The sequence below is a fragment of the Neovison vison genome, chromosome 1, assembly GCF_020171115.1.
Source record: "Neovison vison isolate M4711 chromosome 1, ASM_NN_V1, whole genome shotgun sequence".
NCBI classification, from domain to species: domain Eukaryota; kingdom Metazoa; phylum Chordata; class Mammalia; order Carnivora; family Mustelidae; genus Neogale; species Neogale vison.
This window is the reverse complement of record NC_058091.1, coordinates 234,683,209-234,827,387: the sequence shown is the minus strand read 5'-3', so window position 1 is coordinate 234,827,387 and position 144,179 is coordinate 234,683,209. Positions and strand designations below refer to the sequence as shown.

The 144,179-nt window shown below is 39.6% G+C and overlaps 1 pseudogene; it reads right to left on the bottom strand.

Moving 5' to 3' along the window:
* Positions 1–27,008: 27,008 nt before the first annotated feature.
* Positions 27,009–120,755, bottom strand: LOC122890301 (annotated as a pseudogene).
* Positions 120,756–144,179: the final 23,424 nt, after the last annotated feature.

Sequence of the window (144,179 nt, the reverse complement as noted above, 5' to 3'; positions counted from 1 at the left end):
AGTTCACTTGTTCAAGATCACAGAGCTGGTATGGCAATTAAGTCAAAATAGAATTGAAATTCACAAGTATTTAGTGGGTGCCTTTTAAGAACTACCCCTGATAAATTCATGATTTCTGAGTCATTTATGGGTGTTACAATTTTATTGTGTGAAAGGACCAACCAATAGAGTACTGTAGTTGGAATGTAGACCATAAGTCTTTATTACATCTGAGCATATAATACTACTACTATTACTTTCCATTGTCCATCCTACCAGACTAAGAAAACAATACTGAAACTTCTGATACATAATCTTGACAGGGTATCCATGAGAATTACTTTCTTGAAGACTTAGCTCTCTGAGTTAGGGAGTGAAAGTTACCTAAATTACTCCTAAAGACTCATTTACACAACAGGAAAATTAAGCGCAATATGTTGTTTATTTTTTGCAGGGGAGTTTGTTTATTCTCAGTTGTGTTTTTTGTCAAGATTTATTTGTAGACTGTTTCCATTTTTTATCTAACCAAAATTACTGGCCCAGCTATATTTAAAATATAAGAAATGTGAGCACTTGATAAGCCTGAGATAGCATCTACTCTAGAGTAGGGGTTTTTTTTGTGTTTGCCTGCTCCCCATCTTGACCCTGTGTGCGCAGATAATCACGGATTCCATCTCACCATAACGTGTCATCTTTATCCATGCCGGTCTCCTCTCAGTCTTCCACACAAGTTCACTTTACGCGTAAACTTGCCCAGGCTGCTCCCCCTCCTGGAACACTGGTCGGTCCTCCTCTGCTGCCTGCAGCTCAGCCCCTCCCTCCTGGCTCTGCTCAGGTCTGACCTTCTGTAGGAAGCTTATCTTGACGGCTCCACCCTAAAGTGATCATTCTTCTTTCTCTTACCTTTACTTTCACTTTTTCATAACTTGTGGTTCTCCTGAGAAATTGCTTGGAATTGAGCTGGAAGACACTGTACATTGGGTGAATAAACGGGTTGTTTGCTTTGAATTGCCTGCTAGGAAGCTTAGAACAACTCTCAGGGCTGCCCAGAGCAAGGGAAAAGCCTTCAGAGTAAGCATTCTTACCTGAGCTTGGTTTCTGGCTCTGTTTCACATCCACGTGTTTTCCCTTCACACACACACACACACACACACACACACACACCCTGACCCTTTCTTAATCATATTGGCCTAATCTCTGTTTCATTTTTGTATCCTATGTAATTTACTAAGCTCCTTATGTAATTGTTCCAGGGTGAGTGCAAATTGAAATATAAATGGACAGCTACAAGAGAGATGTCAGAAGTGTTTGTGTTGCAAGTGACAAAACATTACCCATCTTAAACTGTCTCAGCTGATAAAGAAAATTTGTTGGTTCATCTAGAAAAAAAAAATCTAGATGCTTTAGCTGAAACTTGATCTAGAAGTTCAAATTTTGTTACCCAGTGCCTGGCCACCTGGTGAGATATTGAACTCTGCTTCCCGCAGCATGGGCTTTCTTTTCAGACCTCACCATCATGGCGCTGGGAGGTTCCAACCTCTCTCTCCCCTCTCTTGCTCCCCTGGGGAGCAAAATGAAACTAAGCATCCCAAACATCCAAACCTCTAAATTCATAGGAGGAAGGAAGGTTTCTTAGGATTATTTCTATAGGATAGATAAGATGATTTTCTCTTAAAAAATGAAGGTGTCTTATCTCCTCATTTCAGATTGGGACATTTATCTTTTCTTGAGCAAATCATTTACCTCCAAGAGTATATAGGCAGTGTTACAATCGCTGATTGAAAGAAATCTTGTTTAAAGTGGGGGAAGGGTTACTTTAAAAAGGAATCTTGGGGGGTGCCTAGGTGGCTCAGTGGGTTAAAGCCTCTGCCTTTGACTCAGGTCATGATCCCAGGGTCCTGGCATCAAACCCCTTATCAGGCTCTCTGCTCGGCGAGCCTGCTTCCTCCTCTCTTTCTGCCTACCTCTCTGCCTACTTGTGATCTCTGTCTGTCAAATAAATAAATAAAATCTTTTAAAAAAATAAAATAAAAAGGAATTTTGGGGTACTGTCAGGAAGTTGGAGTTAGAAGCCTGGGGGCCAAAAACTTGACAAATACTCTCTACATAAAAAGTTTTGGAGTTTTCCCCATAATTGTTTTAATGATGTCTAGGTGCTAGCATGTCTTCTGCAAGGTGATGGCAGGATCCTTAAGTGTGGGGACGGTCTTGGGCTTTTCTCATAGTTTTCATAGTAGCCAGAGTAAAATCAAGCTTCCAGCTGGTACCCAGCCCACCTGCCTGTGGCCTTAGGTGTAATTTATATTGTAGTTCACTTGTACAGCTGGGCTCTACACTGTATCTCATCACCATGAAAAGAGAGCTAGAGGAATTATCCTTTGGGTTGAATCTATGCGGTGAGGGAACAGGCACAATACAATGGTGACTGTCCCAGGGACCTTTCGGCAGTTCTGGGCTGAGATATAATTCATTAGAGCTTGGATGGAAGATAAACAGTGTTCTCCTTGTACTTTGTCATAATTTCACTAGACATATTTTCTCTTTTCTCTCTCTCTATATCCAGAACCGTGAACTCGGGGATAGGGGATCCAGCGACTGAGACGAGAACTGAATTAAGGCCTCTTCCTGCTTTCCCCGTGCGGATATCCTGCGCAGCATCAGAAACAGGTCATGTTGCCAGATTTAGCACGCCCCGTTGCACTTGAATTTTGGATAAACCACAAATTAATGTTTTTAATACAAGTGTGGCCCTTGCCATAGTTATAGCAGCGATACTCGTAGTGCTAAATCAGGCCATTTAGTCAAGCCTGCCGCTGAGTTTTGCTGCATCTGACTCGCACGATGGCTAGCAGCTTTCGTGGCACGTCAGTGTTTGCGCGAATCGGGTGTGGGGTGGAGTTCTGTTTCCATTGCTTACAGACTACGTTACCTTATGTAAATTTCCCAAGTTCTTTGCACTACAGCTTTATTATCCCCCAAATAGAGAAAATAATTGCCCCTACCTCACAGTGTGGTTGTGAGGATTACGTACCTTGGAATATGTAAAAGTTCAGTTTAGGGTCTGGCATACAGTCCGTCAGCCCTCCGTAAGTAATAGGCAGCCCGTGTGAAGGGGTGTGTTTGCAGTCGCTCCTACAAACCTTTTAAACTCGGTGTAGTAATTCATTTCCCTGCCGGTGCAACTTGGAACAAAAGGATATTGATGCTTAATGAGAAAACGTTTACCTCGTGCTGGGTTACTCACTCCACGAGTATTCACTTAGGGCTCGCCTAGAACACAGGGAGCATGACGGCATGCTGGTAATGGGGGTAAAGTGTGCACCCGGCCGCTGTTCTCATGCAGCTGGTTTCATGGGGAGGGAATACGCAGAAAGACAGGCTGTGCCTGTGGGATTTAAAGATTTCAGACGGAGAGTGAGTTCACATCCACTTTCACAGATGATCTGTCTCCAAATAAACTGGTATCTTCTGAGAAAGCATTTTCTCTTCAGTGGCTTTCACTACACATGGCATATAGAGGGATTCAATAAATATTTGCTAAAACAGAAGTAGTATTAAATGAGAATGGTTTTCCATCCCTTGGTAGGCAGGGGAAAGATTGTGCAGCTTCCAAAGCAAGTAGAAATCCAGAGAATTGGCGTCTGTCTCCTATTAAAAGGTGGCCCACATAATTTTTCATCCAAATGGAGACCCTTCTAGAAAAGTGAAATAGGATGTTGGTAACAACTGGACAGAAACAACCAGCATAATAGTGGGGCTTTCAAGGCAAGGAAGGATATATGTTCACCCTACTACAAACATCACCTAGCAGCCAGTGGCTGAAAAATGTGAAGGGTTTCAGGTAAAAAATATGTGTTCTCCCTTTGAACAAACACATAATTCTGATATGAACAGAGAATGTGGTTTCCCAGGTATATTTTTTTGCCATGGTCTAAGCCATGCCTAGAATTGATATTTAATTGCTTAATTTTTTTCTGGTTGAGAATCACTAAATCATCTTCAGATAATGTACTGGGACTGCAACATAAAATCTTCAACCATCATTTCTGGAAAGAGCCTAGAGGTCACATGATCTCATGGTTCCCAAGGATATAGTAGCAAGGGTGAAGCAGCTGGGATAGAGTGCAAAGAATACTGGACTTTATCAAAAAACTGTTTTCAGTTTGTCAATTACACCTTTAAAAAGCTGAAGGGAAAAAAAAAAGCGTATAAATCTGTCTGCATATAAATTTATAAATCATATAAAGTCTCTGATCCAAGTGCCAAACTCTGGCCCAAGAGACAAATGCTGCCCAGTACTTGTAACTAGAATCTAATCGGAATGCACCCATTCATCTTTGTATTATAGGTGACTACTTGATTAGACAACAATGGCGGAATTGAGTATTTGAGAGAGAACCAAAAAACCTACAATATTTACATTTACTATCCGACCTTTTACATTAAACGTGTGTAACTCCCTGCCCTCATCCGATGATAGTGGTCTGTTTCTTCTACCTCATTGTCTTCTGATTCCTCCTCTTCCTTTTAGCCGCTAGTCATTGAATGCTGCACACATTTAGCAGACTAAATGCCCCACATATGCATGGGTTCGCTAAATTGCTCCAGACTCCTGAAAGGGTAGAGCTATGCCTAGTAGTCGTTAGCACAGACTCTTGAAGCTGACTGTGTGCTTTGCATCCCAGTTCCATCACCAGCCAGCTGCAAGAACTTTATCTGGTTATCTAATCGGCCCGCATCCTCATTGATTTTCATCTTAAACATCTAAAAAGTATGTTCCCTAATTAGCCCATATTTCACAGCTGAGAACATTGAGCTCCCTGAGGTTAAGTTTCAGAGCCCACACTGAACCTCCAAGCAGTCTGGCTTCAGAGCACAAGCTTTTAAACCATGTTATACTGTCAATGTAAAGCTAAAAGAATACACCAGACATTAAACACCATTTCAAAACACAACAAACAGTGCCAACATGAGAATCACACTGTGGTTACTCCTTCATAATTATTATTGTTCTACACTCTACATTTAGGGAAGTCCCACATCTTGGGATTGATTCCCAGCCAAATTAACTCATGATCTTGGGTCATTGTTCATTGTTGCTCAATATGAAGTATTGATGACAATAATGGTAATTAGCGTGACTTGCATCTAGCTCATACTCTTCTTCCTGTCGACCTAATTTTGTTATGAACTTTTCAAGTTGGTTTTCCATCTGCATCTCTTTGCTCTGCCATGAGCCCCTTCCTTGCCTGACTCGGATTTATTTCACCAAGTGGAAAAAATAATCTTACTTGCATTGCTTCAAATTAGCTTCGCACAGCGTTTGGATAACACTAATTGGTACAATTATTTATAATAAGAGTGGATGTGGAGAAGCCACTGAATTTGTTTACCTGTTGGAGAATAATTATGTCATTTACCTTCCCTTAGACCACACTTTCTGAATAATAGGTATCTTGGTTTTAATGATACCCTCTTTTTACTAAATAGATCTTGGTATTTGGGGCAGGGAATTGTAGTTTACGCTGGAAGTAAATCACTAGACACTTTGATCAATCACTTTCCTCCTGGGTGCATAAGAGTAGCTTTCCTTAATTGCAATATGCTTGCACACCTGAGGTGGAGGCTGCATATTGCTTGCCTTCTGCCAGCAATCATCACCGAAATTAAAAATGGAAAAGAACCATGCCATGCCTAATCATTTCATCTCTCCTCTTGTTGAAACAGTGTGTTTCTGGAGGCCAGTCTTCTGTTTTTTTCTCGAATAAAGGAAACTACCAATTCAGTGGGAAAATAAAATTGTTGAGCTTATGAAAACATTGAGCAATTGAGTAAATTTTATAGTTTTCAACTCATCATTTTGGGTCAAGTACCTACAACCCAAGGTTGAATCATCATTATGACAAATAAATTGTAAATAGAGAAGCAAGTAGAGTGTTACTAAAAACCAGTTTTTCAGCTGAACTTTAAACTTGCATGCCTTATACTTAGTAAAAGATACAAGAGTATGCAGATATATGCCACTTTGTTCTTATCCACCCATCTCTCCCTTGAAGCCTCAGCCTCTTTGAAAGTTTACTTCTTCGTCCTTAATTTAGCAATGCATCTTTGCTCTGTTTAGAATACCTCTCCCTACACAAGGGTCAGGAAAAATGTTTCTCAGAAGTTATCTGGGGTCATCAAAGGGCTCATTTTTGTATTGACCTTATTTTAAGGAATTCCTAATGGCTAATATTTTAGAACAATTACTTCATGTATATTGTCCACTTTTTAAACTCTTTATGGTAGAAAGATTAAAAAAACACCCCAAAGTTCAGTATTCCTCATAAGTATAGATCCAGAGACAGGTAACAAAACATTAACAAATTAAGGTTACTAATATGTACAAAAAATATTACATCATAGCCAAAAAAATTATCCCTAGAATACATGGTTGGTTTAACACACAAAAGTCCCTCAGTGTAGCTGACCATATTAAGGGGATAACAGAGAAAAATATACGATAACATTTAATATCGTTTTATTATGAAAAAATTCTCAGCTAATTAGGAACTGAAAGAACTTCCTCAGTCTGATAAAGGACAACTCAAAAAATCTAATACTATACTTTATGGTTAAAACAGGGAAGGTTGCCAGTACTCCTTACTTCTATCGAAATGTTATTGGATGCCCCAGACAAAACAGTAAGACAAGGGGAAAATTATGTAGGGGTGTGTGTGTGTGTGTGTGTGTGTGTGTGTGTATATATATATATATATATATGATAGATATATAATAGGTATTTAAACATTAGCATACATTAAACTGTATATAATTAAGATATATCTTAGATAGACAGACAGACAGACATAGAGCTTGTGACCACAGCTGAGTGTATACTTAATGATACATGATTATTTCACTTAGAGGCAATAAAGTACAAGAGAAAAATGCAGAGAGACAAAATGAGAGAGGATTTTGAAGAATTCCCATAGTTTGCGGGATATGCCCACTCTAGAAAACTGGAAGTAATCATTGCCTCTTCCTCTTGTTTTAGGCATATAACTAATTACAGTAGCAGGGTCCTGGCAATACAATTTTTCCCCCTGGCAATACCATTTTAAAATTGTCCTAATTTGTTAACTTTTCTCCATCACCACTGCAGTCTCCCCATTTGGAATTTCCATCTTCTTTTGCCTTGAGAATTGGAACAGTAGTCTTCAGTATGATGCCATTCCCACATTCACATTATCTGTTACGTATAATTCAGCCTAATCACTCTTTCTAAAAGAAAATATGATCCTATTAATTCATTTTAAGCTCTTGAATAGTTCTCACTTCCCTTTAAGTAGCACCAAACACCTCTGTAACTTTTAGAGCTCTTCAGAACTTGGTCTTATTCTTAAGCTCATCCCATATCTCTTGCCCCTTTCCTGCTAGCACATTACTCCCCACTCACTCTTAGCTCTTTCAGTTCCTTCATAATGCCCTGCACGCCAAAGAGCACTCTCCCTCAAATCCTGTCATCCATCCAGTTTATTTTCCAAATTTATCCTAACCATTGCAATATCAGCTTAGTATGACTTCCTCTGAGACACCGTCCCTGATCACTGAAGTATGGGGCAGGTTTCCTATCCTGTGTTCTTCTAACATTCTGTCGACTTCCCTCCTCTTCAAAGGTACTTTTCGCACCATGACTGATTGTTTCATTGATACTTTCTGCACTGCCACTGAAAACAGGCATTGTCTTTTTTGTTCAGCACAGTGCTTGGACAGAGAATATACTAGTTAAGTAAACGTTAACAGTTGAGAGAATAAACAGGAAGAGAAGTTAGTGAAGGAGTGTTTGGAAAACGAGAACTTAAATCGGTAAGGTAAAAGAAGTGGCCCTTTATAACATTCGTATTTGTGAAATTCTTTAAAATATATATATAAATTGCTTTTCCATGCTTCTTTTTTGCTTTGCAGAACATTTTCATGCTATGAAGTGTCTAGTGTTTACTGTCTCCAGTATACAAATGTTGGAAATAGTGTCTTATCATAACCTATGCCCAGATGTGGTATACCTCAGATTAGAAACACATTTTGATTCTAAATTGATGTATTCTAGGGAGGGTAAGAAACGCTAGCTGCTGTAACAAACAACTCAGAAGTATAGTGCTTTATACAATAAAGGTTTCTTTCTTTTAATGTTAAAGAATCAAGTGTAGGTGGAGGTAAAGGAGGGCTCGGTGACATACATGCTTCAGGGACCTAGACTTTCCATGCTGTGCTTCTTCCATTTCAGGAAATGACTTCAGTAATTTGATGATATATAGGCGTTACCCATTTGGCAGGGTTAAGGGAAAGGTAAGAGACAAGAACAAAGGATAGGTAAAGTGATCATAGCTACTTAAACCATACTGTAAAGCAGCTTTTCCATTTATATGCCATTGATGAGAACTAGTCATATGAACCCCTAAAAGCCAGCTCTGTTGTGAAGTAAAGAGTATATACTTGGAAAGAGAAGATGGGTTTTAGGAGTATCTAGTAAAAAAAAAAAAAAAAGGATTATCTAGTCAGTTGCAGCCAAAATGTATACATAAGATAATCAGTTCATTTATTTTTTCACACACATATATATTTTTATCATTAAAATATGGAATCGTTTCAAAATATGGAGAAACGTTGGTGAAGAAAACATAATCTCAAACCTCTTGAAGCTTGTATCCTAATGAAGATATACGGACTTTAAAAAAAAAAAGGAAAAAATATTTTCTTTAGAGAAAAGCAGTATACAAGGAGGGAGGTATTATTTATACAGAATAGCCACACACAGTATCTCTTAGTAGCTGGTATTTGCAGGCGAAGCTGAAGGAAATAAAGGAACAGGGAAGGTGGTTATAGGAAGATAAGCATCTTGGCAGAGAACAGGAATTGCAAAGGCCCCTTGGTGCTGGGTATGTTCAAAGATCAGTAAGGTGGCTTCTCTGGCTAGAGGCATGAAAGAAGGAGAGGGTTGTAGGTAGAGGATGAGGTCAGCAAAGCACTGGTTTTGCAGTTCAGGTACGTTCTATAGACCTGAGCTGGGAGGACATTGGAGGAATAAAATGATAGGACACATTTTCATAGTGTCACTTAGAGGAAAATAATTAGGCAGCTGGAGAACAGCCTAATAGTTCTTTGAACTATAGTGGCTTCTAATCGCTCACCTTTTTTACTTAAAAAAAAAAAAAGATGTATAATGTACATAGAGGAATAGTCATTGTTTTTGGAGTAGAGTTCTGTGAATTTGGACCAGCACACCTAGTCATGTAACCACCACTACAATCATTACCCACCCACCCCACCCACCAATTCCCTTATAGAAAACTCCTCCTCCATCCCCATGGCCTAGCAATCATGGATTTGTTTTGTGTCCCTGTGGTGTCGTCTTTTCCAGAAGATCCTCTCAGTGGGATCAAGTGTGCAATTTTTTGAGCCTGACTTCTTTATTTAGCGTTATGTGTTTAAGATTCATCTCTGCTATTGTGTGTTTCAATATTTTGTTCCTTTCCATTGCTCTGTAGCATGCTACTAAATGGAGGTACCACAGTTTGTTTTCCCACTCACCAGAATTTTTGTTTCAGTGTTGGGCAGTTATAAGTAAATCCTCTAAAAACATTAATTTTTTGTGTGTTAATGTAAGTTTTCATTTGCCTTGGGTAAACATCAAAGTTAGGGTAATTTACTTTTAAAGATACAGTATAACTAAGCATTAAACTACACAATAAAGTCATTCATTAGTTAACTGAATGCATATGACGTTCCTGCACAAGTATGAAAACTACCACAGTGATGATGCCAGGCAAAGTCCCCTTCTCTGCATAATATGGAGACACAGATATTACTCCTACAATATATCAGGCAATGTTCTAGGCACTAGAAACACAACAAAGGACAAAACTGAATTACCTTTTTCTGTTATATCAGCAAACTAATAATCAAGAGAAGAACAAGCTGTGATAGGTACCAAAAACTCAAATTTAATTTAAATTGGTAGTGGGGAAGAGGGTACCTTTATCAGAGGAGATGTCTCTGAGAAAGGCACCTGTAGATGGATGCTGGAAAGATAAGGAAGAGCCATCAGTCCTAAGATCCAGAACAAGAGTATTTAGGGCAGTGGAACAGTTAGGACAGAGACCTTAGTGTGGGAACAGACAATGGATATTTAAGAATTGGAGTAATTGACAGGTATTAAGCAACTGGATGTCAGTCAAAATGCTAAGTTATTAACTTGAGTTCCAAGTTTTAGCGTAGGCTTCATTTGAATAGAAAACCTGAATTGCTGGTAAAAATGTTAACCTGTAAAATACAGAGTAATAATTAAACCTTATAAAGAAGAACGTCCAGGTATCCACGTATCAAATCTCTCCTAGCATGGGGATCACCACTGCTCTTCTATGCTAGAAACAAAGCTGAATGAAGTAGTAGGAGGAAGCCCACTACATAGCTGTCTGCACATACAGTGGGTATAATTTAACAGTGGTGCCGCGGTGCCTTTCACAATGGCATCTCACTTACTCAAAAAAAAAAAAAAAAAAGGAAAGAAAAGAAAATGGAATAGATAGCAAGTCAGAGGTCTCAAGCAGTATGTCAAGATACTTTATAGAGCCAAAGAAAAGCTGTAAAACAAAGCAAACCAACAACCAAAAATTCACTGACAGCTCAAAGAAATAGGCTGCTTCAAGCAGCATTTTCTCTGGTTCTGTGATTCAATGTCCTTCCTTCCCCAATGTACATTTTGTTTTCTGAGATATTAAAGCCTCATGGAGAAGATGCATGGCATTTTCATTTCGGCACAACTTTGTACCAGACTTCATGATATATCATTATGTCTATTTGTTGTTAGTTTATATAGATGTGGCAATTGTGGGTATAACTTTATAATAGTAGGTTAGAAAAGTCCATCCAGAATGAGAACTTACTTTGGATCAGTCCCATTATCTAAGCGCTCAGAGACATAAGTGACCACAACTCAAAACACTTGTCAAAATATTGCCACCTATCTTCTGCCATTTAACTACATGAAGATCAGAATGAAAATTCTATCTTATACATAGTGATACTTCAGAGTTGCAATCAACCTGAGAACAGAGTAATCAAATACAGGGTTAGGACTTAGGCCAGGAGTATCTTTAAGTTTATGGATGTTGGTGGGTTTAGAGGTTGGTGTATATATGTCTATATGATGCGAATGGGGAGATATATTGAAATTTGGACATGGGGCTTTAGACTGCTAACAGGGATTTATAATCGCTTGTTTAATCTTCTCAGCTACTGAACATGTGAACGGATGATGTAGAATTGGATTAAAGGAGCTCTGGTCAAGTGAGGCAGATTGAATCTACATGTATGTTTATGCTCGTTACCTCTCAAAACACCAGAGGAAAAAAAAAAAGTAGAAGTTAAAAGACAAATAAAGATAAAAGTCTACAAAGACAAACTGAGAGTGACAGAGAAGAGCCTGGATGAAAGAAAATTGGCCACAATTCAGTGTTAGCCCCAGAACCTCAGAATCGTTCCAGATTTGGAGCTGTGGTATAATTCTCCAGGGAGGGGAGAGGCAGGAGGCTGAATTGCAAGGACAGAGAAAGGATGTGAGACCGAGTTACCTCCCTGTTCTGCCCCCGCCCCATAGGCTCCTCCCTCTATCCTCACACACAGGCCGCCACTCTTGGCTCACCCTCCGAGGAGAAGGTTTCATTTGCTGAGTAAGTTGAACCAGATACCTTTGGATTGGCACCAGACCACATGACTACAACTTTCTGTCACATTTATTTGTGTATATTTGTTTGTTTTCATGGCTGCTGATTATAATGCTACACAGATGAGCCATATTTATCTTTTTGTTCCAGTATTATGAAGATAGTTACCTTAAGGTTTGAAATATTTGTTTATAATTGAGAACTAAGGGCAAACTTTCTTTGAGTAATTATTAGAGTTTCTCTCCCATTTTGCAGCTCTTCTCAACATAAGCACTTACTCTTGGGGTTGTCATGAGTGTTAAATGAGAAAATGTGAACAGTGTACGTAAAGTCACCCCAAATGCTACGTAACTACTTGTGTCTATTGTTTCTTTTAAATTTTCTTCCTTCTCCCTTATAATGGGCATCTTATTTTATGCTCACAGGATCTAGTCCCCCATTTTTATGGTAAAAATACCCATAATTTTCTTTCTTTTTTTTTAAAGATTTTATTTATTTATTTGACAGACAGAGATCACAAGTGGGCAGAGAGGCAGGAGAGAGAGAGGAGGAAGCAGGCTCCCCATGGAGCAGAGAGCCCGATGTGCAGCTTGATCCCAGGACCCTGGGATCATGACCTGAGCCGAAAGCAGAGGCTTTAACCCACTGAGCCACTCAGGCGCCCCTACCCATAATTTTCTTACGGATATCTCTGTACTTAATTGGTAATACCTGTGGTTTGAAAAGCGCAGACTTCATGCAGCCACCAAGAGCAAGAGCTAAGACCTAAATCTAGCTATTCTACCCCCACAGTAAATGGTTACTGAGCTATACACAGCACAAGTCAAGCTGATCAGAGCCAATACATAGGGTTTACAAGAACTATTGAGGAAGAGCAGTCCCTTCCACAAGCATTGCTAGACCATGAGAGGCAAGCCTAGAGTCACTGTGACCATCATGACTGGGGAGCTTGACTGAAATTGAAGCCAACAAGGAGACTGCAGAACTGGGAGTTAGAGCTTAACTGAAACCAAATGGTGGCATAAATCACCCTGATGGAGCTATGCCTGAACTTTGCGGTTAGGTTAGCTAAGAAATCTCCCCCACTTCTTTGCTAATTCAGGTTGAATTGAATGTATGGCACTTCAGATGGAAGCGTGGGACGCAATTGCATTCTCACATCCACTCTGTCCTTTTAAGATACACTTGTCAATTAAATCTCTCTCCTTGCCCTTGGTACATTTTTCACTGCCCTCCTGCTTTTTTACTGAATTGTATATTTTATTCAGTTATTATTTGCCATATTTAAAGTTTTCCATTTCTCTAGACCTATACACTGTTAAATACAGCTGGTAAGGGTAAGGAAATGACTAGTTCTGTGACAAAGCTTAGTTGTATGATTTGGGGGAAATTCTTAATCATTCATAAATCCACTCTAATTAGAATTTTCTTATTATCATTACAGTGAAAGTTCTCTTGTCATGGTCGCCGATGCCATCCACATTGTTACAGTCAATGCTCAATTCCCAGGTTTGACAAATCTCATCACTTCCTCCTCACTGAAAGTGTTTCTTTCACCTGGCATCCAAAAATCCATAATTCCTGGTTTTCCTTCTGTGTCTCTGGCTGCTCCATGCCAGTCTCCTTTGTTGGTGACTCATCTTCTGATTGTAAATGTTGGAGGGCTTAGTTCTTGTACCACTTCCCCATTTTCATTTACTCCCTTGGTGCTCTTTGCCTGTCTAATGGCTGTTAGTGCATCCAGCCTTGCACATTCATTGCCTTCTCTAAACCCAGACTTGGGGGACACCTGGGTGGCTCAGTCGGTTAAGCATCTGCCTTTGGCTCAGGTCTTGATCCCAGGATCCTGGAATTGACTCCTGCATCAGGCTCCTGGCTCACCAGGGAGCTTGCTTCTCCCTCTGCCTACTGCTCTCTCTCAAATTCTGACAAATAAACTCTTAAAAATAAAAATAAAACAATAATAAATAAACCAAAAAAATGAACCCAGACTTGGGGCACCTGGGTGGCTCATCGGTTAAGTGTCTGACTTTAGCTCGGGTCATGATCCCAGGGTCTTGGGATTGAGCCCAGTGTTGGACTCCCTGCTAAGCAGGGAGTATGCTTCTCCCTCTGTCCCTCCCTCTGCTCATGCTCTCTCTCTCAAATAAATAAATAAAATCTTTAAAAAAAACCAACTTTATCTAAACCCAGACTTAGCGATCTAACTGGCTACTTAGTATCACCTCTGAACATCTAATAAATGTCTTAAACTTGCCCTGTTTGAAAGTGAATTCCTGACTGTCCCATCAAATGGATATAACCTACATCTTTCCCATTTCAGATTATAGAAACTCTTTCAGTTACTAAGCAAAATTAAAGTTATCCCATACTCCTTTCTCACTCACATAAGCACTCTCTCACCTCAAGGTCTTTGTACTTGCTCTTCCCTCTACTGGAAATGTCATTTTCACAGACACCTGCATGTCTCACTTTTTTGCATTGTTGAAGTCTCTGTGCACAGGTCAACTATGCAAGATAGTCTTTCCTGACCATGATACTGACAGTATCCCAGTACCCCAAATGCTACGTAACTACTTGTGTAGTAGTCTCCGGAGAGTCTCTCTGGAGACTACTACACACAGTCTCTGGAGCCACACAGCCCAGATTTGGATGGCGGCTCTGCCAATTTCTTCACAGACGATGAAACCACCACACTCAGGGGCTCTGCCCATAGGTACATTTCTGATCAATGGAGAGTGCCTGTTCTTTCCTTCCAATTCAGCAATTGAGGAATTACTCCGATAGGAAAAAGATAAAATCAGAATGCTCTTATGATATGCAGCACAGGTGACAACAGTTTCATTTTCATCTTCTAGAAATAGCTGCTGTAATTAAGGAAAGCTCTGCCATGAAAGTGAGCTACCCAAGATGCACACATTATTTATTTAAGGTATAATTTTCTGTCTCTTTCACAAGGAAACATACCATGCTGCTTGTTAGTGACATAGGAGCCATGTCTTTAAAACTCCAAAGTAATTACTGACAAAAGAACACCAGTGGATTTTATCTCACAACCAAACAAACAGTGGCTTAGGCAATTTCTATTCACAAAGTTGATTAAATAAATTTGGCTCTATTCTCTTTTATTTTCCTATTTGGCATTGTAGAACTAAAAGAGGGGAAGGAAAGGGCAAACTTCCAAATAACCCTTAATTTCTGTTTTCTTTATTTTTAAAAATAATTTTAACACACACAGACATGCATTTAGAAAACTGTACAGAAAGTTCATCATGAAAACATAATCTTGAAAGCTGAGTTGTTTTTATTATTTATTAACTATGTAATAGGGGTTAGGGACAATTTTGATGAAAAATGGATATCAAACCAGAGCAGAAGCCAATTTTGTGATTTTAATGTTGAACACAACGGGAGGATGGAGCCATGTGGAAAGATGAGGGAACAGCTCCAACTGCAAATTTGCATCATTTATAATGTCCATCTATTTGACACAGTTGCATTTATTTTGTTTAGTGTGTGCGTGGTGTCCTGCTGCAGAGAAATTAGTGGTTTTTCTAGCTCCTTTCTAAGCCAGGCAGGCCATATCCTGCTCTAAATGCGTTATTTACCCAGGAACTACCCCCACCTACAGATTCCAAAACCACTGACCTCCTTAGACCTGTCAGAGAGTAATCTCCTTTGCTGAGCAGTGCCATTTTGTAAAAAATAGAAACAATCATTTATTTAATGGCTTTCATTTATTATTTAAAACATAGATGAAAAGTTTCCTAAATAAGAAAATAGCCCTTTCTATAGAATGTTTCATTTTAACCTTCTTTGTCTCTTGGCATTTATTTCAGTTCTTTAAAATTGTAAATATTACTTTTCCATCTAGAGGTGAAGAAACTTAGACACAAGTAATTCAATAGTGACTAATTATTTTTTTAATAGAGAAAGAGGGCAGGGGTGAGGGTGGGCCAAAGGGAGAGGGAGAGAGAGAGAATCTCAAGTAGGCTCCATGCTCAATGCAGAGCCCCACGTGGGAATCAGTCTCGTGACCCTGATATCATGACCTGAGCCAAAATCAAGAGTCAGACTCAACTAAGTCATGCAGGTGCCCCAATAGTGATGAATTCTTAAAGCCAAACTCTGAGGCATCTGCTGTTGTATCTCAATATTTGTCCTTAGAAAAAAGTTTTAATTTAAAAATCCTGTCTTAGAGGGTTTGAACCTGCTTTATGTAGTTTCCATTGAAGTTCACCCCTATATCTGGCCTTCTTGTTGATTTTGCTTGTAGTGCGTTTCGATACTGACTTTTAATTTATTCTGTTATATAACAGATGCTTTGAACATCAACTTTGCTTCCACAGAAGTTTGAACATCAACTTTGCAAAAGACACTGTACTCAACATCGAGAGGGCTTTTTATAAAGCAGTAAAACATGGGCCCTTGTTAGCTGTTTCCCTTCTGGTGGTTTTATACTATGTATGTGTTCAAATAGGGAGACTCTGTTTGATCTAGGTTCTGTTTAAACCCCTTAGAATAATAAGCTGGGATCGTGGGTTGTACAGACCGAGAAGGCAGGCTACATACCTTGTATCCGTTCATTTAATACATAGTTCAGAGTACCTTCTATGTGCCGTACAGTGTCCTAGACACTGCGAATGCATGGATAAAGGCCTGAAATGCCTTGCAGAATTCACATCACAGTTCATATTAGCATCTGCTCCAAACGGACCTGACGGGTGGGTTCTGACCTGCAGTCCACACAGATGCTGTAGATAAACGTTCTCAAACTAGGAGGCTGATAAAGCTCAGCTCCTTTCACTCCAGTTTATGAACTCAAATGTACTTAAAGAGCAGAGTCTGCAGTTAGAAAGCTTAATAGCTTCCAAAGTAATGGTAAAAAAATAATCAAGATCTCAACTAGAATTTAACTAATCAGTTATGCCCAAGTATTGACTTTTAAAACATTTTCTCTTCTGTCTTAAACATCAGGTAGTATGATATTCTATGGGATCTATTTTTACTACACAATTTTTTGTCTTTACTCCAGAACGTCTCAAATATTTAGTAAAGGTGATAGCAGTGGAATTCACGCATGTTAATGTTTTTATTTCATTAGTAGCATGGTAATTATGTTTACTCAAGTCACAAACTGGGCTTTGTTGAAGCAGTGAACTGTGGAAGACCTTACCAACAGGTGTTGAAACTCTGCCATATGTGCAGAAGGAGACTTGGTAATGTTTCAACATGATACCATTACATCACCAGAATAAATGATGTTTGGTCGGGTTGCCTGGGTGGCTCAGTCGGTTAAGCATCTGCCTTTGGCTCAGGTCATGATCCCAGGGTCCTGGGATTGAGCCCTGCATTGGGCTCTCTGTTCAGTGGGGAGTCTGCTTCGCCCTTTCCCTGTATTCTTCCTCTTCCCTTGTGTGCTTTCTCTCCTCTCTCTCTTTCAAATACATAAAATCTTAAAAGAGAATGATGTTAGGTGGATTCTATTTTTAAATTCTATTTTATAGGGGCATCTGAGTGGTACAGTCTGTTTAGGGTCCAACTCTTGGCTTCAGCTCAGGCTGTGATCTCAGGGTCGTGGGATCAAGCCACGTGTCAGGCTCCACTCACAGTGGGGAATCCGCTTGGGTTTCTCTCTCCCTTTCCCCTACCCTCTTCCACTCTCACACATGCTTGTATGCTCTCAGTCTCTCAAATAAACAGATCTTAAAAAGTTCTATTTATAAATAAAAAAGATTGGTTAGGTAACATTATCAAAGTCCTATATGCTCAAAATGGAAAGGCCAGGTCCAGTCCTGCACCTTTCTAAAATTAACCATGATAAGCATTTCCTGAGCACTTATTATATGCTTAGCACAGGGATGAGATGCTTTTCACTAATGAACTTCATTATCCCTATAATAGTTTAGGAAAATTAACATACCTCTCCCAGTTTTATATTCTTAGAATCTGAAACTCAAAGATATTAACTAATTTTCATAATCTTACAGATCTGATGAAAAGTAGGGGGAATTTAAACTCAGGGAGTCTGACGCAGAAGTCCTTGCTTTCAAACATTATGATATATTGATCCTGATAACCACTGAGAAATATATCTGGGTCCAGTACTTAATAGCCTGCGGTCCCAGACAGGTATAAATAGTGGTACTACAAGTTGAGAGTGGGTTTTGTTTTTATTTACTACAGAGCAGTGCTCATGAGAAAGCAAAGGAAGAGAACCAGTTTGAGGGGGAAGGAGATTATGTACTAATTCTGAGATGTGATGAATGAGAAGTAGCTGTGACACTTAGGAAAAATGTTGGATAGGAAGCTGGACAGATGGAATGCAACCCAGAGGAGGGGAGAAATGTGAGAAATGTACTTAGAAGTGAAGCCAAGGTCATAAGTGGTACCATGTAAGAAAAGAATAGAGAGTAAGAGAAGAAGAGTCAGGACCAAACCTTAAAGAGTCCACCTTTAAAGTCCTCGGAGAGGAAGCTGAACCAGCAGTGCCTCTGGGTACTGTTATGGATATTGGTTCCCGTTTAAATAAAACGGAAGGGAGGTTTGGCTAACCATGCAAGTATTATTTTAAGATAAGACAGTGGAGGCTCTGAGAGTTGAAGTTATTTTCCTGAAGGAAGAACTAATAACTGGTACAGATATATTTGTGATCCAGCCCATTTATGTCTAAAGCATATACTATTCCTAATAAATCATGCAGAAAGAGCTGATATTTGTAAAAGTGCTTTGTAAGCTGTCAAAAGCTACACAAATACAGATCGCGGTTACAGTAAATTAGTTATTTTAACCATAGCCTATAAAGTTGATGTTATCTTTACTTCCTGACTATAATGTTAAAATGGAAGTCTGATGTAACAGTGAAGCAAAATTAACTGCACACACTAGCTTAGCAAATAGATCTTGTTTGCTAAATCCTGGGTACATCTTTTACCATAACCCACTGAGAATCTTCCCTTCTTGCCAATTAATAGGCTTTTGATGAGACCATTTTAGATACATCCAGAGACGTATTATAAATTTTAATTTGTTCTATTTATTTAATGAAAGTTACTGAGACTAATTCTCATTTTCTCGCAAGTGAAAACAAAAAAAGATTTCTGTTTAATTAAAATTAATGACCTTACATTAACAAAGATTCTTGAGTTCAGAGATGAGATTTAAGATTTAGTGTAAAAGGGTTTCCCAGCACAAGTGTAATAAATTTGAAGCCCATTTTGGCAGTATGATGATAATTTTCTTGGCAAATTTCAGTTCTTTTATCCCTAGAAGCAGTGAGGAGAGACTGCAGTATGCTAGCACAGAATATGGGACTCTTTGTAGCCAGTGACACTGCTTTGGTTTTGGTCTCCTGCCTCATTTATGCCTAACCATAATATATTACTTATTTTGAAATCTTCGCCTTAATGTGAATGGGTAAAAAAGGAGGGGAATATGGAATTTAAATACCATAAAATCCACCCTTAATATTGTGTCATTTTGCGCACAGTCAAGCTTTGGATATTAATGGGAAAATTAAATTAAAGGTTTTAACATAAAACCAGAAGATTAAGCAAACAGCAAAATATATTTTCCTGTGCATGCCTATTGAGTATACCCCTCATGTAAAGCCTCCCTGGCATCCTTAAAGCTCTATGTATAATTTATTAGAAAAGCAAAAGTAAAATCTCCTTGGTGCTAAATTGCAGAAATTACTTTTTCTTAAAGTCAATGGACACAGTAAGATTTTTTTTTTTTTTTTAAGATAGCTGAGATTCTAGGACAAATCCTCTTTCTTAAGCCTCTCTTCTAATCTAAGGTCAAATTTCACTTCACAGATACCATAAAAATTAAAAGGCAAACAAGTGAGAGCAGGCCCTGTTTTTTTGTTTTTGTTTTTGTTTTTTCCCTAAAATAAGAGGTCACCTGGTTTGGCAGGCTGCAAGGCAGGCCTCAGTCTATGTTCCAGTCCAATACAGCAATTTTGTTTGTAAAGAAATATTCTGCCTAGAAGTGGCATATGAAGGAAAATACCCACAAAGTGAAGTCAGAGACCATATTCCCAAGAACTTCATGCACTTGGCTCTTAGGTGACTTGAAAATAAGAATTAAAAAAAAAAAAAAAAAAAAAAGTTACTGCAATGCAGGAAGAAGAATGGGTTGAGATGGTCTGTTGAAGAACTATAATACCCGTTCAGTCAGGAAATACTGCTTTAAGGGGACTCTCTGGGGAAGTCCTCTGGGAGGAGTGGGTGATTTCTTGCTCCAGAGCACAGAAAGAGGGAAAGGGGCAGTGTTCTGTTCTCACTTGTCCGTTGGGCACGGTATTTGAGCCTCATTGTCATAGTGGTGGTGTTGGACCAGGACACAGAAAGGTGGGTTGGCCCAAGGCTGACTGGTTTTATTCACAAGCAGCAAGTTTTATTTAAAAGAATTTTTTTTTTAAAGAATGTCTGAGATAATGCCTCTGGTGTTGGGAGGAGAGACGGGGGAGGGCTGTGCTAAGAGTAATCACGCACCAAAGCTTGCCAAAGCTGCCAACATTTAGGGAGCTCTGTGACAGGGATGACCGCGGACAACAGTATCCAGGCTTGTTTTGATCTTCCAGGACTCATCAGGCTTCACAGCTGTGCTTTCTCAGAAGCCCTCGGACAGGAAGAGAATAGTTAATTTACCCTGAGCACACAAGTCAGGTTCAGAAAGCAACAGTGGAAAGGCTAAGGGCAGGGCTTCTAGGTTGCTGGTTCCTCCCATGCTGCCCCAGGAGCCCTTTCAAAATCAGGAAAACCGCGCGTGGTGTTGCCGTGTGTGCTCAGAGTGACTGTGGAAAGAAAAAGCTCACTTGCTATGAAAGCTCTAGTTTGTATTCACGTAGTTCTTAATCCAGCCTTTTCCTAGAGGACGGAATGAGGAGTGTGTAATTATTTCTTTGGAAAAAAGAAACCATTTACTTCACATCTGCTCGGCACCAGGCACTGTGCTAGACTTGTGAGAAATAGCAAAAAAAACAAATGCGTAGAGTCCTTGCCCTTGATAAGATTAATTTATGGTATTCTGCAAGGCATCAGACAATGACATGCCTGTCCGTGTCAGTAAACACAAAATATGATAGGGCCTCTGAACAAAAAGTACGAGTGCAGTGACTGATGATAGCAAGGACACTTGATTTAGCTGAGGAAGGGTCCTTTCAGCAGAGACAGAAACATAAGGAAGCATCAACAAGGCCCAGGCTATACGGAGAAGCCCAGGTAATATGAGGAGCCTAAGAAGAGGGGAGACCTCTAGAACCAAGAGGAAACAGAAACGATGAAAGAGCAAGAAGTTGAAAGGAAAGGTGATAGGTGTTAGCGTGGCTTATGGGAACTAATAAGCAGAGGATGGAAGGGAGTTGCCTTGTGAGGAATTAATAAGAAAATCTTCTCATATCGCCCTTTCCTGTGACATGGGAACAGAGGAAGCAGGCCAGGGAAGATGTAGACTTCATCACTCTGATGCCAAAGGAGCTCAAACTCTAAAATAATGGTTAAAGCGATTGTCCCTGTGGACTTACTCATGTAGCGATTCCATTTCTCTGTGCCCTGATTGACCTTAAGGCATCACAGTTAATCAGTAGTCATATTTCTAATACATGTGTCTTCATCTTGCACCTATCTATCCTGAATCACCTGGACCCATCTCACAGTTGACTGGTTGAGAGACTTGGCACAAATGACCCTTTTGAGACACAAATCAAATAGAACTTATCTGTTATTGTGATTACTTAATTGATGCATTCTCTCTAGAGCATAGTATAAAATGTTAGAACAAGCAATACGCAAGGTATCTGGAGTTTCCCAGCTCTTCACAGGAGGTGCTTTTGATAATCTGTCTGTCTAGACTGAAGTCCTGCCAGGAAGCTCTAAGACTTACCAAGCCTCTACTACCATCTGGCAATGGTTATTCAAAACTCACCTTTCACATGGTGTTAAGTAGATCTCATACTTGGGGTCTTGGTAAAGTTCCTTAGGAGCACAAATGCATTTTTGACATGTTTTTGAGCATTACACAAGTCCAGTTTCATAGCAATATACTGCAGACTGGTGTAGTCAGCTCTCCATAAGACCTGAGAAGGGCTGAATACGGTAGACCAGGATGGGGCTTGCCATAGTCACTTCTTATGGCAACAGACAGAAAAATGTACTCAGTCAGCTTTTCAAAAGTCTTTGTCGGCTCTCCTAGTTGAAAAACGTGGAAACTGGTATAGGTATTGCTTGATTCTGAACTCAAACTTGACCGCATATCTCAATTAATGTTTCCTCTAATCTCCTTGCCGTCTGGTAGGAAAAGGACTGTAGCAGTTTCAAACCTCCTGTCATCCATCTACAAAGCCCTGAAGAAAATATGGAAGGTTTCTTTTTAACCCCTACATTATGGTAAAGAAGAATTTTTCTTTCTCAGGATTTTTAGTGTTTCTTTTAACATTTTTAGGGGTGCTTGGGTGGCTCAGTCAGTTAAGCATCTGTCTTTGGCTCAGGTCCTGATCCCAGGGTCATGGGATTGAGCCCTGCAATGGGCTCCCTGCTCAGCTGGGAATCTGCTTCTCCTTCTCCCTCTGCCTCCCCCATTCATGCTCTGTCTCTGTCTCTCTCAAATAAATAAACAAAATATCAAAGAAAAGGGAAAGAAAACAAGTATTTTTATAAATGGGGAAAAAATAAGAAGAAATGAAAGAAAGAAATTCAGGAGAAGCAACCAAAAAATGTCTGCTTCACTCCCATTTTAACTCTGTCAAAGAAGGAGGTTGATTTCTTGTTTGTTATTTCTGAGGGGATGAAGTGTAGCAGAGATGCTAAATGGAATAAAAGTCATTCTGTTGCTTCCTAGTTTGGAATTTGGGCTACCTTATTTGTTACCTCTTCTCTCTCTCTGCCCCCATGGTCTTCTCCGTCTTGGATATGTGGCCTCCAGAATTCAGCCAAAAAAGGAAATCGGAAGTTAGGGTCCCCATTAGCAGGAAGACATGTGAATCTACTTCCTGATCCTGGTCAGAATTCCATAAGTCCACTTGTATGACACAGGCTAGCTAGAGATACCCATTCAATATGGCTGCCAGTCTTTTTATCCATTGGATGGTCTGGGTAGGAAATTAAGTAATAGATTGGCAGGACTGTGAGGTATAGGGGCTTTCTGGCCATAGCGATTGCCCTGGCAGACCTGAGAGTACACAGGGAGATTCAGAAGGAGAGAGATGACACTAAGAATCAGTACTTTCTAAGGCAGTAACTTCCTTCTTATCTCCTATAATGCATGTCTTCTATTAGGGACAATCTTAAGGACTGTGGACCAAGACTTTTCTCTGGTTATAAAATCCAGTAATTAAACCAAGGGATGGATAAATATCTAAAGCTTCTATAATTTGTCCCAAGGTTATCTTCTGGTGATTGCTGATACAATACCAACTTGTCTCCTCAAAATATGTCCTACAATATTGTAAAATCTCTGCATGAACATTTCCCTCCTCCATAACTACCATCTTTACCTATTTTCAACTAGTTTTTCAAGAGTAAAATCATTTTCTCCTTCCTTCTAGAATCCTGTTGATAATATTGAATCTCTTCTTATGGAAAGAGATTGGGGGCGCCTTGGTGGCTCAGTCAATTAAATGTCTGACCATGGATTTCAGCTTAGGTCATGATCTCAGGGTCATGGAATCGAACCCCTTGTCAGGCTCTATGCTCAGCAGGGAGTCTGCCTGAGATTCTCTCTCCCTAACCCTCTGCCCCTTTCACTGATCTGGTGCACGTGCTGTCACTCTCAAATAAATAAATCAGTCTATAAAAAAAGAAAGAGAAAAGAAACTAGAGTAGACAGTGTATAGCAGAATAGTTTAAATTTCAAATTCTGCTATCAGACCATAGTTCTGGTCTCTCTTAGCAACTTGCAAGCTCATATCCTTAAGCAAGTTACTTAATGTTCCTGAGTGTTAGCTTTTTTTTTTTCTTTTTTGGGAATGTTAGTTTTTTTATCCATAAATAAAAATAATTATAAGCTCATTACCAAAGGACTATTGTGAGAGTTTAAAAAGATTTGTGGAACCTCTAGTCTGTGATATATGTTCAAAATATGTTAGCTGTTATTAACTTTGTGTCTTCAGTGGCAGCAAGCAAAGGACCAGAAAAATAAATACGTATTTGATTGTATAGAACCAAGTAAGAGATCTGCAGCTGTCTAGGTATTTAGAACATAATGCAAGGAAAGCATCAAGAAACAAGTAAACCACTGCATTCAGATAACATGTTTTTAAAAAGGTGTGTCTCTAGAGAAACTTTCACATCTTCAACTAGTCGTGAAGAAGTGTGGTCTTTCCTTCGACCATTCCCTTGACTAGCTCCTTTTCCTTATCTGCACTGGTTTCTGTGAATGCTTAGGAAATCTCTAGACATTTTCTTTTCCTGTATAAATGTGCTAAATTTCTTTGAATAAAATCCATTCTCTTTCGTCTGTTTCCTTTATATTTTACAGAAAAACCTATAGGAATTTTTGGCTCAACCATGGTATCTGTTTGATTTGGGAGGGGAGGGATGTATTTTATTTCTGTCATGGCTTATTAGAATGATGAAAGAGTGCTAAGTGTGGTTTGCACATCCTTTATTCCCTAATTGCTAGAGAGAAAACAGTTAAGGACAAGCAGAAAATCCCCTTAGACTCACCCTGCTGCTGCTCAGAATCCACACGGGTTTCATGCCCTTGTGCTCACTGTTGTGGGGATGAAGAGTGTCATCAGCCTTTGACCATGGTCCTAGCCTGTTCAGTCAGTCACCAACTTTACAAAATGATAGGAAACGATAAAATCAAATTAGAGGAGAGGAAGAGAGAGAACAGGAGAGAGACAGAAACAGAGACAGGGGTGGGGGGGAGACAGGCAGGGAGGGAGGGGGAGAGAGAGAGGGAGACACACATATCCAGAAAACTTTTATTCCCACATTTTTTTTACTCTTGAAGCTTATTTTATTTGGACTTCAGTTGCATCAATCTTCATTTTTAATTACTTTGTAGAAGATAGTCAATTTTTTTTTTCATGGTCCAGGTGTTAAATCTTCACAGTCTGTTGGGTTTTGCAAAGTTGTAAATGGCTAATTTATTTTACATTTATTTTTCTGCCAGGGTTGAAGGGCCATATCTGACTTTGCATTTGGCACGAACTTTTAGCGCCTTTTCTGCGACAGCATTTATTCTCTTCACTGACGTTGACTCCCTCAGAAAGCTCATGAATATTAAAAGCTAGCATCTGGTAGTTGACTTTATCTTCTTGTTGTGTCCTATGTGCAGAGGTACCCCTCCCCAGCCCTCTGTGAGAACTGAGGAGCTTCCCCCAGATCCTGAGGATATTGGGGGCTCACGGCACTTAGCAGAATCCCTCTGTGAGTGATGTTAGCAGCCGGAGTTTCTTCCAAGGGGAGGTCAAGCCCTGTCTTCCATCTGGACACACCCTACCCTGATCAGCACAGGCTTGTGAAAGTCAGGCCCTTTGCCTCAAAGGGAATGCTTTAGAAGAACATCCCATTTCTGTGGGGTTGACTGAGGCCTTTCTTGGGACTAACTATTTCTATATCTTTTTCAAATGTGTTGATCTTGAGAGCATTCTTCAAGGAACTACTGTCTTTATAGGTTTTGTTATTATTTAGGTGTGAAGGAGATGATTGCCACTGAGAAGATAGTTACTCAGTTCTCAAGAAGTGGGGTCCCACTACACAATGGTGGGCAGCCCAGGGAGGCACTGGGGTCAGTGAGGAGGCAGTGGGAGAGGGAGGTCCCATGAGCAAGAAGGGTTAATGGGATTTTCAAGCAAAGGGACAAATGAGGCAAGTTTTGTAAAAAAAAAAAAAAAATGTCTGCCCTTACTTGCCTGTTACCTGGACCTAGGGTAGTGAGGACAGGTGATTTGGGGTGTGGACTCTGGATTGTTAGGTTTGTCTTTAAAAAGCACACTTGTGGGGACACCTGGGTGGTTCAGTGGGTTGAGCCTCTGTCTTCAGCTCAGGGCATGATCTCAGGGTCCTGGGATCGAGCCCTGCATCTGGCTCTCTGCTCAGCAAGGCGCCTGCTCCCCCCTCTCTCTATCTGCCTACCTCTCTGTCAAGTAAAATTTTTAAAAAATCTTTAAAAAGAACACTTGTAGTCAGAGTAGTAACTATCTCTAGAAATTGGGCAGCCCCCCTAGTGTTGGCCAGGCCCCAAATGGCAAAGCATCAGAATACAGAAAATGAAAGTCAGGTCTGAGACAACTTCCTATGCATATATCTTCATCTCAGATTCTGTCTCCCCGGGAACCATATCTACGGTGTCTTTCATCTTGATACCCACAATGCACGATGTATAGGCTCATAGTCCTCCGAATGTTGTAAGGGCAAATGCTTAATAACTGAGTTTTCAAAAGGAAAAAAAATAAAAGCCTTAATCAGTGGCAGTTGCCAGTTTGCATGGTGTAATGCTTCTGTCATGGGTGGTTTCAAGCCATTATTGATGTCACTGCAAGTGGAGCTGGGAAGAGACGCATTCAGTCGGTCCTGAGGAGCCCATGGGAGCTGGCTTCAGCATCTCACTGGCACATCCTCAGAGAGAAGCAAGACGTTTTTATGAAGCATTTTCACCAGCTAGGTGATAGCAAAACACTACATCACTAGGACTTCATGAGTTTTCCTGCTAATTCCTTGCATACTGTTTCCCACATGTTGTAGGTTTATAACCCAGTTTTCTCCAGGGTTTGTTCTAACATAATTTGGAAACTGTTTTTGGGAAGGCCATACTTTATTTCATGATTAATGAGAAAAAGACAATGTAATTTGTTTTCACGTATTTCTTTAGAAGTCTGCACTCAAAAATCATGAAGGGTAAGGAAGACTCTTAAATCACTAAAGCTTTAAATATACCTTACCCAATCTTGTTTGTACAAAAATACAAGTTAAATATAAACATAAAGCAATCATGGTAATTTTATTCAAATCTGTTTCATGTGATCTCCAGTTCTATATAAAAGTTTCTCAGTTCTGTTATTTGTGAGGAGATCAGTACCAGATTGAATTACTATCTCTTGGCATTAGGCCCTTAAAAGCTTAGTTCAACATTAATCTTTCACACGACTAAATGCATTTCCTAATTAGAGGTTACCTAAATGTTGGAGAAAACAAATGAGAAGGGCAGAATGTTCATAAACCAACAAATAGCATGGCTATAACGTATCATAGAATATGAATACATCTTGTATTGCATACACACATGGATGCCTGCTTACACGTGAGCCCAAACACCCACGAGTGCTCACATACCTAGTCATAAAGCAAGGCCTAATGGGATGCAGTTTCTGGATCATTCTTTTAGTTGTGCATTTTTTTCCTCCCTTGCCATCCTACCCCTCTTGAAGACAGTATGGAGAAGACGATGACCAAAATCTTCAAGGTAGTAAATTTCTCTGCCATGTCCTATGTCAAGATAATCAGCCTTTTCTGCGCCTATGTTGTAATCAGAACTTGAATCCTTGAAGACATTAATCCCAAGGCTATTCAGTACCTGAAGGGAAAATTCAAGAGATGCCTTATTAATTTCTGAAACAGGGCTCCACCAGCACCGAAGGAAATACTTTAATACACCATGTTTTTGTTTTTGTTTTGGCTTTGGTTTATACCCTGTGCAATCTTACATGAGGTCTATCTGTACCATCCCCTTGACTAACTCTAAGATAACATGGCAGCAGCTTGTTGCCCTTTGAATTCTCAGTAACCAGGAATTTCTTACCTAAAATATCTAAACTCCTTAATATAGTGTTAAGAGGATTTCCAGAATCAGGTCTCATTAGTGGTGCCTCTGTACAGTTTGATACCATTAAATGTCTTAGATCTTCATCCCCTATTGTCTCACACATATATTATAAATGGTACAGCTATCCTTGACTACAAATACAGGCACCAATGAAAGCTATGTTACTCTGTGCAAAAACATCTTTGTCATGGTCTTTCCCTCAAGCTGCTGTGATACTCTTCTCTGCCAATGGAACAGAATAGCCTGGAACAGGATCTTTTGTTCCCTATTTTTAATTAGAGCAGTCCCTGCTACTGTATGTGTTCTTGTGAAGTTAACCAAGTGAGCAGGTGCTCCAAGCTGGTGGTGTCTTAGGAGGGGACTCCTCTGTAGCCAAAACCCTGTAACTTGTATACCATCTAGGTGATCATAATTTTCTAAGAAATACTTTACCAATATTGTCTTTTGCTTTCTAGAATTTGTAGCCACTGTGATTGGATACCAGGACTGAACAAGAATAGTCTCAATCCACCTTGTAAGCCAGTAACACTCTGATTCTGTGTTTTCTACTATAAAGAGACTATTTCCTCTGGCAGTGGCAGAACCCTCAGGAACAACTTTTATTTCTCTTGGAAGATGTCTGTCATGTTTCTTAAGAATGTAGTTCCATCCCTTTTCATTAAAGACACCATCTTGGGGCACCTGGGTGGCTCAGTAGGTTAAGCCTCTGCCTTTGGCTTAGGTCATGATCTCAGGGTCCTGGGATCAAGTCCCGTATCGGGCTCTCTGCTCAGCAGGGAGCCTGCTTCCTCCTCTCTCTCTCTGCCTGCCTCTTTGCCTACTTGTGATCTCTCTCTGTCAAATAAGTAAATCAAATATTTTTAAAAATAAAAATTAAAAAAAAAAACCACCATCTTGGAAAGTTCACTAATCTTTTATTTTGCAGTGTCTCTTCTGCTGTGCATCCTACCTAGTGAAATTTTTATTTCAGACTCCGTCCTTTTCACTTCTGTAAGTATGATTGGGTCTCTTTCAGATCTCATGAGCTTGTACTTAACTCAGTCTTTCTTCCAGCTTATTGAGTGGATCAGCTGGAGCGCTGTCCATGTTTTATTTCTTACTCTGGATGGTGGATACATGGTGTCTTCTTTATATTACATATATTATATGACATTGGTAAATTTTACATTTCTATTTGATGCACTTTTCTATGTGTGTATTGTATTTCAAAATGAAATGTTAGATGGTTCAAGAAATCATACGAGCTCCACATTTGAAACATCCCCAATTCAGATATTTCTCATCATTTCCACCATTTCTATCCCCATCCAACCCTTCATCGTTCCTTAACCTGACAGTAGTCAGCACCATCCCACTGGACTTGCTTCTTCTGTCCTTGTCCCTCCAGTCCACTTTGAGCTCATAGGCTAATGACCTTGTTTTCAAATCCAAGTTGGATCATGTCATTCCTCTGCTCAAACCCCGATGGCCTCCCATCTAATTGGAGTCAAAGTCAAAGACTTTTTGTATCTTCTATAGCATTAAAAGTGATAATTTCTATAGCAAAAAAAATGATCCAACATCCTCTTATCTCGAACTTTTTTCTTCCAACTTGTTCCCTCTACATTAGCTACACTAGCCTCCCTTGTGTACTCCTAAATTCCTGCTTGCTCACCTTCCTCAGAGGCTTTGCACCCCAAATAGCCTATGTCCCAAATACTCTTCCCATGTGGCTCCCTTCCATATCCCCATCAATTCTATATTCACATTTTATCTTCTTTGTCAGACGATCCTCATTTCCTGGGTTAAATTAGTGCCCTCTCATAGGCAGCCATATTTGCTTTTTTATTTTTTTTCTGTTTTTTAATTTTTTTGCGTAGTACTTGCCACCATCAGTCATACTGTGTATTTTATACTCATTTGTTCTTTGTCTTCCTCAACCTGAACATAAACTTTGTAAGGGAAATGATTTTGATCACTTTTAAAAAATTAATAGCTTGATGCTTTAGTGTCTAAATCATGGTCTCATGTGAAGTATGTACTCAGTAAATATTTGTTGAATGAATACACTTAAATCATTATTCTCTACTTTCAGGTAATTTGTCTTCTTTGAAATTAAAAAAAAAAAGCCTCTATTGTTTATTTCAGTGGCTTGTACATAATGTGCAATTAATAGCTGTTTGTTGAATGAATGACTCCTTGCCTAGCTAGTGGCAATGTAGTCCTGTTTTCCTAATGGTTACAGATGGGGAGTAGGAGTATGCACTCTGATGTTCTATTCTTGGCTTTTTCTCTGACTGCATTCAATATGCATGAATATTCATTAGCTGTTTATTTTGGGACTGAAAGATCAAACACTCATTTAGTAAACATGTTGGTATGGAAAACACTGGACAAGCCACTGCCGATTAAAACAAAGACCACATATTCTTGCAGGCTCCCAAAATATGCCTATAAAATGAAATGTGTCCCTGCATTCTAGGGCATGCTGCTAAATGTGCATTTGCATATGCAGATACCGGATTCTGCCCACAGATCAGTTAATTGCCAATACAAAGCAGCCGCTGAGGACATATTTGCTTCTCTTGTAAAGGCCAATACAGTTGTGTGGGCCACAAATGAAATGCATGCTGTTGGATCTGCAGGAATAGTTTCAGAGACTGGACACAATTACCTCTTTGTCAAAATAAATTAGGGAGCTCTTGGTGTCAGTTCTAAAATCCCCCTGACTTCTCAAACAGGAAACACTGCTTGTTTTCTATGAAAATATCCTGCTGGCCAGAGAAAAACCAAAAAACTACCTTTCTACCTCAACCCTGGCACATTTGGAATGACAGCCATCATTCACCTATCTTCATTTGTGCCTGCAAGAGCCACAGAGTCCTCAGAAGAAGTCATGTGATCTTGCTGCCGGGTTGCAGTGTTCTGTGGCAATGGCAAAATCTGCCACTGGGAAAAATCTCTCTGAAATGCAATGGTTGGCCCTACAAAGAGGACTTAGAAGCCAACTGATCAGTACAGACAGTCATAGAACTCTTTCCTATTTTGTGAGGATCTACTTTAAATATTTAAGAAATGTTAGAGTAGGTGTCTGATCTACCACCATCAGCAGGCCCAGAAAAGTGAAGGAAGGGACTTGTCCAAAGCCACAGAACTAGTTACTCAAAGGGTGGGATTATAACCCAGGTCATCTGACTTCTCTTACCATGGTCTTTCCACTGTGTTACTGTCACAGTCAGGGGCCTGCCTGTTAACCACCCTGGCTCTCTGATGTTCACATTTTTAAGAAGTCACCCAAGAAGCAAATTAAAAATGTAGATCTTTGGAACTTGCTTTTCAGGAACTCTAATTTGGAAAGTCAGAGGTAGAGCCTAGGAATTGTGCTTACACATGTACCTTGGGTGAATTTAGTGTAGGTAATATCAGGCCATAACTTGAGAAATTCTGGTACCTGGCAGAATACCATCAGGGAAGATAGATGGTGCATAGATTAGACCTGTGCTTACCATCTTGGCCTTGCCACTTCCTGACCAGGTGTATTTGGATGGTTTTATTTCACAGCTTCTCTGAATCTCAGTTACCTGACCTGTAAAATGAGAACTCACTAGGCTCTTGGGAGAATTGTATACATATAAGTATGTGTGTGTATGTGTAAAACACAGTGTGCCTTGTGCACAGTACATGCTTAATAGATGCTAGTTACTGTTGTTATTGATTTTCTATCATGCAGTTTTTTCTTTAAGTAGCAAGTGTTATTATTGGTATTTTGGGAGAGCAACTAAATCATGTAACAATTTCATTTACACATGTAAGTAATATAGTGTATGTAAAAATATAATATAAATATATTTCCCTTTGGCTCTACCCTAGTCTCTATTGTTTTTCCCGCAGCCCCACCAAATCTATAACAGAAAATACCTGTGTGGGAGAGCAGCTATGATATCAATGAGATTGTTCATCTGTTCTTAAAAATGTTATGTTCTCTTTCCTTCCAGTGGGGCCCTAACTAGAATGGCCAATGGCATTCAGCAGGCCTGGTGAGAACTCTCATTTCTGATGGAGAGGAGATATGTTTAAGTAATTTAGACATTTCAGCATGTTTATTCTCACCTACACTGGAGGTCTTTCGGTCCAGCGAGCTTGTCAAGTGCAGTGAAAATAGACTCAACCTAGGTTTTCATTTCTATGTATAAGGCTACAGGATCCCGAAAAAGTTGACCGAGAGAGAAAGTAAATAAGGGTCTCAGATCATCCAAAATGGTGACTTGAGTGCTACTTTATCATTGGTTGTCTAAAATAACTTGATTGCAAAGAGTCTGAGGCTAGACGGTAGAAATAAACTCAAGTGGGACATGACATGTATGCCAGGGGAAGTGGAGATGGATGTCTGAGAATTTTGAGCAACGTTGGGGCTCTCTGAGTGCTTTGATAGCACACATCATCTGGGCATCAGACACTCTGTGATTGACCTTCCAATACCCAACTTTTGTAGCAACATGGACGGGACTGGAAGAGATTATGCTGAGTGAAATAAGTCAAGCAGAGAGAGTCAATTATCATATGGTTTCACTTATTTGTGGAGCATAACAAATAGCATGGAGGACAAGGGGTGTTAAAGAGGAGAAGGGAGTTGGGGTAAATTGGAAGGGGAGGTGAATCATGAGATACTATGGACTCTGAAAAACAATCTAAGGGGTTTGAAGTGGCGGCGGGCGGGGGGAGGTTGGGGTACCAGGTGGTGGGTATTATAGAGGGCACGGATTGCATGGAGCACTGGGTGTGGTGAAAAAATAATGAATACTGTTTTTCTGAGAATAAATAAATTGGAAAAAAAAAGTCTGGAGGGAAGCTTGGCTAGAGGGATGCATTTTATTACTGAAAATGCGCCCTAAAGATCCTGTTCTGGCTGATGCTAACAGTAGTGGTGATTTCAGCGTTTGCAGAGCAGGAAAGGGTCTCTCTTTTTCTTCTTCTAAAAATCCAGGTAGGGAGCATAGCAGGGGAATGCAGGACCATGGAGTTGAAGAAGGCCGGAATTTCAATACAGTTCCGTACTTTCCCCATGTGTGAAGTTGGGCAGGTTTCTTGTGATTTTGAAGGTTCATTTCCTCATCTGTAAAACAAAAGCCGGTCACTGTCTTTAAAGGGTGGTTTAGAATAATGTATGAAATACATTATTATGTATGAAATACATACATATAAATATATGTCTATATGTATATACATATATTACATATACATATATGTAAACTATTTAATGTGTAATTTAATTATGTAAAGCACCTGAATCATAGGAGATGATCATCAGTAAATGCTTTCTGCTTCACAGCAGGATCACTGGTAATAAAAGTATCAGAAGAAGCAGGGCACTTTTCATAACGATGTGGCCTAATTCTACTTTAATCTTCTGTCTAAACTTTATATGTAGGTTGTTTGAATGGTAGCCTACTCAAAAATGCATTTTCCCAACAGAAATAAATAAATGATGAAAATGTCAAAGAGAAGGAAGAGATTCAAAATAGTCTAGGATATTTTAAACACATGAAGACCAACAGAACTACCAGGCCAGAATATATGCTGTCTATGCAGGTGCCTCAGACCTGTAGTTATTACTACACTTTTCGGTCAGTAGGTAGGGTCTCCATCTGAATCTGCTTTAAAAACAGATAATAAACCCCAAATGCTTTTATCCATTGCTAGAAGTGTCGGATGCCAAGGCCCTGAGCAAAGTGCTTAGATGACTAGATTGCTATCGCTCCCTCCCCAGATGGGGGTAGGATAGAAATGAGTTCCAGGTTTCCACGGGCCAGCTGAGCCTTTCTGAGTGCACCTCACCTTCCTCTCCGGGGCCCAGTTGTCCTATTGTTCATCCTCCTTTGGAACCATCAAACGTTGCTCGCTGGAAGGACGTAAAAAGTTTAGGGTCTAAGTGTTTGATGCAATCTTGTACATCTTCTCAAGTCAGTATTTTTGCGGGATTGAAGAAGAGTAAATCTCTGTATATTTAACACTCAGGCTTAAGTAATGAAGAATTTAATGCATACAGTTGCAAATTTCTTTAAATAAATAGCCATTTTCACACACACACCCAAAACTGCTACACTGTATACTTATTTGTAAACTGCTTTTACATACTGATCAATTCATTTCATTATATTTTTACATCATAATTTTAATAGCTATAAGTTATTATATCATGTTACCCTTCTGAACTTGGGTCTCCTATTTGGAAGGCAATTGTTCCTAAGACTTGGCTTCTGAACGCTAAATAGAGATTAATATTTTCATAGAGTAATACTTTGAGAATTTCATGACAAATTTCTTAATGTTATAGAAGTAAAATTGCCAGGTCATACGGTATGCAAATTTTTGAGAAATGGTGACATATTATCAAAGTGAAGGTTCCCATCCAAGTTAAAGAGAATGAACACATTCCCCCTGTTCCTGTCACGGGGTATCATTATTAGAAGCAATCTAGAGGCCATGTGGACTCACAGCACGTTTTTTTACCCGATTATGCGGCCAATCCGTTGTAATGATGGAATATCATTGCCTACTCTGTTGAAAGGCTATTTTGTCCTTTGTTTTGTTGCCAGTGCTGTCCCCTCTCACAGCTAGAGAGGGCAGCTGTGGATATCTGCAAGCTTGGTAAGAGTGCCGTGAGCGTATGGTGAAGGAGCAGGTTTCTCTTTCCCTCTGTACTAACGAAGACATAATTTAACAGTTTCTGAGGGCCAACGCAGTGACGCAACCCCAGTGGGTTTCCTTTAAGAAGGAAACTGCATGTGTTCACGTCTTTCTATTTTAGCAGTGCAATAAACACTTACAAATAATGTTGCGATGCTGCTAGAAATAGAAGGATTCAAAGATAGGGCCTGTACCAAATGTCAGTGTGTACAAAAAATCCAATCACCATTATGATCAGATAAGGCCTCTTTCTCCCTGTGGGCAATAGGTTGTTTTTCAAAATACCTTTTTTTTTTTTTTTAAAGCTATGAAAAGCAAAATCAATTCTTGCTTTATTTTTATCTGAAATACTTACAACATTTTTTTTCCCTTCTGTAATCTGAAGTGGGAAAACCAAACTGAAATTGCCTTTTTTTTTTTTTTTAATGGAAGTGCATATAATTAACAGTTGCCCCAGGTGGTCCTGTAACTTGGAGATACACGGTTTGCTTCGGAGGCCTCCGTTTTTACAGAAATGATCTGACAGGGGTAATTAGATACAAACTCTAACATCATTTCCTCATGAAGTAATAGGAAAATAAGACAAAAATCATCTAAGTATTGAAGGCGTTCGGTCTCCATTCTAGGCTCTTGTCTCTTCATATGCAGAACCCTCTTCCTTAACCATCTCCGTCCCACACACTGCTTCAGTCACCATGGATTTGACAATGACTGCAAATGTGTATCTCTCAAGCAGAAATTCTCTTTTTAGCTCCCCATAAATCTTAACGTCTCATCTGGTAGTTCCCTAGTGCCCATAGAACACAACAAGTCTGAAATCCATAAGCTTCTCCCTTAAAATGGGTCTTCTCCTACCCTGCCTGAGTGTAGCAAAGAGCAGTAGCCACCCCATCAGGAAATCTCATCCTTTTCTCTGTCTACATCTCTTAAATGCATCCATTTCTTCACTGCTGGCCCTTGTCTGGATTCAGCTGCTTCTTCTGGTACCTGCATGGGCCTCCTCCCTACAAGTCACAAGCCATCATAGTTAGTACCCTTAACTCCCAGTCTCCCTCCCCTGCCCCTTTCCTGCCCTTTCCAGGGTCTTCTCCTAAGAACAGTGGGAGTAGTCTTCTTAGACCTCAAACATGATCACGTCACTTCCTACTTAAAGTGTTCTAAGGAATACTCATTCATTGGTGTTATTGAAAAATGTCTTGACAAGACCTGCTCAGGCATGGGCTTTTCTGCCTATTTTACCATTCTTATTTTTCACTATTCTCTGTTCATTTCTTGTGCTAAAGCCACACTCTTCCTTCTTTTGGTTTCTTGATCGCATCATGCTATCACCTGATAGAGGCCTTTGCACACCTGCCACCCAACTCCCCCCCTCCACACACACACCCCTCTCCCGCTAACCAGTACATGCTTGTCTTACTTTCTCTTCGGTTTATCTCTTACCACTTTTCATCTCTCACCTCCAGCATCACTTCCTTGGGAAAACTTCGACCAATCATTCTAGGAAAGATTTCTCTAGTCTCTGTTTTCACAGAATTGCATTTCCTTCCCTCATATTACTTAGGCCAATTTTATAATTACACACGTGTTATTTGGAATTATTTGATTAATGTCTGCCTGTGAGGCAGAAGCTCTGTGAGAAGGTGGCCTGTATTAGTTTACTAGGGCCCCTGTAACAATTTAACACCACATGAGTGGCTTAAACAACAGATGCTCATTGTCTTACTGTTCCAGAGGCTAGAAGTCTGAAATCAAGGCGTTGCTAAGGCTGGTTCTTTCTGAACTCTGTGACGACAGGACCTCTTCCTGGCCTCTGTCCTTGGCTTAGAGTTGGTCACCTTCTCCTTGCATCTTCACGTCGTCTTCCCTCTGTGTATATCTGCCCAATGTCCAAATTTCTCCTTTCTGTGAGGATACCGGTTATATATGATTAAGACTTACCCTAATGACCTCATCTTAACTAATTACACATGCAGTGGCCCTATTTCTAAATAAGGTCACACTCTGATGTACTGGGGATTAGGACTTCAGTACCTAAATTTGGGGAGATAGAACTCAACCAGCAGCAGGGGCCACGTCTGTCTTGTCCAGCTGCATGTCCCTAGTGCTCAGCGGTCTCTGAATCATAAGTGAACAGACAAAGGGTATTTCTTAGCATTCATGCAGTGACAATTATCAGAAGCAGGGATTAGATCCCTAACATGGCAGGATAATTTCTGTATTATTTCTCCTCTTCCATCTTTACCATGAATTTTTCTTTAAAAAATTCAAAGGGATACATTCAAAGACAGTTTTTTAGTACAACATCATGTAGCTAAGATGGTTATCTGAACTCAGTGATGTGACTGTACCAGAGAGACTGGCCCTTTTGTAGGAACTCAGTACATTTTTATGTAAGAGAAATGGGTGGATGGAGACAATGGCAGAGATGGGGAGGAGACACTATTCCCAACGGCTTTATGGACTTGAAAACACAGCCTGGCGAATGACCAGAGATGCCTGCTGTTCTTCATGCCTGAGACACCAAATGTGACATCGCATTTTCCAAAGAGAGCTGCTGCAAATCTCCCTCCCTGCGCTCTTCAGCACTGTGGTTTTGTCATTCCCACACTGTCTGTCACTCCATACCATAGAAACTGGGCAGGCCTGTGATACCTTGAACACAATGTCGCCAAACGGACACTGTGCCAGTTTGTGCCTTCACCTGGCCCAGCAGTTTTCATTATTTTCTCTTGAAAGTCAAGCACATGTAAGAAGTGTGACTCTCCTAAGATCACCTGTTGTCAGAAGACCAAGCCTCATGGAAGAGGCCAGACTATGTGGAGAGAGGAGGAGGACAGGAACGGTGGGAGGGCCAGATCTGAGTAATGAGGCCATTGGGGATTCCAGCCTCACTGGGCCTGCCCCATGACTCCATCCCCAGCTGCTGTCTGACTGAAACCTCACCAGAAACTGTGGGGGCAAAGAGCCCTGCTGACCTGAGTCTACCCTCAGGGCTGGGGCACAGAATAATACATTGTTGTTTTAGGAGAGTCAGTTTGGTGGGGGGTGTTTGTTATGCAGCTGTAAGTAAGCAAAAGTGTCCAGTAAATATAAAAGCCTTGCATATAGCAGGTCCTAAATGCCTTCTTTTTGGTGAATGTGTGCATTTGTCTCCAGGGTCCAAAAAGAATGGAAGGAAAGAAAACAAAGAAAGGGATCTTTTGTGCAAGATGTGAAAAACCTCCTAGTGCAAGTTTCCTGTCAGAATGTTTTTCTTTGAAAAGCCTCCTCTACTGGAAAGCTTTCAAGACTCTAAGAGAGCTGACCTTAAATGTTTCTTTCCACTGTCAGGTCAGGCAACCAGCTCAGACCCCGGGGACTGCCGAGTCTTTATGAGGGAGTTCTGGGTAGTGAGAACGAGACGTGTGAGATAATTTCTTGGTTGGCAGCTGGAAACTGAGAATTTTATTCCTAGAAAGTGTTAAGATTTGAAGAGAAGGCATTTAGGCACTTGAATTCAGTGTCTCATTAAAGTGGTACCCTCTTCATTGCCCCACCCCTACCCGAAACCAAACCTCCCTCTGGATCATTTCGCTAAGTGCAATGTTTTTATATAACTAATCCGAGTGATGAACAATCTGTAGTTGGAGACTGACCACAGGCAAATGAGTCAGCATCGAGTTGCCTTAATTTTCACTTGCCGAAAAGGCCGGGATGATAAAGAGAGGTAGTCATTCCTTTATCGATCAGTTTTACATAGGATTAAGAGAGTTTTATGCATCAAAGCAGACCCTTGCTTGTAGAAATAAGCAAATCTCAGATTTTAAAATTAAACAACAACAAAAAAAACCAAAACACCTACTTTGACACCAAAATGCATAATTGTCCAGGTATGGGAAAAATCGTTAGGTTAGAGCTCTCGAAATATAATGCTCCATACTTATGTGTAGGGACACACCACCACACTTCATTGTACATCCATACCCTTACTCATACCCTGTGCACACACACATACACATCCACACACAAGTGCACACATACACACATCTTTTCAGAGGTTAGACCTCAACTTTTCTAACCCTCACATAATCCACTTCCAATCTCTTTTTTGTATTTTAAAAATTAGACCAGGAGGCGCTTGGGTGGCTCAGTGGGTTGAAGCCTCTGCCTTCCGCCTGGGTCATCATCCCAGGGTCAAGCCCCACATCTGGCTCTCTGCTCACTGGGAAGCCTGCTTCCCCTCTCCCCCCGCCCTCTCTGTCTGCCTCTCTGCCTACTGGTGATCTCTGTCTGTCAAATAAATAAATAAAATCTTTTAAAAATAAATAAATAAATAAAATAAAAATTAGACCAGTGCACCTGTTGGTAGTCAAGAGCCATGTAATTTACATTATTTACATCCAGACTGGATAGTGTTCAAAGGCTATACCACATGTAAACATTTACAGCATTATGTCTGGAGAAGTGTAGAAGAGCTCATAATTTCACACACACACATTTTACTTTTGAAAACCTGGTAGACTAAGCATAAACTGATCAACTATAGTCCTTTATCATCTAAGCCTCGTCGTCAACCAGACCATTTTATTACTGTTGTTTGTATCTCAGAAATCACCAACATGCAGGGGCGCCTGGGTGGCTCAGTGGGTTGGGCCGCTGCCTTCGGCTCAGGTCATGATCTCAGGGTCCTGGGATCGAGTCCCGCGTCGGGCTCTCTGCTCAGCGGGGAGCCTGCCTCCCTCTCTCTCTCTAGGCCTGCCTCTCCGTCTACTTGTGCTATCTCTCTGTCAAATTAAAAAAAAAAAAAAAAAACTTAAAAAAAAAAAAGAAATCACCAACATGCAAATGTCTACCCTAGGAAAATACTTAGAATTGTCTGATATTTCTTCACTATAAATGTGTAATCCTTTAAATGTTTTGGACTAGTGGAACACCAAGGCCCAATGGGAGTTTTGTCATACCACATGTGAGTGATAAAGAAAATGAGCTTATTTAAAAGAAATAAGGGTTATGAGTGGACAAATCAGTGGCGGTTTCATAGGCAGGTATTCTGCAAACTTTCTGCCTGCATCTTTCTATGGCTGAATATGTATTCTCTTTACACTAAGCAGTACATCAGCAAAATGTACATGCATACCTATGTGTGTACACATATACATATTACTATCTGTATTACTAATATTATTATATTACCACATATATTACTATATAAGTAATATATAGTATATATGCTATATACTATATATAGTATATATAATCTATATAACAGATTACTGTAGTAATCTATTACCATACATATACATATATATGTATACCTTTGCAACACATTCTTGGTCATTTTCTGGTACTCTGTGTCTCTCGTTGCCAAGCTTTAGAAGTACTTTTTCTTTGTGCTTTAGACATTAGGTGATTCTGGACTCTAAGGGGTGTGAGGGGTCCTGAGAAGACCTTCTATAGAACTATTAGACATTATCACCCACCTGTCTGGGAAAGTTTTGTTCTAAGATTGTCCCATGTTCCTCGTCTGCATTTCTTGCATTCTAGTGCTATGTAAACTAACCTGGGCTGCACCATGCATTCTGAGGGACCTGGTGCCTGGGCAGTTTCTTCTTACACTTAGCTGCGTAAATAATCCATCTCAGACATGACGGTCAAGGAGAAGACTCATGACCAAACCACTGAAAATCAGACCTCTTCGTCAGAGGCTCCCAGGCAGTTAAAGAAGATGGAGCAGTCTCTAAGAGGTCTTTCTGTTGTTGTCTTTCAAAGAGAATGGGAGACAGGGTGGTCTAGCCCAAGAGTGTAACTGTGGTATCCAGCATAGCCTGTAGGAGGGTGGGAGGCCTTGGGTAGATAGATACGGTGCTCTGCACCTTATCATTTTCATCAAGGAAACAGATCTCAGTGCTGCAGACCTGAACAAACAGGAACTCTCATCCTATATCGGTCAAGCCCTCTTCTCCTTCTGACCATTTGTTGGTCCTAGTAAATGTATCCAAAAGAAGTAGCAGAAGTTTATGGACTTAAAAAACTAGAAAGTTGTTCTTGGTTTTACATTTCTTAACTTCGCTGTGCACATCACCTTAATGAGATAGTAGAGAGGAAGCCGTGAGTTTTGACATCAAAGAGAGTAAGATTTGAATCTCAACTGTGTCCTACTTGCAAAATATGGATAATAATGTTTTCCCTAAAGTAATGTGCTTTTTGTACTGAATGTGATGATACCCAGAGGGCTCAGCACATATTATAGTTTAATGAATTACTGGAATTGTTGATTTTCACTGGTCTTACTATCGTAGGGCTTATAATGTTCTCGTAACAGAAAAAAATATTTCTATGGTATCAACAACACCAAATTACCTGTAAAAACATAAAAATTTCAGTAGTAAGAGATACTACTTTTAAAAAAAGAAGTAAAACTACAGTTTTCCCAAATATAAAAGTCTGTATTGTTTTCTAATTATAAAGCTAACATATGCTCATCATAAAATTTAAAATGGTAAATAGTTAATATGGTAGAAAGTAAACATCTCTTAATTTTATACCTTCAAGACTTGGGTTTAATCTTTCAGATTTATATAAATGTACATTCACACATACATGCAGGTATGTGAACTGAGATTTTTTACTCTTCTTTGGCTGATCAGGTTTGGCTCTACAGTATGACCTAGAGATTTTTATATGTCATCACACAGAGCTCATTATTCTTAAATCTTGCATAGTCTCCCAGTACTTTGATAAACTATAATTTCATATATTATAATGCTGGACATGAAGATTATTTCAAATTTGTAGCAATCAGAAATTATGATAAAATGAAAGGTACATGCTAAAGAATGGCTACCCGTTTTTCTAATCTTTTAACAGAATTAATAAAGTAGTTTCAGCTGGATTGATATTAAAATTCTTTTTATATTAATAATGAACAAGATAACATTTTAAACATTTAAAGCCACTTAAATGCTAACACATATTTTAAAGGCCAGAGTGTTCTTTGCCCACATCACAGCAAAAGTTTAAGCACATATTTGCAGGATATATCTTGAAAGAGAGAAATGTGTCAAAATGAGATAAATGAAGATATTTCAATGACATTTACCATCAGATGAAGTAGACATTACCATGATGTGGGGAAAATGGAGGCACTCGAGGCATATATTTTGGGGATTTGAGGAGAAAAAGTGACTCTAGCCAGTTTTAATGATAATCAAAAGAAGAATGTGGTATGAGAAGTAAAAAAGAGTTGCATTGTGAGAAATGGTTTTGTTTGCTTTTAATTCTCACAAATAGTGAAATACATCAGAATGCATGACAAATCTTACAAAAAAGGCAAGGTATCAGAAACTAACTATAGATAAATATTGTGCCAGTTTTCATTTTAAAAAATAATCACTTTAAAACTATAAATTAGGGGCGCCTGGGTGGCTCAGTGGGTTAGGCCTCTGCCTTCAGCTCAGGTCATGATCTCAGGTCCTGGGATTGAGCCCCGCATCGGGCTGTCTGCTCAGCAGGGAGCCTGCTTCCCCCTCTCTCTTTGCCTGCCTCTCTGCCTCCTTGTGATCTTTCTCTCTGTCAAATAAATAAAACCTTTAAAAAAAAATAAAAATAGGGAGGAGTCAAGATGGCGGAGAAGTAGCAGGCTGAGACTACTTCAGCTAGCAGGAGATCAGCTAGATATCTTATCTGAATATTGCAAACACCTGCAAATCCATCGGCAGATCAAAGAGAAGAAGAACAGCAATTCTAGAAACAGAAAAACAACCACTTTCTGAAAGGTAGGACTGGCGGAGAAGTGAATCCAAAGCGACGGGAAGATAGACCCCGGGGGGAGGGTCCGGCTCCCGGCAAGCGGCGGAGCAACGGAGCACAAAATGAGGACTTTTAAAAGTCTGTTCCGCTGAGGGACATCACTCCAGAGGCTAAACCAGGGCGAAGCCCATGCGGAGTCAGCGTGGCCTCAGGTCCTGCAGGGTCACAGAAGGATCGGGGGTGTCTGAGTGTCGCAGAGCTTGCAGGTACTGGAACAGGAATGCCGGCTACAGAGATAGAGCCGACAGTAAGCTCACAGCTCAGGGTTACCTTGAACTGGTCGCAGGCTCGGTGAGCTCGGAGCATGGCCAGAGGTCAGGCAGATGGGAGTTACTGGGCGCTGTTCTCTGAGGGCGCACTGAGGAGCGGGGCCCTGGGCTCTCGGCTCCTCCAGGCCGGAGAACAGGAGGCCGCCATTTGTATTCCCGTCCTCCGGAACTCTAGGGAAAGCGCTCAGGGAACAAAAGCTCCTGAAAGCAAAGCCGAGTGGATCACTCAGCCTGGCCCCTGGTAAGGGCGGTGCAATTCTGCCTGGAGCAAAGACACTTGAGAATCACTACACCAGGCCCCTCCCCCAGAAGATCAACAAGAAATCCAGGCAAGACCAAGTTCACCTACCAAGGAGTGCAGTTTCAATACCGAGGAGAGCATCAGAATTCCAGAGGAGGAGAAAGCAAAGCACGGAACTCATGGTGTTCTCCCTGTGATTTTTTTAGTCTTGCAGTTAACTTAATTTTTTTCTTTTTCATTTTTTTTCTTCTTCTTCTGCTAAAACTTTTTTCAAATTTTACCCTTTTCTTTTTAAACGTTTTTTTAAATAGTTTACCTAATATATATATTTTTGCTTTTTTATACTTTTCTTTATTCGTTTTCTTTTTTAAATGCTTTCTTTCTTTTTTTTTCTTTCTTTTTCTTCCTTTCTTTTTGAACCTCTTTTTATCCCCTTTTTTCCCCTCACGATTTGGGATCTCTTCTGATTTGGTTAAAGCATATTTTCCTGGGGTTGTTGCCACCCTTTTAGTATTTTACTTGCTCCTTCATATACTCTTAGCTGGACAAAATGACAAGGCGGAAACATTCACCACAAAAAAAGAACAAGAGGCAGTACCAAAGGCTAGGGACCCAATCAATACAGACTTTGGTAATATGTCAGATCTAGAGTTCAGAATGACAATTCTCAAGGTTCTAGCTGGGATCGAAAAAGGCATGGGAGATATTAGAGAAACCATCTCGAAAGATATAAAACGCCTTTCTGGAGAAATAAAAGAACTAAAATCTAACCAAGTTGAAATCAAAATAGCTATTAATGAGGTGCAATCAAAAATGGAGGCTCTCACTGCTAGGATAAATGAGGCGGAAGAAAGAATTAGCGATATAGAAGACCAAATGACAGAGAATAAAGAAGCTGAGCAAAAGAGGGACAAACAGCTACTGGACCACAAGGGGAGAATTCGAGAGATAAGTGACACCATAAGACGAAACAACATTAGAATAATTGGGATTCCAGAAGAAGAAGAAAGAGAGAGGGGAGCAGAAGGTATATGGAGAGAATTATTGGGGAGAACTTTCCCAATATGGCAAAGGGAATGAGCATCAAAATTCAGGAGGTTCAGAGAACGCCCCTCAAAATCAATAAGAATAGGCCCACACCCTGTCACCTAATAGTAAAATTTACAAGTCTTAGTGACAAAGAGAAAATCCTGAAAGCAGCCTGGGAAAAGAAGTCTGTAACATACAATGGTAAAAATATTAGATTGGCAGCAGACTTATTCACAGAGACCTGGCAGGCCAGAAAGAGCTGGCATGATATATTCAGAGCACTAAACGAGAAAAACATGCAGCCAAGAATACTATATCCAGCTAGGTTATCATTGAAAATAGAAGGAGAGATTAAAAGCTTCCAGGACAAACAAAAACTGAAAGAATTTGCAAACATCAAACCAGCTCTACAGGAAATATTGAAAGGGGTCCTCTAAGCAAAGAGAGAGCCTACAAGTGGTAGATCAGAAAGGAACAGAGACAATATACAGTAACAGGAACCTTACAGGCAACACAATGGCACTAAATTCATATCTCTCAAGAGTTACCCTGAATGTTAATGGGCTAAATGCCCCAATCAAAAGACACAGGATATCAGAATGGATAAAAAAACAAAACCCATCTATATGTTGCCTCCACGAAACTCATTTTAAGCTCGAAGACACCTCCAGATTGAAAGTCAGGGTGTGGAAAAGAATTTTCCATGCTAATGGACATCAGAAGAAAGCACCGGTGGCAATCCTTATATCAGATCAATTAGATATTAAGCCAAAGACTATAATAAGAGATGAGGAAGAACACTATATCATACTCAAAGGGTCTGTCCAACAAGATGATCTAACAATTTTAAATATCTATGCCCCCAACGTGGGAGCAGCCAACTATATAAACCAATTAATAACAAAATCAAAGAAACACATCAACAATAATACAATAATAGTAGGGGACTTTAACACTCCCCTCACTGAAATGGACAGATCATCCAAGTAAAAGATCAACAAGGAAATCAAGGCCTTAAACAACACACTGGACCAGATGGACATCACAGATATATTCAGAACATTTCATCCCAAAGCAACAGAATACACATTCTTCTCTAGTGCACATGGAACATTCTCCAGAATAGATCACATCCTTGGTCCTAAATCAGGACTCAACCAGTATCAAAAGATTGGGATCATTTCCTGCATATTTTCAGACCACAATGCTCTGAAGCTAGAACTCAACCACAAGAGGAAGTTTGGAAAGAACACAAATACATGGAGACTAAACAGCATCCTTCTAAAGAATGAATGGGTCAACCGGGAAATTAAAGAAGAATTGAAAAAAATCATGGAAACAAATGATAATGAAAATACAACGGTTCAAAATCTGTGGGACACAATAAAGGCAGTCCTGAGAGGAAAATATATAGCGGTACAAGCCTTTCTCAAGAAACAAGAAAGGTCTCAGGTACACAACCTAACCCTACATGTAAAGGAGCTGGAGAAAGAACAAGAAAGAAACCCTAAACCCAGCAGGAGAAGAGAAATCATAAAGATCAGAGCAGAAATCAATGAAATAGAAACCAAAAAAACAATAGAGCAAATCAATGAAACTAGGAGCTGGTTCTTTGAAAGAATTAATAAAATTGATAAACCCCTGGCCAGACTTATCAAAAAGAAAAGAGAGAGGACCCAAATAAATAAAATCATGAATGAAAGAGGAGAGATCACAACTAACACCAAAGAAATAAAAACCATTATAAGAACATACTATGAGCAACTCTACGCTAACAAATCTGACAATCTGGAAGAAATGGATGCATTCCTAGAAACATATAAACTACCACAACTGAACCAGGAAGAAATAGAAAGCCTGAACAGACCCATAACCAGTAAGGAGATTGAAACAGTCATTAAAAATCTCCAAACAAACAAAAGCCCAGGGCCACACGGCTTCCCGGGGGAATTCTACCAAACATTTAAAGAAGAACTAATTCTTATTCTCCTGAAACTGTTCCAAAAAATAGAAATGGAAGGAAAACTTCCAGACTCATTTTATGAGGCCAGCATCACCTTGATCCCAAAACCAGACAAGGATCCCATCAAAAAAGAGAGCTATAGACCAATATCCTTGATGAACACAGATGCGAAAATTCTCACCAAAATACTAGCCAATAGGATTCAACAGTACATTAAAAGGATTATTCACCAACCAAGTGGGATTTATTCCAGGGCTGCAAGGTTGGTTCAACATCCGCAAATCAGTCAATGTGATACAACACATCAATAAAAGAAAGAACAAGAACCATATGATACTCTCAATAGATGCTGAAAAAGCATTTGACAAAGTACAGCATCCCTTCCTGATCAAAACTCTTCAAAGTGTAGGGATAGAGGGCACATAACTCAATATCATCAAAGCCATCTATGAAAAACCCACCGCAAACATCATTCTCAATGGAGAAAAACTGAAAGCTTTTCCATTAAGGTCAGGAACACGGCAGGGATGTCCATGATCACCACTGCTATTCAACATAGTACTAGAAGTCCTAGCCTCAGCAATCAGACAACAAAAGGAAATTAAAGGCATCCAAATCAGCAAAGAAGAAGTCAAACTATCACTCTTCACAGATGACATGATACTATATGTGGAAAACCCAAAGGACTCCACTCCAAAACTGCTAGAACTTGTACGGGAATTCAGTAAAGTGTCGGGATATAAAATCAATGCACAGAAATCAGTTGCATTTCTCTACACCAACAACAAGACAGAAGAAAGAGAAATTAAGGAGTCCATCCCATTTACAATTGCACCCCAAACCATAAGATACCTAGGAATAAACCTAAAGAAAGAGGCAAAGAATCTATACTCAGAAAACTATAAAGTACTCATGAAAGAAACTGAGGAAGACACAAAGAAATGGAAAAATGTTCCATGCTCCTGGATTAGAAGAATAAATATTGTGAAAATGTCTATGCCACCTAAAGCAATCTACACATTTAATGCAATTCCTATCAAAGTACCATCCATCTTTTTCAAAGAAATGAAACAAATAATTCTAAAATTTATATGGAACCAGAAAAGACCTCGAATAGCCAAAGGGATATTGAAAAAGAAAGCCAAAGTTGGTGGCATCACAATTCCGGACTTAAGCTCTATTACAAAGCTGTCATCATCAAGACAGCATGGTACTGGCACAAAAACAGACACATAGATCAATGGAACAGAATAGAAAGCCCAGAAATAGACCCTGAACTCTATGGTCAACTAATCTTCGACAAAGCAGGAAAGAATTTCCAATGGAAAAAAGACAGCCTCTTCAATAAATGGTGTTGGGAAAATTGGACAGCCACATGCAGAAAAATGAAATTGGATCATTTCCTTACACCACACACAAAAATAGACTCAAAATGGATGAAGGACCTCCATGTGAGAAAGGAATCCATCAAAATCCTTGAGGAGAACACAGGCAGCAACCTCTACGACCTCAGCTGTAGCAACATCTTCCTAGGAACATCGCCAAAGGCAAGGGAAGCAAGGGCAAAAATGAACTATTGGGATTTCATCAAGATCAAAAGCTTTTGCACAGTAAAGGAAACAGTTAACAAAATCAAAAGACAACTGACAGAATGGGAGAAGATATTTGCAAACGACCTATCAGATAAAGGACTAGTGTCCAAAATCTATAAAGAACTTAGCAAACTCAACACCCAACGAACAAATAATCCAATCAAGAAATGGGCAGAGGACATGAACAGACGTTTCTGCAAAGAAGACATCCAGATGACCAACAGACACATGAAAAAGTGCTCCATATCACTCGGCATCAGGGAAATACAAATCAAAACCACAATGAGATATCACCTCACACCAGTCAGAATGGCTAAAATCAACAAGTCAGGAAATGACAGATGCTGGCGAGGATGTGGAGAAAGGGGAACCCTCCTACACTGTTGGTGGGAATACAAGCTGGTGCAACCACTCTGGAAAACAGCATGGAGGTTCCTCAAAGTGTTGAAAATAGAATTGCCCTATGACCCAGCAATTGCACTACTGGGTATTTACCCTAGATACAAACGTGGTGAACCAAAGGGGCACGTGCACCCGAATGTTTTAGCAGCAATGTCCAAAATAGCTAAACTATGGAAAGAACCTAGATGTCCATCAACAGATGAATGGATCAAGAAGATGTGGTATATATACACATGGATGGAACTAGAGCGTATCATGCTTAGCGAAATAAGTCAAGTGGAGAAAGACAACTATCATATGATCTCCCTGATATGAGGAAGTGGTGATGCAACATGGGGGCTTAAGTGGGTAGGAGAAGAATAAATAAACAAGATGGGATTGGGAGGGAGACAAACCATAAGTGACTCTTAATCTCACAAAACAAACTGAGGGTTGCTGGAGTTGGTAGAAGAGGGGTGGGGTTATGGACATTGGGGAGGGTATGTGCTTTGGTGAGTGCTGTGAAGTGTGTAAACCTGGTGATTCACATACCTGTACCCAGGGGGATAAAAATATATGTTTATAAAAAATAAAAAATTTAAAAAAAAAAGAAAGAAAGAAAGAAATTCAAATTAAAAAAAAAGAAAACCTATAAATTAGCAAACCTAATTCTGATCACAAAGAAAAATTCATGGATAGCTTACTCACTGCCAGACTCGTGAGTGTACAGAAAACAAAATGGTGTCCACTAGACACCCATGGCACCCATAATGAACAAATCATATTTTTAATAGTCTAGTTTTTAAGTTTTTCCTAATAGGCAGATGATAGGGATTTCATCAATACAGCTTAGCAGAAATATCACCAAAAACTTTTGACAAAGTCATGCTTGCTTTGCTGTGGGTAAGATGATGTGTGAATGACCAGATTTTTAAGCTCTTTAGAAGAATGACTCTAAAGTTATTCCTTAATGATTTTTCTTTATAAAGCTTTCTTCAGTTACTTGGATAAAACCAAAAGTGAGCTCTATTTTGTTCAGATGACTCAAGCCTAGGGAGAACAAATGGGTGCAGAAACAAAACTTTTACAGAGTGATTTGAAACATGATTAGGAATTAAAAGCAGAAATCATAACCTTGAAATCTCACAGTTGACTCTTACAACCAGCTTCCCCTTGTTTCCATCATGCTGTTGAATTCAATGAAGGACATAGTTCTTGTTCATATAATCACACAAAATTTGAAATAACTGGGCTACAGTTTTAAATTCATTAAAAATAAACTGTTCAGCCTTGGGCAGGTTAATTAATAATTTATCTTGGAAATAAGATTGAATTCCCAGTAATACTGTTTATATAAAATAAAATGCTGACTTCTCTTCATTTTTCTTCTCCCTTGTTCCCATCAGAGTATTTATTGAAAGCCAACTTTAAGACAGGTGCTATGCCAGATGCTATAGATATATTTTTCAAAGAAAAGTTAGACAGGTGCCCTGCCACCAAAGTTTAGAATTACATAATTTTGATTATATGGTATACTGTATAGATGAAAGACTTAAGCATAAAAGAAGATTTTTTATTTTCCATTTTTCTACTTCCCCTAATAGGTCTTTTTGGTAAGTTACCGAGACTGTTTTGTTTTGAATATTTATTTATTTTATAGAGACAGAATGAGAGAGAGAAATGATTTTCAATTCTTTCATCTCCATTCTTCTAGTTATAACTTTATATCATGGAAATTTTCAAACATACACAGAAATAGACAAACATTAAAATAAACTCTTATGTGTCCATTGTATACCTTCAACAATTATCAACAGGTTTTGCTTATAAGTAATTCTTGTTGGTTTTCTTAGCTTGTTTATATTACCATTGTTTTCCCCTCTAAATACTTTTATGCTTTTGATTACGTCTTTGACCCAAAAACTACTGAGGAGACGCAGAATAGTAAAGTGGTCAAACATACACACACACACACACACACACACACACACACCCCGCCACCCACTAACCCACCTACCCTTCTCCCCTCCACACACACATTGTAATTAGACAGCTTGGTTTAAATCCCACATATACAAATTACTAGCTAAGTAGTTTGGCACATCTTATGTAATCTCTTTCTTGCCATAAGCTTATTGGCCTGTAAAATGGTAATAATAACAGTATCTATTTAATAAAGACTTTGTAAGGATTAAATGAGCTGATTAAGACAAAAATCTCAGCATGCTGAAAGTATGTAGTAAACATTCAGTAAATGTTAGCTATCATTATTCTGATTTCTAAGTTGTTCGAATTGATTTGTTTGTGCTGGTGTTATTAATTTGTGGCTTTACGGCATTGATTATGGAGAAAGTAAGCTGCAGCATGACTTTTCTTGATTCTTGATTTATTGATTGAAATTATGCTTCTGGAATAACACAAGGCAGTGTTTTGCAAATATTCTATGGGTCCCTGAAAAGAGGGTCTATTCTTGGTTTATAGAGTGGAGAAATTCACTGGATAGCTATAAATCAGCCTCATTAATTATTTTATTTCCTACTTCCACATTTATTTACAGCCTATTTGATCTTTAAAAAATTAAAGAGTCTTGGGACCTTCGGACGCCTGGGTGGCTCAGTGGGTTAAAGCCTCTGCCTTTGGCTCAGATCATGATCCCAGGGTCCAGGGATTAAACCCGCCTCAGGATCTCTGCTCAGTGGGGAGCCTGCTTCCTCCTTTCTCTCTCTCTGCCTGCTTCTCTGCCTACTTGTGATCTCTGTCAAATAAATAAATAAAATCTTTTTAAAAAAAAATTGAAGAGCCTTTTAAAGTCTCCCCTAATATACTTCATATACCTTTTGACACCTGCTTTCTTTTTTCAAGTAACCAACTAAATTATCTCAAGGGTGAAGACAAGTCACTTTCCTGTGTGCCCTGTTCTTATCTGTTGGGTGACACTGGTTACATGCTGCAGGGATTTGCCAATGCCATTCCATTCGTCCGAAGCTCCCTTCCTGATTCCCTTGGATAAAGGTGACACATCCTTAAAGTCTTAAGTTCCCTAATGCCCTTGTATATTAGGTCTTGGTTTTAAGTGTTCCCCATAGCATCCTGTGCTTTCCTTTCTTATCACTTCTATGATGATAGTTCTATAGTTCTTACTGATGACATGTAGAAGTCTAGCTACCTCCAAGTACTGTACTGTACTGTAAGTTCATGAATGGTGGCATTGTCTCTCTTGTTCCATGCCAAGCACTCTGCACAGAATCTAGCCCCAGAAATTTAGCACCCTGGCTTTGAAGCTGAACAGCGGCATCAGAATTCCTCTGTTTAAATACTAACTTTGCCAATTGCTAACTGTGTGTCTTTGGACAAGGCAGTTAGCTTTTCTGGCATTGGTTTTCTTACATATAAAATGGAGATGGTTAACAATCATCTTATGGGATCGTTATGAAGGTTGGAAGAGATGCATTTATAAAACAAAGCATTGGCAGCCATGTTCCTAGGTCCTGGGGATATCGTGATAAATGAGACAGACGAGGTCTTTGCTATCATATGTTTATATCCCAAGGGGTGAGTCAACAGAGGGAAAAAAATGAGACAAATATTTCAGTTAAGGAGTGGTAAGTGAAATCAAAAGTAGAAGGCCAAGAAGAGGAGGAAGAAGAGAAAAAGTTAGCATGTCAAGAGCCCGAGTGGGTTTAGATCAGTGGTTAACATACGTTGAATATTTGGGGATGTCCTTTCTGCAGATCTGGTATTTAAGCTGAGATTTGAATGGCAAAAAGGAACTAGTTATATGAAAACTGAGGGAAGAACATTCTAATCAGAGGGTTCAGTAAGCCTCTGCCATAGAAATGAGCTTTGGGTACCTGGGGACAGCAAGAAAGCTGGTGTAGATGGAGTACAATAAGCCACAGGGAAATTATCATCAATTTTGCACTGTAAACAATACAGTGGGCAAGAGAGGGGAGGCACTTAAAATCCTGACCGGCCCATAGCAGGCACTCAGCAAATGGGAGCTGCTAGTGTTGTCATGGTCCTGGTTTTAGTTATTGGGAACAACAAACAATGGCTGAATGAATAAATGAACGTTTGAATGGAAATGAGTATGATTGTGCTCAGGGAGGATGGAAAAACTGGGTCACAGGATCATTAAGGAACTTAACAAAGCCCACGGACCCTTTGCCTACTGGAAACAGGTCAAGCTTGGGGATAGAAAGGTAAACCTGATTTTGCTTTGAGGAACCAGCAGTGAACCATCACATGAAGTCAGAAGAACCACCTGCTTTGAAGGAAGTACAGCTAAATTGGTGTATTTGTTGAGTGAATGCAGGATGTATTGTTAGTCATTGAAGTTCACTGTAAACATTTCTAGTGGAAGTTTGTTGGGGTAGCCTAACTGTTAACAGTCTTCAACTCTTCTCTGTTGGGTAACATACCCCGCTTTTCTTCGGAGTTACCCTCTTTCTGTACTCAGAGTACTTGTGATGTTAGTGGGACAGTGTCTGGTGGGGGTCTGGCCATTTCACACATTTGCATGTCTTATGGACCAGGTCGAAGACTATATGATACGAACTTATTTTTTATCATAAGCCAATTCTGAACCTTTAGATGCAACATTTGAGGGAAATATTCTTTTCCACTGGGTATTGTTAAAGTTTTGTGTCCCCTTACAGCCCACTATTCCTGGTCACGCTGCTTGGAGGAATGAATAGATAAGATGGAGAGTGGTGGGCAGCAAAGCAAAGTCTATTGAGCAAGAGTACAAAGCTCCCAGAGAGGGAGGGGGCCCAAAAGGGTTGCCCCCAGAGTTTCTAAGTTTAGGGGTTTTTATGAGCTCTTTTTGCAGAACTTTCTTAAGCAATCAGGTGTGCTGAGTCGTGCCCATGAGGGCTCTGGTCACGTATCTGTCTACCTATTAGGTCAATGTCCACAAGCTGATTATATATATATATATATATATATATATATATATCTCCTGGATGCTGACATCCAGGAGCTTAGGTCTTAACTGCTCCCCTTACCCATGATATTGACAAATGCTTTTGTCATGTATTGTCTTATTTTAGGACTTTCTGAAGAGGTAATCTCTGCAAAGGCTACAAAGCAGAATGTCAGTGCAGTCCTCTCTAAGCTGCAAAATAGGAGGATGTCAGTGCTATTTTTTTTTTTTTTTTAGCTTCCTGGCTCCATATTTCCTTGTTGGGAACCCTGGTCCTGACTACCTAACCTTCCAACTAACTCCTGACAATATGATATAATCGTGAAATTGGCAACGACTCTGTGGCCTCAAAAGGAGCTTCAGCTTAAAAATGGAGGCAGGAATAAAGTCAAGGCCTAAACATGGAAGGACCACTGAACATGTTGGTGAGCACCTATGCACCACCTTGCCTAAATGCCCCTAAACACTCGTGTATTATTGATACAATAAATTCTACTTAAGCTCTTCTGTCACTTACAACAGAACAAGTGTCTGTTGGAAGAGAGGTTTTAAAAGACGGGTAATATTTAGACATTGAAACAAATATTAGGAAAAGTGTGAAAAATACCTAAATCATGCTAAATGCTGAACAAATGTAGAATGGCTTTTTCTATAACCTGTCAGATGTGGCTTTCCAGATATGGGCTTTGGGAGTTGATTATTAGTTTCTCTTAACAGAAAAGGTATGGGTGGGCCTTCTACAAGTTAACTCTTTTATCCTTTCCCTTAAGTGCTTTTCCTTAATATGCCTCTCTGCTTACCCTAGTCACTTAAAAACTTCAAGAGATCATGTCCACCCAAAACTTGAATCCAGCTGAAACAGGCAGGGTAGGCTTTATTCAAGCTGATTGCATTAGGTGGGAGAGGACAGAGCTGGGTTTGAAATAAACTCCAGTCAAACAAAACAAAAGGGTTTTGAAAACTAAGATGGGGGGGTGGTTGTTTTAGGCCACCTGCATTTGCTAATTGGCCTTACCAGAGGAGAAGTAAACATGATTGTATCTTCATGTATCTTTTAAGCTAGAGGGAGGGTTGCATCACAGTTGGACTCCTCCCCCACCATGGACACTCCCCAGATGCCCAAGCAAATTCCCTCTGTGTTTACATTTCAAAGGCTCCTAGGTCCCTGTGAAAAACAATCCTAAGCAGCAACATACAAAAGATTTGTTCCTTTGAAGGAACAAAGAAAGAATTAGAATTACAAGTTTTCTAAAGAAACTGCTTCAGGAAAAGGGAGGTCAGCAAGAAAACGCCTGTTTGATTGAGTTGAGGGAAATGTTCAGGCAGTCTTGGTCCACCAAAATGAGATGCCCTGAACATTTCCCCTGAGCAACATCTTTGTGTGCTCAGCTAAAGCAGCTGCATAAATGAATTTAGCATCTTTTTGGATTTGCTCACGTTAAAGCTATTGAAACTGGTTCCATTTTCCTCGGAACATAAATTGAATCCCATCCTGGATGCAGCTCTCTTGCAGGATTAGACTGGTTACAGAGACATTTTGTCCTCCCTGGACAGAAATTTCCATACCATCCCTACTTGTGAAGTTGAGAAAGTAACTATTTTGCATTGCAATTGCAAGGACAAGAAAAAAATAAATAAAAACATGCGCACCCACACACACACACACACACACACACACGTGTATAAAACACCTGACAGTAACTGACACCTAGATATTCATTATTTATTTTAAAGAGTTACATTTTGAATTAAAGAGTATAAAGAACTGTGTGATTATTGAAGCAGAGGTTATGTTCAGAGGTCCCTGGGCTGAATTTTGCTTTGCTCATTGTATGGATGCATGTTTTTTGGTTTTATAGATTTAGATTAGTTGATAATATTTTTAAATTAGAGGATCCCACAATCTAAATTGAACTATTTCCTTTTTGATGGATGTTTAGATTGTCTCCACATTTTTGTTAATGTAAACAGTGTTTGAACATGACTTCCTTTGGAGACCATTGAGTGTCTCCCGGGTAGATTCTGTGATGTCAAACTGCTAGACAACAGGGAACAGGCATTTAACATTTTAAGGGATATGACCAAATTGCCCTCCAAAGCACTTAAATTGATCTATAGTCCCACCAGCTCATATAATGGTTCCTAGTTCCTTGTAACTCCTTTTGGGTTTTATACTGTTTTTTCCCCAATTTAATATATTAAAATTTTATTTCATTGCTTTGTTTTATCCTTTCTTTAGGACTTGTGAGGCACACTTCTTTATTTAGACTTTTTGGTGGTTTGTGTCTCCTTTTCTGTGAATTCTCTGAATCTATTCTTCTTCAACCTTTCTGTGGAAAACTCCAGATTTTTGAAATGCTCTTCTCTTGTGAAATATTCCCCATCTTCCCACCTAGGTCCTCCCCAGCATGGTCCTCGTTAATGACTTACATCGTTGTTTTAGTCAGTTTCTTCCCTAGATCTGTAAGGACCTATTTAAGCCAGAGTGGCCCCACCTCAGTTGAACAGCCATTTTGTTGTTTATGTAGTCAAACTTAAACTGACCCTGCCCCCGCAGGGGAACTTATTTAAACACAAGTCCAGGAAACCAGCCCAGGTACCAAAGCCCAAATACAAGGGTGTGTCAGGTCAGGTGGAGATAACAGCCAGAATGCAGGGATAAGTCCGGTCAGGGGGAGACAGCCAATCAGTAGAGCGCGCATACGGTCTCCCTAGCTACCAAGGAGTGTGGGCCCCGCCTTTTGGGCACCAGTTCTCACCAAGGTGATAGGCGAGTTCAAATGTCTACTATAGGGTAAATTGTAATTCAATTGGTCACTTCTGTGTGGCCTAGCATGACTGTGCAGCTTTCTCTGTGTGTTACAATCTCATTCGGCACCTGTGTGTGGCCAGGCTCAACCGCATGGCCTTTGCTCTATAAAAGTTAGTCTGTGAGGCTGGGAGGGGTCGCTCTCTCTGTAAGAGGCGTGGCGCCGGGCAGTCGGTTTGATTCTCGATGGTTGGCGGGAAATAAAGCTTTGCTTGACCTTCGCTTTCTATCAGTCTCGCTCCTTTAATCGCCGACTCATTATCGGGGGACCCAACATTGGGGACCCAACAGATCCGCACGAATCTGGAACCTGTTTCATCCTTAACACATTTATCAGATGACTTTCATACATGTCAGTGACACCTGCTAGCGCAAGAATGCCAAAAAGAATGAAGTTCCTGGATTTGAGGGACTAGGTTAATAAAACAGAAGAGGTGGGGGATATGTGGGAAAGAAGCATTGCTGTCCTCTCCATTTTGAGGAGAATAAATCTGAGGTATAGTAAATGTTTGTTCAGTGACTGAGTACAGGGCAGCTTTGGATAATGGATTATTACAAATATAATCAGTCCACATTCTTGTATGCCTCTAATCAAATTTGCCCTTAATGACAATGAGCTGATTCCAGGGGCCTGCTTGCTCTCATTATGTTAATCCTCTAGGAGAACGTGTATTTGATGGAGCACTTCAAAGTTTTTTGTAAGCTTTTTACAAAGGTTTTTGTAAGCTTTTTCCTTGGTCACCCTTAATGCCTTGGCTGATGAAATGAGGGAGAGGGGCTTTGCTTGCTTGCTTTTCGTTTGTTAGTTTGTTTGGTTTTCCACCTCCATTCCCAAGCCAAGCCAGTTATTTTCCTTTCCCCATTTTGCACTTTCCAATTCAAAGAGAAGAGAGGGAAAAAAATAGAATATCGAGTTGTCAGCAAACACTCTGTCTTAAATAATTGAATAACAAGCACTATTATCCCAAAATACCTCCAAAAAAAGATGTGCAGCAGATAAAGAGGAGAACAAAAATCTCTGCCTTTTACAGGGCAAACTAGGTGACAGCCTGAAACTTCACATTCACAACAACGTGCAAAGCACAATATCCACATCCATGCTTTATATATGCTTATTTAACACTGATGGCAGGTGCAAAATAGACCGTGGTTTCTGAGATGCTTCATGTCTGCATTCAACTAATAGGCCTGGAGAATACATGCGAACATAGCTCGACTCTATCTGTCCTCCATCCCAGGATTTAATCTTTTCCATTGCTTATTCAATTGGAAACTAAGTCAATTTACAAAGTGAAGGGAAAGAAATACCCCGTCCTTGAGTGGATAGCTCTGGTTTAAGTGAGAATTGTTTATCCTGGGTTATCAAATGCTCTGTTCCGCCCTATTTTAAATAACTTTCTGGGACTTCTCCTGGGACAGCATGCCAGTTTCAAGACTTGCCTATTAGGAAAACCTTGCTGATATTCAGCCTAAGTCAACAATTTCTCTTTTTCTCTAATTGTTCCTTCTCTCTCTCTCTCTCTCTCTTTCTCTCTCTCTCTCTCTCTCTCTCTCTCTCGGGCTCCTTGATGTCCCGCAGTGAGTGTAAACCAGCGAGGCTCCTGCTGCCTTTCACTTTCTACCACTTCCCGTCTGTTGATTTCCATCGGAAGATTCACCCTTCTTCCCATGAAACTGTCCTTTCCTCATGAGATGTCTCATAACATATACTCTCTTGTTAATGTCTTTAGAACTACAGAATGGTAGCGTTGGAAAACCCTCCAAAGACTTACCGATCTCCCCTTTTTCTATTTGTAAATGAGACAGCTGTAGTCCAGGTATGCCACATGACTGACCAGTCACATGAGTAGCTGTTGAGAGGAGAGCCAGAGCTGAAGCCTGAAACCCTGGGCTAGAACCAAAAAAATGCCCACAGGGTTCAGGCACGTGGTATAAATAAGTGAAGTGAGTTGGGAATATGACCATAGTTGGGTCTGCTGAAGCAGGGATGGCCTGGAGAGCTATGCCCCGTGGGAAGGAGGCAGCTATTAGTTAAAAATCACTTTTGTCAAGTATTCTGAGCCTGCAGGAGAAAGCTAGATTCGGGATTGTTGTGTGAAACACCCTGACTTTAAAAATATTTTCAACTAATTAAGATCACATTTGACCTTGAGCAACATGGATTTGAACTGAGTGGGTCCACTTACATGCAGATGTTTTTCAGTAAATATACATACAGTATTGTGAATGTATTTTCTCTTCCTTATGATATTTTTTTCTTTTTTAAATATTTTGTTTACTTATTTGTCAGAGAGAGAGAGCACACAAGCAGACAGAGCAGCAGGCAGAGGCAGAGAGAGAAGCAGGCTCCCTACAGAGCAAGGAGCCCAATGCGGGACTCGATCCAGGACCCTGGGACCATGACCTGAGCCAAAGGCAGCGGCTTACCCAACTGAGCCACTCAGGCATCCCTAATTTTCTTAATAATGTTTTCTCCATATGCTTTATCATAAGAATACCCTATGTAATATGTACACAAAACATATGTTAATTGACTATTTATGTTGTCTGTAAGTCTCCCAGTCACCAATAGGCCAGTAATAGTTATGTTTTGGGGGAGTAAAAAGTTACATGCAGATTTTCGTCTGAGCAGAGAGTTGGTGCCCCAGTTCCTGCTATCGTTCATGATCAAACATACTTTAAAATACTCTTCAGATAAAGTAAGTTGACTGAATCCAGCCTGCAGGGTTTGTAGTTTACAAATAACACTATTTCTGTAGTTTATTATGTAGTTTACTGTATTTTGTAGTTTACAAATAATACTATAGAATTTCATAGGATTTCTACATTTGTAAAATGATATTAAGAACTAGAAGTATCCTGATAACTTACAAAATCCACCTATCTGAGTTTATGGCTGTGGAAATTAAAAACAAAAGGAAAAATATAATAGCTTAAATTATTGGTCTTCCAACCCCATGTTATGGCCACATAATGACAAAGTAGACTTCCCTCCCCTCTCACTTTAGCCTTGGTTCGTGTTCTGCTTTGGCTGATGACTTGTCAGGCAGACATGACACTGTCTGAACTGGAAAGAACTTGTGTGATTGAGCCTGGTCTTTTGCATTGCAACTGTTGGCAATGGGTAAGATGTGCCTTAGCTAACCCTGGCTCAGGGAAGATGAGTGACCTCTGGAACAGACCTAGAATCACACAGTAGCTTAGAGCCAAACCAGGTGAGGTCAGCCAAGATCAGCCAAACCCCAGCCAACTGCTCAGACGTGTTCTTAAGGAAGAAAGAAATACTTGTTTTAACCTATTGCAAGTGTATGGTTTTGTATCACACAGTGATAGCTAAGTCATAGATTCTCAGTAACTCATTACACAGTTGAAGATACACAGTAAGTAGATGGCAGAATCAGAATTAGGTCAGGGCTCCAGAATGTGGATCCAGTGTATTTTCTACTCTGATCTCTGATCTTTCTACTCTTAAACTCTCTGATCTCTCTGTCACTTCCCCCGTATTTCCTACACTCTATTTGTCACACTAAAGCTGGCTAAATGGGGCTGATCTTTGAGTTGTCTTTGCACAATTTTCTTGCAGGAATGATTTCAGTCTTTGTATACACCTACCAGAGCTTTGAATGGAGTTTTGAGATTTCCAGAGAGATAAATGAAAATAATCTAGCTTGAATGCTGCTAGACAATTAAGTTTTGCACAACCAGAATTTGAATTTACATGAAATTAAACCAATCTCTGTGCAAGATGGAGTAGTTTAGAATTAGCACTAATTTAATTGAGGTTGCTTAAATGGCTTGTAATCGGTATGATTGTTGCCAATTGCTTGCATCTTCAGCAAGGTAATCAGAACCCACTCAGCAATTTCTACCTCCAAATCAATTAAACTGTAAAACATATTCCTTTTATTTTAAGAAAGTTTTATGGTTTGGATTTTACTTTATTTACAATTAAGTCTTTATTGCATTCTAATTTACTTGCCTTGAAACATTCATATAGTTTTTTGGGTTTCTTTTCCCCCCTTCAACTCTTCATTCATTTTTCCCAGTAATAGATTCTGTGAAGATTATGCCCTCTTTGGGGCTACCAAAAATAATACCGGCCTCTTAGGGTTGTGACCAGGTATAGATTGTTAGACATAGATATACTCACAACAACAGTAGGCATATTGTGAAAGCTCACTAGTTCTCAACAACATTTTTTTCTTACTGTTGTCATAATCTGCTATTAGGCTTACCTTTCTGGTTCCACCTACCTGTCTTGAAAGTAGCATTGAGGAGAGCCTGGGTGGCTCAGCCAGTTAACCATCTGACTTTGGCTCTAGTGGTGAATCCAGATTCTTGGGATCAAGCCCCACATGGGCTCCCAGCTTAGTGGGGCAGCTGCTTCTTTCTCTGTCATTCCCCTTCTTGTGCTCTCTCTTGTTTTTCTTTCTCTCTCTCTCTCTGTCAAATAAATTTTAAAAATTAAAAAAAAAAAGTAACTTTGCTAAGATTTAATAAAGATGAGCTTGGGTACATGGCTGTGGAATAAATTTCCTACTGTCACACCACATGGGCATGAAAAGCTCCTTGACTGTGATTCTAAGTGACATCTGTGGCCCCTGAAATGTGAGTGATGACATTTACCTATCAGAGGTGATAGGAGTGACAAGAAAGTTCCATGAGAATTAGAAGATTCTGTTTTGAAGAATTTGAGAAATAAAATATTCCCCTGAGAGAGCTTAATATTGTTCAGGACAGTGCTTCTCAGACTTGGATGTGCATACAAACTCTCTGATGATCTTGTCAAAGTACAGGTTCTGAGTCATTTTTTTGCAATGGGGCTCAAGAGTCTTCATTTCTAAAAAGTTCTGATGATGCCAGTGCTGATGGTCTGTGGCCCAGGTTTTGAGGAGGTAGTTCTCAAACCCCAGCGTACATAAAAATCACCAGGGGCACTCAGCAAATGCAAATTTCGTGGACTCTCCCCCAGGGACTTTTACACAGTGGATCTAGGAATCTGCATATCAAACAAGTCCCTGAGCTCAAGAGAGCACATTCTGAGAAATGGTCTCAAGCCCTTGAATCTGTGGAGGGGCAGGTGCCTCCAGGATTGTCACCTTCTAAGTCCTGAAGTTGATCTTCAGAAGAATGCTTTTACAGATGGCTAATCTGTTGTACTAAATTAACAAAAAGAGGGAGAGAGAGAGAGAGAGGAATTGTGGTTTCATGTGTAAGCAGTTTTAGAACACTAAGTCAGTAGTGTGAAAATCTCTCTTTACTGCAGGCCTTTCAGCCTCTCGCATGTGATCGTGTATATAAAGACATTCCCCACTTGTTATTTCTGAGATGCCAAACATCATTTCCCAGAAGAGTGTTTTTAGAAACACGACTTGGGAAGTGCCACCCTTAACTGGTTTGGCTCTGCTGCTCCTTCCTGAAGGGAGAATAAAATGAGCAGTGGCTGTTCAAATGTTGGGCTCCAAATCTGGGAAGATTCCTGGCCCGTAGAGTTGCTGCTGAAATGAAACGATTTTCTTTCAGGGCAGTGGACTCTCACGGACAGGATTCTCTGAAACACTCTCAGCTTTCTCAGGAATGTTGTTGAGGACGTTTGTGTCATACATTAATGTTTAAATTAATAATCTAGAAGGTGTTTTCCTAAGTGGGGCCCTGTGTATTCCTCTCAGTGTCAAATAGGCATATCAAATCAAATAATGTCAACAGGAGGGACAGAGACTGTGTGAATGTACAGGGTTCCGTGTGGGTAAGCAACTTTTTAAATGATTTCTAAATCAGAATGTATAAAGATTCAGTGGATTTATTTATACACCTATCTAGTAGCACCCACACACTTATTCCACCATCTGCTTGTTAACAAGGTGATGTCTCCATGTTTCTTTTTAAAGCTAATCCCTTCACTATGTACTAGACTCCAGCCCTGTGACCTCCTTGAGGGCGGAGTTCCAGAAATTGTCCTCTCTCATTCCTACATCATTGTTTTCATTGGCTCCTAAACACATTGTTATTTCTTTTACCTTGAAAAATAAAAACTTATTTGCTGTTTCCCTGTGTTTTAAAATATTCCTAAAAAGTCACCTATACTACCTCTGTCTCCAACGTCTTTCCTCAATTGTTTCCTAAGCTCACTCTAACTGTGCTTTTCCTCACCATGCAACTGAAGCTACTTTTACCAAGATCACCACTGGTCTACACTTTGCTAATGACAGCAGACAGGCATATTCTCATTTATCAGAAGCATTGGATATATTTGATTGCTCTCCACTTCTTGACATAGTATTCAGAACATCACATTCTGGATTTACCTCCTATTCCACTGGTGACTTACTTGCAGTTCCTTGGAGAATTTTTCTCCTTTTTCTAATCATTTTAATGTTGAGTGTCCAGAATCTAACTTTCCCTTCTTCCTTCTCTCTTCATTTCCTTTTTTTCAGCTTCCCTTCTCTTTCCTTTCATTCCTTTCCTCCTCTTCTGTATATATTCTCTCTCTTGGTGATTCTTATCCTGTCTCACAACTTCCAATATTTTCGGTATATTGCCATTGTCAAAATTATATCTCTGTCCCAGACCTTTCTCTTCAACTTCTCAAGCTTGTATCTAATTGCTCTTCATCTACACACGGTCACATAGTTCAACCTATCGAACCGAATGCATCCCAAACCTAACACCTCACCATCCCCTTCAAATCCACTCCACCCATAGCCCGCCACATCTTAATTGCCTCCAGTGGCTTCAGCCAAAATGCTTGATGAATCTTGACTCCTTTTCTGCCTCTCATACCCAACATCCACTCCCCCAGAAAATCCTAATGGCTCTAACTGAAAAATATCCACAAAATGGCTACTTCTCCACACTCTCATTCTCTCTCACCGACACTTTTTCTTTAGGTTCCTAACTGGTCTCCTTGCTTCTCTCCTTGTCTCTTCTAGTCTAGATTCAACACAGCAGCTACAGTTATACTGCTAATCTGGAAGTTAACTTGTGTAGCTCCTGTGTTTAAAATTTTCCAATAGCTTCTGATTTTACAGAGTAAAATGAAATGGCCTGAAAGACTCCATGTGGTCTCATTCCCACATCATTCTTTTCTGAACTGATCTCATAATGCTGGCACTTTGGACTTCTTGGTATCCTTCAAACACGCTGCACACATATCTGTCTTAAAGTTGCCACACCAGCTTTTTCCCCAGTCTGGAACATCCTTTTCCTAAATGTCCACAAAACTAACTTCCTCATGTATTTTATGTCTTTATTAAAAGATTGCTTTGTTATTAAGAACACTATTACCTACTCTGTTTATTGTTGCAAAACATTCACCATCTGTGGGACTCTTGGTCAGCCTTAGCATTATATACTTTTCCTCATTTCTATTCCATTCATCACCGTATGCTCTACAATCTAAATCTTATTCATTGTTTTCTTTTTTTTTAAGATTTTATTTGTTTGTTTGTTTATTTATTTGTTTATTTGGCAGAGAGAGAGAGAGAGACCACAAGTAGGCAGAGAGGCAGGTAGAGAGAGAGGAGGAAGCAGACTCCCGGCTGAGCAGGGAGCCTGATGTGGGGCTCAATTCCAGGACCCTGAGATCATGACCTGAGCCGAAGCAGACGCTTAACCAACTCAGCCACCCAGGTGCCCCTTATTCCTTGTTTTAAATAAGCATTATTGAGTTATAATTTACATACAAAAAATAACCATTTTAGTGTGCATGTTATTGAGTTGAAACAAATGTATATGTGCAGTCATATATATATATATATATATATATACATATACACATATGTGTGTGTATGTGTATATATATATGTGTATATATATACACCATCTCTGTCAGATTTAAAACTCTTCCATGTTTCCCCCCAAAATTCTCTTTGCCTTTTCCCAATTTCATCTCACATCTCCCACCAGAGTCAATGTTTGATCTGTTTGATAGAGTTGATTTTGTTTTTTCTATAGTTTAATATAAATGAAATAGCACAGTATGTGGTCCTTTGTGTCTAGTTTCTTTAATTCACCATGATGTTTATGAGAAGTATTCCTGTTTTGTATATCAGTAGTTTATTCATTTATGCTATTGAGTAATATTCCATTGTGTGAATTTTTAACAGTTTATTTATACATTCATTTGTTTTCACCATTTGGAGTGTTGCCAGGTCAAAGCTATTATGAATAAAACTGCTATGAATGTTTTTGTACAAGTGTTTCTGTAGAGGTACATTTGCATTTCTCTTGTGTAAATGCCAAGTATGGGAATGCTGGTTCATAATATAAGTACGTATTTACTTTTTTAAGAAATTGCCAAGTTGTTTCAAAAGTGATTAGACCATTTTACATTTCTACTGGCAATGTATAAGAGTTCCAGTTGCTCTATATTTTCACCTTTACTTGATATTATCATTTATTATCACTACCGTTTTGTTACTCTAATGGCATGCAGGGATATCTCTTTGTGGTTTTGTTTGTTTGTTTGTTTGTTTTTAAAGATTTTATTTATTTATTTGACAGACAGAGATCACAAGTAGGCAAAGAGGCAGGCAGAGAGAGGAGGAAGCAGGCTCCCTGCTGTGCAGAGAGCCCGATGTGGGACTTGATTCCAGGACCCTGGGATCGTGACCTGAGCCGAAGGCAGAGGCTTTAACCCACTGAAACACTCAGGCGCCCCTCTTTGTGGTTTTAATTTACATTCTCCTTCTAACTAATGATGTTGAACATCTTTCCATGTGCTTAGTGTGTATTCATTTATCTTCTCATATGGGGTGTCCAACTCTTCTGTCCATTTTTAAAATTAGGTTGTTTGTCTTTGAGCTGTGAGAGCTATTTATAAATCTTGGGTGCAAGCCCTCTGCCAGACAGATACATTTGTCATTATTTTCTCCTAGAAATGAGTTGGAAGACAGCTGAATGGCTCAGTCTGTAAAGTGTTTGCCTTCAGTTTAGGTGATGATTCCAGGGTCCTGGGATTGAGCCCTGCATTGCAGGGGATGGGGAAGGGGGTCCCTGCTCAGTGGGGAGTCTGCTTCTCTCTCTCCCTCTGCCCTCTGGCTCATGCTCTCCCCTCTCACTCTCTATCTCAAATAAATAAGTAAAATATTTTTTAAAAAAAGTGTTGTGAAGAGTAATGCAGTCTGGGATAGAATTGAGGAAACATAAGGTCACTATCTTAAACTAAAGACCTATGATCTTAAAGCCTTTCCTTGAGTGATGAGTTTTAAAAACCAGTATTTTACTTCCCTGTCAGAAAGCCTTGTTCATTTGTTTGCTCGTTTTGGCCACTTTGATTCTTCTGCTCAGCAAGGCAGTATGTAATTATGTCAGTGCAAGTGTGCTGGTGATGCCTTCAAGCCAGTCTACCCTAATATTCCCTTACAAAGCCTCTTCATTAAAAAGTAAGTTATCTCAGAGATGATGGCGTCTCCTCAGGGTGTAGAATATCCATCTTCTTTTAACTTTTGCAGAATTGCAGAATAAGGAAGAAATCTTCAGGACAGTGAATCCATTTCATAAAATGGCTCCCACAACACCTTCCCTTCAGAGGCTCTAGGCAATGTCAGCTTTCCATGGAGGCTTCAGGTCACTAGCAGTATCCCCAATAGGACATGATTCTCCGCCGAATGAATGTGGAAATAGACAGTAGCCAAACCATACTGAGTTTGTCTCCATATGAGAGTAACATACGAGATTTGTTTTCTAAGTTGAATTTCTTCAGTTGGATTGAGTTGTCAGAGTGGAAAAGGAAGGAAAAGATACAATTCAAAAGTTATGAAAAGAGAGTAACTGCTAATTATAGCATTGAACGAAAACAATAGTAAGTGCAGAGAACATGCCAGCTCTGTATCACTATATTCAAAACTAAAGACAGTGCCAAATAGTTAATAGATACATATATAATGTTTGTTGAATGTCATCAAGTTAAATTTTGACTAGGCACCAGTCACTGTAGGATCTTTACAGATACTATTCCATTTAGTTCTTACTCCCCTGAACAAAGTGTACATTAGGCAATGTTACTTTAGTTTTACAAATAAGAAACTTGAAGTTCATAAGGTCAAATTACCTTCCCTAGTTCACACAGCTGTAGAGTCGAAATCAAAACCCAGACCCTCTAACGTGTAAGCACCATGCAAAATTACCCAAAAAGTGAAAGGGTAACATTAACATTCTTATTTACTGCACTTAACAGGAATTCTACACACTTATAAGTGCATATACACACAGGGTTCCTGGGTGGTTCAGTTGGTTAATAAGCAGCTGCCTTTGGCTTAGGTTACGATTCCAGGGTCCTGGGATCAAGCCCCACATCGTGTTCCGTGCTTAGCAGGGAGCCTGCTTCTCTCTCTCCCTCTGCCTGCCTCTCTGCCTACTTGTGATCTCTCTCTATCTCTCTGTCAAAATAAATAAATAAAAATCTTTTTTTTAAAAAGTGCATATACACATAATACAGCACTATTAAGTTTTGTACATAAAACCTGTAAAGTACCTAACTTTCTGAGTTTCTTTGTATACAGTCCAACTTAACAAGTAGTAAGAGCGTATTTTTAATCATGAGTCAGTCAAAAACGTTTATTAAGTACCTATTTTACTCTTTGCTTTTGGAGTAGCTATTAGAAGGAATGTATATACATAGATATATATACACATACAGGGAGACAAGGTCTGCTACACCCACAATGACATTTTCATATTACACGCTTAGGGTCTGGCTTCTTTCTTAGTACATTGTAGTGCCCAATAACTTATAGCTACCACAGTTTTATTGTTTGCTTAATGATTTTATTGCATATTACTAATGCATTGTGATAACTCAGTACCATTACATGTGTATATGTGCATGAACTTGTTTGGGGGGCACAAAATAGCTAAAAATCTCTGATTTTCAGTACCTTACATTATAGTTGGGGAAGAAGATAATATACAGAATGAATTAGTAGATAGATGGCATTTTTACATGAATAAAATAAAAGGAGTGGGAATATATAAGAAGTAATGAAGAGGAGGGTTTCATTTTAGTCTAAGGTCAGAGAAGACCTTACTAAGAAAGTGATGTTTCAAGATTTAAAAGAGATGAGAAAAGAAATGGTATGCATTCATAGAAAGCAACATTCCAGACAGAAGAATTCAGACTTCAAAAAAGAGGTCCCTCTGGTGATAAATGCTTGGAATTGTCAGCATATAAACAATATTTCAAACCAAAGGATGGAATGAGGTTGAACAAGAAATGAGTGAGATGGAGAAGTCCAAGAACAGCCATGGGGGCTTTCCAATGATGAAAGGGCCCGAGAACAGAGCAGCAGGAGTGGCCAGTGAGAGAGGTGGAAAATTAGGTGATAAGGGTGGCCTGGAATCCACAGAACAAAGTGGTTTGGGGAGAAAGAGATGATGGAACACGGTTACTGTCTCCAATCTCCCCTTTCTAACCCATTCTCCATAATGTAGTGAGAATGGTCTTCTTAAGTGAAAGTCTTATTGTATTACATTCTTTCTTAAAATAATCTGTGAATCCACATTGCCTATAAAATAAGGTTTAGTCTGCCTAACCTGTCTTATAAAGAGCTTCAAAAACCCAATTCATTACTTCTCCAATTTCCTCTCTTACAACATCTCTCTTTAATTTGTTCATTCAGCAAACTTTCTAAGTACCTCTTACATTCTAAGCACTCTTCTGGATACTAGGCAGAGAATAATATGGAAGGCAGACAGGATCTCTACCCACGTGGAATGGACATTTTATAGGGTGTGGAATGAACAGATAGTAAGTAAATAAATGAGTAAATGAGGTAGATGGTATCCTCCATGAGAACAGAAATGGGATTCGTTTTGTTCCCTGCTCTCTCCCCCACAACAGTGGAGCTTGAGAAGTTGACCAAAGTGCTCAGTTGGTATTTGTTGAATGAATGACTGAGTAAAGGTGATTTCAGATGGCAATTGGTACTATAAAGGAATTTGGTAGGGAAACTCATTGGCGACTGAAAGCAGGCTACTCAGTATGATCATATAAGACATAAGACCTCTTATTTTAATCTCTAGCCATATGGAACTTCTTTCAGTTTGTTGAGGATACCCATGTTCTGTTCAGTCCCTGGGGTTTTGAAGATCCTATTCTTTTTGTCAAGGAATACTCTTCCCCTCCTTGTTCTCATAGCTGGTCTTTGCCTAGTTAATTCTGACCTTTTCTAGTTGAGCATGAAGCTTATAACTCCTCTACAAAGGCTTTCTATATCCATCAACTCCTTAAACTAGGTTAGGTGCTTCTTGTAGTTGCTTGAAACATTCCGTCCTTAACTTGATGGTAGCTCTTACCTTGCTGTATTTTCACTGATATCCACATATAAGAGGACATCGTAGAGAGGGAAGGAAACTGCTATGATTAATTATGGCAAGCTTTTGGATGTGGTGTTTTTCTATGGTTTGACAGCAGAAGAAGTCAATGCAGGCTGGTTTCTGTTGTTCAGTCTTATTCCTTTCATGGTACTTTGTGTATTGGAGGATTTTTTTTCCCCTTAACTGCCAATTACAGGCAACTAATTTATCTATTGGCTTCTTTTTTTTGTTTACTTGTTTATAGCTGGCTTTATTCCAAATGATCTCTGACATAGAACAAGCATCAATGCCCATCAGTACCGATCAAAGCAGAACTGTAACATTAGTACGCCTAGGATTTACATTTTGATTTTAGAGAAGGAAAACCCTTAATCCTTTGTCTTTCCAAGTGGTTTTAGACTTGTATAGGACCATGAGACCTTTTTGTTTGTTTTGTTTTGTTTTAAATCTGATGAATTCTTCTCCCTAAAAGAAAAAAATGCATATTTCTCTCTTTCCACACAAAATTTTATATGCAAGTTTTAGGGATTTACCGACCCCAGAAGCTGTTTATGTTTAAGATCCCCTGATAGATCTCAACCTTTAAGCTTGAAAGGCAAGGAAACTTGGTTTTGCAAATTAGGGTCATTAAAGAAGGAACAGACTTTCGAACTGAAAGGTCATGCTGTCATTCTGGTTTGGGAAAGGAGATGGACATCCCAGCTCTACCTGGATGGTAGAACCCGTGAGTTATGTATGTGCTAACGGAGCCTATCCTCATGTCCTCTAGTGGGAGGAAAGATGAAATTGGTTCTCTGCAGAAGAAGACAAGGGGTCTCATCCACCCAACTGCTGAAAGACAGGCAAGGTGATGCAGGTTATAGCCAGAAGTGCAGCTTCCAGGACCCTCTGGGAGTTCAGCCAGTAAAGACAAGTTGATTTGACTGCTGACCCACTTACGGTATCAAACCACCCAGATTCATTCAGGCAGCTCATGAGATAATGAAGTGTGAGTTTAAAATAGCCTGAAATACATGAGAACCTGACACTACATTTACTAATGGAGATGATTTATGGTGTCACATTTAGCAATGTTTTGGTCCTGACAGCACCGTTTATATTCATCTTCTTAGCATAAGAAGATCAGAGAGCAGGTATGTAACCAGAACCTCAAGTATTCTGAATGTTTGCATTTGTCTGTGGTTGAGATTTTTAAAGTGGCTTGCCTCTGAGATGCAGGAGAAGGAGAAATGTGCTTTTTATTAAGATTTTTGGCAAATAATTGCATTATAGGAGCACAGTCTTTTAGGGTCAGCACTTCGTATCCAATTACCAGTGAACATAACGGATGGTTCCTCTGACTTGTCATTTCTGCTCTGCAGGCACTTAAGATAATCCTCTGTAACTTTTCCGGTTAAAGTGAATTTATTGCTGGGAAAAATATTCCTGGAATTGGATGCTGTCTCTGAAGGAAGAACACAGTGAACTTGCCCACCGGAAATTGGCTTTTCCCAAACTACTTATTTACGAAGGAGCGCTCTCCATAGCAGAAGAGGCCCTTAAACAAACGAACAAACATGCTTCATCAGCATAATTTTTATCTTTTTGCCTGATCAGTGACAAAAACGACTGGATTGGATTTGAGGCTTGTAAATGCCAGATGTGTTTCTGCTACTGTCTTAATGGATTCCCCATGGAGAGTCATTTAAACCTCTTTGGGCTTTCTTGCTTCAGTTCAGATGCCCATTCTGTGTCTTACTGGGGCAGACAAGTCAGTCTGAGCCTCAGTTAGATTGTCTGTAAGAAGGAAATGCCATCTCTCTCGAAATGCTATGAGAGATTAAATGAATCCTGTGGTAGAGTACTTAGAACTGAGCTCAGCACGAAGCAGGGACTCAGCTGATTGCTGTTATTACTATTATCTCAAAGAAATGAATATATAGAGAAGTAAATGAATTGACCAAAGAAGAGATAAATTGAAATGTTACTTGATTTTTATGATTGAAGTCCTGAAAACTTGGTGTTGGAACACATTCCATGTCAAAATAGGATTTTTTTTCTTTGATTGATTTTTTTTTTTAAGATTTTATTTATTTACTTGACAGAGATCACAAGTAGGCAGAGAGGCAGGCAGAGAGAGAGAGAGGAGGAAGCAGGCTCCCCGCTGAGCAGAGAGCCCGACGCGGGACTCAATTCCAGGACCCCGAGATCATGACCTGAGCCGAAGGCAGCGGCTTAACCCACTGAGCCACCCAGGCGCCCTTTGATTGATTTTTTTAATGAAAGAATTTTCCCATGAAAGACTGTTGAGCTTAAACTTCAGTATTTCATTTATGATAAATTATTCTCCTTTCTTGTTTTCTGGTGTAAACATATAATGTGAATTGTTTGCTCTAATTAAATTAAGTTGGAGAAGCTAAGCAGCAAGGATCACAACTTTAGCCCTGGAGCAGAAAGAGTTCTAACTAATGTGGTAATAAGAAAAATGCCCCCCCACCGCCCACTGTGGCCACAGGTATCCTGTGCTAGTTTCCAGAACCTGGGAATATGCAAAGTTCCATGGCAGAGAGAAATTAAGAATGCATAGGGAGTTAAGATTGCTAATCAACTGATAAGGAATTTTTCCTGAATTATCTCAGTTGGTCCAGTGTAATCACTAGGGTCCTTGAAAGTAGGGAAAGGAAGTGGGTGTGGAGATTAATGGAATATGTGGAAGACTGGACTCACCTCTGCAGGCTTTGACGATGCAAAAAGGGAGCCGCAGATCAAGAAATGCAAAATAGCTCCAGAATCTGGGAAAGGATAAGGAACTGATTTTGCCCAGAAAATCCTTTCCTCCAGAAAGGAATACAGCTTTGAGGACACCTTGATTTAAGTCCAGTGAGACCTCTATTAAATTTCTGAACCTTCAGAATTGTAAGAAAATAGACTAGTGTTGTGTAAGTCACCATTTGCTGGCATTTGTTAAATCAGTAAAAGAAGATGGTTAAAATTCACAACAGTAATTATGTCTGATTTATAAATAACAGAGTGGTCTATGACTTATATGTGTAAGTCTTCAAACATGATTTCACATATTTTTGAAAACGGGGAGATCTTTGGTTGTTGACCTCATTGACCGCATTGCACAGAGCAGTGGTCCAGAGCTGTGAGGATGTTCTTAGAGTAACTAAGGCAACACATCAAGGTGGCTTGATTTTGAGTTCTGTAGTCTGAATGTTGCTGTCACCCTAAAATTCATGTCGGCATCTTTTTTTTTCTAAAGATTTTATTTATTCATTTGCCAGAAAGAGCGAGAGTACAAGCAGGGGGACCAACAACAGAGTGAGAGGGAGGAGCAGGCTCGATCCCAGGAACCCAGGATCATGACCTGAGCCGAAGGCAACCACTTAACGAACTGAGCCACCCAGACGTTCCCTCGTGTAGACTCCTTAACACCCAGTGTGATGGTGTTAGAAGGTGGGGCCCTTGGGAGGTACATGGGTCATGAGGGTAAGCCTCCCATGAATGGGATTGGTGCTATTACAAAAAAGATGCCGTCAGCTCCCTCGCCCCTCCCACCACATCCAGATACGCTGAGGAGTGAGCAGCCCTCAACCATGCCGGTGCTCACATCTCAGACTTCTAACTTCTAGAACTCTAAGGAATAACTGTCTGTTGGGTCTGACCTTCCCAGTCTGTTGTATTTTGTTCTAGGAGCTTAAATGGATTAAGACACTAGGCCAGTGGAAGTAATAAGAATGGATCAGGTTCTAGATATGTTTTGAAGTTGAAGCTATCACTTTTGGTGGGCAAATGAAACGTGGGCCTGAGACAAAGGAAGATCAAATGTGACTGCAATATTTTGGACTTGACCTTCAGCTGAGTTACTGTGGGTGGAGCAGCTTTCCCAAGTAGAGAGAAGTAAAAGAAGTTAACGTAATTTACTTCATTTTCATTTTTATTTCTATGAGTTTCATTTTACTTCTCTTAGCCAGTAAGAAGCTACGAAGGTTTTATTTTATTCTTATTTTTTATTGCAGTAGAGTTGAGATGAATTTTTATGCTAGATTCAGGTGTACAAACATAGTGATTTGACAATCACATACATTATAAACGCTCACCGCAGTAAGAGTAGTTACCATCTGTCACCATACGGTTATTACAGTATCGTTGGCTATATTCCCTAGCTTGTACTTTTAAAACTGCAACCTATTTATTGTACAGCTGGAGGTTTATACCTCCTAATCCCCTTTGCCAATTTTGTAATCTCTCAACCCCCTTCCCGTCTGTATTTATGAGTCTGTTTCTTTTTTGGTTGGTTGGTTGGATGGTTACTTGGTTTTGATTTTTCGGTTCCATATATATATAAGTGAAATCATCTGGTGTTTTGGTTTGTTTGACTTATTTCCCTTAGTATAATACCCCTGGGTCCATCATGTTGTCACAAATGGCAAGATCTCATTCCTTTTATGGCTCGTTAATATTCCATTGTATATAAATACCACATCTTCATTATCCATTTATCTGTTGAGGGACACTTGCATGGCTCCCATAATCTGGCTGTTGTAAATAATGCTACAGTAAACATAGGGATACCTTTGTCTTCTCCAATTAGACTTTTCATTTTCCTGAAGTAAATACCCATAGTGGTATTATCTGTTACTTTTATTTTTAATTTTTTTTAAATATTTTATTTATTTATTTGACAGACAGAGATCACAAGTAGGCAGAGAGACAGGCAGAGAGAGAGGGGGAAGCAGGCTCCCTACTGAGCAGAGAGCCTGATGTGGGGCTCGATCCCAGGACCCTGAGATCATGACCTGAACTGAAGGTAGAGGCTTAATCCACTGAGCCACCCAGGCGCCCTTATCTTTAATTTTTTTGAGGAAAGTCTATACTGTTTTCCATAGTGGCCATACCAGTTTACACTCACACCAATGGTGCCTGAGGGTTCCCTTTTTTCCACATCCTCACCAACATTTGATATTTCTTATATTTTTGGTACTAGCCATTCTGACTGGTGTAAGCTGACATCTCATTATAGTTTAGACTTACATTTCCCTGATGATTAGTGATGTTGAACCTCTTTTCATGTGTCTGTTGGCCATTGTGTGTCTTCTTTGGAAAAATGTCTATCCAGGTCCTCTGCTCATTTTTAACTGGATTAGTGGGAGATTTTTTGGCATTTTGTGAATTCTTTATTTGTTTTGGATATCTTCTCACATTCAGCAGGTTGCCTTTCCATTTTGTTATGGTTTCCTTTGCTCTGCAGAAGCTTTTTAGTTTGATGTAATCCCAGTTGTTTATTTTTGCTTTTGTTTACCTTGCCTAGAGAGACATATCCATAAGGATGTTGCTAAGGGGAATATCCAGTAGAGTACTGTCTGTATTTTTCTTTAGGAGTTTTATGATTTCTAGTCTCAAATTTGGGTCTTCAATCCATTTTGAGTTTATTTTTGTATAAAAGTAAAAAAATGGTCCACTTTCACCCTTTTGCATGTAGCTGTCCATTTTCCCAGTTCTATGTATTAAAATGACTGTTCTCTCCCCATTGTATACTCCTACCTCTGTTGTCATAAACGACTTATTTAATCAAGAAGAGGATGGTAATTATACCACATTTGCTCAACGAGTTCGTATTGAGTACCTCCTGGAGTGGTTCTTACTGCCTAGCTCTGTTCCAAGTGCTTGAGAATATAGTAGTACATAAAATAGAAAAATAAATCCCAACCTCCGGATGCTTTCATTCTAGTAGAAGAGGCAACAAATTAAGATAGGTCATGGTCTTAGTCTATTTAGGTTGCTGTAACAGAATACCATCAACTAGGATGGCTCATGAACAATAGAACTGTATTTCTCACAATTCTGGAGGAGGGGTAGTCCAAAATCAAAGCACTGGTTGATTCATTATTCTGGAGAATAATCAAGCATGGCTTTATTTCTGGGATCTCAATTCTGTTCTACTACTATATTGTTTAGAGGACTATAGTTTTTTATTGCAGTTTAAAATCTGGAATTGTTATACCTCCATATTTGTTCTCCAATTGTCCATTAAACCAGTGCGTGTTTTGGTCTGGTTTGATTTGGTTTGGTTTTTTGTTTTAGGTTTTTTGGTTTTGTTTTGTTTTTTAGTTTTTGATTCCACCCCAGGTTGGCCAAATCTTTCTGGGCCCTCAGTGGTATCCCTCCCAACTACAATTTGTAACATTGGAGTGGAGTTTCCATCATTCCTGTGTCTCCATTTCTCCTGCCATTCTCTATCTAGTTCTATCCTTCACTGTGCAAACATAGGTATAGGTTTTGTATGTCCATGGAAGGAAGTGAGTTTAGATCTTTTTTCACTCCTGTCTTGGGTCTCTCCTCTGGAAATATAATTTTAGAATTATTGGGCTTGAAATATCTAATAAGACCATAATAGAGAGTTGGTTATGCATGTCTGTAGTTCTAAATCTGAAATAGTATGGACTTGGGAGTGTATAACATGTTGTTAATGTTTTAAGTCCTAAGACTAGATCACCTAAGATTAGGTAATGCAAAAAGATTCCAGAATTTATTCCTGAGTCATGACAACTTTAAAGTTCTGGGAAATAAGGAGAAATAGCCAAGGAGACTCAGAAAGTTCGCTGAAAGAGATAAAAGAAGCAGCAGGAAGGTGTGTGATCCCTGAATCCAAGTGAAGACAGTGGTGATTCTTTTTCTTATACACTGCTTATAAGTCAAGTGATAGGAGTCCTACTTGTAGACTCAGGTATGATTCTTCGATAACAGTGTTTCTCTACCAAACCACTACTGACATTTTGGACTAGGTAAAAATTTTTTAAATAATTTTTTATTTTTTTATTAACATATAATGTATTATTAGTCCCAGGAGGACTAGGTAACGTTTTGTTGTGGGGGTTTATCCTGTGCACTGTAGAGTGTTTAGCAGCATCGCAGGTAACTATGCACTAGATATCAGTAGCACACCCCAGGCTGTGACAACCAAGAACGTCTGCAGACTTTGCTTGTTTACTTTTCCAGACCAAGTTTGTCCCAGTTGAGAACCGCTGTCATATATCATACATTCTAACTTACATTATTCTCATTTATTATCCCTTGCCAAGTTGGAGGCCTACAGAGGAAAATCTTGGGGTTAAGGCAGAGCTGATCCTCTATCAGAAACACTGCAAATCATCAACAGAAAGCCAGCAGCCTTTACTCTAGACAGAAGGGCAGACCATCCATTTCATGGCTGAATTGCCTTTCAATGATAGCTTGATTAGGATCATTTTCTACCAGGGCATCTTGGAAGCACTTCTCACAGTCACTAACTCAACCAACCTTCAGGGTAAAATGGAAATCTTCTGGCTTGATTTTGTCATGCAATTGTCTAGACTCGAAGTGCCTAATTAACTTTGTTTTCTTGGCGTTTCTGTGCCTGGAGGACCAGAAACAGAAGCAGCTCTGCACCCTAAAGAAGAAATTTCTAGTAGGTAATTAGAGCTACTACTATCATACGAGTGACCACCAAGGTAGAAAAAAACTGAGGACACAGAAGCTCTTAAGGATTGTCGTCAACCCATTTCTGAAAAGGATAACCTCTAAAATGGAAAGAGAAGCAGATATATAATAAGGAGGGAGGCACCACATAGCTGCACATCAAAGAAAAATTCTCATATGCATAGGATAAAATGAATACGAAGAGGAGGAGGGTGGTAATTGTACCACATTTCCTCAATGAGTTCATACTGAGTACCTCCTGGAGTGGTTGTTACTGCCTAGCTCTGTTCCAGGCATTTGAGAATATAGTAGTGCCTAAAATAGAAAAATAAATCCCGCCCTCAGTATGCTTTCATTCTAGTAGAAGAGGCAACAAATAAGATAGGTCATGGTCTTAGTCTATTTGGTTGCTGGAACAGAATACCATAAACTAGATGGCTCCGGAAAAAGAAAACTGTGTTTCTCACAGTTCTGGAGGAGGGGTAGCCCCAAATCAAAGCACTGGTAGATTCATTTTGGTGAGTCTGGTGAGTCTGCTATCTGCTTTATAATTGGGTGTGTTCTCACTGTGTTTTCTCGTGGCAAAAGGAGTGAGGAGGGGTGCCTGGGTGCCTCAGTGGGTTAAGCCTCTGCCTTCAGCTCAGGTGATGATCTCAGGTCCTGGGATCAAGCCCCACATCAGACACCCTGCTCAGTGGGGACCCTGCTTCCCCCTCTCTCTCTGCCTGCCTCTCGCCTACTTGTGATCTCTGTCTGTCAAATAAATAAATAAAACCTTTTAAAAGAAAAAGAGTGAGGGATCTCTGTGCGATCTATTTTATGAGGGCACTAATCCCGTTCACGTGGGCTCCACCCTCTTGACCTCAGTGCCTGCCCCAAGCCCCACAGATAAACACCATCACATTTGGCATTAGGTTTCAACATATTAACGTTGAGGTGACACAAATATTCAGACCAGAGCAGTTATAGACTGATAATGCTAAAGAAAAAAAACAGTCAGCACGGGAAAATATCAAATATTGAAGGAGTGAATATTTTAATAAGGATTATCAAAAGGGTTAGGGGATAGCATTTGAGGCAGAGGCAATAACGAGTCCCCACATGAGCATGCCTAGGATGGTGGAGGAAGAACAGGAAAAGCAGAGTTGTTGAAGAGAAAAATGGACAAAAGGCAATAGAACATGAGATAAAGTCAGAAAGTTAGTGGGAGGCTGGGGAATGTAAAGCTTGTAGCTCTTGGTACTTCACAGTAAGAACAGGAGCTTTCATGCTGAGTGAGATGGGAAGCCAACAAAAGGTAGTGAGCAGAGCAGTAACCTGATTAGGTTTATAAATATTTAAAAATTTTTTTTAAATTTTATTTATTTTTAAAGTCTCCATTCTGGGAGTGGAACCCAACATGAGGCTTGAACTCTTGACCCCGAGATCACGACCTGAGCTGAGATCAAAAGCCAGATGTTTAACCTCCTGAGCCACCCAGGGGCCCCTTGGTTTCTATTTTAATAAGATAGTTCTGACAGTTGTTTTGAGAAAAGATGCCCAAGGAAGGACAGAAGTGAAGAGATTAATTGGGACGAGTCCAGGAAGGAGATGGTGGTGCCTTGAATCAGACTGATGGCGGGGGGTCGGTATGAAGTGGTCAGTGTTGTGTATATCTGAAGGTACAATAAATAATGTTTTGCTGTAGGAAGATATATAGGTTTGGGTAAAAGGAGGTAAGGATGATGCCAAGTATTTGAAAAATTGGGCTCTGTTCTAGACCTGTAAAGAAAGAGAATTTTCAAGTAAGCAGTGAGATAAAGGGGTCTGAAGTTCAATGGACATGTCTGAGCTGAAAATAAGATTTGAGAATCATTGGTATACAATGATGATGAGAAATACAGGGTCTTTCTTCTTCATGTTTGGACCTCTTTGGGTAGGCTTAAGCTACTGTGCCAGGCAGGTACCACAATAGCCAAAAACCCAGGCTGCTTTCAGAATGGGAAACAGTACAGAACAAAAGAAGCAGGTTCTCCATTAGAAAAGGGAGAGGTCTGTATATGAAAGGAAAAAGACTTCTAAGACGTAATAATCAAATGCAACCTAGGGAAGTTGTTGAGACGCTGAATAGAGCAAACCAACTGCTAAAAACAGGCCTTTTTGAAAAGATTTTTGGGGGATTTTGAAAGTGGACTGGGTATTTGGCGATTTATGGAATTATTGCATATGTGGTTATACTTGGTGTATTATGCGTATCTGTGCACTGCACATATGATCCATTGTCCCATCCAACTTACAGAACACAAATTCAAAAACCAAAATATTATTAAGAATTTGAAGACAGTGACTGAAAAGCATTAAACCCCAGGAGCAGGACGCGTCTGGATGTGGGCCCTGTGTGATGTCTCAGCCCAGGAAGCAGCCCCTGCTCGCATGTTCTAGAGCTTGTGCTGACATGTCTGGCTCTCTGAGCCTGGGCTAGACCTCCATTTTCTCATTTGTCACATGGAGACAGAGCCCAGCACTGACCCAGGCCCTGTACTCAACAAGGACCATGTGGATTTAACAAGCCTAAGTGAGAAACTGACAGTTTTTTGAAGGAGGAAGTAGTCAGCAGGTTTTAAACTTGTAACCAGCACTGGACTGTTCAATGTCTAGAACTTTGTACATTAATATCAGGAAAAAAAAACCCTGTAATTATAAATAATATATCACCTCAGAGTCTTAATGATGTTGAAGTGTTAATTTAAGTATAAATATTTAAAATATGTTAGACTTTTGTCTTTGTTTTGGGACTGCCTGAGCTTCTGTTATCCTCCAGGAAGATCTGAAGGGAAGAATTCCCATTGACCTTTCCTAGCTGGGACAGTGTTAGCACCTGGCATTCACTGAGCATCTACTGTGTGCCAAGCCCAGCATGCGCTCACTTCCATGGGTGTTCTCTCACCCACCTTGTGCATGGCTGTTTCAAATACTGTGGTTCCGTTCTTTCTTAAATTCCAAGTGAGAGCTGCCAGATGAACTCTATATGGGATGTATTTTACTGAATATAGGCTGTACCTTTACACTAAGACAATTGCTTATTGTTTATCTCGAACTCAAATCCAATTAGGCATCCTCCTCCCAGTACAGTGCCCACTGTACTTCCCAGACAAGAGTAAAGGCATTTTTCTTCCCTGTTGATTCATGCTTTCCTTAAGAGTTTATCACCCATTTATATACAGTTGTGTGGATATGTTTGCACATGTGTGTATGTTGAAAGAAGAGAGAAATAGAGCATAACATCTTACAAATGTTTTATATACCAGTCATGCTGCATAAGAGTATCAGAACACTTTTCATTTTACTAAAATGGTTTCATTTTTTCCAAATGATTGCATAGAGTCTACCGCTAACATCAATTGTGTATCAAAAACATCACCAAAATTGCTAGAAAAAAAAGTAATTTTCTCTATTGCCTCTGTCGGCATCCTTGCAAAGTAAGGCAGTGTAACTAACCTACGAGGTTGTTTAGCAACCTTCCATGAAGTTATATTATTTGTTCTTAGAATCTTTATGGAGAAATAACTGTATGAAAAACACAAGCTTGAAGTGAAGGGTCCTATCCCAGGAATGGACATCTGACACATAAAGGAGCTTACTTTCCTGACAAATCTTTTTTTTTTTTTTTTTAAGTTTAATTATTTATTTGAGAGAGAGTGAGTTTGAGCAGGGGGAGGGATGGAGTTGCAGGGAGAGAGCATGTCAAGCAGACTCCTCTGTGAGTGTGAAGCCCGATGCCAGGCTTGATCTTAAGACCCTGAGATCACGACTTGACCAAAACCAAGAGTCAGACCCTTAGCCAACTAGGCTACCCAGGTCCCCTAACCAATTTCCTATTTGAAAAGGGCTGTAGTAGGACCACAGACCATCTCCCAGATGAAGAGATGTGCAGGTCAACTCACTTATTTAATTAATCTGGTATATTAAAAAAAAAAAATTGAAAAATTAAAGAAATCCCAAAATAGAGTTTCACAAATTACAATTAAATGTTTACATTTTATAATTTAACCCTGAAAATGATAACTTGATATCGTTGCATTATTCCCCACTCAAAAATGCAGGATTATTTTTACAACATTAATTCATATTTTATTAAGAATTCTGAGGTCCTGGAGAGTAAAAGCGCTCATCTGGCCCTGGTACCTGAAATTTCCAGCTTGAACTCTGATGTGAACTGGTAACATAGAGTCCCTGCTAGCACTTTAGTAAATCCCCTATTCCCTGGGGTGGTGGGGAGAGCATGCACTGGGTCATCAGGGGATTCGAGCAAGATGATGAGAGAGTACAGATGGGCTTGAGATTGCCTCCAGATGAGCCTTTTCTTCCTTGGACCCCGTGCGGATGGTGTCTAGTGAGCCATCCTGAAACTAGCATTCTATTGACTTTGGTGCAAGAAATTTCCCACAGTCATCCTTAAAAAGAAACAGATAATAACCATTTATCTTTCAAACATTCCTATGTTTTCTGTCTTGCTAGCTTGATTAATAACAAAAGTGGAATAATTAGCAAGAGTTGTTACGCCACTACTGTATTTCAGGGTGCAGTGTGAAGTACCTTATCGTAATCTCTTTAATTTTCACAAAAAAACTCCACAGCAGCTGGTTAATGAATGAATCTTGTGACATCAAGAGTTACAGGTCTAATCCTGATAAGAGTCAATCTTTCATTTTTATTTGATTAAACATATTTAGGTAGAAGATGAAACTCTTTGCTTTAGTCCCTGAAAACTGTGTTGAATTAAGCTACTGATCTGGATTCATGAGATCAGTTCTCAAGGGTGACATTGGGGTGTTGCTGTCACTTGTTTTTTTTTCTTATTTCTGATTTTTGTGAAATTGTAGAAAGCTGCTAACCCTGTGCTTAGTAAGCTAGTTCACCATCCATGTTGCATCAGCCCTCAGGCACCTCCAGGTCATTTCCTACACACACGCGCACACACACACACACACACACGGTGCCTACGTAAGACCCCCTTGCAGAATCTCATAGGCTTTATAGAATAAGAAATGCAAATGTAGAATCACACTGTAACTCCTTGAATACTCTTCCTTAATAACTAACCTTACAGACTGTCAGACTCCAGAGTGGCATGGACCCTCCAGGAAGATCATGTCTCCTGAAATACTTAGTGTCTTTGACTAAGCTACCCAAGACAGACGGAGAAGTAGCCCTCTCCAGGCCATTCCAGGGTCTAGTTTCCTTGGTTTTATTAAAGGTCTTTCACATGTTTCCCTAGGTGGCCAACAGGGGTAGCAGAATCTTTCATTACTAGGTATGCAGAAATAACACCGGTGTGCCAGGAATTACAGATCAAAGACCTGCTAGCCAGATTTGACCTCCAGATAGACTTTTGTTTCAGTTTTTTTGACTTGCAAAGTGACTTTTGAAAATGAATTGGGATCTAAACATCAGGTGGTATCACACAGACACAAATGCATGTATGGATGGATGAATAAATGAGTTTGTATTTCTGCTTCTTTTGATTGAATTAGAGGTTTTGGCATCCCAGGGTTTGCTTTCTGGCTTACCGGCAGTTGATAAGAACTCATGAGTCAGATCCACTTTATCCTGGGCAGGCTTTCTCTATTTTCCACAGACCTCCATCTTTCTTGTCCCTTGACACTGGGGACAAGTGCCAGCTACCAGATATCGCAGTACTAACATGCTTCCTTTGTCTTCCAATATACCCAAGTGTTTGTATATCTATGGCTCCAACTTTTATTTAATAATATTAGGTATTTACTCGTGCCAGATACAGATAATGATAAAAAGACTCCTCTTCCCCCTTTGGGACAGATTACATACATAAATACTTCAGTTATGATAACACATGATCTGTCTTCAGTTAAAGCTCATTTAAAGAGTTGCGGGACTTTGTCCAGGACACAGAGGTGATTTGGGGCTACACGGAGTTGGTGGTATTTAAACAAGATTTTATAGAAGAAGTAAGACAGCAAATGAAGAAGGCGAGATAATGAAGTGGGAGAGCTAGGTTCTCTTCTCACAGAGTCCAAGAATGAATCCCACAAAGGAGAGTGAGTAAAGTGATCGAGTTTTATTAAGCAGGAATACAGGAAAAAGTCTCGGAGGATTGAGAGAAGTCCCGACAGGGTTGCCAACATGGGCCTCCCCTGATAGTCTTTTATTTGGGACTGGCCAGGGAGCTTGTGGCCTTGACATTCTTGTGATGTCTTGGTTTGCTGGTGATCAAATCTTTAATGGCTTACTTCTGGTCTGGTTATTCTTTTTTGGTCACAGGTGACTATCAAAAAACAAACAAACAGGGGCGCCTGGGTGGCTCAGTGGGTTAAGCCGCTGCCTTCGGCTCAGGTCATGATCTCAGGGTCCTGGGATCGAGTCCCGCATCGGGCTCTCTGCTCAGCAGGGAGCCTGCTTCCCTCTCTCTCTCTCTGCCTGCCTCTCTGTCTACTTGTAATCTCTGTCTGTTAAATAAACAAATAAAATCTTTAAAAAAACAAACAAACAAACAAACAAAACACCCTCTGCCCCCCACCAACATCTAGGGCAGGGTGGTCTGGTTTGTTCCCTTGTCTCTGGTTTCCTTATACTTCTGCATTTCTGGGATTTCTGTGAGCCTGATCACTTAGCCCCCTATCCGTGTCTCCCTACCTAGCCCCACCTGTCTTTTTTCCACCAACACACTTTGTATACAGAAAGTCAGACATGGAAGGGCATTTGTGACCCAGATGTTTGCTGGGCTCTTACAGGAGGTTGAAAGGAATACTGAGTAGTAAGGTAATGGGATTAGATTTTGAATGCCATGCTCAGTAATTTTTGAATTGCTGTCAACCATTACCAGGGAAGTTACTGTTAATAAGTAAAATCTGCCATGCTTCAATATGCATCCATTTCTCTATCTTTGGGTTTCCAAGAATTTTTCTTTTCTTTCTTTTTTTTTTTTTTAAAGATTTTATTTATTTATTTGACAGACAGAGATCACAAGTAGGCAGAGAAGCAGGCAGAGAAAGGAGGAAGCAGTCTCCCTGCTGAGCAGAGAGCCCGATTTGGGGCTTGATCCCAGGACCCTGGGATCATGACCTGAGCCAAAGGCAGAGGCTTTAACCCACTGAGGCACCCAGGTGTCCCTCCAAGGATTTTTCTTCCCTAAAAGATCTTTTTGTGCTTAAAAGCATTAATTTAGATAAAACTTTTCTTCTTCAAGATAAATAACATTAATTGTATTTAACATTTTTCTTTTAGGACACTCTTCTATCTCTTAAAGCTCTTTTGTTTGTTAGTGGTTCTATGTATTCGAAAGACTGGCTGATCTTTTTCTATAATATTGTATTAATCACCCAGTTTACAGAGTCAACAGTCCTTAGTCCCAGTGTATGACCCTAAGCAAATTTGCCTCGGTTTCCTCCCTTAGAACTTAATACATTATCTCCCCCGCAGAATTGGAAGAATTAAATATGATAGGTACAAAGCACTTATCATAGTGCCTAGTATTCACTGAAAATTAGTGCTTATTATTAAAGAATTTTTAGAATAGAGATACATCCAATTTTTAGTACTATCCATATGCTAAGTGACTGTAACCACTGTAACTTCAGAATATTTTTCTACTTCTAAATTGCCTCCCTCATTTTTTTAACTCTACTTACTAATTTTTGAGATGACTTCTTAGTTTTGAAATTTTCTTTTCTTTTCTTTTTTTTAAAGATTTTATTTATTTGTTTCACAGACAGAGATCACAAGTAGGCAGGAGAGGCAGGCGGGGGTGGGGAGGCACGCTCCCTGCTGAGTAGAGAACCTGATGTGGGACTCCATCCCAGGACCCTGGGATCATGACCTGAGCTGAAGGCAGAGACTTCAACCCACTGAGACACCCAGGTGCCCCCTCTTCTTTTTTTTTTTTTTTAAAGATTTTATTTATTTATATGACAGACACAGATCACAAGTAGGCAGAGAGGTAGGCAGCAAGAGAGGGGGAAGCAGGCTCCCTGCTGAACAAAGGGCCCAATGCGGGGTTTGATCCCAGTACCCCGAGATCATGACCTGAGCTGAAGGCACAGGCTTAACCCACTGAGCCACCCAGGTGCCCCTGAAATTTTCTTAATGTCTTCTCAAACTATATCTATCAGACTCATTATTTACATATTTTATTTAACTTTAAAAAATAATAGCATATTCAGAATATGGGCAGAGTTTATATTAATTAATAAGACAGACACTCCAGTAGAAAAGTGGACCAAAAAAAAATAAATAACTCAAACATATAGTTCATAATTCACAAAGAGAAAAATCCTAGTTGTCAATAAAAATGTGAAAATGAAAATGTGGTCAACTTTTGTTAGTCATCAGAGAAATGCAAATGAGAGACAAAATGCAGTACTTTCCTGAACACACACAAGAATGACAAATGAAAAAGACAAAAAACACCAATTATCAGTGAAGACATGGAACATCCAGTTTTCATAAACTTTTGTTGGGAGTGTAAATTGGGACAACAACTTGAGAAAACCATTAAGCTGTATCCACTAATGCTAAACATACGCATAACTTGACCAGCAATTCCACACCTATGTATGTATCTAACACGAATGTGTAAAGACAAGAATTTTCATCCAAACACATGAATACACTGTACTAGTGTACAGTTTACAATACCACAAACTGGAAATTACCTAAATGTCTATCAACATAAAATGAGCAAATACATTTTGGTGTATATACCCAGTGGAACAACAGGTTGTTATATAACATTCAGCAAATAACAATGAGTATCGACTAATTGTGGAGGGCATGGGTGTGGCTGCAGGGGGCAGAGGGTAGAGTTCCAGAAGGGTGAAGTAAGGAGCTGGATGGAATCTATTCCAGCAAAACAACAATTTAATTAATGAAGCATTTTAAAAACAAGCAATCTTTAAAGTCTTGGGGAAATGTGCAAGGGCACACAGTAAATGGAAAAACAAAATCCATTCATGAAGATCTACAAAATCTCAGAACAATCAGAGCCTATAACATTTAAGCCTTTTCTTGACACGCTCTCCAGCTAGTGTTGAGGAAGCTACCTCAGGTGCTCTATTTCAGGCAGGTAGAGGCTGAAAGACCTGAGTTTTCTTTCCTCCTCCCAGCCTTGCTGGTCCCCATCAGTGCTCCATTGCAGAAGCTCTGTTACAGGCAAACATGGCAGAGGTGATAGGGTGTTACCCAACCCAAGTCTCACTTATAGGACATAAGCTCTACTCAGCACAGCAGGTCAAGAATAATGAGACCCTAATTGTCCTGCCCCAACTTGCTTACAGGATAAATGTTCTGTGATGGGAGGTAGAAGAAGGTGAGATGCTTAGGGGCTGCCATCACCTACAGTGTTCGCACACAGAGTAGAGGGTCATTCCAAGAAAGCAAGTCCCCACCTCCAGCTCTAGTGCATTGGTACAGGTTTCTGCCCAGGGAAAGAGTCAGGCCCTGAGGAAGAAGAGCTCCTTGGTTCTCCTTGAGGGGACTGACTTTACTTGGAATGAAATGCTGAGAACTCCATGAATAAGTGTGTTATCAACAAACATATAATTTTGGCAGAAAGTAATTAAGAGGAGGATGTTGGCTTCACAATACAAGCAAAACAGTAGAACATCCAGAAGTGTCACAAAGAAAAACAGGGAAAGGGAAAGCTAAGAAGACCCCATGGATCGCAGCCAACTTTAGGGGTCAGGCACGAGGCTGAATGCAGACAGGAACATTAATATCAGGATGTGACCAGATTTGAAAGCTGCCCATAGACTCCTCAAAACCGAATAGAAATCTTACTGTCAGGTTGGGCTTAAACCTCGGACCAAACACTGACTGAACTATTAGCTACACTAACCTAGGGGCACCTTCTAGAAATCCAGGCTTAGAAACAAAATCACACTCATCCGTGTGATTCTGGAAGACTGTGTCCGTGTCCAAGGCTGTACCCTCTCAAGAAAGATCAGAGAAGAAACCTTCAAGCCACTAATCCCCGGCTGAACCCGGAGCAAAACAATGCGCACTTCATGAACTGTGAAAACAGCCGCTAAGTCATAGAGACCTCAAATGGCAAAGGGTGAAAATCCAGCTGCTTATGGGAGTGTGACTTATTTGACCAGTAAGTGGCTTAAAGTGACCCAGGGGTAACCCCAGGCACTCAGACTAAAAGAAAGCAAGGAAAGAGTAGTCTAAGTGCGTACACTATGAAGAATATGAAAAGAGACCCCTCAGGAGGGGAGAAAATATTTGTTCATGACATAGCTCATTTCAGTATCCTCTTACAACACATTAAAAAAGACCAAAAAAAGAAATAAATTCCGATTCAAATGCAAACAATGTATTTAACAAGAATTTCTTAAAAAAAAAAAAGAAAAAATATATAACTGGCCAATAAACCCCTTAAAGGGTTAATAAACCCCCTGCCTCAATGCTACTAGTCATTAAGAAAATGCAGATCAAAATTACAATGAGCTCCTGCTTCATACCCACTAGGAGGACTATACTACTAATAAAACAAAATCGTTGCTGGTAAAGATGAAGAAAAGTCAGATCTCTCCCACTTTGCTGGTGCTAAGATAAAATGCTACAGTCACTTGGTAAAAATGCTGGCAGTCCCTCAAGATTAAACATAAAGTTATTATATGACACAGCAATTTTTTCTCTAGTTGCATATCCAAGAAAATTGAAAACATGCATCCACACAAATCTTGTGTGAGGTTGTTCACAGTAGCATTATTGGTAAGAGCCAAAACATTGGAAACAAGCAAATGTTCATCAAGGAATGATGTGATAGAGTGTGGAATTTCCCTACAGTAGAAAATTTGGCACCAAAAAGGAGTGCTAAAGTAGCCAGTCACAAATGATCCCATTTGTATGGAATTTGCTTACTGGGTCTATATCTGTCTCTAGAAACAAAAAGTATGTTAATGTTTCCATAGGTGTAGTGGGTGGGATGTGGAGGGGAATGAGAAGCAATTGCTGATGGGTATAGGATTTCTTTTTGAAAGGACACGTATGCTCTAAAGATAGTCGTTGAATTATATTCTTTATATCAGTGAATTATGTAGTGTGTGAATTATGTCTCAGTAAATGTTTTTTAAGAGGTAGACTATAGTTATGTTGTTAAATATTAAAACAGGGACGGTGAGAAAAAAAAAAAAAAGCCAGACATACTGAAAATGTAGACAGAATAATTCCTTCTATAAGAAAGAAAAGAAAGCAAGAAATAACAGACAAAGCGAGAAATATGGTTAGAAGTTAGGACAGAGGTTGTTCTTTCAAGCATAGGATAGTAACTAAATGGACATGGGAAGGATGCCTCTGAAAGACTGACAATATTTTTACTTTTTTTTTTTTTTAAAGATTTTATTTATGTATTTGACAGAGATCACAAGTAGGAAGAGAGGCAGGCAGAGAGAGGTGGGGAGGGAGGCTCCCTGTTGAGTAGAGAACCGGATGTGGGACTCAATCCCAGGACCCTGGGATCATGACCTGAGCCAAAGGCAGAGGCTTTAACCCACTGAGCCACCCAGGCGCCCCAATATTGTTACTTTTTTATCTGGATGCTAGTTAGAGGAATCTGCTCCACTCAGGACAGTTTATCAGGGGACACATTTATGATTCGTACATTTTATGTTTGCACAATGTACTTTAAAAAAAAACTTTGTTTTAGGGGTGCCTGGGTGGCTCAGTGGGTTAAGCCTCTGCCATTAGCTCAGGTCATGATCCAAGGGTCCTGGGATCGAGCCCCGCATTGGGCTCTCTGTTAGGCAGGGAGCCTGCTTCTCTCTCTCTGCCTGCCTCTCTGCCTACTTGTGATCTCTGTCTGTCAGATAAATAAAATATATATTAAAAAAACAACAACTTTGTTTTAAATTATGGAGCTGTAATAATTTTAATGAATAGAAGCCAACTGTTACTGTACTGTGAATTCTCACTTGTGTAATTTTAACCAAAGAAATACTGGTCTGTGGTCCAAATCATTCCATTTCATTCATTGTATTTTTATATTCTTTCTTTGCTTCATTCCCTTAGCAAATACCTGTTGAATGCATGTGCAGTGCAAGGCCCTGGGGAAACAGCCACCTCTTGGTTCTTCTGCCCGCATGAGATTTACGATATATCAGGCTGGAAGACAATAAAAATTAATTGCATGTATAATGAATATCACCAAAAATGTGTCAGGCATGATGAGAATAGATAACAGAAGCCTTGTGTTGTTTGGGAGTTCCGGGCAAAGTTATTTGAAAGAATGACTTATGAGAGTAAGTGATAAGGATCAGGAGCTTCCCAAGTTAAGAGAGAGAGAAAAGTATTCCAGGAGAGAGTAGACCTTGCACCAGGGCCCTAGAGCAGGAAAGGGGCTGGCACTTCATAGAAAGTAAGTCATTTAAATCTTTTTTTTTTTTTTAAGATTTTTAAAAAAAAATTATTTATTTGACAAAGAGAGGGATCACAAGTAGGCAGAGAGAGAGGAGGAAGCAGGCTCTGAGCAGAGAGCCCGATGTGAGGCTCGATCCCAGGACCCTGAGATCATGACCTGAGCTGAAGGCACAGGCTTAACCCACTGGGCCACCCAGGTGCCCCGGAAAGTAAGTCATTTAAATGTTGAGTGGCAGGGCGATTCACAATAAAACTCCAGAGATAACCTAAAAAATGGTGTCATCTCCTACCAGTCCGAATGGCTAGTATCAAAAAGACAAAATAGACATTTTTGAACTTGTTCTCTGTCCCAAATCTTGTTTAATATCTGTAGTAAATTTTCTGTAGTATAGCCAGAAGAGTCTTCATGAAATAAAAATCTAACTACATAATGCTTCACCTCAAATTCTTAATGACTGGTCCGTAACGACTCCATATTAGCCTCTCTTCTCACTTCTTTCCTTACTAGCTACATTCTAGAAGTATCTTTACATCTTCAAAGGCACTCTGCTCTGCCTTAGATTTATGTCTCTGTACATGCTGTTCTCTCTGCTTCCAGTGCTCCCCATAATCCCTTTTTTCTGCTTATCTTTAAAGATTCAACCTTGGTGCACCTCAACCATGCAGGCAACCCTGGTTTCTTAAGTCTGTGGTTAGACATCCATCCTTGTTGATCCCAAAGTACTTAGTGAACTATAACACAATTGTTTCTTGTGGCTTTTTTCCTGAAATACACTGTAAAGTCCTTGATAGCATGCATCTGCCTTCCATATTCATGGAATTCAGTGACTCCAGTTCTTTTCCTCCGTGCTTAGCACACACAAATGGTGATACAATTTTGTTTCATTAATGGACCACTGTCACTATGTAGTATCGGTCTTGCCCAGAAAGTACAAGACATGAGTGAAACTTGGGCAGTTTTTCCAAATAAACAGAAAGGGAAAACAAAACAAATTGTATCTTGAATTTGTTGGGTAGGTCGAATAATGCTCTTTACCCCCAGAAATCTATAACCTAATCCTCAGCCCTGTGACTGTTATCTTCCATAGTGAAGGAGACTTTGCAGATATAATGAAATTCATGGGCTTCGTGTGGGGAGATGATCCTGCATTATTTGTGCAGGTCCAAGGAGATTTGTAAGAGAGAGCTAAATGGGTCAAGTCAAAGAAGGATACATGAGGACATGAGAATCAGAGATGGAGTTATGGCAGTGGAAACAGAAGAAAGAGAGACAGAGACAGAAAAACAGTGACTGGGAGAAAGAGAGACATTGCAAGATGCTCTGCTCTGGGGTTTGAAGATGGAGGGAGGACACATGAGCCAAGCAGTATAGGCAGCGTCTTGAAGCTGAGAAGGGCTGGCTAATAGATTCTTCCCTAGGGCCTCTGTTTATATAATAAAGCCCTACTGACACCTTGATTTTAGGACTCCTGACCACTGGAATTTGTAAGATAATACATTTGCATCTTTTTACCCTACTAAGTTTGTAATAATTTATTATAGTCACAATAGGGAACTAATACAATGTACTTTAGTTTTTCTCATATAATGGGTATTTTAGAAAATTGTGGATGATACTGAAAGGGGATATGGATGAACGTAATTCCTATTTGGGATCTTACGTGCTTCTTACTGAGTTCATTTTATTTAATTAATTTATTTATTTATTAAGATTTTATTTATTTATTTGAGAGAGAGAGGAAGGGGAGGTTCAGAGGGAGGAAGCAGACTCCCTGCTGAGCAGAGAGCCCAAGGCGGGACTCAATCCCAGGACCCTGGGATCATGACCTGAGCCGAAGGCAGACACTTAACAAACTGAGCCACCCAGAGGCCCCGCTGAGTTCATTTTAAATACATCTATCTCCGTAGTTCATTGGAAGAGTCATTTCAAACAACATCTTGCCTGAGTGTATATTTTTTTCTGGAGCAGGACACAAAACTGGAGTAATTACATGCCATTGAATATATGAACTTTTTCTCTCTCTTTTTTTCTATTGCAATATAGTCGACCCTCATTACATTCACTGCAGGGGAACAGCACAGTGATTCAGCAGTTTTGTATGTTATGCTCATCACAGTCACAGCTACCATCTGTCTCCATATAACCTTATTATGGGGTCATTGACTTGATTCCCAGTGCTGCCTCTTTCATCCCTGTGAGTTATTCATTCCGTAACTGGAAGCCTGTACCTCCTCTTCCTCTTTCGTTTGTTTCTCACCACCATGAGCTCCTTGTATTTATGGATCTCATTCTGCTTTTTGTTTGTTTTGTTCTTTAGACTCTACATAGAAGTGAAATTGTATGTTGTTTGTCTTTGTCTGTCTGTCTGTCTTATTTCACTTTAGCATAATACCCTCTAGGTTCCATCTGTGTTGTCACAAATGGCACAATCCCATTCTTCTTGTGGCTGGGTAACATTCCATTGTATATGGATACCACGTCTTCTTTATCCATTCATTCGTCATTAGACACATGGGTTGCTTCTGTGTCTCAGCTATTACAAATAATGCTGCAATAAACATGGAGGTGCATTTATCCTTTCAAATTAGAGTTTTATCTTCTTGGGCAAATATTCAGTAGTAGAATGACTGGATCACTTGATATTTCTATTTTTAACTCTTTGAGGAAACCTCATACTGTTTTCCGTAGTGGCTTCACCAATTTACAGCTCCACCAGAAGTACACAAGTGTTCCCTTTTCTCCACATCCTTACCAACACTTGTTATTTTGTCTTTTTGATACTAGCCATTCTGACTGGTAGGAGATGACACCATTGTGGTTTGATTTGCATTTCCCTGATGATCAGTGATGTTGAACATCTTTTCAAGTGTCTGTCAACCATAGTATGTCTTCTTTGAAAAAATATCTGTTCAGGTGCTTTGCTGATTTTTTATCTGGATTTTTGTGTGTGTTTTGAGTTGTATAATTTTTAAATATGTTTTGGATTTTAACTAGTTACCAGATGTATCATTTGCAAATATTTTCTCCTGTTTAGAAAGTTGCCTTTTTAGTTCCATGAGTCCAACTGGCATCAGGGTAATATCATATGAAAAAGAATGGAGAAAATAAGATCAGTCACTGTCAGATTCCTCAAACTAAGTACTATTTTTGATCTCTTATTCTCTTGGCAGCAACATTTGATCATTCGCAAAAAAAAAAAATTTTTTTTTTTTAAAGATTTTATTTATTTATTTGTCGGAGAGAGAGGGAGCACAGGCAGACAGAGAGGCAGGCAGAGGCAGAGGGAGAAGCAGGCTCCCTGCCGAGCAAGGAGCCCGACGTGGGACTCGATCCCAGGACGCCGGGATCATGACCTGAGCCGAAGGCAGCTGCTCAACCAACTGAGCCACCCAGGCGTTTTTAAACCTTGAAATTCTGTGGACTTCCTCTTATTCAGCTGTACACTATCAGCATCAATAGACACTACTTTACTCCAGCAACCCTGTCCTTTTTTAGATTTATAAGGTATTTTAAGTCAACATGTAACATGCCTATTTTAATAAAGCATATTAGGTCACCATTTGAATTTTCTAATAGCTCCTACACTTTTCTTGCCATCAGCTATTCACTAAATACACCATTAAATCTCATGTTACATTTCATTACTAAAACCCCTAATAATGCTTTTTGTTAAAAACCAGAATGTGTTGTGCTCTGCCCAAAAGTAACCTAGTATTATTTCCCATAATAACTTTAATTGGATTTTAGCTCTTTACTTTTTATGTTTCACTGTAGATTTTATTGGGTTTAATTACAAATCCATATGTATTTGTTAAGAAGTGCTGGTTTGATATTTTCCAGTGACAACTACATTTTATTCGAAGAAAAAAAGTATTAGAATAAAAATTGCAAGAGACTAACCAATTGTATGAGATGATTAATTGAATTCCAGATATATATGCATTTTTGATGAATGATTTCCCATAGCAAAACGACTTGAATAGTGTGTCAGGGCACCATTATTCATTTTAATAGGTTTGCACAAAGTGCATATCACCATTATTATAGATCAACTGTGAACATGTGGATTTCATTCCACTTTCATCCATTTTTAAGTCTGACAAACTTTGTTCTATAAACTTGGAGAAAGAGAAAAAATTATCCTGAGACTGTGAAGTCCTGAGATTGGTTTCACCTACCCCATGAAAGGAAAATTTTTGATGCATAATTCTCACAAATACTGTGTTCAGTCAGTATTAGATACTTACCAGTCCAGATTTAGCTAATGATGACTATTGGTGGTCATGAAAGCTACAGTGAGGTGTCTCTCCTCCACATTCCACCCTAAATCAGAAATGATTCTTTAAAGTCATAAAAGTACCCTATTAGTTCAGTGATGCATTTGTGGCAGCAAATTAATGATTGTGTCTAACAGTTTGAATAAAAGTTTTCTGCATATTCCTAATTCAGGACTAGAAAATGTTAGGTAAAAGCAAATAATAGGGCGCCTGGGTGGCTCAGTGGGTTAAGCCTCTGCCTTCAGGTCAGGTCATGATCTCAGGGTCCTGGGATCAAGCCCCGCATTGGGCTCTCTGCTCGGCAGGGAGCCTGCTTCCTCCTCTCTCTCTCTCTCTCTGCCTGCTTCTCTGCCTAGTTGTGATCTCTCTCTGTCAAATAAATAAATAAAATCTTAAAACAAAAAGCAAATACTAATAAGAATAACAATAAAAAAATGCATCTATGACTTGGTCTGAAAAAGTAAATGAGATCAAAAGGAAGATTCGCCAGACATCAGGGATTATCAAGAAATCTTTCATCAATACCCACAATGAGCCCTGTCTGTAAAAGTATGAGGCTAGGGAGGATACTTTATATTTACAGTTGACCCTTGAGCCATGCAGAGGTTAGGAACCCTGACATCTACACAGTTGAAAATCTACATGTAATGTTTCACTCCCCAGAAGTTAACTGCTAATGGCCTATTGGTGACTGGAGGTCCTACAGATAATGTAAACAGTTGATTAACACATATTTTGTGTATGTATTATATTCTGTATTTTTATGATAAAGTAGGCTGGAGGAGAAAATATTAAAATCATAAGGGAGAGAAAATACATTTACAGTAGTATACTGTATTTATTGATACGAAACTTTACATCATTTGTTTACAAAATAAACTGTCAGTACCTACATCGATATTGACTTACATGACACAAAACACTGTAGATTACACATATTAATAACAACACACAACAAAAATGAAAAGATAATATGAAAAAGAAATTCACATTTATTTATTTATGTAATGATCCATGCATCGATAGCAAAGAAGCAGCAGTATGATTGCCTTATGGTAGACTAATGGGACCAATACATGTGTTTCATGGTAGCCTGGCCTGTACACTAATGAATGTATCATTATAAAATTTTTATGGCATATAATATTATATTTATATTTATAATACAGTACTGGAAACATTGTTACATTTTAAAAAATCATTTGTGATGATAGGTTGATACTCAGTTGCTCCAATTACCACAGAGACATATTGTATTTATTTGAAATGTAATTCTTTGAAAGCAAAGTTCTAAAGCAGTAACAAAACTAGCACATATATAACACATATAACAATTTTATATTGACCGTCACTCATCTTATGCCTGTGTCTAGATAGGCTATCCACTTCCATCCAAGTCCTGCCCTTGATGTTCTACACACTGAATACTTAGGTGGCAATGTCCTATGGTTCTTGCAGTACAGTGAGTAGATTTCCACATGAAGACTCTACGTTTATTAACTAAGTTCATTAACTGTACAACCTGATGATTATTTCCTACTCATTAAGTGGATATGGATCACCACAAAGGTCTTCATTCTTGTTGGTTTTATTTTCAGGAGGCTGAGGAGGGGAAAGAAGAGGGGTGGGTCTTGCCATCTCCGGGCTGTGGAGAGTGGAGAAGAGGAAGGCAGGAGAGGCACTCAGTGTAACTTGATGGAACTACCTTGTAATTTCTGCCTGACTTTTGCTTTTCATTTCTCTCAAAATGTTTCTGTGGAGTTCCAATCCTTCTTCCACTGTTTAGTTTCAGTGCCTGTATCATTAAAGGGTCCATGTCTTGAGGCACCTGGGTGGCCGGCTCAGTCAGTGAAGGGTCTGTCTTTGGCTCAGGTCATGATCCCAGGGTCCTGGGATCCAACCCCTCATTGGGTTCCTTGCTCAGCAGGGATTCTGCTTCTCTGTCTCCCTCTGCCCTTCACCCCTGCTCGTGCTCAGTCTCTCTTGTGCCATCTCTCTCAAATAAATAAAATCCTTAAAAAAAAAAAAAAAAAGGTCCATGTCTTAAAAGAAGTCCAAAGTGGTTTGAATAATCAGAACTTTTCTACCCCTATTGTCAACTGTGAGTTTGCTTTCCTGGCACTGCTTCTTCTGTGTCTTCTTCCTCATTGTCTGGCATTGCTTCAGAAGCACTCATCTAATTCCTAATTAGGACTAGACACTGTTAGGTAAAACAAGTCCAGCAAGTGTGTGGTGTCTGTTAGCTCTTGAACATCTACAGGATCCATACAATGGAACCCTTTGCCATCTTTTTTTTCCCCCTCATATCCGCAGTCTCTTTCCTAATCTCCTTGATTGTGTCTGTTAAAAATCCTGTAAAGTCATGCACAAAATCTAGACAGTTTTCTCCAATAGGAATTTATTGTATTGTGCTTGATGGCCTTCATGGCTTTTCTATAACACTGTTGGCATCTTTATTGGTGGAGGATTCCCAGACTTTCATGATGTTCTCACTGCCAGTGTTCTTTCCCATGATGTTGACAATCCCTTCCACAGAATGCGTTCTGTAATAAGCCTTAAAGGTTCTTGTGATCTGCTGATCTAGAAGATGCTAAATTGCAGCATTTGGGGGCAAATAGACCAACAGCTTTGGTGTTGAATTAATGGGATTCTGATTGGTCAAGGACCATATGTTGTGGGGGTGGGGGGGTGCGTGCATGTGCACACCAACACCTACCCACCCACCCACACTATAAAAGGCAGTTCCTTACTGACAAGGTACTTCCTGTCTCCAGGGACAAAACATCAATGGAAGCAATGCAGAGAAAGGTTTCTTGTTGTCTCTGCCTTCCCATTATATAACCAAAAGACTAGCAATTGCTGTCTATCTTTTCCCATCAAGGCTGGACACTTAGCAGCTTTGTAGATAAGGACAGCTCTGATCATAAACCCAATTGTCTTTGCACAAAACAGAAGAGTTAGCCTATCCTTTCCTGCCTTCAATCCTGTGCTTGCTTCTCTTCCTAATAAATGTCCTCTCTGGTATTTTTTTTCTCCCAAATAGGGCACTTTCACTGCATTAAAAACCTGTTGCAGGCAGATATCCTTTTTCAGTGATTTTCTTTATGGCATCTGGGAACTTGTCTGCTGCCTCTTGGTCAGTAGAAGCTGCTTTTCCTGCTATCTTGACATTTTTTTTTAAAGCCAACTCTTATTCTAAAATTTCAAACCATCCTTTGCTAGCGTTAAATTCTCCAGCTTTAGATCCTGCACTTTACTCTTAATTTGAGCTGTCACATAAGGACCTGGCTTTTTCTCTAATCATATTAGACTCTAGGTACACCTTTCTTGTAGCAATCCTGCACCCACATAAAAGCTACCTTTTCGATACGAGATAAAAAATATTTTGCACCAAGTGCAAGGATTTTGCACTTGCTGGAGTAGCTGCAGTGACACCTTCACAAATATCCTCTTCATTGTTTTTACAAAAAAAAAGTCTTGATTCATTTATCTTGAGGTGGAGGACGAGTGCAACTGCAGATCCCAGTGTTCCATACATCGCAAATGATTCCACTTGTAATGTCATAACTTTTCTCCGCTTCTTGGGAGCACCTCCAGCATCACTAGTGACACTTCATATGGGTCTCACGGTGTTATTCACAGTTTGTAGGATTATTGCATTAAACACAGTGAGAAATACACGAGAAGCACCAGACATCACTTTTTATGGTGATAGGCCATTTACTGGAGAGACAAAATTCTCTGGCAGAGATGACTAGAGTCACACAGTGCTTTGAGCAAATCCTTACAACAGTCAAACCTACCACATTAGCAACAGGAGTACCTACAAAGTACTGATTACAGTAGTACTACAGTTGATTATATAGTTAATTTTATACATTTTTTATTTAATACCATGTGTGTACATTTGTCCTTATCCTTGACTTTGGATGGCACCATATAGTTATGGTCTGTGCTGATATGTGTGAAGTGTTGATAAATTTCAACTTTTTATACCAGATGTGTACGTATTTTATGATAGTAAATGAGGAGTATCTACATGTATTCCATTCACTCGTGACATACCTTTTTCTTAATGTTAAAAAGATTTCTATGATAAGCAGTTTGTCTGTGACTTTTGTCAAGTCCTAAATCTCCAGAAACTCTCCTTGCATAGTTATTGAAAACAATCCTTGTATATAATGCCAATCAGATCTGTTCAGCAGTAGTAATATGGTAAGATACATGTGTGTCACAGAGTAAGAGATAAAAATCTAAAAATATTCAGGGTTCTTTGATCTCACTGAGATTTTTAGAGGTTCAGTGCCTATAGGGCATGGAGTATATATTCCCTCCAACCTGAAATATAATCTACACCTTTTAGTTCTATTAATAAGAAAGAGGCACGATACCCAGAGGATGTCTATAGATCTTAGATCAAGAGCCACCATTTTGAAAGTATTTCTTCAGTTGACTGATGAAATGATCTGTAGGATTGGCTGTTTAGAGTGAAGTCCAGGGAAAGACGAGGGTCTTCTATTGGATCAGGCTTGGTGACTTAAGGTATTCAAATGTGTGTTACTTATCAGGATGTTTTCCTGAGCTTCTGGTAAACCCTAATAGGATAATCATAATACTGATACCTAGAGGTTGGAGAGAAACATCACAAAACTGTTTTTCTTTTGAGACCTCGCTCTTGCTAGTTACTGGAACTGGTGGAAAGGAATGTGTAATAGTTGGATAATTCTTGTAACCGATTCTGCAACCTAAGTGGACCTTCCAGTCATTAACTGGGTGTTTAGTGTTCATAAATTTGAGCATGCAGATAAGCTCTATTTTTTCTTTTCTTTCTTTCTTTCTTTCTTTTTTTTTTTTTTTTTTTTTGTGAGAAGCTCTATTTCTCATGACCCTGAAGGTAGTATCTGTAAGAATCCACTCTGGTATATCCTTAAGGTACAAGCAAGTTATGTGAACTATTGACGCTGACTTTCTTTGCATTTACATCTACTGCATTGCCATCTCTCCATTAACACACAGCCATGGTCTCATAGAGGTTTTCCTCCAACCGATTACTAAGGAAAAACAATGGAGCCCCATTACTGAGCGTATGGAATGATATGCTGCCATTGGCTAGAGACACCAGCTGTGGAATTAAAACTACACTCAGCGGTGGCCCTACGTAATACTATGGAAAGGAAACATTTCCAGTGAGCAGAACACGGAACAGTGCATTTTGTTGAGCACTTTTTCCAGAAAGAGAGATAGGCTGAAATACAGTCTATAATGATACCTAAACAGTGGCTGACAGTTTGATAAGATGGTCAGAGACTTGGGAGAAACAGGATTGGAGAATAGTTTGTAGATAGACCCCTTGAGACAGGCATAGAGTGTGAGAATATACACATCTCACCTGATTGCTGATCGAAGGTTATTCCCTTCACGGAATCATCTCCATACTGTTAAAGCTGTTGAAGATGACCGTCTCTGGGTACCACGCATAGTCTTTTCCCAACTATGCAGTGCTTGATGGAGGGGTTTATGAATAAAGTGGCTAGGGCTCCATGGACAGAGACGTTGCCTGGGATTTCCCTCACCTTGACTGAACTGGATGCCAGTGGTGCTGAGGGCCTAACCTGCCAGCAACAGAGACCAGTACTGATATATCACCATTTGTCTAGTGACAAGTTGCTCACACAAGACCACTTTCATCATGATTTTTCCCAACTGAAATAAACACATAGTACATGATCCCCCCTTCCCACAGTTAACAGTGTTTCTCTCAACACCCCCCTTATGGATTTATTAACACTCTCTTCACCATCATGGCCTCATACAACATCATTTCTTCTAAGAGGGTAACTTACTTTACAGCAAAAAGAAGTCGAACAATAAGCTCACTGCTTGTGATTTACTTCTCTCTGTACCCCATCATCCAGAAACAACATACCTGAGGGAAATGTGGAAAAGTTACTAAGGGCTCAGCTGTAGAGCTGACTGGATAATGACACTTAGGAGGGAAGGAAAGCTGACCCTGTAAGTTGTGGTATATGCTTTGAACCAGTGACCAGTGCCTCTTAATCTTTTCCATCTAACCTAGAGGTTGAAATACAAGAAGTTCATTTCACTATTTTGCCTAAAGGACCATTTGCAAAACTTGCATTTTGTTCCTGCATGCATGTTTCCATGACTTTGAGCTCTGTGGAAGAGTAGAGTGGTAAATGTTAATAGAGGGTCAAAATGACCTATCAGAGTCATAATTTCAATGGATGAGATCCTTGAGGAATGAAGATTTGAATTATCCCACATAAAAACAATCATGGGCAGCTAAGACGCTGGCTGTGGATAAAAATGGGTAGTGAGAAAAGGAAGTTTTCATCTATAGTTGTTTCTGTTTTTCTCAATTGAATTCTTAGTACTAAAAGGATTCTTTTTGATATTTGACTTAAAATTTCATATGATAGGCCATGTCCAGAAACACATGAATGTAGAATACTGCCATATGTACTAGTTTTTTAGTCCTTCACTGGTTCGCCATGTGAACTGTGTAAAATGAGATCGATAAGGATACTACCGCCTATCCCTGAACCCCAATCCTGTTTTCCTGTTCTGGAAAATGAGATATTTAGATTAGATTATGTCATATGTTTTTGTGCAGCTTTAAGGTTTTATAATATTTGAGGAGTATGAGGACAAAATCCAGTATAGTAAAGATGACTGCGTTTTCTTTTACCTCACGTTACATCCCCTGGTACAATTTTCCCCTTAGTTCCTGAGGGAGTTTTTCAGCTTTTATCCAAGTTAGAATTTTCAGAGCTAGAATGCCAGCCAGCTTCCTGAACCTAATTGGAATAAGACTAGATGGTTGAACTTTGAGGCTAATACAAAGTGAATGAAATTCAACACCTGTGTTCTAATTCAGCAATGTGCCTGACAAAGAAAGGTAAAGATTCAAACAACTGAGTAAATCCATTTAAAACAACGACTATTCATTTTTGCATATTTATTAGCAACCAGTGCCAGTAGGCTTCAGAATGGTTTGAAAGCTTCTTAAGTAGTGTTTATTAACTATGGGTGAGCACATGAATAAGAATGGAATTAGGCAGCATTGAATAAAGCCAAAGATCCAGTTCCTGAATATTTTTACTTAAACCAGCGCATGGAGCTCCTTAAATGCTGGTTAATTAGTTCGTTGACTGACTTGAGACTTGTCATATGAAAGCATCATAGGAAGGGAGGCTGTGGACAGAAGTGCACTTGTGTCCGCACTCTGTTTTTCTTTGGGTTTAGTTCCCTGAACACACAACTCTGTGGTGCTCACTTACCGTATTTCTAAATAATTTCCACTCTGCATTGTCAAGATTCAATGAGATATTGCCACTCTTTAGTGATTTCTATAGTGCTGTAGTGCCTGGCATCTGACAGAGATCAGTTAATGCGGAAGGGGGGGAACCTTCCTCACCAAGATTTCAAAACAAGCCCAAGAGTAGAAGAAATAAACTTGATTTGAGTTAGGAGAGAGTTTGAGCTGATCCTAAAGTGAGGTTGTTTGTGGTACCACTAACCGAGATGGTAGAAGTACAAATGAGGGCCAACGGTAAATAAGTTAAAATTTAGTGCCCCCGCTGGTGGGAAAAGAGCCAAATGGGATAACATCCACCCAGAAGCTCAAGTAGCCCTCAATTATCATGTAATGGTATGTTCATCTGCAAGTGGTCACAGAAAATACAGTATATTTTGGAAATAATTTTCAGGTTTTATTCATAGGTTTGGCATCATGTAGAGACTAATCAAGCAAACTATAACCCTATTTAAAAATGGATACATTCCTGACTACAGCAATGAATAAATATTAGAAAGAAATGAAGTCAGTATTTCTCCTTTTTTCCTCCCCTTGATCCAGAGGGGATACTTGGAGATCTAAAGTCTTGCCAGTTAATTGGATATTAGCTGAGCATTGAGTTTGGAAATAACAGTCTTACACAACTATTCATAGAATTATTTTTATTCTCTAATGTCCTAGAGGTTCTCTGGCTAGTTAACTGAGCTCAGCCAGTTATCCTGCACCCCTTTTTACCTCCACCTAGCCTGGATGGAAGGGGTAGTGTACCAATGTTCAATTATGGACTTCACCCTCCATAAAATCTAATTCTGGCATCACACTGTGAATTCAGACCTTCAGATAATTCACGTCAGCTCACGTTTGTTTCTGTTCATTTGATGAATAAAGCAGTTTCTAAGTAATTTAATTGTCTAGAGTAAAAAGGAAGAGTTTATCTTTAGCATCCTTGCCCACTTAGTGTTATTTACCTACCAAAGATATGAATTACCAATTACAGACTATTTTATTCTTTTCCTTACCAATTTTAATATAATTATAAGTGTGTTTTCCAGGTTGGCTTTCTTGATTTGTTTAGGATTTGTGAAATCGAGAGCTTTAAAAAAAAGGCGGGGGCAGCGGGACTCTGAATCTCATCAAGGTTATAAATGCGGCGTTGAGTAAGAATTGCTCTGTATGTATTAGCTGTAAATATATAGCTAAATAACATCTGTACACGTCTCAGGAATGCTTAAACTCTTTAGCTGGTGCCTGTGTGCACATGACCATCAGTATTAGCCATAGCCTCATTATACCACAATCAGTGAATCTGAGGAAACTAATTATAGAATCAGTGAAGTCAGACTGAACAGGAAAAACTGAAAGTGTTTCATTTTTTGCAAAAAAACACACAAAAAAACAGTCAATGTCTAATTTATTATGCATCTGTACATTCTTGTGAGGTAAATTGGTTTTACTTTGTTCTTGCTTTCCTAGAATTCATTCAGGAAGGTAGACACAGAACCAATAATAAAGTACTGAGAACTCAAAAAAAAAAAAAAGGTTTTGAGAATTGTCAGCAGACTTTCCAGGTAACTCTCTCTATACTCCTGAATAACCAGTCAGCTTGTGAGTGAAAATGGGGTTTCATGTATTCTTCAATTCTATGCCAGCACCCTGGGAATCAAACAAGACAGTGTTTATCAATTTAGTAGTTATTTTACAGGTACCTAGGCAAATATTCTGGTCTGATTGTAGGGTCTCCAAATAGTCATCAAATTACGTATCCTATATTCAACAACATGTATTAACAATATGTGTTACTTTTTTACCTCTCAGAGCTGGGGCATAGCCATGGTCAGTCAGATTAGACTGAGTCTCTTCTCTAATGGGACTTAGATTGTAGTCGAGTAAAGAATTTATTTAGAAAAAACACTAAATTGTTTTAGGTACTACAGAGGAAGAAGCCAGACCATGTTGTTTAGCTTGAGAAACCAGGGTGGACATTTGAGTAGATAAGCTACATTCAGTAAGTTGTGAGCCATAGAAAAATCTAGGGAAAGACTTTCCTAATATAAGGTACAAAATGTAAATGTCATGACATGAGAACTACTTTGTATCTTCTCAGAACAGCAAGATAAGATCTGAGAGTAGATTTGAGCTGGTTATGTATGTAAGGACCTTGGATTTTGGTCTGATTCTAATGGGAGTTCCCTATGGTGTTTTAAACAGGAAATTTAAAAAAAATAGGGAATTGAATGTAACATTTTTTCCCCATTTTAATTGTTAAAGTATCGTCTACCCACAAATTTACCTTCTTGAAAAGTGTATAGTTCTGCTTATTTTGACATAACACAGGTGATTGTATCATCATCACCATAATCAAGATAGGCAGCCGTTCAGCCACCCAAAAGAAAGGACTGTTTCCCCCTTGTAGTAACTGCCACCCCCACTAAATCTTTGTATCGCCACTATTGTTTGGCCTTTTCAGAATGTCCTATTATGGCATTATACAGTATGTAGCCTTTGAGTCTGATGTCTTTCACCTAATGTAATGCATTTGAAATTCATCCACGTTGTTGAGATCATCAGTAATTTTACTATGAATTGTATGCTGTTAAATACATGTATCACAATTTACCTGTTTCCCAGTTTTTCCCGAGTTTTCCCCTATGTCACGGCCAGTGCGACAAATCGACCAGGAAAACGTGAGGGTAAGAGGATGGTGAAAAGAAATGAAGAGACAAAGAGATGGGGGCAGGAGTAGCACTGAGGAGGATGTCCAGCAGTGCCGATTTTATTCCACATCTTACAAGCATTTTTAAGGCAAACCATAATAGGAGGAGTAATACATCAGTACCTAGTCAGATGACCACAAGTTCCTATAACAAGTTTACATCGACTACAAGCAAACCTTGTGATGCCAGGTAGTTTCGGCTAATGTCATTAGCAAGACAGTCAACCAGGGAGTGGGTTATGGGAGGTACGGGAACAATAAGGACCAACTAAGAATTCATGACCGTGACCACATTGCTCCCTTCTGTAGGGAGAGCGTGTGGGAAGTCACATAGGCGAGCACATGACACATAGCACAGTCCCTTTCTCAGCGTTACTCAACTTTCCTGTCCTTAACCCCTTATCAAGGCATCCAGACTTTAAAGGAGACACAAGTCAGGGCCTGGTTTGGTCCACGACTCCACCCATGCCGTAGCCTCCAACACCCCTATGTACCAAGTAATCTGCTTTAAAGATCCTCACACGGGTCTTTGTGTGAACATATGCTTTCATTTCACTTGGGTGAATACAAAGAGGTAGGATTACTAGTGTGAACGACAAGTATATGTACAAATGTCGGAATAGCGTCATCACTTTGCATTCTCATGAGCAACGTCTGAGTTCCAGGGGTTTTGCATTTTCATCCACACAGAGTTTTGTCTTGTTTTTTTTTCGGTTATTGTCTTTCAGAATTTGTTTTTAACATATCACTGTAGTTGATGAATGGAAAATAACTATATTAAGTAAGGATGGAAGACAAAAATGTGGTGAAGAGGTTTACTGCAATAGTCAAGATGATGGCTGGCAGGGTTGTGAATGAAGATGGCTGTGATGGAGATAGAAAGAAACATCAATCTGGGGTTGGAGGTTGAAGGTGGATGAGAAAGGACTTGGTAAGCATTAGACATTAGGTGTGAGGGAAAAAGAGGAACTGGGGCAAGGAGATAAATGGAATCCACAGATGAAGAACAGATTTGGAAACCAAGAATCTCCTTTGGACGTGCTGTGTTTGCGATGCCTCTTAAACATGCATGACAAAATGTCAAGTAATTAGGTGACTACAAAACAAAGTTCAAAGCAGTGATCTGAGCCAGACGTAGGAGTTGGAGACTTAACATTTAGGCATTACTGGGTCTTTGTGATATTTATACCTTTGAATGGAATAAGATTGCCTAAAGAGAGTTTATGGAAAAGTAAACCTGTGTCATCATAATGATTAGAACCGAGGAGGAGAAGGAGGAAATTGCCACAGTAACCAGTAGGAAGTGGCCAATGTCAGTAGAATTCCACTGTGCAATTTTATCATACAGTCCTTTTGGCCATTGTCAAGTATGTAGACAAAATGTATACAAGTACAGATAGCGTGACATTATGTAGTTCTCAAGAACAATCTTCAGATTTTTTTTTAAAGATTTTATTTATTTATTGGACAGAGAGATCACAAGTAGGCAGAGAGGCAGGCAGAGAGAGAGGAGGAAGCAGGCTCCCTGCTGAGCAGAGAGCCCGATGAGGGGCTCCATCCCAGGAAGAACCCCGAGCCGAAGGCAGAGGCTTAACCCATTGAGCCACCCAGGCGCCCCCAGTCCTCAGATTTTGGTGGTGTGTGCTTGCGTGTCTTTCTTCATCCTCATCAAACAGTTGTTGAAGTTATTTTTAAAATGAATGAAGAAATGGCTCAGTCACAGAATGAAAGTCAGTCATTCTGAACTCCCATGGACTGAGCTCAAAAACTTTTTGGTAGGATGACTAAAAGGCAGACCTGAGTAAGGAGGTTGACAGCTTTAATACCTGAATAAAGAAGACTTATTCATCCTCAGTGTTTCCACAGCACAGAGAACATTGTAAAAGTAATGTAAATTGTAAAAATGGAAGTATATGGAAGATACCAGCTTTGGTGTTAAGCAGGTTGGATTCAAACACCCTGTCTGCCCCTCTAGAATTTCAGTAGAGCCCCAGGATGATATTTTTATACTCGTCAGGTCATATCACATTCCTATTCAGAATCCTTTGACTCTCCATCTCCATAAAATAAAAAGTCCTTACAAGGTCTGATAATACCTTTCCTAATTGGTGTGTTCGCATTACCTCTGATGTAGCCTTCTTTTAGATATCATACATGTACCAATTACAGAGCACAGTAGACATATTACCGCCTCAGATTCTTTGAAATGTCCCTTCTCCCTGGAATGGTCTCCTCTGTGGCATCTTCATGGCTCATGCCCTTACCTCATTTAGGTCTGCCCCAAAGAGTCTTCTCAGTGAGCCTCCTTCCTCTACCCTCTATAGGATTATAGCATTCCTCAACTCCCTTTCTCTGTCTTACTTCACATCAGCTGACACACTACATATATTTATAACCCAAATGGGTTTATGTGAATAAATATGAAAGACATAAAATTTAAATATGTATATAATATAAATATATATATTTATATTTATTGTCTTTCATTACCCACTAATACATAAACTCCCTGATGGAATGAATTTCATTTGTTTATTTACTGCAGTATCCTCCATGAACCAGAAGAGAGTTGGGCACATAATAACCATTCAGGAAATATGCGTTGGGTGAATGAGTTAAATAATATACATCAGTCATTACACACAGTGTCTACATTTAAGACTACTGCAAGTGGTAATGTGGTATTATTAGTGTTAGCATCATTAATAGTTTTTTTTTTTTTCATCAAATTCCCTAAACGTCAACTGGAATCAAATTCTGTGACATCAGTGTACATCTGTCTTATCTGTCTTTACTGGAAACTAAGTAGTTAGATTTTCAGTTTGGCTACCTTGAGGTCTAGGAAATCTCTCAGACTTGGGAGTGGCTATGGAGCTGGGAGCTGCATCTTCAGTGCACCATGAGCTGTGTTTCACATACTTGCTTCTGAAGGGTATTTCTCTCAATGTGCTATAAATGAGTTGGGCTTGCAGAAAACAAACACACGTGTTTTGTATAAGACAGCTAAAAAACCAGATGTGTTTCTAAGACAGTGAAACTGAATCCCAGAAACAGGTGTATTATGTCCCAGCCTCCTGGGCATTGAACTTGGTCGCTTCCCCAGCCCCTCAGTTTTTAAGAGGTTCTAGCTTTCACACTTCAAGTGTTTCCCTTGCAAAGACTGGAGTGGGGATGCCTTGGTGGCTCAGTCTGTTAAGCATCTGCCTTTAGCTCAGGTCATGATCTCAGAATCCTGGGATTCCTGGGATGGAGTCCCACATCAGGTTCCCTGCTCAGTGGGGAGCCTGCTTCTCTCTCTACTCCATGCTCCTGTTCTCTCTTACTCTCTCAAATTAAAAAAAAAAAAGACTGTAGTGAATAAACATGCTGCTAAACAAAAACAAAAGCCTTGCCATAAAAGAAAGATAATAATGTTAAGGCTAGGATGTACATTGAGCTAGGCATTCTGCTAGGGTCTTCTGGTTGATCATATCTTGTCACTCTTAAAATCCCTCTATTATGGCCTGATTCGTGTCCTTTTATTTTTTTTAAAGGTTTTTATTTAATTGACAGAGACACAAAGAGAGAGGGAACACAGGCAGGGGGAGTAGGAGAGGGAAAAACAAGCTCCCCGCTAAGCAGGGAGCTCTATGAGGGGCTCCATCCCAGGACCCTGGGATCATGACCTGAGCTGAAGGCAGACAGTTAACAACTGAGCCATCCAGGTGCCCCGATTAATGTCCTTTTAAAATGTATTGGTTGAAGTCCTCACCGCCAGTACCTTAGAATGTGACTATATTCAGAGATAAGGTCTGTAAAGATGTATTTAATTTAAAATGGGTTCTTTAAGGTAGACCCTAATCCATTATGACTGATATTCTTATATGAAAAAACTGGGGCACATGTCACCAGGAATACACACACACACACACACACACACACACACACACACACACAGAAGAAAGACCCTAAGGGGACACAGAGAAGACTGCCGGCTTACAAACCAAAGAGGCCTTAGAAGAAAATCCTCCTAACAAATTGACTTTGAACTTCTAGCTTCCAGAACTGCAACAAAATAAATTTCACTTGTTTAAACCATTTAGCCTATGGTGCTCTGTTACAGCAGCCCTAGCAAACTGATATACCCTCGTTCAGATAAACACTATTATTGGCCCCCTTTTGAAGGTGAAGAAACTGAGACCAGAATGGTTAAATGACTTACCTAAAGACACTCAGCTCGCAAGAGGTAAGGCCATGATTGGCAACCAGTATGTCTGGCCGGAGCCCAGATTAGGTAGGAAAGGCTCAAATATTGGCACAAACACAACCTTGAGGCAAGAAGCAGCAGCAGGGGGCTAGATTCCGAAGGCCAGTGTCTAACCAGATGAGATGATTGTGGTAACTTCCTGGCAAGATTTTAGGAGAGGTTCAGAAGCAGAGAGCCAATGAATTGCTGCTCTTGCTGGTTATCTTCTACGTCCACTTGCAGTCATCTTCCGTCTCAAGCCCGTTTTCTCATAAGGGCAAAAGGAAAAATACATTAGAGTATATTTGTTTCTGTTTTAATTTCCTATTGCTTCCATAATTAATTACCACAATTATACTGAACAACTCAAATTTATTATCTTACAGTTCCAGAGGCCAGAAGTTCAAAATGAGTCTCAATGGGGCTAAAGTCAAGGCGTCAGCGTGGCTTATTCCTTTGGAAGCTTCTAGGAGAGACTCTGCTTGTTTACTTTTCCCAGCACCTGGATGCCACCCCATTCCTTGACTTCTAAAACCAGAAGTGTTCTTCAAATGTCCCTCTAACTCTTCTGTCCCCCTCTTCTAATTTTATGGATTCTTGTGATTTCATGGGTCCCACTTGGATAATCCAGGACAATCCCCTTATCTCAAAGTCAGCTGGTAATGTAACAGTTCACAGGTTCTAGATATTAGGACATGAACATCTTTGGAGGGGTCTTTATTCTGCTCGCTACAGCTTCTATCTAAAGGAAAAAGGCAATTTAGATATCAAAGTCACATAAGCATAAAAGGCATACATAGACAGGGTGCATTTTGGAGCTGATGGGATGGGAGTGGAAACTGGCTGAGTAGAGTTCCCAGTAAGGTACAGTGGTGGGTCAGGATTACAGGGGAGGAGATACAATCAGAAAGGAGGAAGATGGCAGGGCCTTGGGAGCTGCCTGTGACTGTCTCTCCCCAGCCCCCAACTGTACACACACTAAAGGCTCTATGTTTTCAGTGAAATTAATCACCTCTGTCTCCAGGCATGATAATACTACCCAAATAAGCCAATTGGTACATAGCATTTTTTTGGCCACAGTGATCAGTTCGGTGTTGGCCATATGGCTAAGATGGTTAAGTCAGAGCAGAAGCCAGGACTTACGTTCATTCAAAGGCTGGAGAAATAGAGAAGAAGTTTGACATGGACCAAGAAACATGAATCAGGTAGTCTTGGGAGCTCTGAGCATTCCCCTGATGACAATGAGGGAAGTTGGTCTTAGGATGGCGCTAACTACAGAAGGGGAAGCCTAGACAGGAAAAAATGAAATGGGCCCTCATTATAATTCTTGAAATGCTAAATCATACTCTTCCTGAGATTTAATCTTCTTATAGATATTTTTAAAATATGAAAAATTCCATTTTCTTTGTTCCTTAAGGCAGTTTGAATTGGAAACTAATGTATATTCTTCTACAAAACCTCAGTGAATACATCATTTGGGAGATGTGATGGCACTGGGAGCATTTAGATGTAGGTAGTTAGTCCTGAGAATTCAGTTTTGTTCAAGTTCGGATCTGAGGGTTTTTATCATATTGCGTTAACAATACATGGAAATCATCTCTGCATTCTACTAACATTGTACCTTTTGCTTCTATGTAACCTCATATATTTGATATTTTAAGCCTAACTGTTAATAGGAAAATTGGTATCAATAGATTTTAACTTTCCTTTCAGAGTTTTATACTCTAATTACCCTCTTTACCATGGCCATGTGATTTTTTTTTTCAGTTTCCCCTTTTTTCTACATTGTTAATTAGGCCCTTCAGTAAAACTGTTTCAACAATTCATTGCTTATTTCTGCAAAGATTTATTGAACATCTAGTACATGACTCTTGTACCAAGCACTATTTATTCTGTTATGGGTTCAGGGCAAATAAGTCGGATAAGATTCCTACTTCTATGAAATTTCTATTCTAGTAATGGTAAAGGCATATAAATAGGAAAAAAAAGTAAATGAAAGTAACTTTATTTTTTTAAAGATTTTATTTATTTGACACAGAGAGAGAGAGACAGCGAGAGAGGGAACACAAGCAGGGGAGAGGGAGAGGGAGAAGGCGGCTTCCCGCTGAGCAAGGAGCCCCATGCAGGGCTCTATCCCAGAATCCTGGGATCATGATCTGAGCCAAATCAGACGCTTAACTACTGAGCCACTCAGCACCCATGAAAGTAACTTTAAAATGTAAGTACTATGAAAAAATAACTTCCTAGTAAGTTGCAACAATAAAAAAGTGCAACAAATCAACCCCAAACTGAGTAGATTGTAGAGAATTTGTTTTTATCTGGGATTGGTCTGGGGTTCAGGTAATTCGAATGGGTTCATTGTGATAGCTTGGCTTCAGGCTCTAGGGACTGGCATAGCTCTGTCTTTCAATGCCAGAGGCACAAAAATGTAAGTAAAAACAAGGGAGGTATTTTAGGTTTTGTATTTGGAAAGGATAAGCTCTTATACTCATATACTATTGGCCAAAAAACCCATATGGACATGCCAAAGTCAAGGAGCAGAGAGAAATCCTGCCTGAAGATGAAGTTTGGAAACAAGGAGATGCAGGGAAGATAAATATTTGGGCCCAATATTTCAGTTTATCACACTCATATGATGGAGGATGACTGGAGTGAAGGGGATACTTTTGGGGGAGTATTTTGGTGAAGACATCCCTGAGATGAGGTATGAATGAAGAGGAGCCACGTGAAGAGATAAGGGGAGAACATTTTTGTAATAAATGACTATGAAATGGGAATAGTTCCAGAGTTGCCTAATGATGGGGTTACTGATCTATCTGTCACTGAGCTGCTAACTCAGGAAACAACAGGTGATCCCTGGCAGTGTGGGGGCCCACTGCTCTGAGTCGTGAATCCCAAGGAGGCTGGACACATCAGAAGCACAGCTCCCGGTTGGGTTTGCCAACATTGTTGCCCAATGAACTCTGATAAATTCATGGCAAGAACATGTAACTAGTAACTCAAGATAGAAGAGTTTGGAAAACAGAAAGGGAGAAATTTGTTCCAGCTGGGGGAGGTGACAGGCTCAAGTCTTAACAACCGTCCTCTCTACCAGCAAGATGGACACCTACAGTGTTCTAGGGAGAGGCTGGGGGAGGTACATGCAAGAGAGCAGGCAGGGAGCACCTGATCATGGGTGGAGGTCATATGTGTTCAGCCCACAATCATGAGCAGGGAAGGGGATGCGTGGCATGTGGTTGTCTGGGCATTCCATTGTTATCAGGGCTTTTCTGGCCTGGTGGTTCAAACACTGTGACATTGCAAAACATCCTCCTTTATGCCTCAAGAAAGTTCAATAAGAAATAAGAACAATGGAGGCTTCTGGGTGGCTCAGATGGTGAAGTGTCTACCTTCAGCTCAGCTCATGATCCCAGCTTCCTGGGATCGAGTCCTGCTTGGGTTCCCTGTTCTGCAGGAAGTCTGCTTCTCACTCTCCAACTACTGCTCCCCCTGCTTGTGCTCTCTTGATCTCTCTGTCAAATAAATAAATAAAATATTTAATTTAATTTATTTTATTTTATTTTATTTATTCATTATTTTTATTAACATAAAATGTATTATTTGACCCAGGGGTACAGATCTGTGAATTGTCTGGCTTACACACATCACAGCACTCACCATTTCACATACCCTCCCCAATGTCCCTAACCTAACCACCCTCTCCAACCATCCTCCCCACTCCCCTCAGCAACCCTCAGTTTGTTTTATGAGATTTAGAGTCTTTTATGGTTTTGTCTCCCTCCCGCTCCCATCTTGTTTGATTTTTTCTTTCCCTACGCAGCAAACCCCCCACTCTGCCTCTCAACTTCCTCATATCTGGGAGATCATATAATAATTGTCTTTCTCTGATTGACTTATTTCACATAATACCCTCTAGTTCCATCCATATCATTGCAAATGGCAAGATTTCATTCTTTTGATGGCTGCATAGTATTTCTGTGTGTGTGTGTGTGTGTGTGTGTGTGTGTGTACCACTCTTCTTTATCCATTCCTCTGTTGATGGACATCTAAGTTCTTTCCATAGTTTGGCTGTTGTGGACATTGCTGCTATAAACATTCAGGTGTACGTGCCCCTTCGGATCACTACATTTGTATCTTTAGAGTAAATACCCAATAGGGTGATTGCTGGGTCATAGGGTAGCTCTATTTTCAACTTTTTGAGGAAACTTCATGCTGTTTCCAGAGTGGCTGCACCAGCTTGCATTCCCACCAACAGTATAGGAGGGTTCCCCTTTCTCTGCATCCTCGCCAACATCTGTTGTTTCCTCACTTGTTAACTTCAGCCATTCTAACTGGTGGTATCTCATTGTGGTTTTTATTTGTATTTCCTTGATTCCGAGTGATGTTGAGCATTTTTTTCATGTGTCTGTTGGCAATATGGATGTCTTCTTTGCAGAAATGTCTGTTCATGTCCTCTGCCCATTTCTTGATTGGATTATTTGTTCTTTGGGTATTGAGTTTGCTAAGCTCTTTATAGATTTTGGATACTAGCCCTTTATCTGTTATGTCATTTGCAAATATCTTCTCCCATTCTGTCAGTTGTCTTTTGGTTTTGTGGACTGTTTCTTTTGCTGTGAAAAAGCTTCTTATTTTTTTTTTAATTTTTAATTTTTAATTTTTTATAAACATATATTTTTATCCCCAGGGGTACAGGTCTGTGAATCGCCAGGTTTACATACTTCACAGCACTCACCAAAGCACATACCCTACCCAATGTCCATTACCCCACCCCCCTTCTCCCAACCCCCCTCCCCCAAAAACCCTCAGTTTGTTTTGTGAGATTAAGAGTCACTTGTGGTTTGTATCCCTCCCAATCCCATCTTGTTTCATTTATTCGTCTTCTACCCACTTAAGCCCCCATGTTGCATCACCACTTCCTCATATCAGGGAGATCATATGAGAGTTGTCTTTCTCCACTTGACTTATTTCGCTAAGCATGATATGCTCTAGTTCCATCCACGTTTTCGCAAATGGCAAGATTTCATTTCTTTTGATGGCTGCATAGTATTCCATTGTGCATATATACCACGTCTTCTTGATCCATTCATCTATTGATGGATATCTAGGTTCTTACCATAGTTTGGCTATTGTGGACATTGCTGCTATAAACATTCGGGTGCATGTACCCCTTCGGATCACTATGTTTGTATCTTTAGGGTAAATACCCAATAGTGCAATTACTGGGTCATAGGGCAGTTCTATTTTCAACATTTTGAGGAACCTCCATGCTGTTTTCCAAAGTGGTTGCACCAGCTTGTATTCCCACCAACAGTGTAGGAGGGTTCCCCTTTCTCCGCATACTCGCCAGCACCTGTCATTTCCTGACTTGTTCATTTTAACCATTCTGACTGCTGTGAGGTGATATCTCATTGTGGTTTTGATTTGTATTTCCCTGATGCCGAGTGATATGGAGCACTTTTTCATGTGTCTGTTGGCCATCTGGATGTCTTCTTTGCAGAAACGTCTGTTCATGTCCTCTGCCCATTTCTTGATTGGATTATTTGTTCTTTGGGTGTCGAGTTTGCTAAGTTCTTTATAGATTTTGGACACTAGTCCTTTATCTGATATGTCGTTTGCAAATATTTTCTCCCATTCTGTCAGTTGTCTTTTGGTTTTGTTAACTGTTTCTTTTGCTGTGCAAAAGCTTTTGATCTTGATAAAATCCCAATAGTTCATCTTTGCCCTTGCTTCCCTTGCCTTTGGCGATGTTCCTAGGAAGATGTTGCTGCGGCTGAGGTCGAAGAGGTCGCTGCCTGTGTTCTCCTCAAGTATTTTGATGGATTCCTTTCTCACATGGAGGTCCTTCATCCATTTTGAGTCTATTTTTCTGTGTGGTGTAAGAAATGGTCCAATTTCATTTTTCTGCATGTGGCTGTCCAATTTTCCCAACACCATTTATTGAAGAGGCTGTATTTTTTCCATTGGACATTCTTTCCTGCTTTGTCGAAGATTAGTTGACCACAGAGTTGAGGGTCTATTTCTGGGCTCTCTATACTGTTCCATTGATCTATGTGTCTGTTTTGGTGCCAGTACCATGCTGTCTTGATGATGACAGCTTTGTAATAGAGCTTGAAGTACGGAATTGTGATGCCACCAACTTTGGCTTTCTTTTTCAATATCCCTTTGGCTATTCGAGGTCTTTTCTGGTTCCATATAAATTTTAGAATTATTTGTTCCATTTCTTTGAAAAAGATGGATGGTACTTTGATAGGAATTGCATTAAATGTGTAGATTGCTTTAGGTAGCATAGACATTTTCACAATATTTATTCTTCCAATCCAGGAGCATGGAACATTTTTCCATTTCTTTGTGTCCTCCTCACTTTTTTTCATGAGTACTTTATAGTTTTATGAGTATAGATTCTTAGCCTCTTTGGTTAGGTTTATTCCTAGGAATCTTATGGTTTGGGGTGCAATTGTAAATGGGATTGACTCCTTAATTTCTCTTTCTTCTGTCTTGTTGTTGGTGTAGAGAAATGCAACTGGTTTCTGTGCATTGATTTTATATCCTGACACTTTACTGAATTCCCGTATGAGTTCTAGCAGTTTTGGAGTGGAGTCTTTTGGGTTTTCCACATATAGTATCATATCATCTGAGAAGAGTGATAATTTGACTTCTTCTTTGCTGATTTGGATGCCTTTAATTTCCTTTTGTGGTCTGATTGCTGAGGCTAGGACTTCTAGTACTATGTTAAATAGCAGTGGTGATAATCGACATCCCTACCGTGTTCCTGACCTTAGCGGAAGAGCTTTCAGTTTTTTTCCATTGAGAATGATATTTGCGGTGGGTTTTTCATAAATGGCTTTGATAATATTGAGGTATGTGCCCTCTATCACTACACTTTGAAGAGTTTTGATCAGGAAGGGATGCTATACTTTGTCAAAAGCTTTTTCAGCATCTATTGAGAGTATCATATGGTTCTTGTTCTTTCTTTTATTGATGTGCTGTATCACATTGGTTGATTTGTGGATGTTGAACCAACGTTGCAGCCCTGGAATAAATCCCACTTGGTCGTGGTGAATAATCCTTTTAATGTACTGTTGAATCCTATTGGCTAGTATTTTGGTGAGAATTTTTGCATCTGTGTTCATCAAGGATATTGGTCTATAGCTCTCTTTTTGATGGGAACCTTGTCTGGTTTGGGGATCAAGGTGATGCTGGCCTCATAAAATGAGTTTGGAAGTTTTCCTTCCATTTCTATTTTTTGGAACAGTTTCAGGAGAATAAGAATTAGTTCTTCTTTAAATGTTTGGTAGAATTCCCCCGGGAAGCCGTGTGGCCCTGGGCTTTTGTTTGTTTGGAGATTTTTAATGACTGTTTCAATCTCCTTACTGGTTATGGGTCTGTTCAGGCTTTCTATTTCTTTCTGGTTCAGTTGTGGTAGTTTATACGTTTCTAGGAATGCATCCATTTCTTCCAGATTGTCAAATTTGTTGGCGTAGAGTTGCTCATAGTATCTTCTTATAATTGTTTGTATTTCTTTGGTGTTAGTTGTGATCTCTCCTCTTTCATTCATGATTTTATTTATTTGGGTCCTTTCTCTTTTTTTTGATAAGTCTGGCCAGGGGTTTATCAATCTTATTAATTCTTTCAAAGAACCATCTCCTAGTTTCGTTGATTTGTTCTATTGTTTTTTTGGTTTCTATTTCATTGATTTCTGCTCTGATCTTTATGATTTCTCTTCTCCTGCTGGGTTTAGAGTTTCTTTCTTGTTCTTTCTCTAGCTCCTTTAGGTGTAGGGTTAGGTTGTGTACCTGAGACCTTTCTTGTTTCTTGAGAAAGGCTTGTACCACTATATATTTTCCTCTCAGGACTGCCTTTGTTGTGTCCCACAGATTTTGAACCGTTGTATTTTCATTATCATTTGTTTCCATGATTTTTTTCAATTCTTCTTTTATTTCCCGGTTGACCCATTCATTCTTTAGAAGGATGCTGTTTAGTCTCCATGTATTTGGGTTCTTTCCAAACTTCCTCTTGTGGTTGAGTTCTAGCTTCAGAGCATTGTGGTCTGAAAATATGCAGGGAATGATCCCAATCTTTTGATACTGGTTGAGTCCTGATTTAGGACCGAGGATGTGATCTATTCTGTAGAATGTTCCATGTACACTAGAGAAGAATGTGTATTCTGTTGCTTTGGGATGGAATGTTCTGAATAGATCTGTGATGTCCATCTGGTCCAGTGTGTTGTTTAAGGCCTTTATTTCCTTCTTGATCTTTTGCTTGGATGATCTGTCCAGTTCAGTGAGGGGAGTGTTAAAATCCCCTACTATTATTGTATTATTGTTGATGTGTTTCTTTGATTTTGTTATTAATTGGTTTATATAGTTGGCTGCTCCCACGTTGGGGGCATAGATATTTAAAATTGTTAGATCATCTTGTTGGACAGACCCTTTGAGTATGATATAGTATCCTTCCTCATCTCTTATTATATTCTTTGCCTTAAAATCTAATTGATCTGATATAAGGATTGCCACCGGTGCTTTCTTCTGATGTCCATTAGCATGGAAAATTCTTTTCAACACCCTCACTTTAAATCTGGAGGTGTCTTCGAGCTTAAAATGAGTTTCTTGTAGGCAACCTATAGATGGGTTTTGTTATTTTATCCATTCTGATACCCTGTGTCTTTTGATTGGGGCATTTAGCCCATTAACATTCAGGGTAACTCTTGAGAGATATGAATTTAGTGCCATTGTGTTGCCTGTAAGGTGACTGTTACTGTATATTGTCTCTGTTCCTTTCTGATCTACCACTTGTAGGCTCTCTCTTTGCTTAGAGGACCCCTTTCAATATTTCCTGTAGAGCTGGTTTGGTGTTTGCAAATTCTTTCAGTTTTTGTTTGTCCTGGAAGCTTTTAATCTCTCCTTCTATTTTCAATGATAACCTAGCTGGATATAGTATTCTTGGCTGCATGTTTTTCTCGTTTAGTGCTCTGAATATATCATGCCAGCTCTTTCTGGCCTGCCAGGTCTCTGTGGATAAGTAAGCTGCCAATCTAATATTTTTACCATTGTATGTTACAGACTTCTTTTCCCAGGCTGCTTTCAGGATTTTCTCTTTGTCACTAAGACTTGTAAATTTTACTATTAGGTGACGGGGTGTGGGCCTATTCTTATTGATTTTGAGGGGCGTTCTCTGAACCTCCTGAATTTTGATGCTCGTTCCCTTTGCCATATTGGGGAAATTCTCCCCAATAATTCTCTCCAGTATACCTTCTGCTCCCCTCTCTCTTTCTTCTTCTTCTGGAATCCCAATTATTCTAATGTTGTTTCGTCTTATGGTGTCACTTATCTCTCGAATTCTCCCCTTGTGGTCCAGTAGCTGTTTGTCCCTCTTTTGCTCAGCTTCTTTATTCTCTGTCATTTGGTCTTCTGTGTTGCTAGTTCTTTCTTCTGCCTCATTTATCCTAGCAGTGAGAGCCTCCAATTTTGTTTGCACCTCATTAATAGCTTTTTTGATTTCAACTTGGTTAGATTTTAGTTCTTTTATTTCTCCAGAAAGGGCTTTTATATCTTTCGAGAGGGTTTCTCTAATACCTTTCATGCCTTTTTTGAGCACGGCTAGAACCTTGAGCATTGTCATTCTGAACTCTAGATCTGACATATACCAATGTCTGTATTGATTACGTTCCTAGCCTTCAGTACTGCCTCTTGTTCTTTTTTTGTGTGGTGAATTTTTCCGCCTTGTCATTTTGTCCAGATAAGAGTATATGAAGGAGCAAGTAAAATACTAAAAGGGTGGCAACAACCCCAGGAAAATATGCTTTAACCAAATCAGAAGAGTTCCCAAATTGTGAGGGGGGAGAAAGGGGATAAAAATAGGTTCAGAAAGAAATAAAGAAAAAAAAAGAAAAGAAAAGAATTAAAAAAAGAAAACGAATAAAGAAAAGTATAAAAAAGAAAAAAATATATATATATTAGATAAACTAGTTAAAAAACGTTAAAAAAAGAAATGGGTAAAAGTTAAAAAAATTTTAGCAGAAGAAGAGAAATAAAAATGAAAAAGATAAAAAATTAAATTAACTGCAAGACTAAAGAATCACAGGGAGAAAGCCATGAGTTCTATGCTTTGCTTTCTCCTCCTCTGGAATTCTGCTGCTCTCCTTGGTATTGAAACTGCACTCCTTGGTAGGTGAGCTTGGCCTTGGCTGGATGTTCTTGCTGATCTTCTAGGGGAGGGGTCTGTTGTAGTGATTCTCAAATGTCTTTGCCCGAGGAGGAATTGTACCACCCTTGCCAGGGCTCAGGCTAAGTAATCTGCTTGGGTTCATGCTTGGGAGCTTTTGTTCCCTGAACACTCTCGTACCACTTTGGAGGATGGGAATGAAAATGGCAGCCTCCCAGTCTCCATCCCGGAGGAGCCAAGAACTCAGGGCCCCACTCCTCAGTGCGCCCTCGGAGAAAAGTGCTCAATTCCTCCCATCTCCCTAGTCTCCGTCTGTGCTCCAAGCTCACCGGGCCTGTGACCAAGCAATTCTGTCTCTGACAGACGTCCCCATTTGGAGTCTCCAAACCCAGCAGATTCTTGTCTCCAGAGGAGGAAGATGAGTTTCCCCAGATCTGCCACTTGTGGAGTCCCTGCTCAAAAAGCAGTGGTCCGACGGTGCCATGGATCACAGTTTAAGGTAACCCTGAGCTGAGAGCTCACTCCATGGCTCTGTCTCTGTAGCCGGCTTCCACGGTCTGATACCTGTGAGCTCTGCCACACTCAGCCTCCCCCAGTCTTTCAGTGACCCTGCGGGTCCGGAGACCACACTACCCCTGTGAGGGCTCTACCACCCACTTAGCCTCTGGAGCCACGTCCCTCAGTGGAGCAAACTTCTAAAAGTTCCAATTTTGTGCTCTGTTGCTTTGCAGCTTGCCAGGAGCTGGCCTCTATTCCCTTGGTCTATCTTCCTGTCACATTGGAGTCACTTCTCTGCACACCCTAGTTTCCAGAAAGTGGTTGATTTTCTGTTTCTAGAATTGCTGCTGTTCTTCTCTTCAATCTCCCGTTGAGTTTGTAGGTGTTCAGAACGGTTGATAACTATCTAGCTGAACTCCTGCGACCTGATGTCATTTTAGTCCACTACTCCTCTGCTGTCTTCTTTCTCTCTTCAATAAATAAAATCTTTTTAAAGGATTTTTATAAAATTTATTTTTTTGACAGAGAGGGAGAGAGAGAGAAAGTACACAAATTGGAGGAGCAGCAGGCAGATGTAGAGGGAGAAGCAGGCTCCCTGCTAAGCAGGGAGACTGATACGGGTCTTGATCATGACCTGAGATCAAAGGCATTCACTTAACCAACTGAGCCACCCATCCCCAATAAATAAAATCTTAAAAAAAGAAAAAAAAAGAGAAGAAAAGAAAGAAAGAATAAGAGAGAAAGGAGAACAGTGGGTTTCAGTTAGAGCATCAGTTAAGCAGACTTTTCTATTTCTCATTTTGACTTAAGGTCTAAGTTGAGCAAGTGGGCTTGATGACAATGGGAAGGTCAGAGTGGTTGAAGCATAGAAAGCAAGAAAGTGTTAGAGAAGACATTAAAGATGTAGGCAGAAGCCAAATCATTGAGACCCTGTAGTTCCCATATTAATGTTGAATTCTGTTCAAATTATAATGGGACCCACTGGAATATTTTAAGCAAGGGAAGATAATAGTATGAATTACATTTTTAGGAAATCATCTTGGCTACTATATAGAAACTTAGTCTTAGGGGTAAGAGAGGAAGCAGGGAGAAATTTTAAAGATTATTTCAATGTTCTAGGTAACAGACAATAGGGTTTACACTAAGATGGTAACAACAGATACAAAGAGAAGTGTACTGATGATGCAGTGTGTTTTGAAGCCAGATCCAGTAAGTCTTTTTGGTAGTAGAATTGCAGTTGTTCATCAGAGTGGTAAGAAGTAAAGGGAAAAAATGTCATTTGGAAACTGGTTGCCATTTACTTAGATAAGAAAGAGTTGATTGTTTGTTTTTTTGTATATGTGAAATACTTTTATAGTTATATTAATATATATTAATATTAATGTAAGTTTGGTTTTCTGTTTTGTTCTAACTAACTTTGGTTAAGTAGAAGATATTTCAATGGCTTGTAGGCTTTATTTTTAAAGTTTCTTATAAGAAAGGTCTTCCTTCAGAAATACAGCCTAGAACTCTAGGTGACAAGCAGATAAACAAGACAAATTAAAATTTGTTAGTTTCGGCTCAGCCATGCACATGGATTTGGGTCTCTTGACTTTGTTTCACTCCAATTGTCAAAGTAAATGTTCTGGTCATCAATTTAGCATGATACAGTACAGGTCAGGAATGTCAAGAGAGGCAGAATTGACATATTGCTAGTACAAGAGGGCTACAAAGGCAAACACAACCCATTTTGTGGGAAGCACTAAAGAAGCACTAAAAAGTTCAACTGTCTATCAGAATTCTATAAAGGGACAGCTACACCAGAATAATATATACTTGGTCTTAGTTCTACCAACGTCCATGCCATTTTAATGGGCTAATTCTAGATAAAGCATAAATGAGCCCCAGGCAGCAATGAGAAATTAACCATGAAAAGATGGGACAGGGCGTTTAAAAGGCAGTATTTAAGATTCACCCTCTGTCCCATGGGTTTAATGGTCCAAATTAAAAATTAAACACAAAGAAATGGATAGGAAAATATACTTAGAAAACACTTTAATGGTAAATAAGGACCACAGAAATGTTGCAGTGGTCAGCAAGAAGTTGCTAAACTCCTTATGGCTGCTGGTGACTTGTCTGATTCCAGTAGCTCTTCCTTGTCTAAAATGAGGGGTGTCTTTAAGCAACAAATACTAACCATACTTTTTCATTGAAATTTATCAGAATATTCATCCTATGAAACGTACATTTATAAAGTTATGAAACTTTGGCATTCTGCAATTTTATTTTATTTTTTGTGTAACAGTTATGCTCATACCTAAATGGCACCAAAATACTAACATTAAGAGAAACATCTTAAATAAAAATGTGTTTAATCTTGTCAAACTCACTTCTCATGACATTCTAGATTATTTTGGGAGTAGTCATCTTGGCTCTTCATATGGGCGGTGGTTTTGTTTGGTAGCCATTATGGGTAACTGAAAACTTACAGCAATGAAAAAATTAGAGAAAAATAAAGTAATAATGACTAATTTTTAAAAGATTTTAGTTGTTTATTTTTGCCAGAGAGATAGAGAGAAAAAGCATGACCAGGGGGAGGGGCAGAGAGAGAAGCAGACTCTCTGCTGAGCAGGAAATCCAATGAGGGACTCCAATTCCAGGACCCTGGGATCATGATCTGAGCCAAAGACTGATGCTTAACAGACTGAGCCACCCAGATGCCCAGTAATGATTAATGTTTAAGTACCTCCTTGAGTACAGTCCTGGGTTAAGCTCTTGACATAAATTATCTCCTATTAGCCTCATAAAATTCCATTTGAAGGGATGGAAAGGAGTCATGTTGGAGGAACGACTCCAACCATCATGCTCCCCATTCACTGTGCAGCTAAATGTCAATCATTCACAGTGTTCAAGGAACTCATAGAATTCTAGTTACCTTGAGCTCAGACTGAAGACACCTTAGATTCAGCTCTCACCATTGGTAAGTCATTTAAATACTGATCCCCTTCCTATATTTGTAGGTATGTAAAAATGAACCTGATCAATATTTCTGGGGTATCAAATATGTTGTAGTGAATTAGGGTCATCTGTTAATGTAAGACAAACAGAAGTAAGAGTGACTTGAGACTGACCCTGACTGTTTGCCAGAAGTCCATTCTCCATGGACTCAGTCTCTGCTTCTGAGCTTTCTGCCCCAGGTCATCTCTTTACTTCCCCACTAAGAATGGAGTAGGTAATCAGAGAAGTCATATTGTTTCCTTCAGTCAAGTGGATCCTCTGTCAGTCATGGGGATGCTCTAAGAAATGGTGCCACACTAGTTGCCAGAGAAGAGTTTCTTTAGTTAGGGACGCTGGCTCATTTACCACCTCTCAGAAGCTGTGTGGATAAAAGTGAAATCAGAAGGCAGGGAATCCTTTCATTATCCATATCTTGTGACCAAACATCCCTTGGGTTCTAAGGGATGCTGTGAGAAAGAAGACCTATCCTATGAACTTCCCACGTCACGTAGGCCAACATCCCTGTGCCATTAAGCAAAATTTTTACTAAACTGAAAGATGCTCTGAATTAAAAATCCGAAGATTCCATTGATCCTCAGGTCTTCTCCCTCTCTCTCCTGCTGCCTGCTGTATGTGTTTTAAGAGTCTGTTACTCTCCTGACACTCTTGTTTTGTATTTCTGTGTGATTAACATAGTGTACCAAACAGGCTGTAGTCTCCCAGCATGCAGGCAGATGTTCAAATTCAGTGAAGACTGCTGAGTCCTCTGTATCCTTCCACAGAAGGATAATAGAAAAATACTTAAAGCCAGAAAATGAGGAACTTTATCATCTTTATCAGAAGAGAAAAAAACAGGAGGCCCATTGAGTCATGCAAAGGGCAAAACTCTGCACAGATAGCAGTGGCTCTCACAGATCAATGTTTCTGACATCATTAGGTGATTCACACTTGCCTGGGGAATTTGAAGGTCAAATACCTTAATCTGGGATCTTTTGTAGATCTATCATGGGACAGGAGAGAGGAGCTTCAAAGTGTAGTGTCCTGTCCTCCTGCCCCTCAAACATCCAGCATATAAGAACAAGTTTTTCTAATAATGAGAATATGGAGTCTGTGGGAGTTGTTAGAAAATGTGTGTCAATGATGAGGTTTTGTAGGATTTCACATCACTTTGCCTCACCTCTTGTGTTCTTAGCTTAGCTTACACATAAAACACGTATGCGTTGTAATTGTGAGTTGGGGAGGGCATCTCATCTCGGCCATACAGGCCACCAAAGGGATGATGAGGCATCCGGTGTGTGCCAAACACTCGAATGAGCATTGACTCTTTAATCCTCATGTAAAGGTTGTGAGGGAAAAACAGTAATCCCCAAGGGGAGATGAAGCTGAGCCTGGGGGAAGGTAAGACAGTTATTACAGCTGCAGAAGGGACATGGTTAAAATCAGAAGGCAGGAGGGCCTGATTCCAGAGCCCACCTAGTTGCCCTACTTTTTGCTTTTTCTCTAGTCGTCAATGTCTTAGGGACTTGCTCCTTCATCTCACTTGTGATTCAAGAAAAAAATCTTTTTTAAATTATTATTTTTTTCTTTTTTAAATTCTTAATTCCAAAACTTTATGGAAAAAAAGAAGGAATGATGGAGGGAGGAGAAGGAGGAAGGAGGGTAAGAAGGAAGAACATAAGGAAGGAAAGAAAGAAAATAGGTTCTGTGGAATGGAAATCCACTACAGTGAATACATAGAGAAGCCCTCTGGATGCTGTGGGTTAGAGTGGTTTGGTTCTTACCTGATTCCTCCCTGGTGAATCTCTAAGGTACTTATGAGAATTTCCTAAGGAGCTAGTTTGGAAACTAGTAAGATCGGGTCATCTTGGGAACAAAAGCTATCTGTAGACAGAGGTCTGTCAGCTCAGAGAACTGCGCAGATGGAGCCATGAGTTTGCACTAAATGTAGAGAGGACACCATAGTCATTCATTTTTGTGTTTCCCTGTGTTGTTTTGTAGACAGGAAAAATGGCCATCTAGAAAAGGAGTTGGCAAACTAGGGCCCAGTGGTCACATTAGACCCACATCTGTTTTTGTATGGTCTCCAAGCTTAAGAATGCATTTTTCATTTTGCAAGGGCTATAAAAATTAACAAAGAATGTGTAACTGAAACCATGTGTGGCCCAGAATGCCTAAAATACTTACAAACTAGCCCCTTTCAGAGAAGGTCTGCCAATCCCTACCTTGGAAGACGTGGCTGTGATTTCTCTTTTACCATTGCCCAACTCAGCAGGGATCATTTCATGGTGAAATGGTGCCATTTCATGCTGCCAGCAGTGCCTCTTTTGCCACATCTCTTCCCCAGAGGCTGGCAGTTCAATATGCTTAGTAGTGGGTTCAGTCTCTTGTCAAATCAGATTAAGCTTCTGGAGGTGCTAGGCCTGGTCTCCGCAGGAGACAAGTGTAGGGATGTACAGAGATGAGTTCTTCCCTAAGGATGTGGTGTTTTCGGGCTGAGAAGATACTCAAAAGATCTACTTCCACCCCCTTATCATAGCGGTTGGATAGCTAGTGATGAGTCACACATAATACTTGGGGAAAAGCTAGACTGGGACCCAAGATCTCTGGATGCTGTAAAACAAACATTTATTGAATATCTCTATGTGCCAGAAATTATATCATATGTTGAATATGAGATCGTGAAAAAAAAAGACAGATGAGGTAGATGGCAGATAGCATTGATTTTTGGAATAAGTCCAGTATTTGCATTAGATCTTCTGGGAAGAAGACACTGAAACAGAGGTAGGAGTGCAAGAGGTTTAGGGGGGTGTTGCTTGCAAGAGGTAAAAGGGGGAGCACTGTGTTAGCTTCCAGACTAAACGTAGATGTGATTCTTGGAAAACTGAAAAAGAAACAAGATTGAGCCAGGGACTGTCTCATACTTTGAGACCATCTGGCTGAGTCTCAACCAGCCTAAAGGAGGGCCCCCCGGTAAATATGACCCTTTGGAGGACCTGGTTACCCACCGTACATAGTCATTGCTGGAGCTTTCCGGGAAGGGCGTGTCCTTCCCTCAGCAACTGTGGTGGATACTGAGGGTGGTATAGATATTAAAAAAAAAAAAGCTAGCAGTGCCCTCCATGGGTGCACATTGAGTAAACTCAGGAGATACGGTAGAATGGAGGGAGGGGGAGAGGCTTCATGCAAAGCCTCATGGCCAAATCTCTTTCTCCCTCTGATGTGTCAGTCCAAAATAGTTATTAATTCTGTCAAATATACATTTATCATCGTCTGGTAGCCTCTTAAACATTTCCTAGGAAAGGGGACACATGAAGTCCTTAAGACATTAAAGTAAATGAATCATTCATATTAATTGTCTCCATTATAAGAGAAAAAGGTATATTGTGAGTATTGGAGCCCTATTTCCTAGAATTAGAAGAAAACTATGCTCATGTAAATCAAGTCCTTCCCCCATTTTACTGAGAAATTGAACATAACACATATATAGTTAAGATGAAAGAACATGGCAAGCCAGAGACAGAAAAAAATCATACAGAGAACTGTTAACTCCACTGTTAGTTTGATAGATAGAATCAATAGTCTATCAATTCATTAATTTATCTCCATTCCTATACCCTGGTCCAAGCCACCATGATTTCTCCCCCAGCTTTTTGTGTTAGCTTATCCACACAGCAGCCAGATGATTCTCTTAAAATCTCAGTCAGACTGTGACATTTCTGTGCTCAAAAAGTTCCAACAGCTTTTGTGAAACTCAGAGTACAAGTTAAAGTCCTTAGCTGGCCTGAAGAGCCCTACACTCTCCTGCCCCCTTTACACGTCCCACTTGTCTGCCTCATTGCTCACTCGGATCCAGGCACACTGTGTCCTTGACTCTTCGAACTAGAAACCTCTGTACAGCTAATCCTTCTCAGAAGTCTCTTCCCATAGTATGTACAGTTGGTTTTCCTTCTTACTGTGAGATAATTAAGACTTAGAGAAGAGTTACAGAAAAAGTACAGAGCTCCCATCTATCCTTCACCTAGGTTCCCTTCATCTTAATATCCAACATGACCATGGTAGAATAACCAAAACTAAGAAATTAATACTGGTATAATACTGTAACTGACTTATTGAGATTTCACCTCTTTGCCCACTAAGTCATAATTTTCTGTTCCAGGGTCCAACTCATTTACCAGCTTACATTTTATTGTCATGTCTTAGTCTCCCTCTCCCAGCAACAATTCCTTTGTCTTTTTGTGTATTTCAAGACCTTGAGGTTTTTCTTGATATTACTGTTCTTTTTTTTTTTTTTTTTTAAGAGAGAGTGGAGCTCGCGTGCCTCTTGAGAGGGAGGGCAGAGGGAGAGAGAATCTTAAGCAGGTTCCATGCCCATTGTGGAACCTTTGAAGCATGGGGGAGCTTGATCTCACAACCCTGAGATCATGACCTGAGCTGAAACAAGAGTTGGACCCACTTAACTCATTGAGCCACCCAGGCACCCCGAAGGCCTTGAGATTGCAAAAGTTATTTTGTTAAACAGCTGCCAGTTATTGTGTAAAGTGCCTTCCATTGGGCATAGTAGGTTTTTCATAAGAGGTACTTTTCACTATTTCACTTTCTTCAGCTCTTCCCTCAAATGACACCTCAGTGAAGTCTTTTCTGACCTTTGTATTTAAAAATATAACTCCGTTTCCTCCAATGCCAGAGGCTTTCTTCCATCATTTCCTGCTTTACTTCCTTCATCTAATGAAGATGAAATATTATTTACTTCTTAATTATTTCTTTGTATATGGTCAGTCTCCCTTTAATAGAATACTGACCCCATGAGGGCAAAGACTTCTATATGGTTTGTTCATCGCTCAGTCCCTAGTTTCTAAAGAATTCCTTCACACATGGAAGATGTTCAATAAAGGTTTGTTCAAAGAACTCACTGGGGAAAGAACTCACTATTCTCAGGACTCCAGGAAGCAAAATGAGCTTCCTACAACGTTAGAAATGGTATGCAATGACATAATTCCAAGGTTTTGGAATTATCTAGCCAAGAGACTGGACAAGGCGTCTCATGACACCTCACACTGAGATGTCAGTTTTCTTTGTCAGGGTAGTCAGAACTCTTATTTAAAACATATTTCTTGCTGAGCTATGAAGATCCAAATTTATAAGCTTGGATTTTTCTACTTTTTCCTGCAAAAAAAATTGGTAAAATTATGGAAATGAAAACCTCTTAGCCTTTATGACTACTGTAGTTTGCTCAGTAAAATGGATTTCAGACACAGAAACATTTCACCCTCAAACGGGGCCTTTCAAAATCATTGCCTGACATTTTCACTCATGCAAGTGCAAATGCCTCCTGATTCATGGAGATTTGAAGCATGTTAAAAACCCAGGCTGTTCTCAATGATGCTGGGCTCGCTATTCCATCAGCAAATTATGCAAGACTATTTTTGCTCTTCTCCTTGTTCATCCCACTTTTAATCCTAAAAATAGTGTTAGAATTTCTACCCTAAGTGGGGAAAAAAGGTAAAAGAAAGTAGACAAAACTTGAATCTGGTAGTTTATTTTTTTTTGCCTGTGACCATCTAAGATGTTGAACAGGGGAAGTTCTGTGAGCTAGGAGCCTCGGGAATTACCTAGAACTTCACTGGCTAGGGCCAAGAAGAAGAATGAGGTAAGTGAAAAGATGTTGGATTCTAACATGAGCTATTCTGAAAATCCTCTCCCCTCCCTGAGTGTAAATTTCTTTATCTACAAAGTGAAGCATGACCCCAGTTTACTCACTAACTTATTCACTGAATAGACCTTTATTGAGTCTTACCATGGTCAATCTCTGAGTGTATATACATGAATGACACAATTCTTCTCCTTAAAGTTTTCACAGTTTAGGAATATAGGTACTCAGAAAAAAACAATATTATATGGTAGTGTGATAACATTTATAAAATGGAAATCTACAAGGAGCCATAGGATCCCAGAGGTGGGGTGGCCGGGGACAACAGGGAAGGCTTTCTGAGTGAATGATGTTTGAGTGAGTCTTAAAAGATGACAAAGATTGGCTAAGGGAAGGGAACTGGGGCAGAGAATGGAGGAAGATTGTAATTGGAGGGAACAGCAAAGTAACTTAATAAACATTTACTGGTACACACCGTATGTAAAGTACGGACTAAAAGCTAGAAATAGAAAAGAAAAATAAATGGACATGTTGATTTCCTTCATTAAACTGACATTTGTAATTGGAGGGAGTTCAAAATTAATTATTCCAGGGCAGTTGTGTTAAGTAAGGACCATGAAGGAAGGGTGGAGTCTTATAAGATATGCTTTTAAGAACAACCAGGTCAGGAAAGGATTTTTTTTTTTTACATTTTATTTAAGTCTTGAAGGATTTTAAAGTACAAATCAGTAACAAATTAACTTGGAAATGGGAATAGGGGACCAAGGGAGGGGAAATGTTTCAGGCATTGGTAATGACAAGACCTGACTGGCTTTTAAAAAAACATCACTCTTGGGATGCCTGTGTGGCTCAGTTTGTTGGACGACAGCCTTCAGCTCAGGTCATGATCCCGGAGTCCCGGGATCAAGTCCCACATCGGGCTCCCAGCTCCATGGGGAGTTTGCTTCTCCCTCTGATCTTCTCCTCGCTCATGCTCTCTCTCACTGTCTCTCTCTCAAATAAATAAATAAAATCTTAAAACAACAACAACAACAACAAAAAACATCACTCTTGTCACTCTGTAGAGAACAGATTGGTGACCAATTAGAAGATAACTCACAACAGTCTAGGAGGCAGTGATGCCCCAGAGACTTATGAAGACTCTCAATGGTGGAGTAAGAGAGAAATGTCTCAGATAACTTAGGGAGGTGTGACATTGAGATAAGGAGGAGTAAACTGAGGGATTGCCAGCACAAAGATGATGAGATCAGTTGTCCGTGTATTGAGAATGAGGCATTTGTGAGACAGACAAACTGAAATTTAAGAAGGAAGATAGACATGGATATGTGACCTTTGGGGAAAAAGAAAATATCCAGAAGGAAATAGAACCTTGAGTGGCATCAGGGTATAAATGAGGGATGCTTCTCATGAAGAGATTATGGAATGAGAAGAGCACAGAGTATAGGACCAAGGCTTGAACACTGCCAAAGTTAAAGTATTATGTTAGAGGTGGATGAACCCAAAAAGAAGTTGGAAAAAGGACACATTATGAAACACTAAGGTAGTCTAACAAAGAGGTTGTCATCACTGGAGATGGAAAAGTATCCACTGAATATAACCAAGTGAATGTCATTGGTAACCTTCGTGAGAGCTGTTTCCATGGTGTGTCTAGGGAAGATGGCATATTGAAAAAGACATGAAATAGTGTGGTGAAATTGGGAAATAGGGCAGGGGGAGAGAATGGAAAGCTATTAATTGAGATAATGTACATAACAGCCTGTCTATATATTTCTATTGTATTTACCCACTCTGTCCCTTATTCTCTTTGAACATGTAGGATTGTAATACATATAGGTAATATGTACCCCTGTATTAGGTAGATAGGTAAGCAGGTAGGTAGATAGGTAGGTAGATAGCTAGCTAGCTAGTACCTAGCTAGATGAATAGATAGATATCAACAATTTGGACCCTAACTTAAAAGTAAACTTAAAATGGTGAACTATTCTATTGCTTTTAGATTTTTCATTCTCAGAGAAATTGTGTATATTTTTTAAAATCTGCACTCTGCACTGACTGAGCGCCAAATGAAAAGATTTACACCTGTGTGCTTAGCAGCTTGGAAGGACACTAACTGCTTTGTCTTGTAGTTCCTCTATTTTTTCTGTACCTGCAAGACCAAAACTAGAAGCTGTCTTCCAGCTGGTGTTGCGGTGTTGCTGTGAACAGCATGAGGTCTGCTTAAACTTGAGTTTGTCATTATGACTTATCTGGAGTAACTACCTGAAGTAGATACTTTGGATTTCCAAGTGAGAGGCTTATTTTCAGAGTATGTCTTCTTTCACATTAATCCCAGATACTGCTAAATTAATCAACTTTTGAAACTTCCTTCTTTTTTTCTTTTATTGGCATGGTTTTCAAATCCCTATTTTTTCATGCCTTCACTCTTTTTAAAAATGAAGTGTCGTTTAAATTAACAGGTGCAAATCCAGAATACACAGTTACAGTCAATCATGGCAAATGCAACCATGTAATCCATTCAAATATGGAGGTTTCCTTCATTTCCTCAGTTTCCCCCAGAGCATCCTAATCCAGGACTTCTTACAAATAGACTTATAAATTATATACAGCTTTTTATTAGAGCAAAAGAGTGCTCAGCATTTTATTTTTGAGAATATAGTTATTCTGTGTGTCAATAGCTGAATAATTTTCCATTTTCTCAATATATGATAATTTGTTTAATCATTTTCTTGCTGGTGAACATTTGTGGTTTTTTCCTTTCTTTTTTTCTGAATTTGTAGCTTTTATCTAGAAAGCCACTATGGACACTCTTACTCCAATTTATATGGGGTCATATGTTTTTATTTCTCTCAGGTAGATACCTGTCAGTGAAATTGAAGGGTTATCGGGAAGATACATACTTAACTTTAAAAGAAACTGACAGTTTTCCAAAGTAGATAGACCGCTTTATACTTACATCAGCAAAATATAAGAACTTTTATGTTCTATACCTTTGTCAATATATGCAGGATTTTGTTGTGTCAGTCTTACAATTCTGCTCTGTGTAAAGTGGTGTCTCATTGTGGTTTTAATTTGTAGTTAACTGATGACTAATCATCTTGAGCACTTTTCATGAGCTTATTTGTTATTTGTAATATTTATTTGTAAAGAATGTGTTCAAGACTTTTCACCAAATTTTATTGTTATGTGAAGTGCATTTATATAATTGAGTTGTTAAAGTTCTCTGTATAACCTGGATAGAAGTCCATTTTCAGAAATAAGTGCTATGAATACTTTCTCTCAGTATGTGTCTTGCCTGTTCATTGTATTTAATGATGTCTTTGATGAACAGAAATCACAGAAACCAGAAGATAATGAAAGACATCATTAAAGTGCTTAAATAAAAGAACTATCTGTACAGAATTCTGTGTCCAACAAAAACATTCTCCAGAATGAAGGCAAAAGATAGATATTCTCAGATGAAGAAAAATTGAGAGAAGTGTTGTCAACAGAGTACTCCGTAAGAAACAGTGAAGTAAATTCTTCACTCTAAAGGAAAAAGACGAAGGGGAAAACTTGGATTTTTACAAATATAGAAACAATAGAAATAGTAAATATTTGAGAAATGAAAAAAAAAGAGAGGTTTTTCTCTTAAGTACTTTAAAATATATGTAATTATTTAAAGCAAATACTGTCACCTTGTCTTCTGGAATTTTCAACATATGTCAGTGTAAAAAAACAGACAAGTAGAGCAAAAAATTCACTGGTGAAAGGAATAAAGGAAACTCTGTGGATGCCAAAGTTATAAACTGTCTATGAAATAATATGATATTATTCTTAATAGACTGTGAGAGGTTATGTAGATGTATGGTAATCCATAGAGAAATTAGTAAAGAAAAGCAAAATTATAAATAGATAAAAAGTCAGTGAATATTACCAATAATAGCAGAATATTCTTTCTTCCCAAGTACATATGAAATATTCTACACACTCACACATACACAAACACACATACACACACACACTGGTGAAGAAATTCAAGACTTAAATAAATGGAAAGATGGAAAGACATACCCATATTCATAGGCAGGATGATCTAATATTGTTAAGATGTCAATACTACCAAAATGATCTACAGACAAAGGCAGTCCCTATCAAAATTCCAATAGCCATTTTTATAGACATATAAAAACTGATTTAAAAATTCATCTTAAATTACAAGGGGTTTTAAGTAGCCAAAATAATTTGAAAAAGAATAGAATGGGACTCGCGCTTCCAGATTTCAAAATTTAAACAAAGCAACAACAATCAAACGTGGTGCTGGCAGAAGGATAGATGCATAGATCAATGGAATATAATTGAGAATCCAGAAATAAACCAGTACACTTATAGGCAATCAATTTGCAACAAGGATTCCCTGACAATTCAATAGCAAGCATTTTCATTATACATAAAGTGGTTTTTAAAACCATTTTAGAACTCTCCATATTTTCTAATTCTGCTTATGTCATTATTGCCACTTTGTGAGTTACATGACTTTGTGTATTCATTTACATTGACACATTTATTGTCAAAAAGTTGTTTGTTATATTCCCTTGCTAGTGTTTTAATGACTAGAAGATCTAAATGTCATCCTCTCATTTATTACTGATACGGTCAATTTGCATTTTCGTTCTCTTTGTTTCATCAGTCTACCTAAAGGTTTATCAATCTTATTAGTCTTTTTAAAGAATCGACTTTAGGTTCTCATAATCTTTATTTTGTCATTTTTTTCTGTTTTATCAGCTTTGTGCTCATCCTTGTTTTCCTTTCTTTTGTTAATTTTTTTTCGATTTTCCTATCTTTTATCGTATTTTGAAGATGCACACGAGTCACTAATTTTCTATCTTTTTTATTTAGTACTTTTTCCTGATTTAACTTAAATTCATAAATTTTTATATATTTTGTTTTTATGTTCATCTGTCATTTCATCTGCACTTCAAGGAAATACTGTATTTCCTTCTTCACAGAGAATGAAATCCAGAGAAAGGGGGTTAAATGAGGAGTCCAAGACCCCTTACCTAGGAATTCACAGACCCCAGTGTTAAATCCAGGCCTTTCCACTATGTCAAGGCAGACTCTCCACTGCACAGAACCATTCCTTACCTCTGTCTGAGCCTGCCTTTTTGACATTGACTTACATCTACTTATAGTCATTGTTGAAAGGACAGACATAGGCAGTGCATCAAGGTATCTGTACAATTTGTTCTGTTTGAATCTGAAACTATAGGTGTTTCTCTAGAGAGAAATCAGAAAGGGCTGTGGCTTTTCTTGAATTGTTCTCATTAAGATGCAGAACTTGTTCTACAGAATTCAAATTGTAAGGATAGAGACAACGCAACTGGTAAAGTCACATCAAGTAGCACCAACATCATAAATCAGAAGCAGAAAAAAGCAGAGGGGATGCTTTTGATCATAGCACATGCACATTAATAGGAAAATGATAAAGCCCTGTAAAAATATCAGTTTTGTATGTCCCTTTTCCTACACCCACTTTTTAGAAAATCGAATCTATTAATAGCATCCTGGTTCTGGAAGAAGGATTGATTTAACCACCTTTTTTGACTTTGAAACACTACCCTAGTAGTTTTCCAAGTTGTTTTTTTTTTTTTTTAAGAAATATGTATTGAAATTTTTAGAGATTTCAAAATCTTTTTTTTTAAAAGATTTTATTTATTTATTTGATACAGGAAAGAGATCACAAGTAGGCAGAGAGGCAGGCAGAGACAGAAAGGAGGAGGAAGCAGGCTCTCTGTGGAGCAGCAAGCCCAACGTGGGGCTCGATTCCAGGACCCCAGGATCATGACCTGAGCGGAAGGCAGAGGCTTTAACCCACTGAGCCACCCAGGCGCCCCAAGATTTCAAAATCTTAGAGAAACGTGACTTTCAACTGTTTGTTAGAAAAAGTCACGCAAGGTGGTCTTTAGCTTCCAGGTGTTTGAGTTCCTTCGGAACTTTTCCTTGTGATTGAGCTCCAGTTTCAAAGCATTGTGATCTGAGAATATGCAGGGAATAATCTCAGTCTTTTGGTATCGGCTGAGTCCTGATTTGTGACCCAGCATGTGGTCTATTCTGGAGAAGGTTCCGTGTGCACTTGAGAAGAATGAGTATTCTGCTGTTTTAGGGTGGAATGTTCTGTATATATCTATGAGGTCCATCTGGTCCAATGTGTCATTCAATGCTCTTGTTTCTTTATTGATTTTCTGCTTCGATGATCTGTCTAATTCTGAAAGAGGCGTGTTAAGATCTCCTACGATTATAATGAACTCCTCAAACTCAACCCACATGAAACAGACAAACACATCAAAAAATGGGCAGAAGATATGAACAGACACTTCTCCAATCAAGAAATACAAATGGCTATCAGACACATGAAAAAATGCTCATCATCATTAGCCCTCAGGGAGATTCAAATTAAAACCACATTGAGATATCACCTTACACCAGTTAGAATGGCCAAAATTAACAAAACAGGAAACAACATGTGTTGGAGAGGATGTGGAGAAAGGGGAACCCTCTTACACTGTTGGTGGGAATGCAAGTTGGTGCAGCCTCTTTGGAGAACAGTGTGGAGATTCCTCAAGAAATTAAAAATAGAGCTTCCCTACGACCCTGCAATTGCACTCCTGGGTATTTACCCCAAAGATACAGATGTCGTGAAAAGAAGGGCCATCTATACCCCAATGTTTATAGCAGCAATGGCCACAGTCGCCAAACTATGGAAAGAACCAAGATGCCCTTCAACGGATGAATGGATAAGGAAGATGTGGTCCATATACACTATGGAGTATTATGCCTCCATCAGAAAGGACGAATACCCAACTTTTGTAGCAACATGGACGGGACTGGAAGAGATTATGCTGAGTGAAATAAGTCAAGCAGAGAGAGTCAATTATCATACGGTTTCACTTATTTGTGGAGCATAACCAATAGCATGGAGGACAAGGGGCGTTAGAGAGGAGTAGGGAATTTGGGTAAATTGGAAGGGGAGGTGAACCATGAGAGACTATGGACTCTGAAAAACAGTCTGAGGGGTTTGAAGTGGCGGGGGGGTGGGAGGTTGGGGTACCAGGTGGTGGGTATTATAGAGGGCACGGCTTGCATGGAGCACTGGGTGTGGTGAAAAAATAATGAATACTGTTTTTCTGAAAATAAATAAATTGGAAAAAAAAAAAAAAAAGAAAAAGTCACGCAGTGCTTCCCTTAGTTTACAAATGCGGAAATTTTTCCCATGAGGGTAGGAGAAATTTATCCAAAGCAGTGATCTACCTAGGGTTCCTGATCCCAAGTAGCATTTGTGTGTTTCTCTCTCCTTCTGTCTTCCCCTCCGTCTGTGTGTGCACGCATGCACATGTGCCCATATGTATATTTGGTGAGATTATGGGTACTTCTTATTTTCATCCTTTCCGTTATACTATTTCCTAATTTTTGACAATGAAAATACTTTTGTATTAGGAAATAAAGCTTGCTTTTTATTTATTTATTTTTAAAAACTTGAGTCGGTAGGTAAGGGCTGAAATCGGCAGCAGCAAACAGCCAGGGAGTGGCAGGAAGGGAAAGTTTGTCACTGCCCACATTGAGCTGGGCTTAAACTCCGGGAAGTGAGTTGAGGGGGCTCTGAAGATGAGCTCTGCCCTCCTTAGCCTGGACTCAAGAGAAGGTATAGGAGCCCCTAAATCTTTAGTCAGAAGCCAGATCACCCAGGAAGCCTCCATCATGTTCTAACAGAAGCGCTGTGGAATGTGAGTCTTGCCTCAGCCACACTGCTGCTGGTTGGCTCTGATCACACAACATGTGCTTCAAAGGCATATCTTTCCCTGAAAGCCTGACCCCAAATAGTAGTCTCCTTCTCTTATATCTAACAAGTAGTGAACTACTTGCTAAGAAAGGGTTGGCTTTTTCTTTTTCCCTTTAACCTAGAGCCCACAAGAAACCTTCTCATGGATGTTGCTGAAGGTACCTGAGACAAGGGCTTAATTTTCTTTGTTGGAAGTATTTCAAAAATTTACTGGGAAAGAGAAAACTAAGAGAGAGTGCCAACCCTGAAAGAAGCAGATTAATTGATAATTAGTGAAGTATTGGGGGTCAGTGCAGTTTGACACATGCATCGTTGAGGGCCTGCTGGGTCCAAGCACTGCTGGAGAACAATAATATGTTTTTGTTCTAAAAATTCCAAACTCAAACATCCACAGGCATTCTGTCGCTCTGTGCTTACAGAGCTAAGTGCTTACAGAGACAACATCTCCAGGTTTCCAGCTGTCATGATCAGCACACTGTTTGTGGAATGCTGAACAAGTGCATTCATTCCACAGGCATAAAGTGATGTCATCCCAGCTGATTACTAGCATCTCTGTACAAAGGGTGGAGGGAGAGGACAGTGATGATGGCAGGTGAACACAGGTGTGTGTATTACTGAGAACGAGAAGGAGCCACATAATTACGATGGTTTAGAGAATAAAGTAACCAACTACATTTCACCCAGAGCCTCTGAGATCTTCAATTTGCTTTAACTTGATGCACTAAATATATGCCTCTGAATAATTTAGGTCCTAACACTTCTCACCCAAGGGACCTAAAACAAATTTAAATGTGGATTTATTCAAATATGAACCCATACACATGAAATTGCACCCACACATCTTACTAAATAAAGACAATATATAGTACATGGAAATGCAAGGAAGGGGGCATTTTATAGTAAAAATACATATATGAAAAATAATTTTATTTATAAATAATATTTATTAATAAGTGAGTTAAAATGAGCAGAACAGTATCACTATTATGGACAACTGATCCAGTTTGGGGAATATCCTAGGTATCTCTCATATATTTTATAGATTATAGGTCATATATAAAAATTTATATGCACAATACACAAATATGATATATGAAGGAAAAGATTTTATGCAAGTGCATATAAACACATTTTGCACCTATGAGATTTTTGCTCACTGACTTTCTACTGTGAGTGATGCCATAATCACTCATCATTGATGGAATTTCTTTCTTCCTCGATTCCAGAAAAGGTGTGTGCGAGCAGAATTTGAAATCCCTTGAAGAGCCTTCCTGAGGAGGACAAAAGGTCTGGAAATCATCGAGGAAACACTCCCTCAGAATTGGTAAGTTTTGTCTCTAATAGGGGACACTGAATACCAATGTACAGAATTCTTTTTGAGAATTGGCAGAAGAGGTGCTTGTCACTGAAGGGAGATCCCCTGTGAGAAAAGAGCGCCGTTCCTGGCCTTTGTGGTGCTTATCTGTGCAGAACGCCGCCTGAGAGACCAGCACTGTCTCTCAGACTGTGAGCCGCTGTTTTCAGTCACTCCACCGCAAGGCAGTGTGTCAGGGCGACTTCCCTCCTCCCTGGGGAATGGAAGCCAAGCCCACCCATTCCTTCTCCATATACCTGAGTCTGGGTCACACATGCTCCCAATTTTCTTGGATTATTTAGGGAGACTGAAGACCCTTTGAAAGGAGATGGTGAGTTTTCTGCAGTTAAGGTAGGTGGGAACTTCAGCAGTGAATTGGGTCAAATAGAAGAGATGTGACTGTGTTTGTTCCCCACGTTAGGGCAGCACCGTCTACTGGATAGAAATGGGAGGAGTCTCGCGGTGCTTGTGGCCCACAGAGGCACTGAGGAATGTACAGAACTCACTATATTTGTGATTTTGCAATTGGTTATTAGAGAAATGTTAGTATATGTGGAAACATTTTATTATATTTAAAGTCTAGAGTGCTATCACCATAATTTAATCAATTATTTATGGGTGTGTGTTGCTATCTACAATTTCCTTATTCCGATAATGCTGTAATGAATATCCTTTCACATATAATATCCATGTGCATTTTCCACTTCCTGAAGATACATACCTTGAAAAGGGATAGATGGATAGAAAGCAATTCACATTTAAAACTGATACCTATTACTTCTTCCCTGCCTCTGGTACTCAGTACCTCATGTTTAACTGAAAAAGAAGTATTTGGCTGATGTGTTGTTGGTTTTCTTTGTTAATATGGCCAAGGTGAGCATGTCCCCTCATTCAAGCCAGTTGTCTGTGTGTATCCTTATGTGTGCGAATTGTGAAGGAGGGAGTCTGATGGCTGTTGTAAACACTAACAAGTTGTTCACCAACACTTTTTACCTCTTGGCTACCTACCTAGACACCACGTTTCCCATCTTTCCTTGCAGTTAACTTTGATCCTAGGATGGAGTTCTGGACACAGGAAGTAGAGAAGGAGGTATCATTTTGAGGCCTGGTCCATAAAAATCTCCTACAGGAATCACCATTTTCTTTCTCTTTTCCAGTCTATCTGCTACATATGGAGTTCCATGAGACTCTGAATGATTGTATGAAGTTTAGCCTCCCTCCACCATCAATCTTTCCATCCACCAACTTACTTCAGATAGTGAAAGCCTAATTTTTATTGTGTTGAGCCATTGGTTTGGGAATTGTTTGTTTTGTTTGTTTGTTAGAGCAGTTAGCCTATCATGACTACTACACCTGCTGCTTTCCCAGGGTATATGTTTTGATCTCTTCTTCAATGTTGTATGTAGCCGCCAATCTGACTTGCTTTGTTTTTCACAAACCATTTATAAGTAGGATGGATCAAAGCAAGTGAATGTATTAACCCATGTATAATACATTAACCCACGAATTATATCTGAAACATGAGCCTAATTGCCATGCAAGATGAATGGGAAGCTCAGAATCATATAGAAACACTAACTGAAAATTGGCATATGGCCTGTCCACAGCAAGATTTGGAGGTTTGTACACAGATATGTAGACAGGGTATTTGGTATTAGTGGCATCTTGCTTGTGATTTCCAGAGGCTGCCGGATTATAGGCGAGGTCTCCCTGGAGCCAAATCGGTCAGGATACGTGGTGGGGATTTGTGGAAATAGCCTATGTGGAAGTCTAGAAACCAGCTCCCATACTGTATTTGCCTCTGCCATGCTGTGATCTTGGGAAAGTGACTCTCCTCAGGAGATGAATGTCCTCTTGTATAAAATGAATCCATTGAAATAGATCTGAGGTTGCTAACAGTGTATATCCTGTTTATTAACTCTGATTGATCACAATTTCATGAATGTCTGTTGAAAAGATTCTGAGGCCACATCAGGACTCAGTAGAAAAGCGCCAGAGCAGGGGACTTAGGGTGGTCTCTGTATTGTATTTTGTCATCTGTATTTACTGAGTCTATGAGTCTAAAAAGGGTGTTCAGTATTCATTCCTCTATTTCAATTTTATTTCGTTGTCTCTGGTCCTGGGGGAAATAGCAGAAGGCTACAGGTTACTATTCAGGGTAAGACTGAGAGCTTTTAAGTCTGACAAACTGAGTTCAAATCCTTTCACTACAACTATCTTTGTTGGTGAGATGGGCTCACTTACCTCATCTTTACTTGTCGAAATAAGATCTACCCCAGAGGTTCTTATGGCAATGAAAAGAAATGTTCCATAGGCAAGTCTGGCATAAAACTGCCACATTGGAAGCATTCCACATAACCATAATGCCTGAGGCTATCCACGGGAATGAGAATATTAAATATGACAGAATGAGGAGATGGCCTGTGAGGTCTTAGGACATTCTCCATAAGCATGGCTTGTGGATGGAGAATTAAGAAACTCGTCTTCTGGCCTTCAGGGTAGGACCCCAACTTTGAGATCCTGATGCTTCATTCTGCACCTTCATACTGCATTTATATATTCAGATCCTACTGGAAGAAAGTTTTGCGAAACATTTTAGTCATTTTCTACCCTATGCTCTCCTCTTAAAAATCTTTGAAAATTGTATAAGCTTCCAGTGACTACCCTAATCCATGGATATATCAATTCAGCTGCCTCTGAGGGAGATCAAGAGGTCTCTCGATGAAAGACAGTACCCTTAAAGGTATATAATGGAAGTCCGTACAACCTCAGTTTTTGTCCCATCCCCAAATGAAGTCTGATAAAGGAACACCTGCTATCACTTTGGTACCTAGAAGGAAAATATACATACACACCAGAAACATGTCTTACCCTACAATTAAAAATTCAATATTTTCTTTCATCTTTCAGCATGTTTCTCCCCCCCTGGTTGGTTTATTGGTTCGTTGGTTTTTTTCTTTAAAAGGCAGAATCAAATCAGCTTTTAGTGGCCCATGGAAGGAAAAATTTTACTGCTTTGCATGTTATATTTTGCTAAATCAATCAGTTCTCAACAGCCAGGACATAAGAATTCCAAGTCTGTAATGCACCCAGCTGCCAGGTGTCAACCTACTGTGTGCTCAGTAATCAAGTAAGTGATATGACACAACAACCTTATGAAAAGGTACTGTCTTCATCTTATCTTATCAAAGAAGAAAATGAGGTTTCGAGAAATTAAATTACTCCTTAATAGCACACAGCCATTAAGGGCAAGGCTTGTCTGTCCCTACAGTCTAAGCATTTGACTATCATGTACATTTCTCTTCCACCTTTTATAGTTCTACTGCTGAATCCACATAAAATAGACATCAAGAATCAGGGCTTATATGGAGTGTTTATTGTGTTCTGTGCAATATTCTGTATTATTTATCCTTTAATTCCTTTAACTTCTACCACAACCTTCTGAATTATGTATATCATTTGTCCCATTTTATAGATGAAGCTACTGAGACATGGAGAAATAAAGTAACTTGTCCAAGATTATATAGATGAGTTAATAATATACCCCAAACCTGTACTAAGTCATTGGAACTGCAAAGCCCATACATTTAATCACACAGGGTACCACCTGGAGTAGAAACACATGGAGACTCCTTTGTTCCTTCTGTTTGAACCTCCTTAACATACACACTGTCTTGTATTTTCCCATTCCCAGAGAGGATAGAGTATTTCAACACATTCTGTGTTTCAGTCTTATTAATAAAAAAAGAGATTTTTTTCTTCTCCACAGATACACTGTGGAGATACATCTATTTTTGTGTGTTTATTCTAAATACACAAAGGCAGCAAACATTATTTATTTATCTCAGGAGAAATTTGGAACTCCCAGACCTGATAACCCTCCAAATATCCCTCAAGTACAAACTTTGAAAGAAAAAAACCATTTTGTTATTTTTGACTGACTCTCCCTTCCTAGGATTCTTGCTTTTCACTCCCATGTGCCCTCGCTCTCGGCATTGGCCAACTCCATGGCTTTTGTAGACTACTGATTCATTGTAATACACAATCGTGTTTCTTCCTGTTTAATTCAGAGCAAAGTATACACTCTCCAATCTTCCTTCCATCTCTGTTTCCATTTGATTTTCGCATCACATACAGATTTGCTGACTCCATAATCTGTTTCTCATGAGGTAGGACACATTTGTAAATGAACAGGGACTCTACTAAGTGCTCATAGGACAGCATGCCTATCTTCCACCGTCATTTGAGATTCTCCTGGGATTTATGTGCTGAAACTCCCACTGCCCCACACTGGGGTTCATCTTGCTTAAACTCTCCCAACAGCCTTCTCTTTACCTATCACAGCAGAAACTAAAATCATTTTGTTGAAATGGAAGGATAATTGAAGAATCAGAATGTTTTTGTCCCAATGTTAATAGAATCCTGGGATTCAGTGGCAGGAATGAATAATATGGAATCAGAACTGCCCAGTTCTATTGTGACTGTCTAGTCATAAGATTTGGCTTTTTTCCCTCAAATTGGAGAAAAGAACACCTCTTAAAAATGCTTCGTGGGGTTTTTGGGCAACTATGTTCAGTTATGCATGAGAAAGGATTGTGGAGTTATGAAGGGTTCTGGAAATGGAACCCCCTCCAGGCAAGCCCCACACTTGTCAGTGGGGACAGGGATCAGGGAGGACCATAGTCACTAGACTGAGCTGCCATGAACAGCTCAAGCTGGCTGACAAAAGCTATCACTGGATACACAACATTTACTGAGCACTTGTTACATAGAGGTTATTTCACTGGGTACTAAAAGGACAGAGGGGAGTAAGATACAGTAAATCAATCAAAGCATGCTTATTGAAACCAGTTAGCTGCTGGCCATGGTAACAGGTCCTGGGCATACAACTGTGAAAGGCTATGTAGTATGGACTACTGGAAGAGGAGCAAACAGAAATTTAAACATAATGAGGTGGGGAAAAACGTAGAATATTCTAGGGCAGCACCTTGAAGGGATATTTGATTCTGACTAGCAGTAGAGGGGAGGGCTTCACAAAGAAGGTACCTTATACAGTGATAACCAAAGATCGTTGTATTCATCTCCTAGAGTTGTTGAGAAGTCTCATGAACTGGGTAATGTAAAACATCAGAAATATAATCTAACAATCCAGGAGGCTAGAAATTGAAATCAAAGTGTTCACAGGATAGGTTTCTTCTGGAACCTCTGGGAGAGAAGCTGCCCCATGCCTCTCTCCTGGCTCATGGTGGTTGTAGGCAATCCTGGGTATTTTCTAGCTTGTAAATGCATCATCAGTCCAGTCTCTGCCTCTATCTTCACACTACCTTCTTCTCGGTGTCTCTGTGTGTCCTCTTCTTTCTCTTAAAGGGACGTTCTCATTGGATTTAGTGTCCATCCTAACCCAATATAATGTTCCCTCAGTCTTTATCTGGATTACCTCTGCAAAGATGCTCTTTACAAGAGAGGTTTTATTCTGATCTTCCAAGTGGACATGAATTTTAGAAGGACATTATTCAGCCCCCTACAGAGGAATAGAAACTATTTTAGAAAGTAAGGAACAGAAGGGCATTCCAGACAAGGAGAATAGAATATGTAAAGTCCTAAAATGATGAAAGAGTGTGGCATGCTGAAGGAATTTTTTCTTTAAATGTTACAGTGGCTAAAGGGAAGAGGGCTAAGGGACAGTTGAAAGAAACAAAGATGGACAGAAGGTTAGGGTCTGTAAATTAAGCAGAACAATTAGGACTCTTTTCAGGGAGTAATGAGAGGTGATATATGTTTCAAGGAAAGGATTGACATGATGCGCACAGTGTCCCAAAGAAATCACACTCGCCTTGTGCAGACGGTCAAATGAAGAAACAAGAGGGCAAGGGGTCTAGCTGGGAGGTTGCGCTAGGGGTGGAAGTGAGTAAAGATGGTAGCTTGAGTCACAGAAGTGGCTGTGGAGAGGGAAATAGAAGATATATTTGAAAAATAATACGAGATTTCATTAAATAAGACTTACAGGACTTTTCAGTTAAATAACAGTTATAACTGTGGGAGATAATACATGTTAACTAAACTTATTGTGATAATTTTGTAATATATACATATGCCAAATCATTATGCTGCATTCTTAGGACAATTTTGTATGTCAATTATGTCTCAGTAAAACTAGGGAGAAAATAAGAAAAAAGGAAAAAAAAAAAAGACTTGCAGGGATTAATGGGAAGGCACAGAAGTACAGATTTTTATATGCCTTAATTTTTTTAGGTGTTTTTTTCCCTCCTACTAGCTAGCTAAACTTTCAATTGATGGTGGTAACTGTCCTAAGAGATAAAAGTGTTTATTTTTAAAAGTAAGAATATTGGTATATTTCCCTTAGATTTTCTTGTGTTAATTAGGACTCATTTGCTTCTAAGCATTAGTAATTGAATATTAACTAATGTAAAAAAACAAATAAATGAGGGAATTATTTACCCACATCCTGAGAAGTGAGCTATAGGCTTGACTAGATCTCAAGATTCAAACACAGTATTTGCATTTTCTCTCTCTCGCTATCCCTCAGTTCCATTTTTTTTTTTCACCTTGGCTGGTTTTTTTTTTTTTTTTTAGAGTTCACCCATTCATTTGACAGAGAGAGATCACAAGTAGGCAGAGAGGCAGGCACAGAAAGGGGGAAGCAGTCTCCTCACTGAGCAGAGAGCCCTGACATGGGGCTCAATCTGGGATCATGACCTGAGCTGAAAGCAGAGGCTAAACCCACTGAGCCACCCAGGCACCCCTTGGCTTTATTCTTATATAAGTTCTTCCTCAGATGGGTGGAACAAGACTGTTGTAGTTCTAGCTCACAATTCCTTTATACTTAAAATCTCCCAGAACAGAGTGTCTCCTTCACTGACCTTGTTCATTGTGTTGGAGAAAGTCTAATTGTTATTGTTTCTGTTCCTGCACTTGAGTACATGGAAGATTCTGTAGGTCTAGATCTTGTGCCAAAATTTAGGAATAAATAGGCCCATTTGAGCTTCATGGACCAAGCAGGTTACTATGGAATGAGTTAGAGGTTCCCCAAATGAAGGGCCATGAAACACACAAAAATAATAACAAAAGTAACAGATAGTCAGTACACATACTGCCATGGCTCTCAGCAAAGTAATTGTCTTAAGACAATATTCTGAATTCATAATTTATTCCATCAGCCACTGCTATTGCCTGATTCATCCAACCGTAGATCAATTAATCCATCTATTCACTACACGTTTATAGTACCCACAATTGAAAAGAAACTAAGGGATTAAAAGCTGAATAACATGTGATTTTTGCCCTCACATAGCTTATAATCCACAAGGGAAAGCAAATACTGCAAATACATGTTTGGGTAGGAATGAAGACACAGAGACACTAATGTATTAATATAGATGGATTCATTTTTTGTTCAGTGGATGAATGAGTCAAGGAATGTACCAAATCTGCTTCATTAAAATATTTGTTTTAAAAAAAGGGGGTGCTTCATAACTTCTAAGCAAGTCAGAATGAAATAATAATGGTATAAAAAATGAGCTGCTAAATATTAAATGCGGGGACAATAGTTCATTTGGGAATTCAACAGCAATGTTGTGGAAAAAATGACATTTCATTGGGAACCAAAGAACAAAAAATGTTCCAGTACCTAGAAGATTATTCCAAGCTGGGGGGACATGATGAATAAAGGCAAGGAGGTATGAAATTGTTTCAGTAGTGGTAGAAAATAATGGGTGACTTTTATGGCCACAATATAGGATACCTAGAACATAAGAGAAAGGGCTATAACATAACCAGAAAGGTTTGGAGACCAATTATGGAGGATCTTGGAAGCCAGATCAGATAATGTGAACTATTTTCCATAGTTCCATTGGAGCCACTGCAATTTGATGGGCAAAAAATTGAATAATCTGTGAAATAATCTGTGTTTGAAAGTTAAATCAAAGAAGAATAACCGGTACTCACTAGTGCCATGGCCCCCCAAAGTCATCTCAACTCATGTGACCTTTTCATTTCTGAGAATCTGCAGAGAAATTAGGCATTTTTAAATATTTAAGAACTATTTTCTTGGAAGAAGAGAGACTTTGACTTTGTGAGCACTTTAGTAGTAAAAATTATTTCTTTAAAACTATCACCAAGAAACCAAGCCTCTCTGATCGTGTGGTCTACTTTGCTTTGATGTATTCAAGACTTGAAGTTGCAACAAGGTCAAGGAACACAGAATCATAAACACCTTCATGTTTATACCTAATGCCATTGGGAGAAATCTTCAGACCCTTTTAGCACTCTCAGAGCTTCTGTGAGACATTAAAAAAACCTGCATTTTAGCACTCAGTTTGGGACTATGTTTGCTCCATTTCCACCTCTGTTAAACCTGCCCTTGTTCCTACGTTCTTTGTCTTAAAGAGAGAAATACCAAGAAATTTATGTCTTTTTTATTTTTTAAGATTTTATTTATTTATTTATTTATTTGACAGGGAGAGAGAGACAGAGAGAGAGATCACAAGCAGGCAGAGAGGCAGGCAGAGGCAGAGAGGGGGGAAGCAGTCTCCCCGCTGAGCAGAGCGCCCGATGCGGGACTCGAACCCAGGACCCTGAGATCATGACCTGAGCTGAAGGCAGTGGCTTAACCCACTGAGCCACGCAGGCGCCCCGAAATTTATGTCTTAAGGTATAGTGAAGGTATTTTGAAAAAAATAATTACACTTGGAAAGAAAGTGAGAAAACACTGCAGATTTTATTTTTTTTCCTAGTTGAGACGTGTTCAAAGGCATCAGCACACAGTTGTGAGTTGACATAGACATACGTGATGCAGGACAGAGTCATTAGAGCCATAAACTCTTGGAGAGTGGCATTTCTCCATCTGCAGTGGTGACAACATGAGTCATAGAACCACACCACCTCTTCCCTGAAGACACAGGCAGCCCCCACGTGAGATGTGATCCTGTTGCTGGCAAGTGGGATGTGAGCGATGAGCCCTTTGAATGTAAGGCATCATTTCTCACTTTGGAAGGTCTTGCCCACACAGCCTCCCCTCCCTGGCCAATCCCACACATTCTCACCATCACCATAAAGAGGAATTGACTGAGTGTTAAAACAAGAGAAAACTTTGTAGACCACCGCATTCTTCCCCCCCCATGGGGAAAATAATATCACTGTGAGATGTCATTCGTTATTGGTCCCTACTCATAATAAATCTGCCAGTGCTGAAAGGTATCATCTTTTGCATGGAATGGACTTTCATAGTTCATGAGCATCTTCTGGCCTAGTCTTACCTTGAATTCTCACAGCAGGTGAATGTGGTGGTACTGACCCCCTCATTTTCTGGATGAGGGAACCAGAGCTCCGAGGAGTTAAACGTACTCATCAAGAAGCTAGCAAGAACTCAGAGTTAAGACAGGAACTGTGATCTTCTGTGGATTGGGCCACAATTCTTACCTCTCTACTTTCTTGTCTCTGACATGATTTCCACAAAATGTCCCTTTTGCGGTGTTTGTTATGATGAAAGATTCCAAGGGAGAATTTCAGAAGATTTTTCTGAGCACCTAGGAAATAAAAAACACAAGTTTCTTGTAAATGCAAGACTCTGTACAGGAATAAACATGGTATGGCTGTAAGTGCCGTTTCTGTCACAGGAGAGTTAGGATCCAGCTGGGGGCAGCAGACGAGCACACGTGATGAAACCCGAGAGCAGCTGAGTGCGAGCCACAGTTCCGTGCTGAGTGCTTATGGCAACATTTAATATGGGACTTGAGAGAAGTGTGTGGTGAGTGAAGGTTGAAGGAATCTGGAAAGGCCACAGTTCAGCCACACAGAAGACAGAAAGCTGGGACTTTGGTGGCACACGAACCCAGCACTACCTTTTACTACCTACGACTTTAGGTAAACCATACAAGCCTTTCGAACATCCGTTTCCTCGTGTGGTATCTCCTACATCTTAGGGTCA